At 37.4% G+C, this 130,027-nt stretch overlaps 5 protein-coding genes across 9 annotated transcripts in view; 1 reads left to right on the top strand and 4 right to left on the bottom strand.

Annotated features, from left to right (window-relative positions):
• The window catches only part of LOC121295883 (T-box transcription factor TBX22-like), a 5,944-nt gene extending 3,317 nt beyond the window's left edge, over positions 1-2,627 (bottom strand). The window contains exons 1-4 of the mRNA XM_041221004.1: positions 2,346-2,627; positions 1,742-1,895; positions 1,226-1,327; positions 332-506 (exon numbers count right to left, since the gene is read on the bottom strand). Of these exons, the coding sequence (XP_041076938.1) occupies positions 332-506; positions 1,226-1,327; positions 1,742-1,895; positions 2,346-2,508 (594 nt within the window). The 5' untranslated portion in view covers positions 2,509-2,627. The remainder of the gene's footprint in view (positions 1-331; positions 507-1,225; positions 1,328-1,741; positions 1,896-2,345) is intronic.
• A 34,625-nt stretch (positions 2,628-37,252) lies between these two features.
• On the top strand, positions 37,253-43,271 carry LOC121295620 (integral membrane protein 2A-like). Its single transcript, XM_041220501.1, has 6 exons — positions 37,253-37,432; positions 39,629-39,763; positions 40,188-40,388; positions 40,474-40,584; positions 40,876-41,020; positions 41,277-43,271. The coding sequence occupies exons 1-6, from the start codon at positions 37,355-37,357 to the stop codon at positions 41,363-41,365; spliced, it is 759 nt and encodes a 252-aa protein (XP_041076435.1). The 5' UTR covers positions 37,253-37,354; the 3' UTR covers positions 41,366-43,271.
• A 5,092-nt stretch (positions 43,272-48,363) lies between these two features.
• Positions 48,364-76,848, bottom strand: LOC121295767 (probable G-protein coupled receptor 174). 2 transcript variants are annotated; one of them, XM_041220789.1, is made up of 3 exons: positions 76,780-76,834; positions 58,917-59,026; positions 48,364-51,618 (listed from the first exon to the last, which is right to left on the bottom strand). In XM_041220789.1, the coding sequence occupies exon 3, from the start codon at positions 51,166-51,168 to the stop codon at positions 50,158-50,160; it is 1,011 nt and encodes a 336-aa protein (XP_041076723.1). In that variant the 5' UTR covers positions 51,169-51,618; positions 58,917-59,026; positions 76,780-76,834; the 3' UTR covers positions 48,364-50,157. The 2 variants fall into 2 exon arrangements, with proteins under 2 accessions (XP_041076723.1, XP_041076724.1); XM_041220790.1 differs by lacking the exon at positions 58,917-59,026 and having other exon boundaries at positions 76,780-76,848.
• Positions 67,470-76,875, bottom strand: LOC121295768 (putative P2Y purinoceptor 10). 2 transcript variants are annotated; one of them, XM_041220792.1, is made up of 2 exons: positions 76,780-76,875; positions 67,470-69,877 (listed from the first exon to the last, which is right to left on the bottom strand). In XM_041220792.1, the coding sequence occupies exon 2, from the start codon at positions 69,808-69,810 to the stop codon at positions 68,833-68,835; it is 978 nt and encodes a 325-aa protein (XP_041076726.1). In that variant the 5' UTR covers positions 69,811-69,877; positions 76,780-76,875; the 3' UTR covers positions 67,470-68,832. The 2 variants fall into 2 exon arrangements, with proteins under 2 accessions (XP_041076726.1, XP_041076725.1); XM_041220791.1 differs by lacking the exon at positions 76,780-76,875 and adding an exon at positions 76,625-76,771.
• A 5,649-nt stretch (positions 76,876-82,524) lies between these two features.
• LOC121295817 (lysophosphatidic acid receptor 4-like) lies at positions 82,525-102,295 on the bottom strand. 3 transcript variants are annotated; one of them, XM_041220895.1, is made up of 2 exons: positions 102,028-102,295; positions 82,525-88,989 (listed from the first exon to the last, which is right to left on the bottom strand). In XM_041220895.1, exon 2 carries the CDS (start codon positions 88,772-88,774, stop codon positions 87,710-87,712), a length of 1,065 nt encoding a protein of 354 aa, XP_041076829.1. In that variant the 5' UTR covers positions 88,775-88,989; positions 102,028-102,295; the 3' UTR covers positions 82,525-87,709. The 3 variants fall into 3 exon arrangements, with proteins under 3 accessions (XP_041076829.1, XP_041076828.1, XP_041076830.1); XM_041220894.1 differs by having other exon boundaries at positions 102,024-102,295; XM_041220896.1 differs by lacking the exon at positions 102,028-102,295 and adding an exon at positions 92,995-93,261.
• Between the last annotated feature and the right edge of the window lie 27,732 nt (positions 102,296-130,027).

The raw sequence follows: 130,027 nt of genomic DNA on the forward strand, positions 1-130,027 counted from the left end.
ACCCCACCTTATATGTAAAGTTCTGCATATGCAGGCTTCAGTGCACAACACATTTAGCATCCATATTGCTGACAGATCAAAATTTAAGACCAAAATTTAAACTATAAATCGCTTAAATGCCAATTGACTTAATTGTAAGAACTAGATAGCCTAAAACGTTTAAACTGCACATGTAACGTAAATTAAATCCACTTTGAATATTACACTTAGCGAGTCGCCAAAGAAATATAGGTTACTAGGAGTTGTCATTCAAAGGTCACTGGCGATAGAAACAGGTGGACCGTGAGCAGGAGTCCGCAGAGAGTAGAAAGAGCACAGCGTGCACACCTACATGGCCCTTGTCGTCCATCTCGTTGTTGGTGAGTTTAACCCGGTCGAAACTAATGACCTGCCTCATCCAAGTCTCCCCAGAGCACGGTGAGTCTGGGTGGATATACAGCCTGGGCGTTACACAGGAGTGGTCGGTGTTTCCCGCTACCATCCACTGCGAACTATGGTACACATACCTTGTTTAAAAGAGACAACAGTTAGGAACTAGCATGAGAGGGGAATAATCGCTATTATATTTCATCTAACAAAAATACTCTCTTTACAGTACAGGTTTATTTTGTTTAAATGCATTTGCTTTCAAAAAAAGGTGCAGTTTTTCAATGTGTTTCGTAACTGTTTTACAAGAACTGTACTTAAGATTTCATGTTTATATTACCAACGCGTAATATTTTGAAAGGTTTTAAAGTATCAGGCTATGTGAGATTATTTTGCCACATGCTCAATGTGCTTCTGTGCCATTTTATTGAGTTTTACCCATAAAAAAAGTACAATGTAACATTTTGTTTTAAGTCTGTCCAACATTTAACGGCATAAAAAGTTTCCATATTTGTTTTTTGTGTTTCTGCCAGACAATATTTTTTTCTTTTTACAATGATTTGTGTCAAAATCCCAGCACTTCGCGGCACCCAAAAATCAACCATAACAATATCATACACATAAAATGTCCTTATCCAAAAGGGATACTTTTTTGAAAAAAAATAAAATACAATAAAAACACAGCTATGTCTCCACATTTGTTTTCCATGCAATATATATATATAATTTTCATTTAATGTGTATTTTGTATGCATTACATGGTGCTCCACACGTGCGAAAGTATTTGTGGTTATGCGCTACTCGTATTCAACATCATACACGTTTAGTGAGTTTGACATTGTTATGTGAGCGTTCTTACCTGTATCTTTTGGAATCCACAGGGACAATGTCCATTGCTATATAGTACTGTTTAAAGGGATCCAGTTCCTTCGCCTTCACTCGCACAGAAGGGAACATCCTCCTACGGCAAATTGACAAGTCAGTGCACTTAAATAACATTTAAAAACAGTATCGTTTCATGTGTGTTTTTATAGGTATTTAAAAATAGCACCGTAGTCTACTTATATATATATTAAAGTGATAGTGTCTAAAATTATTATTTTACGGAGGAAACAAGAGGGTAGATTAATCAAATCTTCCCAACTACAGGCAAGATTACTTTTGAAATTACCCATTACAAGCTATTTATACTGAATTATTTTATACAAAAAATGAAAACGTAAAATTTATATATATAATTTTATGGAATATATACTGTATTTATGTTCAAGTTTAGCAAAAAAAAAAAAACAAAACAACAAAAAAAAAAAAAAAAAAACAGAAGCATTTACACAAGTCGCTCTATTGTTAATAAAACCTCTTTAATGGTCCTGACCTCCCGGCTTTCGTAATGATCATCTCTGTTCCAATCTCGTGAAATCTCTTCCACAGGTCCGAGCCCTGTAATCCCATTTGAATATCGTTCTCAGAACCAGACTTTTCAACCCCAGAGGATTTCCGAATGAAAGAGTCCAGTTTACTTCGTTTTCCTGTTCAATTTAATAAAAAGGGGATACAATCTATTACTGCGATGTTACATCTGTAGCTGCTAATATACATATAGCCGCAATCTTTAAAACTTGGCATGTTTAAGATTGTACATCTATATTATGTACCAATATTTTTTCCAAACTTTGTTACGGTGTTACATTTTGTTTCTTAAACCTAATGCATACCTGACAGGCTACAGTATATTATAATGTAACAAAGGTTATAATACATCTGTAATGTCAAAGTTTAAAACTGTGTGTGTGTGTGTATTATAATGTTGTATGCAACCTGGACTAATCTTTACAAGACAAAGCGTTTACCGAAAGTGGCAGGTGCCGCAAGCTAGTTTAAAATGTAAGTATATTGCCTTTTTATTTTATTTGTATCTAGGCTTCGCTTTTCTCTGAATTTTTTAAATGCTGTTTCGTGCACAATCCCAAATTACTAACCAAGTTCATCTGCTTCAATCTTTGCGCATGGAACATTTTCTTCTTCCTGCTCCAAAGTATCGTTAGTACTTTTTTCCTCTCTACAATCCTCAATTTTCCTCTTCGTTGGTTTCCCGACCAAAGCTTCCACTGAGAAAGCGTGAGCCCGGGAGCTCAAAGCCATCCTCGGGTCCAGGGTCCTTATACTAGAGCACGAGAAACCAGCCCGATCCTGAAACTCATGCACGAAATCTCCGTGCGCACAGCCCCTGCTTCCCCGCTTCACTGCCTTCCCAAGGAAAGACTTGCAGGTCCTTTACAATGTACAAGGCATCCCTCCGCAGGAAGCAGTTTTAAATCCCTGATCCATTTTCCTAATGTCTCTTAAAGACTGGGTAGTGGAAGTTTTTTTTTTTTTTTTTTGAGACCTGCCCTCCCTGTCAAACGGGAGATCTCTAATTTGGAGTGCGAGGGGTTGTGAGAGATACTGTTGCAGTGATGGACTCCCCCCACAAAGACCAGGCAGCCTCCCATGTTTATTTTGGAAAGAAGAGACTTTACTGACACTTGACAAGGCTCGAGAAACAAAAGCAACGAAGAAAAAAAAAAGAAAGAAAATATATCGCAACGAATCACGCAACAGAATTTTAACAGGGGGCGAAATTCCATTACTTCCCCGATGACGTGATGCATGAAATGTATAGATTCTAAATTGTTTTATTTTATATGCAGTAGGCGTCACCAGAATGAAATAAAACGAAGTATTTGTGTTTACAAAATTGCAGTTACATTATATATGAGTTTTTGTATTCTGTAACACATGTTAAACTATCTTCATCTTTTAAAGCAAATTGCGTTATCTTATATAAAATTCATCCCCCCCCCCATTGTATTAATATAGTTAATGAATATTACTCCTTCTTTAAGAACATCATTTATATGGCAGGAATATTAAACATAAACTGCGAATATAAACCAATGCGTTTATAATGTGTGTGTGTGTGTGTATATATATATATATATATATATATATATATATATATATATATATATATATATATATATATATATATATATATATATATATATATATATATGCAATTTTCTCTATACAACAATACCCCTCATTACTGTTTACAAATCACTGATAACACACGATAGAGTCCGTACATCCACAGATATATAATTTTTGGCATCTTCCAAAATATAGAAAACAATACATTTTATTAGAAACGCATGGGGTACAGTATGATCATAGATCATTTGGGAGTAACTTTGCTGAAAAGGGGATTTAAGCACAGGATTTCGTAGTTGGAATAAGCCATTGTTTTAATTTTATGTTTTTTGTCTTGTCCATCTAAAAGCAATAATGTATTCTCGTCACTTGGCCCACAGTCGCTTAGATGTGGGGTTTTGTGTACACAGCTCTTAAATTACGATCCATTTGCAACAAAAGAGAAATTATTTTGTGCATACTAATAGTGCATTACTGTAATTAACTTTCATTGGATCCAGATGTGAATGGCCTAATCTCGATATTATCCAAAAGCATAGAGTTTTAATAGCCTCTTGGTAGCTATATGCTTAAACAAACAAAACATACAAACAAATAACAGGCTTAAAATAACTAACTCAAAGAACGTGCATTCATAAGCATGAATCATTTTCTGTAATTATTTTTAAAAACTATTACTGCTTGGGAACCTCGCTTTCTATCGATCTTTTGAATGGTTGTTTTTTGGTGTTATTGTGTGAATCTATTCCCGATAGGAATCTATTTGTCTGCCACGGCTTTTATGAAAATGAGATACAGGATCTGAAGGAGATTTTTCTCCTGATAAAATATGTTTTAAATAAACAATTTCTACATTTATAAACGAGGGGCATCACCGATTCCAGATGTTTATAGTAATACAAGCCCAGCTATTTGTTCAGCACTTTTTTTCAAATTCATTGTGCAATTTATAAAGTAAATTCACTCGAAACATAATACATTTAAAATTTGAGTCAATTGATCAAACACGGTTAACCATCTCTCTCTCTCTCTCTGTGCAAATATAGTACTCTGTATTCACAAATACAGCAGTATCGTAATAATTTAGTGCCTTCAGGTGTGAGTAAGTCCTTCTTCCAGCGCGTAAATCGCGCCTAAACTACGAGAATGGAGTCCTTACTGAACATAGGGTACATTTCTATACGGTCTTTTAATACATTGCAATAGTCCGATATAATACTGTATGGCTCAACGAAAGGGACTGTTACAACATAGTAACAATAGGCCTACAACATTTTCTACATTAACCCAAACACTGTGTAGCGGCACCACTGCAGATTGAGAGGAACTGGCCGTGCCCCGCTCAGAGGCAGGTACACGGGCTGATGTTCCTCATACCTGTCACAAACACGGATGCGAACGCACATGCTGCGGCCCCTTAGTTCCTGCGCAGGCGGTTTTATTCTTATCAAGACAGCATTGCGTTTCTTCCTTGGCGATTTCGATGAGGACATGAAAAAGACACTCCATTCTATCCGTTTCATTACGTGTTGGTTTAATGACTCATGGAATTGCAGGAGACTAAAGACCTAAACGTTGTTGTTGTTGTTGTTATTATTATTATTATTATTATTATGTATCAATTATTGGATTACGTTTATTGGTAAATCTCACTATGGAATATTTAGACTAAAAGGCTTTACCATTAAACGATGTTTTTGTGGAACGGTCATTGATAAGATGGACCTTGCTGTGCTTAGGCATTTCATGAATCTAGATTTACTATAACGAAACGAATGGATTTAAGAACTTTAATGCTTGATGATTTTTCAGGTAATTTGCTATAACACTCGAGTGCGATGTACTTAGAGCACATTTGGGAATTGGGATTGTAAACGAGCCTATAGTTATGAATTTGATTTAATACATTATTTATATTCCCAGCCTGTGACTGGCATACATTTCTGAGAATGATTGCTTCTAAAAGAAAAAAAAAAACGTATATATTTAGCTGCATCTTCCCGCTAACTAGAGCTATCTGGAAAAATATTTTCTTTTTGTAAAAACTTAATCCACCTCGCTTGAAGCTAACATTTCCCGAATAAATGCAAGTTTTATTTGACAGTAAAAGAATGCAGGTAACTTTTTTTCCTTCAGAAAACTAAAGCAAAAAAGGTAGGTTGTTGCTTGCCCTTTCATTTTTAAATAATAGCAAGCGAAGCTTGGGCCAGTATGTACCATGGTTTTATTGACAGGTCTGGTTTATTAAATTACTGTCTAACCTGAAATAGACCCGTTTACACACATACATTTTTAAAAAGCCTTATTAAAATTGTTTTTAAAAATCGCAAATCAGAATGATGTAACAAACAGCAGCTGTGTTTACTTGAAGAAGTTGGTTTCATATGTGGTATTTTGACAGTATACTGATACAATCTTGACTTCAGTTATTTATTGCATGCGTATTCTCCCGTTTATTATGGTTTCTGCTGTTCCTAAGACACCAGTGTCTTTTTACATTTATTTTAAAATAAATAAATAATAATAATAAAAAAACAAAACTCAGAAACTAACACACATACCGATTTATATAAAATTCACAACTTTTACGCCTACAGTTTTGTTTTCTTTTTCCTTTAGTCCTATTAAATTTAGATTTGCTTGAAAGAAAACACATTGTTATTTATATGTTCACCTAATTATTCTTCTCTATTGTACACCAAACCATAAAACGGGAGCACTATGAAATACGTTTTAAACGGGTTACTCATAAAACGCAGGGAAAACAACTAGAATCTTTTCAATTGTGATAATAATGAATTGTTAAAAATAATTGTTCTTTTTTTTATTAGTAGTAGTCGTATTGTTTATATTAAAAGCACTTGCATTTTAATTATTTAGATTTTGTTTCTGGTCTTGTCAGTTTAACATTGTTTATCTGGCTTTAATTATATATTTTAAAGACAGGAAATGTCTCTATCTCGTTTTATTCTGCAAAATAAAACACAAAACTGGGATTGTTTCATCCCAGTGTGTATAGAAAATGTGTTTCTTGTTACAGCCCAGGTCGAGCTCCGCTTTTCCTTATTAAAACCTGCCCTAACAGACTGGATGTTTTGGTTACCATTAAGAAAATATTCCTTGAATCAGTCTTAATTACTAACGACTACTTCTGAAATGAGGCCAAATGCTTCAAAAACAATGTCCTTTAACTATCTTAGCACACAACACCGGCGTTTAGATTTATGGTTGAAAATTTAATTAGCGAATTCAGTTTTCTCTAATTGTCGGGCAGTTTTGTACCAAAAAACGTCTGAATGTTATCCATCTGAGTGTTTGCAGATGTTAAGATGTGCCCGCCTATCTGTTCCATAAACCGCCCTAGTTTAATGTAAAAGTCTGATTTCTGGTCAAATAAATCATTGGTGTTCATAAACAAAACTATCCAGATTTATTTCACATTTGTAATAGTTTTCTTTTAAACAACAATATAGACACCTGTTGAGACTTGGACAAACATATTGTTTTTCTGACAGCCTGTGAACAACAGTACGGATAATATAATATACATGTTATAATATAGGTATTAATACCCAGAAAAGTCACAATCAACCATTTCTATAAAATATAAAGAAACAACTTATATAAACACTGTATATTTGTACAACAATTAACTGATGTTGCTTTTCAAAACATGTAATCAGTCAGCATTTGTTGCAGGCTGTTGTCATGGTAATATTTATTGTATAGACTTAGAGATATAACATTTATTGTCTTGAACCTACATAGAATAATTAATTATTGCAGTTGGTATACCTTTTTTTAAACACACACACACACACACACACACACACAAACAGCAAGCTGGTGAGCAGATACAATGTATCTAAATGTATTTAAACTATTATACATTTCATTTTGGATAGCCTAAACAATTTTCTAGCAAATTTGATGGAAAAAACATTCAAATTAATAAACATTAATAAAAAACATTAATAAAACACAATGTGATATGTATTACACAAAATGCAACAACTCACCTATTTGTTTTGAATGGAGAAAGCATGTGTCTGTGTAGTCTGTATCATTTAAAAAATATTACTTGTGTAACTTTGTGTATTGCAAATAGGTTAAATTCACTTCTGGCTTGCAAACATTATACTTATAACTGGTGCTCCTTTGTAAATCTATCTATCTTTTATGTTAGATTTTGAAATGTCACGTTTGTCAGTTTTTCGTTAAGTATATGGAAAACTACAAAGAGGTATGAATTTCAATACCTCGAGTAACATTATTCAGCTAATATTTAATTCTATTGGGTGATGCAAAACTTTTGGCCATAGCTGTATTAAATTCAACATGTGGGCTGCAATTTCTTAAACCTCTGATTTAAGTGTTTTAAAAAAAAAAAAAAAAAAAAAAAAAAAAAAAAAAGTTGCTTGGAACATGTATCAACTATGAATATCAATAAAAGAATTTCAAACCTCTAATGTAGTGGGACCACCCAGCTCTGTATTGCTTTGTATACCTACGTTTCAGTCTTCAAGAAGCCTCCTGGGAATACTAGTTTATGATATGGTGAAGGTTGAAGTAGTAATTTAATAATGAAGCCCCAAAACTCTGTCCTTCCCACAGACCAAGAAAAACGGTCAGGCTGCTGCTATCAATTTCATCATTTTTTGTTCAGTACAGCTGTGTACTAAACCAATATTATTTATATCAAAACATGTATTACATATGTATAATGACACCTGACAAGTACTCTAGGCAGAGCCCTTCGTATTACAAACTAAACATCTTGTGCATGGCAGCAGGATTATAGAAGTAAAGCAAGCCTCATGTAGGGTTTGACAGTCGTACTGTATATATTGATCATCTAGGATATGGCCATGAAAGTACAACTTGTGAGCAAAGTTCTGTCTGCTGCAGCACACTTGATTCAGAAATCTGCCTGAAAGGTAACATTAGGTTGGCTTAACCTGAAGTAACACAGCAGAGTTAACAGTGTGCACTGGGTAACTAATACACTACAACCATTCTGGATGTACTGTTTCTATAATCAACAGCATCAAGAAGCATACAATGTGTAGCATGTTATATTACACTAGACTCTGGGAGTTGTAGACAGCGAACACCATACTCATGTAAATCCAAAGTTTGAAACAAATTTTTTTTTTTTTTTTTTTTTTTTTTTTTTTTAGAAATACATTATACGACTAAAGTTTTGATTTTCCTGGAGACCACTACATTTTAATCATTATGGCTTTCTTTATGGGAGCTAACAAAAACTATAATAGCTGTGTACAATTGTTTTATGATGATGCTGCATAAGAAAATAAAACGAGATATCTTTATCACGGTTGTTTTAAGTGCTTTTCAAAAGCTCCTGTAAGGATATAAGTCTCAATTAAAATGTAATCATAGAACTGATATGATTTTATTAAATAGATTTTGGGAGCTAGTTTGGTTTATATAACAAAGAAAAGATAACAACCAGAATACCTTAACCATGTTTTTGACACCATTTTCTTACCTTAACAACATACAACACATTTTCCAGCTTTTATCTTCACTGTGACTTGGGGAAGCCAATTTAGTCTGGAATTTTATCTTTCACGTGATGTAAAGTTAGGAGAGCCACAATGGCTGTTCCTCAAAGAGATTGTTTCCAGCAGTGTCCAAAATCATACTGCACAGTACCATCTAGTGCTGAAGCCTGGTATCACACAAACCAGAGGCTACTTGAGGATTGTGATTTTCTTTTTTGCGTCTGCCACACTTTTTGCTCAGGACTTACCTAACGCCTAAAGTCTGGAGATTATTGACACCACAAAATATTTTATTGAAATGTCATTTACCACTGAGCGTTTGAGGATGGCAGGATTACATCGGACTCCTCGACTGCCTTGATGAGGTTATTATGTAAACACGTCCTTGTTCATTGGGGATTACATCTGATATTGAAATTTCTTACTTATGTGCTTATTCCCTTTCATCCCTTTACACTGGAATGGGATCAACCATTTTAATGTGATATTAAAGAAACTATGCAGATGTAAACAACGCTCCCCCACCCCCCTCTCCCTGTACAGCTGTACCATTCAGCAGCTTGGATCAGGCTGGTCTCAGTGGGGTAGCTGAGTGCTTTTGATTTAGCAGATCATACAGAAATCTTGTCTTGAGCATTTCTGCATCAAACCCTTGGCATTGGATGCATACAAATGATATAAGTTAATAACTGATATGGTCGAGCCTACAGGGGCTGAACCAAATAAGAAGCTAATATGCACAGTAAGACACACTGGGGACTTAAGCAGTTGATTTAAGCAGTGGCTGATCTAAATACCACCATTTTTTAAATTATAAAAAGATAGAGACTACCATGTCTTTAATATCATATGATAAAGAAGAGACATCATAGATGGACAAGGAAGTTGCCCCATGCTGATGGTCTATTATGCATGTGCTCTGGTATTAAGCTGTGTTCTGCATTTTTTGTCAGACTTCTTATAAGCAAGAGATGCTGCCAGCCGGGTTTGGCACATGACGTCTTGAATTTATGGAAGAGCCTCCTTTACAATCTGGTTTGAAATCGGAGCTCCTTGGAGTAAACTGACTTGCCTTTGATTTTGTAAACACAGGATCACTGGTCAGCATACAAAAAGGGAATCCAAATAACAAAGCTACAGTAATTACCTGCAAAAAAAGAGTTCTCTGGGTAAAGCCTGCCACCGCACTAGCACTGGAAAGGGCATAGTTTGTGGTTTATTTTAACACTTCATCAACCTGACATTCCCAGGTATCTTGTTACTGTACTCAACACCATGTGCGGCAATATCTCTTCATTTGCTTAACATCTGCAACATGCAGAGTTTCCGTGCTGGGGGTTCAGATCTGCGTTTGCAAGTGCTACAAAAGCACCAGGTTTAGTTCAATATCGGCTTTCCTTTTTAGAAAAACACCGACATTTGTTTTTAAAAGGATAGTGCAATTATGATAATTGCCCACCTGCTGTCGCTAGGTGCAAATTAAAAAAAAAAACTTTATTAGGCCAGTCGTCAAGGGCCACAGCAGATCTAATAGGTGTAATTAAATAATTAACTACTTTAAAGTCTGGGTGGAGATTTGACATGTTTTAATTGTAGCCACAATAAAGACGTTGTGTTATTCTTGAAAGCATTTTATTCCATTGTGGAATAATAAAAATAAAAGAAGAAAGAAAAGAAAACTTGCAACGAGAAGTTATTTCTACCCCGAGGGAAGAAAGCCCACATTTGAAACCACATTTTACAAATAGTTGTGTTTTTTTTTTATGTAAACAATGGTACAGAAATAATACCCAAGCCTTTGTTTAACCTCTCATTAATAACATTCGGACAAGTCCCTGATTGTTGTGCCATTTTTTCTCCTTGACGTGAACAAAGCCTGTTTTTCTGCTACGTGCTACAAATTCATGTCGCATATTATAAATAACACCAATCTGCACCAATCTGGCCACACTGTTTCCAATGTGCAGCATAGAATGCAAGTGCAAGACTGAGATGGGACCCAATTACCTGCAACAGAGGAAGGGCACCAGTAGCATTCTAGCAAGAAAATATATCAATTAGTTGGTTTTAATGTCTTGACTAGAACAAACCAGTAAATAAAATACCTTTTGTCGTAATGTTTGTCTTATACAATAGTTTTCATTTATCTGTCAAATGTTCTTTTCTCACTGAAGCTTGGAAATTACAGCCATGCATTACATACTGCATTTTTGTAATACTTTTATTAAACAGCATACAAAAATCCTGTAACAGTACATATTGCTGAATGAAGAATAATATCTCTAAATATTTGTTACTTAGTACTGGTAAGTACATTGGTTCCCTGCTGAAAACTGGTCTGAAACTGACATTTCATTTGGCACTAGCTGTCTACCCCACATCTGATTCTAATAATACAGACGCTATAGACGACCATATTTACTGAATACCGCACTTATATATGCATTCTGTTTCACTGAGCTGAGCTCTCTGGGTTATGGTCCTGAGAGGATGCAGCGTAGGAATGCTGTGCTCAGCTCCCTGAGTGTTTCATACATGGGAATCTTAGAAGAGCAGGTCAAACTAGCTGACCATCGATTCAAGGAAATTGAAGATTTGAAGAATTGAGTTTCCATTGTGAAGTGGATCATGCTGCTCATCATGCTTCCTGATGTCTGACCCCCCCCCCTTTCCTTCTGTTGAAGATCCTTTTTTTGCTTTGCATTTTATACTTCGGTCTGCACTGTGCAGTTTTTTCAAAGACAATACTATATATATATATATATGGTCTTCTTCCTGGTGCCAAATCATTTCATGTGTTTTAAGTTCATACTCACTCTACAGTCAGACTATGTGACCTTCAGCACAAATACCAGGATTTGCATATTTTAAATACAACACAGTAATAAAATAGAAGCTCAATATGGCCATTCAACTCTGCTACCTCCACCCACTCTACATTCAGACAGAGAGCAGGTTTGGTTGAATAATACTTCTGGACGAAGTCTAGTTATTCCAACAAGTGGGAAGCCCTCTCCCACACGTTAGTCTTCACCTGTTATTGTCCCACATGATTCCTTTGCTGTTCAGAGTTAATTTAAACCTGAGAGGTGCCTGAAAAATAACCTGCACAGTTATCCATGACCAAGGGATCCTGGAGATTTTACAATAAAGTGGAAACATACTGCAACATCTGAGTGTCTGTTTGATTCTTGTGGGCCTCTATGCTCCTTCATCTATAAGCACAACCTTTACATACATTTTACATGGTCAGAATGGAAGACTCCACTTTTCCCTGCTGACGGTATGTTCCCTAAGCAGTTTGGGTGTCTTTTGTAGCGATATTGCGCCTTTTACTTTCAAATATTTTTTATAATCTATATAATTCCCTGTGGTGGTATTTTAAATTAAGAGGTTAAACAGGGTTCTGTTGGAAGTGCCAAGCTTCTCCTATTAAAGACGTTATGTGAGTGGCAATCATTGACAACCCTGTCTTGGGGTACTGTCAGCAGAGTCTTGAAAGACAATCACAATGCTCAAAGCACAGGAGTTAATCGCCCGTAATATCCAACTGGAATTTATGGGTAATTAAATGCTCGGCCATAAACATTCTGATTGGCTGCTGAGCAGTTTCCAAAACTAAATCTGATGCCAGAATTTTTCTTAAATTCCTAAAAAAAAAAAAAAAAAAAAAAAAAAAAACATTGGATTATAGCATGCAGTAAATGGTGGAATTCCAGAGTGGACTGAGCAGCAAATTCCAGTTTCTAAGTGCTTATAAACTCTTTTGATTGGGAATTGTAAAAAAAAATAAAAAAATAATAATTTAAAAGAAAATTTAGAACAAAAAAAAAAAAAAACATGTTCTAATTTACATTTTTTTTACGTTAATTTATGTTCTAAATTCTAATGGCATTTGTGCACAGTGCCAACAGTGGCCAGTTGTTGACATTGCACAATCTTTGTTGCAAATCTAACACCCAGTGCCACCAGGTGGCAAAACTTTGTAAAACACTGTTAAAAGCAATGTTAAATATGAATTTCCACACTTTAGACACATTGTTGCTGGGATTGAATGCCTCATATGGTTGGGCAACCAGCATTTATTGCTTAATTCAGGCAAACGTACATTTGTCACAATAGGAGGGTCGGAACATCCACAATGATTTATATCTCGGATCAAGCCTGTCATTGCCAGGATAGTGACTGTGCCACAAGTGTGTTCCAAGTTAGCTCTGGGCGACTCTCTACAGGGGGTTCCAGGAATTCTATTCTCCTAGTAAAGAATATGTTTCTGTTCCAAAAAATAGATTCTTAGATTTTCTTTTTTTTTTCTTTCTATAATGAAAATGCTAGCCTCCCAGCAATATCTGATTTCCTCAGCTGGCACTCAATTCGTGGCTCATGACTGCGGTTTGAGAAACAAAAACGAGTTCAAATTGATAACGAATGTCATACTCTCACTGCAAGCCATCAAATACCACAAAGAGAAGAAAAAGCACTGCTGGTTTGTTTGGCTCTGAGATTTTTCTCACGTGGTGCTGAGGTTTAGAAGTCATTAATATTTAGGATGACAGCTCCTGGGAACATTGAATAGCATTCCAGTGTTCGTTAAGGTGCAGGCTGAGAGTACTATATCTATGGTGACAAGTTTTGCATTTTTTAGCAATTTTAGGATCGAGACATAATTAAAATAAAAAACTACGTTCACATAGTTTAGATCTTATTTAACACACGTGTGATAAAAAAAATTAAAAAAAAGGCTACTGGAAGCCAAAGTAGTGGTACAGTATTATGTTAGATTTAGTAATTTTGACAGTTTGTTTTGTTAAGTATATGGAAAATTACAAAGCGGTATGTAATTCAAAATGTTAACGTACCGTTATTCAGCAGGTTTCATTCGACTTTATAAAACCAAATGAGTTCATTCTATAGGGTGAGGCAAAACCTTTGGCCAGAGCTGTAGGTATCTGAAAATGAACAGTTTTCGTGCCAATGCTGGAGAATTGAGATTTAAATATATTCGAGCTCATCTGAAAGTTGCAGGTAGACAGTGTTTAAGTGGTGATGTGGTGGAAATACCTGAATTTACTTATTGTGCTTTCTGGTCTTCTGAAGTCATTGTCTTCCCCTCTGAGTCACCAATTGCTTCTGGTTGATTGCAGTGATGACGGTTTCTAGAGAGGTGTAAATGTGCATACTTTCTGCACAGACCAGTGAGGTTACAAAGCCATTTTAGCATGAGGCTGTCCTGTTGTGGCAGAAGCACAATTAAACTATAAAATGGAGTAGCATTATACTGAAGTTTGCATAGTTGTATAATGCTATTGTGCTTCACATAATTTCTCTGTCTAATGCCCCTTTAAATCAAGATCTGTGTTTGTGGAACATCATTTCCATCCAATTGGTCCATGTTGTGAAATTGATCAGGAAAATATGAGATAACACTCATCAAAGACATGTTACCAAATACGTCTCTCTTTTTTTCTCCCCTTTTTTTTTTTTTAAAGCCTTAGAAAAATTGGCAACCGAGCAAAAGCTTTTAAACAACATGTGAAATATCAGCAGTTCCTCAACAGTTTGCTTGTCATAGGTCATGTGCCTCTTCAAATAACTTCAGTGTATGGCTTTTAAATGCTTGCCAGACCTGAAGTGGTGATGGTTGAAAAACTTAAAATCTGGCCTGGATTTGCACACTTATCATTACCACAGAGTGTAATTCAAGTGTCAGTCACAGGAATTTAACTGGAAAGGCTGTTTTGGCATCAGTCTACTAAAGAATGTTTTTTAAGAGTCCATAAAGTTGTATATGGCTCTGAAACCTGGAGTGTGGTCGTCAAAATGAATCTGATGCCTTAGCATTTAGGGCTTCTCTCTATTTAGGCTGAAGGGAGCCATGGGTCTGGGGGGATGAGGGGTTGTTTAATAAACTCTATTTCTCTATTAAAGCGCCATTAGGGAAAGCCAGACCAGGGTTAAAACAGCAATAGATGTTGCCCCAACAAATGTTTTGTTCACTGGCACAGATCCCTACTTTTAAAGCTCTGTCATTCATTTTCCTAGGTGGAATTTCAAGTTTCACAAGCATCGTCTTGAACTTCTGCTACGTCTGCACCTGAGCCCTAGTAAAAAATTAAATAAAAATAAAAAAATGAAATAAAGAATACCTGGGAGACCTCTGCTTAAGCAATTTCATTTTGCTTCTTTTTAAAAATTCAATCTGTTCTGTAATAAACAAAGATAATCAACACTACCCACGCCAAGATATAGTTCATTTCTATCAACAGTTTATAAGTTGGAATTTGAGCCACTCTTGGGGTTAGAGCTGGGAGGTGTAGAATCTGGAAAGTCTGGTTTAAAACCAGTAACCTAATGAGCTTGAATCACACTATTTTTTTGTCCACTCCTTGGGGGCTGGCTGCATTCAATTATGGGTCATTCCCTTTCTATATGTTGCCCATTGTAACATACACACCTAGTTTAAGAATATATGCTAACACTTGGATTTGTCTGTTAATCAAATAAATTAAAACAAACAGACAAACAGAGACAGTTTGTGTGAACTGGAATCTATAAAATTATGAAAAAAAAATAAAACAGATCAGCAATTGGTTTTAAAGACCCTAGTCTAGGACTACCTTACCTTAACATTAGACAGTAAAAAGGTAAATGCTAGTCTTTTGAGTGTCAAACAAAATTGTGTGTGTGTGTCAGCATAAAAACCAACAGACTTCTTCAGCATTTAAACTATATCAAGAATACCCTCAAAAGCAGTTTGAAGCAGAGAAGCAATAAGATGTTGCTTACAGGATCAAGGATCAATCAGAACATTGGCTGTTGTTAATTGCCGGTGGTGGCAGTACTTTATGATTAAGGATTACAATGTTATGTTCTTCATTCTAAACAGAAGCCTTTCATTACAAGATGACACTGCAATTTAACCTCAAATTCTGAATTGAAAGACAGCATGCTCTTTCAGAGAGATATACCAGTTGCCTCACAGCATTGCCAGACAGTGGTCTTGGTCTATGATACTTTAATGTCTGGTGATTATTGCTTTATTAATGCCATGCAAAATTATTTATTAAAAGGGTATAAACTGTATTTCTGTCACTGTGGATAAAACCATCTGCTTTCAAAACACCAGAAAAACAGATTGGATAATCTTGCCCGGATCTCATTATAGGATTCATCTCTAAACAACACAATGAGAAGAATTTCAGGATGCAGCTCAAACTAAAGATAGCTTCCAGCTGAATTAAACGCCCTCAAGCCCCAGTTTGCTATGGAAACAATAACATTAGTAGCTGAATGTTTGCATCAGCCAAACCTCAAAATTTGTGTTTATAACAGCCCCAATGAAAGCATCCACAAAGGTAGCAGAGTCCCTGTAATCTTATTAGGATATTTACGAGTTACTGAAGAGGAGCAGATTGTCTTGTTTAAGTTGCAGTATTAAACTGCACTGGTTTTCCGTCCTTATATAAATAAACATTTTAGAGAGAACCAGAGCAAAGGTAATAAAACCAGACTCTGGAAAGGAAAAGTATAAATTTGGGTTGATTCGGTCTTTCCTCTGGAAATATCAGTTACCTCTTTTCCACACTGCTTACCCAAGATTTAAACCAGTTCCTGCCACATTGATATCTTTAGCACTGCTGTGCGAGTGCTGGCTCTAACTTATGGCAGGATCATCGCAGGCTGGAGCATGAACCCTGCTGTAAGATCTTAATGTATGCTGGGGAATGTTTTACTGACCTGAATACGTGAGACTGGAAATTAGCACTTCTTAAAAAAAGACATGTTTTTCCTTACAGTAAAATCCAAGAAACTAACTAGATCAGACACGCAAATCCCACCAAGAATAGCCACAGCTGGATTTATTTTTTTTTTTTTTAGAACATTCTTATTTTTTATTTAAATTCATTCAGTACTGTAACCATCCGTTTGTGACTTATACCGGCAAATCAAACCCTCAAAGTCAGAAATGCTTGAATTTGCTTTAAAAGTTATGAATGTTTGAAGTTATAGATGAGTCACCTTTGTTTACCAACTAGTCATCAGGAACTAACCTTTTGAAAGCCGTATTCGCCATTGCTAAGCGGCCTTCTAGTTTAGGAAACCATAAGTTTAAACGGTTTGGTGCATGGTTAAATCAGGTTTTACTTTATTGAAGTAAGAGTAAAACATACTGTAAAACCAAACTTACACAACAATTACATGTTACTGTTTCGTTTTATGTTAAATAACCCCACTGCCAAAACCTAATCTTATTAAGCAATTGACAAGCGGCACTAAACAAACAAAAAAAAAGCCTGATTTGATAGCATACTGTGTGGATAAAAGAAGGCTACATGATATGAGCTGGCGGGAGGACTGTTTGGATAACATCATTGTGGTTTGTATTCGGCTTTTAACTATTCGGCATCTTTTCTGAGTTAGTGCCCACTAATAGATTAATTATGTGATAAAACGCGGGCCAGTTAAGAGCTAATTTCAAAAAGCCATCATCAAATATCACTCAAATTAACTCTCAATAACACCACCCTGAGTTTGATGAATCAGACATGACTTAAAGACTTTAAGTACAGGAGAATATACCAGATTGAGGCTGGTTTGTTTTCCTGTGCCTGCACACTTTTAAGTTTTTTGTGAACTTTGGCATGTAAACTAGAAAAGAGGATTCAATCAATTTAAACAGTTTGTACCTATTCTAATTCTCATGTCATCAGGTTCTGCTTAGTGCTCTATGCTAGTCTCCTTAGTCTGTTTGTTTTTTTTTTTTTTTCATAGTCTGAAGTTTTGAAAGGCACAAAAGGTGACTTAGATTTAATGGTAGAGTTAAAAAAAAGAAATGTAATATGATATTGTTTGCATTTTTAACTTCATTATAAAGGGCTCCATAAAATAGTTTATGACAATTAAATTATTCAGAACATGTATACATATGTACATATATTATAAATATTATAATATGTTCCCACATTAGTGACATAAATAAATTAAAATTATCTGTTAAAAAACAAAAGTTAACTGTAGGAAGAATATTAATAAACATTTCAATAAATTGAAATCAGCTGCACCAAAAGAGCAGGAACACTATACCATGTTGTGTTCAGCTATTTGGCAATATCGTTCAATATGGTGCTGCTTTTGCTGTGAATCCATGAGTTATATCTATACATTTCTCAGTGGTGTTTTTGTGCACTCCGTTACACACTCCAGAAACAGCGCTTCACTATCGCTGGTGCGTGCCAGTGTCCAGGTTTCCATGGTTACTAGTATGAAATACCTATAATACAAACATAATATAAACAACATTTGATATACGATTATTATCAAATACACAATTTGTAAAAGCTATCGCTACTATTAAAAAAAAAAAAAAAAAAAAAAAACACTTTTTAATTTAGATACTTTAAAAAAGACCTGCAAGAGTGGGATTTGATTGTACTATCTCATATATCTGCAACAAGACTCCCTGTCAACTGGGCTATAACAAACACCTCAGTAGGTTTTTCATTGTCGTCAGTGGTCCAAAAAAAAAAAATTGTTATGGTATGCCCGTCAGGGTGATCACTTTGAATAAAACAAAATCAAATCATTGTCAATGATTTTACCATTGTCTGTCATTAAAACACAACTATCAATCACACACACATTATAATATATATATATATATATATATATAGATATATATATATATATAATATATATATTATATAAATATAGATATAAGCATATATATTTATATATGTGTTTACTATTGTTTTATTTTGTTAATGGAGAGTAAACGAATTACCATTTCAGAATGTACTAGTAGGATTTCATCCTAAAGTAAAAGACTTGTCAAAATCGACTAGAATAAATAACAATAATTACGTGTGACACAACTGCATAACTAACGTATTGAGTAACAATTGTCTATTAGTTGATTTTTGTTTTTACGGAGAAAAATTTATTTGACACTGGTTTTTGTCAAGACAGGCCTGCTGAAATTCTTTCTCTCAGCCCTGCAAAGTGGACCCTAAGCATGCTGAAAGTGGTTTGACAGCCGTCCCTGCAGTGGATATGCAGAGCGCTGTGTGGTACACCACGTGTGGCAAGCAGTTTGTAGCCTCATGTATCAAGAGGCTCAGAAACACAGTCAATTATAACAGGCTGCCGCTCTCATCAGGCTGCTTCTTTAAAATGTCATTAGAAACATTCAGAAATAGCTAGCCTCTTGACTTTTTTGTATGTGTGTGTAAGTATATAATACTTCTGAGAGAGAATTAAGCCCTGGAAATTGCTTTTTCTGGGGTCCCAGTTATACAATTGTTTGTATTGCATGACCTTATAATTACAGAATAATTACCGTTCAGTTCTGGTAGGATTTTGCATGTTGATAATAAAAAGTGGAACATTAGTTCCAGCTACCATTGAGAATATAAACTGTAGGTTGCTTTGTTCGATTGTTGCATGTATTAGAATTGTTTTGGAGCATTTTAATAAATCTATATTGGTTTTGCGATACAAGGCTTGTCACAACACTTCAAACCAGACACATATTAAAAGCAATACAAATAATGTTTGACAAAAGCTGTGTAAGCAAATAAAATAAAAAAAAAGGCTGAACGGAAATGGAATTTAATAACAACCAAAATCTGTTTGTTTTGCATTTGATGTTGTCACTCAGGCAGTAAGAAAAGATGATGCGCTCTGTTATTAACATGCTATAAAGTGTCAATGAAATGGAGGTTGTTTGTCTATTTTGTCTGTCTGCCTGCAAATTCTGAAAGAGTTATTTTGTTACCATTTTCCCAAATTCTTTTATAACTGAGCAATACATTGGTGGGGGTTTGGATCTTTTTGCAATTGAATTTTGCTCTGTAGTTCGCCAATAGAAATAGCCCTTCTCAAATTTGTAAAGTGAAACTCAGAACACCAGAATCATCTCACTTATTTGCAGGTCAAGCATGCGCAAGCCTTCAACAGGTTCAGAATTAGGAATTCATGGAAGGTTTTTCCCTAGCCTAGGCGATGCGGTAAACTCGTAACACCTTAACCTATGAAAACAGAATGTGAGGAATTATTACTGCAGGCGCAGGTTCAGTATTGTAGTGGCCTGGCTGCTTGGATCCCTGGAAGCTTTTAGGTGTTTTTTTTATTTTATTTTATCAACTTTTCCATTCAAATGTTGCAAGCCCATCCACTCAGGAGGAATGGAGATTAATATGTTGTCAAGCCAAAGGACACTTTTCACTCGCCGAACCCAAACTATTGAACCCTGGAAGCAATCAAATGGCCTGGAAAGTTTTCATTTGGGATTCATCAGTGCTTAACCAGCAGTGGCTGCTGATGTGAGATGAGGTGAACTAGCCCTAATGAAATCTTCTCCCTTACATCGCAAAAAGTAATGACCAAAGAAGCATTCCCTGCAGGTCCCCGGCCAAGATCGGCAACTTTCCCCAAGTGGGCTTCAAACTAATTACTGGTGCTCTGCTGCTGGTGCAATAAACAAAATGCACCACTGAAAAATTATATATAGACCTCATGATATCACAGTAAAAGTAGCTTATTATATTATCCCTGATCTTCTTTTATAACTGGACATTGGGCAGTTTGGGGAAATTAATATTTGACTGCTCACCTTCATCAGTATATTAGAATGTCAATAAAGTTGCCTAATGTAGGATATAGGTAACAACCAGGGGATGTGTGATAAGCCCCTTGAATGTTTGTGGTTTGTGTGCTTATTCACACTCAGTTAGCTGGCAGTCAGACTGCATGCGGTGTTTTAGTGGTGGTTTAAAGAGAAAGAGCACAGATCAAACTCCACTGCTGAAAGAACCCAGTGGCTCTCAGCACAGCTTTTTTTTTGTCCCAGTGTGCAGACAGACAACAAGCTGCCCCAGTTTATTTGCTGTAAACATCTAGGCAGGCCACACACAGACTTCTCACCCAAAGACATCTATACTGATAGCAAGGTCATTTTTGTATATTTTATTATAAGTACATAAATAAATATGGCATTATAATTTAAATTGTTTAGGAACATTCCTCATCAGTATACTTAGAATGGACTTTAATATAGAGTCCTGGCACAATAGGGTTACTCTCAACATTGCACCATTACTGTGACAGAAATACAATGAACCTTGGTTGTAAATCTCCCTCCCGACCTGTGATGGTACTAAGCGATTGCAGAGTTTTTTGGACGGGCTGGCTTGACAGTTCTTTCTCAGGGTCAGGAAGTTGGTCAGTCTGGAGAAAGGCTCGACTCCGTTGCAAGAATGTATTGACCTGGAAGGGAAACAATGTAGCAGCCGCAGATTGTATAGGCAGCTGCATTCGTTTACCAAGGGGTCATGTGTGACAGCATATAAGGGGGACGGAGAATCGGAATCTGTTCCGTCGCATTTGGTTTGTAGTGATTAAAAGCCAGAAGGACAGTTAAAGTGTGTTGTTGTCAGAAATCGTGAGTGTTGTGTTTTTGTTTGTTTCTAATTGTCTCTTCTTGTCTTGTGCGTTACCAGAGAGTTAACACAGTTCCGGAGCTGTCTCCAGGGGCCAGCACTAAACCGGACAACAGCACTAAACTAGCCAACACTGCACCTTTGTCACAAATAGAACTGAATTTGCACCACTAACACTAATTCACGCACTAATGGACTTGTGTATGTGTTTTGTGTGGGTGTATAATAATAACAAGATTATTATTTACGAGGCAACACAGGGATTATACATTAAGTAATACATACCGCTGTATTACTTACCTCCACATTTATTTACTGTTTAAGCACTGGACTAAAAATAAATAAAACAAACCTTTTCACCTGGATTACAATTGTCTGTCTGTTCTTTAATCACCTGCACCTGCACACTATCAACCACTTTGCCACACAACTGCATATGAATCGGAGCTTTTTGATACAATGGGCTATACCCATATTAATAACGCATTATTATATTGATCATAGTGTTTTTAAGTTGTATATGTTTTTTGTAGTTCTATGCATAAAGGGCTAGGGTGATGGTTAGGGGTTATTGTTAAAGTATCCTTTCAAAGTATTGTTAGAACAATTTAGCATTTTATAACCAGGTTTTTATAACAAAAAGCAAACAGACATGTTTAATTTTATTTTGGGTGCATTTATTTGGGGCTCCATTCAACTCAAACTGGATCAGCTCCTGACTGTTAGACAGTATAGGTTCCATTACTCGAAGCAGGGTATATTGTAACTGCATCTCTGTGTCTAGCTAGCAGTTTTCACCACCAAGTCATAACTGTTTCCTGTGGGGATTGTTTGATAAATCCATAAGGTTAATTTCGTCACAATATCTTGGTTGAGCACAATAGAAAAGAATGGGTGCCAGATCATACGATATAGTTTCCACAGAATACCCCCAGTGCTTATTATAAACCAGATTTTATAATGCATACCATGCTGGTGTCATTATCTTTAATAGCCGGTGGAAATACAAATATAGCTGGAGTTCATATTATTTCAACATTAATATGTTTTTATGCTCTGTAACTTTTGATTCTTTTTTCGGTGGGCTTGTGATCTGTCTCCGTGATGACATTTTCATGCCTGGCTCCAGAAGAGACCTGCTCCAGCTACTTTAATATCCCCAGTCTCCACAGCTCTTTAAATGTCAGTTTCAGAACTTTATAGTTCACCAGAAGTGACATGTATGGATGACTGCGGAAAACATTCTCTCCTCATGCAGTGGGTATTTCCTCTGGTGCTACCACACTGTTATAATGGTCAGTGTGTTCTGAGGAGCAGTACAGTACTTGTATGTGTTCCCCTCAGCTGTACTCAGTCCAGTGAGAGAATGTAAAACTACATCAACATAAAATATTGTATTCCTTTTTTCCTTTCTTTTATATATAACAAATGATATCACTTTTTTGCTTCAGTTACCAGCAAACCTGTTCCTTCTTCGTAAATCAAAATGTTTGGCTCATTTCTGAACTAATATTTCTTTAGAAGGAGAGTCTTCTGAATAGATAAAATCACAAACCAAGTACAGCTTATTCATCCCCTGGATGTAGCTGTTATATTACAAAAGACAAGGATTTAACTTAATTGACTGGTCTATGATTTTAATACAAACAAAATGATGGGCGGATTCTGTTATTCTACATTAACAGGGCATGTTATTGTAGGATAACAGTATTGTAATCCCAATGTAAGTGAAATACAAAGAATATATGCCTTTGTCACACCAACCTCCACATTTCTTGTTTACATAAGGATCTTCACATTTGTGTCTGTTATACTCTGTCCTTCAATGTTATCCTCAAAGATAATTCATATACAGTGGCTAGTATTTTTCTGGACTTAAAAAATGAAAAACACTGCTTCCCAACATTACTTCTTAGAGCTGCATTGCTTTGGCAGTGGGGGTTATTATAACTGGTCAGCCCTGGCCAATAAAGTTGCTGCAAAATACATTAAGATTTATTAGCTCTCGGGTAACTTTAAAGGCAAAAAATACATCATACTATAAAAATGAAAGTTTCTGTGTGAAAGGGCAGGGTTGCTGTTGAAAAAATATATTTTTTTTTTCGGTCAAAGGCCCTGTCTGAACTTGTCTATTTTTTAGATTTGATATCCCCTGTAATTACTTTCTAAAAAGATCAAGCTGGCGTGGGTATGAAGGAATATCAGAGTTATCTTAACGAATGTGTTCTTGTTGTTGCTTGAATTTACTTTGCATCATGCTTGAAAATTTAAAGCCCTACTGTGGCTTCAATAGAGCTATCAATACAGCTTATTTTTTTCATATGAAGAGAGAACCCATGAGTGAAAACCTTGGACAACATCACCACATGGCCCTATGGACTGAAGGAGATATAACCTATGGATCAAGTTTATGTACACACAAGCTGTTCACTATAGACTTGCATGCATGATCGGTCCAGAGCAAATACTAACTATCAAAAAAAAGTGAAAGATGCTGTATTATATTATGTTACTTGAGAGGGATTTCTAGTCATATTAAACACTGAAGACTGATGTTAAACAATTTACTGGGAAAACGATTAATCTTTGCATCGTTTTAGAGAATAGATATTGCTGTAGATCTTAATCCCCAACTTTTCTAATGAAGTGCTACATCCATTGAAGTGCTACATTCTTTTCTTAGAATCAGTGCAGCTGTGACTCCCCAGTGTCCTGCACCCTATTAACAGTGTAGCAGGTGTTTACAGCTGTTTGCCCCAGTCTATAAGTATATAATTGCTGTGAACCCCTCAGCTCGTGCTGAGTAACCCCCAGGTTAGACAGACAGCTGCCAGTGCTGGGGCGCTAAGAGCACTCCTGTAATAACCTGCTAACTCCCCCCATGCTGTGGGTTCAGCACACGGATCGAAAGGATGTAGTCAGCCTCAGAGACACTTGGGTCTGGAAGTGATTTCACTGAAATGCAATGTAGATGGATTCATTCCAGTACTGTAAAGTCAACATAGTTGTACATTGGCTACACCGCAGTCTTCATTACAGTGGTCTGGATCAGCTTTTGATGAAGTAATTTCCCAAGAGTTTAGCACTTAGAAAACATATAGAGCGTCCTTTTTGGACTCTGTGTGAATTCGGTCTCCCCCCCCCCCCCCCCCCCCCCCCCCCAGCTAAATTGGCCTTTATCAAATGCACATGGATCACTCCACCAGCTTGAAAGACTTTCAAACGAGACGATATGTTTTTATGGCACAGTGTGCACAAACGATCGGATGCATGAAATGAGATTCTTTTTTTTTTTTTTTTTTTTTGGCGTATCCCATGGAATTAACAACAAATGATATAGCACTCAGCGCAAGCATCTCCAAATGAGATCGGACATCAGATGAGCCAGAGACCCTTAGGATTGTGGGCTCTCTCTGTGGAATTCTGCCACCAGGATAACTCACAGCACATCGCCATGCCCTGGGGCTAGTCTAAACATTCCTGCCCCTACCAGCCTTGCCAATCTGTTTTCACTTGCTGAGGACATGGGACACCGCACTCTGTTTGAAAATGGGCCCAGTGACTCTGGTTTTCACTTTGAAAGATTGCTATTCCACCCAAGGGCTTCACCTGTCTCTTGCTAGATTGGGGAAATACAAGTCAATATCAAAGTGGTGTGTGCATAAATGTATATATACAGGTAGTCTTATGTTTGAGAACTTCATATAGACCATAAAGGCAACCATAATTCATGTTACCCCAGGCTATATACAATAGTGCTGGTTTAACCTCAAGTCAAATAAGAGCTGACAGCTTATTGACAATATATTATAGCTTTTCTTTTTGGTGCTCTCTGTGTTGCTTATCATTAAAAAAATAAATGTATGCTTATTTTTTTTTTCTCCCAGAAAACTGAAAGATAATGAATGAGTAATCAAGTTTAATAAAAACACTTTCCATTTATGTTTTATTTTTTTTTTCTCTTATCTTAATTAGATTTGCGTGCTCCTGGTAGCCAGACAATTTAATGAGACTATTACTTTTTAAAAATAATTCTGGGTGGTAAAATATGACATGCCACGCTTTATGAATATGAAATAAGCTTAGAGAAGAAATCTCTACTTCTCTCTACTTCTGACATCAGTACCTGATGGGAAAGGGAGAGCGCATTTAGGATTCAGTATAGTGTGTTTATCCAATAATAAATGTGTTCATCTAATTTGTCCAGAGACGTCTGTATAGTCCCACTGTATATGTACTGTATGCAAGAGTGCTGGAACTATGGGTGCTGGGGGTGTGGCAGCACCCCTTTGCTTTGCATGGCTTCCATCATACACAGTTTTGTTCAATGTCTTTCAGCACCCCCACTTTAAAAATTGTTCCAGTGCCACTGACTGTATGTATCACTTTCACTTATCATACTTCCATTTGTTTTACTAAGAATATAGGAGGGGAAATCCTGAATCGAGTCATCAGATGGAAATCCCAGCTCTGTTTGCAGCGAAACAGTCGAGGTAATCCCCAGTCCCCCAAGTACAAGAATATGGTAATGACTAGTCCTATTTAAAGGTATAGAGTCCTGTACAGGTTTAAGAATGGTTTTGTTAATTTATGCCCACACTGGTCATTTCAAATGTATAACTGTTTCATATCAAATGTAAAAAAAAAAAAAAACCCTGTTGTGAAGACAGTTAGATATCTTGTATAATTTGTTGTTTGGAGCTACCTTGGAGCTTGCTAGGTAATTTTGCTGCTGCATTTTCATTGTCTATGATATAGTGAAACCAGAATTGACTGGTCACAAAAAGGACTGAACATATGTGGGTGCTTAAAACAAGTGCCTCAGTCATTCACGTGAGTTAATGAAACACTTTACAGGGTTTACTGGCTGGTAATAGCGAGTCACCACTTAAAGACAGGTTGTGCCATGAAGACTTGTCATCTGTTAAAGAAATTAAAAAAATTCCTTGCCTGCCGTTTTGCGTTGTCTCTGGTTCCTGAAGCCACACAGCTGGACTTCGTTGTCCATTTCCTCAGCCATGACAAGACACACTAATATGTTTATCCAGGGCCATAGAACAGGGGCATAATGGGGATGGTAAAACCGTGCTGAATGTTGTGATTGAATCCACCCCTTCGTTTTCAGAGACACATGTTTTGTGGGTACAAATATAAAGGAAGGCATTTTTAAACTGGGATGGGAAGAGTTTAACCCCACTTCAGATAGACTTGAGTCACAGTGAGGTTTAAGCTTGCTGAACTGGAGAGGAGATCATTGAGAATCCCAGTAAGTCTTCAACACAGCTAGGTCAATGGCTTTGGCAAACAGCAGTGATGAGGAAAGCAGGTAGGGGGATATTAAACATAGTGTGATCTTAAAGCAAAAGACTAAGCCAGGATGGGAAGTAGTCCCTAGTCTGACTCCAGTGTTACTGAATAAGATAGCTGTTGCAGCATCTTGGGGAGGTCATGACTGTGAGAGGCACCATGGAAGTGTAATGTTGTTTTTTCCAGTAGTTTTAGTTGTACACAAATCAAAGATGCAGGACCTTACAGCCCGAAGGCGTTCAGGGCATGAATTTGTTTTAAGATGTTATTTCTGTCGACAATTGCACTGAGACGCAAGCATCTTACCTACAGGAGACATGTCATAAAGGGCAACAGTAAACCAGCATTCAAAACAATTACACAATTGTTTTTGAAAACAACTTCAGATAATAGTTTTGTATGGTTTGCTCTCTACATGGAAACTACAACCTCTTAAGATCTACAGGAGTAGGTTTTCTAAGAAGTTCCTTCAAAAGATCGCAGTGATGATTAAAATCATCTTAGTTCTAGAGGCACATCAGAAAAAGACCCCTAACAAGTTTTCAGCTCAGTTTAGCAAATACATGTACCATGAAGATGAACCAAAAGAGTTCTTTATTTTCCTGGCACAATTTTTTGTGGTTTTTTTTTTTTTTTCAGATTTTATTTTTTTGAATATCCAAGATCTTAGACTGTTAGTAGAGTTAATTTTCAGCGTGCTGCACAAGGATGACAGCTTTTTGAAAGCATGATGGATTGTTAAAGGGGTGTAAAACTACTGGCAAAGCTACTGGCTCTGATTACTGTTAAAATTGCACTAAATTGCACTAAATCTTTCTGTATTGTTTGATATCAGTAACTTTCTCTTCTTTTTTAAGATTTACTTATAAGCGGGGGCTATAATTCCCTGATCGACAGCAGTCTGTGAAACCTATAACCATTTTTCATGTTGGACGGTTGGAGGGGATGGGAGTGCTTTAATCAAGATTAATTTTTTCCAGTTTTCCGAAACCTGAGCTTTTCCTGACTTTTCCTTGGTTCTCCTTAAGGATGAAATTATCAAATTTCTAAGGCAATTACAGACACTCACACACGTACACTCACTCCCTCACTTCCAGAAAACGGGACTAAAGGCTTATGAATCATCTCATTCCTTGTCATTACAAGGAGGAGAAAAGTGAAATGTAATTATGGCTTGAAAGAAAGGAACAAACAGAATCAGGATAAAATAATCTACCTCTTGAAATGTATAACCGCAGTTTGTCAACTATTTATAGTGATTGATTTTCTTTCTTGTTGCTTTCAAACGTTTGGAATTCGGATGCTCTGCTACTGATACAAAAGTATTTACAGTAAGCCCACAAATAGCTATGAAATACCAAACTGATTAGCACCAGCAACATTATCACTGGACGTTGTACTGGAGATGTCTTTGTTCTTTGCCTCTTTGTTTGCATTCTCTGTGCTTTACCATACATACCACTTGTACATAATTTACGATAGTTGCCAGTGTTTTACCACTATGCTTTTACAATAATAAATTAAAGTATAAGCCAAGGTTTGTACCAGGAATTGTATGAGTTGCCTTTTTGTAGTTTTGCACTGTTTGAACAGAAGGGATGATTTAGAGCTGTTGTCAAAAAGTGGCCGGTTTCATGTCTGATTATAAGCTGTTTCTCCTTTTGTCCAATGTTACCGTACACAGATGCACAGTCAAAACAGTCCTTGTTGAGGGCCATTCTAATTGAGCCCACAATTAAAAATAATTGCTACCATCTCTTGGATAGTGTGTGCATTCTCACTTTGAAGTAGAAACCCTTGCTCAGCAATGGAAACTACATTAGGTGTGTATGAGACTGTAGGTAGAGAATAGATACTGACGACCCTGCTGATATTGTTTCACCTTCGCAAACCTATGTATTGGTTTGGTCTACATTTAGAACACTGAAACAAATCAGCTTGGAGAAGGAAGGGAAGACAGTCGGCAGGATGCCATCGTTCATCAAGGGAGATTTCCAGAACATGATTGACAGTGGATGCACAGCAGTTTCTACAGGCACCTGCTGATCCCGGCTGAATAGCCTTGGGGAGTTCGAGCAGGAACACATGACCATATGCGCTTTGACCTCTGAGATACTTCCCTTTCCAGAAATAGCATTAGCTATTTTATGTTTTACATGATGGTGTTTTAACCATGAAAAGCAAAACAACTTAACATATCAAGCCTGGAATTTTGGAAATCTCATGCCATTTGCCATTTTGATTTTATAATCTACTACATGTTTTCATTTTAAAACGGGAAATGGTTGTCACACTTTAGTATTTACCAAGGAAACTTGAACCACATATGGCATGCTGCAGAAATGGTTTGTTGTTTTTTTTTGTTTTTTTTTTATAATGTTGTGCTTTACCTTCTGTATACAAGCCCTTATTTAAAAAAAAAAACATATTCATACATAGTAATAGTGATCATAGTAGAATAAGTAGGTCTGAGTTTGAGAAAGGGTTTAATGGTTGATTCCAGACAGACAGAACATTTATATGACAATACTACTATGATCAAGGAAACATGACTATTGCGTCAGGCATCTAAAGGAATGGCAATTCTGACTGGTGACTGATAGGGGAACACAGGGGTTCTGGAAGATTGTAACATCTGAAAGGTGTCAATCACTAATATTAACCAAATATTGAAGCAGTCCATGCTCAAGAAACATCCCAGCTTCCGGGAGTATCTATGCATACACCTAATCCTAACCCTGAATCATCCCCCGAACCATTTTACTAATCCTAACCTTAAACTCATTCAGATTGCAACATTGCGATTCAGTCTCCCTGTGGTACAATTGAAATATTCTTTATACAACAATCTGACAAACAATGTTTGCTATTTCTAACGTGTTGTAGTGGGACCGTTAATGGTTACGCTGTGGTGTACCAGCTGTGCTCGGAGAGAAGACATGTTTCAAGTCCACAGGAGTACAGCCGAATGTGATGACTGAAAAATCATACAAAATGGATCTAAACAAGATGATGAATACATGAGTTAAGATATCTCCGATTGCTTATATCCTTACCAGATTTATATTTAATTACCTATTTGAATTGTTAGCCTGTTTTAGGAAATACATGTGTTTCTGTGGCTGGCAGCCAACTTGGCTCAAGAGTAGAGGGGCAGCCTGGAGCCACCCTTTGCACAACCACTTGGTTTTAAATAAGATAACTGGTTTGGTGTGGTGTCTTTCCTGTGAGGTTGATTGTCTGATTGAGCCTGAGAATGCTAGGCATGCAGCTCCTGGTTGGCTGATCAATCAGTTAATTAGCCACCTGGAGAAGACACCACACTGTTTAAAAAGAACAAAAAATTGTTTGTTGGGAGTGAAGAGGTTAGTTTAGAGACAAAACTGGGAGCAGTAGCAGGTTGTGCTCCCTCTCATGTGCCGCGTTAGCAGTGCTTGGGTGCTGTTTTGATTTGTTTGTTTGATTGTTTAAACTTTTCGTTTGTATATAATAAAGGTGTGCAAAAGCTCTGAATTGCAGTCTTCTGCTATTCCTGCCACTAGTCAGCCTTGACCACGAGGCCGATACACCACACAACTCACTATCCCCTCTGCTGCATCAAAAAGACTGTGGTGCAGCAGGTCACGTTTCAGCATTATTGCATGTAGTCATTCCCACAGTGCATTTGTCAGTTTCAGCAATAAATGGTTGTGACAGACGGTTTAATCTGGTGTTAATTAGCCCCATGGAAAACTAAATCAAGCATCAAAAACCACAGATTATTGTAGACTTCCTTGAGCATGAACAGAAAGACCCCAACATCCACCACTCATTATTTCTGTTGACAGTTAGAGATTCTTTTCTTCTTGTCTGTTGAGCAGCTCTGGTAGTGTCCCTTCATTAAATTTAGCTCAGATTGTTCTTGGATTAACAATAACGGCCTGTTAATTCTTCCTCTTTATGTATGTAACCAGGATTAAAGAGTTCAAACAAATGGTAAAACGAACCTATATACAACCTTTCAAGACCACTTAACCAGCTTTGTAAGTGAGGTGGAGGCCTGGTAAGCAAAGCCGTAGGTTTTTCAATAATCATCTGCACTGTTTATTTGCAAGTCATTTCTGATTACCGGTAACATTCAGCCTGTAAAACATGGGAAATGTCAAAGTCAGGAAAAGTGTATGTGAAAAGATGGGACCAATAATTTACAGTACAGAGCAGTGAAGTGCAGGTTGCAGGGAGCAGGTCTGGGTGTGTTTTTATGCACATTCTTGAATAAAGCCCCCAGGCTAAGCAGCTATGTGCTATGAGTTTTGATCAGCATTTGTGGTCTTGAGAAGAACTTTACAGTTCTATAAACAAGTAAAGGTAAAAACACATGCAACTGTTTCTGCACTAGCCTTTCTTGGTGAAAGAAAGGTAAACAGCTCATCATTCTTTTGCGAAGAAGGCTTGATAGCCACATTTTTCTTGTTTCCAGTGAACTGTGATGTCACTCTGTTGAGAAAATGTATAAATCACAAATAAGAAATCAACCAATCACATACAGATCTGTGAAAATTCTATTACATAATATTCTGTTTACAGAGATCAACCTGTGCATAGAACAGAATTTCAAAGTTAGCACTATGCTTACTAGCAGTTCTTTAGTACAATGTTTGTTTTTAATTATTTATAATAATATGTCTGGTGCCTCTTATTTTAAGATATGTAATTTCACACAGTCTGAGCAGCCAGAACTAGCAACTTCATTTCTCTGGCCTGATTTGCACAAAATGACATTTCTCACACGGTAAGAGACACCATAAACACAACATATTAACTGTGGAGCAGAATCAGCAGATGCCTCAAAACAGTACAAAGCTCACTCCTGTATAAATTACAATGAATGTGCTAATGAATGCTGCAAATGCATCCTTGTCAGCACTTAAAAGATTTAACCTTGCCCCCAAGACTTTTGTTACTCAAACTGCTTCTCTAACATGCTAATCAAATAAAGTAGGAAAGGTTTGTATATCAAGGAGAGGCAGTTCAGTTATTTGCAAGAACACCTTTGCATGGAGTTCCTGTGTGTTTTATTCAACAGCATCCTACTTTAAAACTGATGTTATCATGTAACCCTTCTAAAAGTTAAGTGTGGGATGCCATAGGAAAGCAAGTAATGTGAAGAAAGGTACAAGTTTGTAGTGTTAGCTTTAAAATGCAGCGTTCTGTGTGTTGTGCAAAATCACAGTACATATGTATCATGGTAAAGTTTTATAAGGGAAATACCTCTGTATCAGCACCAGTTGGGAAACACTTAAATTATTTCGTCATTTTCATTTTCATGGTTCGTTAACCTTTCAGCTATTGCCTCAATCAGTGTAATGATTGAGATGCAGATTATATCAATTATATCAATTGGTTTCCTCTAAATGTTAGTAGTTTGCAGATCAGCATTTAGGATTCACCCTGAAAGGAAGGAAACCTTGCGATGCAGACAGTGCAGAAGGCGTAATCTGAAACTAGCATCTTGAGTCTGTTTATGGCATGATCAAACCATGTGCTTCCTGTCTGGTGTGATTTAATATAAACATAATTTATCCAGCACAGGAAATCACAGAGATGGCTTCAGTCTATCGTGAAACCAGTTTGTTTGTTTTTTTTTGTCATCCAAAGTACATTAAGAAACATGCCAGAGAAATGAAAACACTCACAATGAAAATGAAATGTATTTATACGATTAGAGGTTCATGTTATATATGTGCTGAGGTTCATTCCCTTCTTCATTGAAAGGTTGATTTTGAGGTTAATATCACGCCTCAATCATATTTCTTTTTTGATTATTTAAAACTGCAGTGTCCCACAATCACGTCCAGCTAAATTATAGTTCCTGGAAACAATTTAAATAGTATGGGGCATTACATTTTATATCAGAATCCTATCCATACCATAACTTTTAGAACATGATTGGCTCCTGTTAGAAGCATTGTAAAAGGCAAATATTCTGATGAAGTAAAGCAATTGTAACATTTATTTCATTATTTTTAGTTGTGATGCTGCTATACTTGCAATAACGAATAATACAGATCTTTGAAATGTGCTAAACCTCCAATATCATTTTTTTAATCAATATTTTTAAGGCTGCTATAAAGATAGAACAGCCATAATCAAAACTGTAATCCAACCCAAGCCAAGGATTACATTTTGTTATGGCACTGTTATCCTTACGACAGCTTTTAAAAATTACCAAATAACAAAACAAACACACGTTGTGATAAAGGTAAGCAATGGTGCATGACAACAAAACTCATTAAACTTTTATTAGCACCACAAACAAAACTTCTAATATTTTAAACTGGTCTGAATTGTGACATATAGTTTTGTTTATTAAAAAATAAATAAAAATAAAGATTTTTGCTAGAAATTAACAACTTACAGAACAATTTTACTAAACTTTACTAGCGATGAGCTAATAACTGCTTACCTGCTTTTCTAGTCACTTCAGTGTCCTGTTATACATTAAGATTCCAGCGGGTGGTGCTGGTGTATATACTCCTGGTTAATTCTGAGTGTCATCAAGTGAGGAGGTGCTTTGGTGATAAAGGACTATAATGAGCCAGGGGATCCTGGAATAAACCCCAAGCTGAATCACAGAGAGGGGAGTTGTGGGGAGCCACCTGCAGGTAATTAAATAAATTACAGCTCAGTCTGAAAAGTGAATTCAAGTGATACCTGATTCAAAGTTATAAAAGAGGACTGCACTAGCCATGAAATTCAAAGTATGTGTTGTTCAATACGTTTTCAATCAGTTAACTTATGTCTTCCGAACCCAACATTATGCCTGGAAGAGACTTCCAGTGTGGCAGCGCTGCAGCCTCTCCAGCTATTTAATTAAAATTTGTGGACTAACAAAAGATTAGTGTTTTCTGCTCAAAGATTGTAGCCAGAAACAGATTTCTTAAATTGCACTGTGCAGAGTGCACACACTTACTCATATGCTCCATTACAAATGTCTTTATTATCCCAATGAGAATACTGAAAGGGTCAATATTTCAATCTGAAATGTATCTTCATCAGGTTCACCTTGATCAGAATCAGTGTTTCTGATGAAAAGATCTACAGCTAAAGGAAGCACATTTTTTATAGTCCTTTCACAGAGCTACAAGCTGGTGGTCTTCCATGAGTCAGTGCACACAGCAAGCTCCAAAAGTGACATCATCAAGAAGACAGCCAAAGAACAACATATGCCTCTGTTGGCATCAAGATGCTGTTTAAATTCAGAGGCAGACAAACCTTCTAAATAGAACCCCCCCCACCCCCACCCACACACACACACACACACAGACACCCCACAAGCCCCTGTATATAGTGTGAATGGGAGGGGTTGTTGCAAAGGAACCCTTCTTAATTAAGTATATTTGACCAGGTATATACACACATTCATTGTGCAGTTTATTATCAATTTGACAAGTTTATGCTTTGAATTTACTGCATTTTAACACCACATCATGCTTTTGTAGTTCCCCCGTCACTTCTACCTTTTCTTTACCATCTTTCCACTATCTTTTCACTATTCACTATTACACTTTACTATGCTTTTACCACAGTAGACTCATATATGGGTAATGGAATGTGATTTCTGAATACCAGGTCTATAGGGACAGCCATCACTGCTCCCTATGCTGCTCAGTGGGGTTGCTGAAGTCGCTCACATTCTCACACAGACGGTGCGAACTGCTTAGGCTGGTAAATGAATACAGGAATAAACACATTTCCTTGTATATTTGTGTCTGTTTACAGAAGCCACAGAAGGTGTTTTGCATTAACACGTTATGTAGCCACTGAAGTTTGGTGCTTATGGCGTTAATTCTTTAGAACAATTCTTGTTGACTCTTTATTGAAGATCCCATTTCTGTTTCAGAAACACACTTCATTATATTTCAGATCTACATTCTGAGTAGTTCTTATTGTACTTTTAATTATTCAAATACTTTTTTTTCTGTGTTAGGGTGCTTTGACTATGAGTTCTGTGTGTTAATAATTGTAAGCACCAGCACAGTAGTGTATTGCCAGCAATTCAAAATGAAACTACAACCAAAGTGTCTGATCACTAAGGTGCTGGCTTTTAGTGCTATATCACACTTTGGTTGATCTTGCTAATGTTCCTTACATCTATGCCTGCGAACTATAACTCAAGAGCAGCTCCCGAACTGCCTTGAAAGCATCTTAACATAGACTTATTCAAAATTAGCAAACTTCTTTTTTTCATAAACAAAAAGGCAATGTCTTCTTTGAATAGATTGATGAATAGATAAGAGCCCACAGCTCCTTTGACACCGAGTTGCCCACTGTTTTAATTATCCGTATATAAATATGTTTAATGACAATTGCATCTGCAAAATATATCTAGAATATTTTTTAAACATTCTATATTTTAAACTCAAATTAAGTCCTAAAACAATTATTGAATAGGAACATTTTCTCAATATACTCTATCCCTCAAAATCTTTGAAAGTAGAATGGCATATAAATTGCATATTACTGTGCTGAAATGAAATTAAATACATTTCAGATATATCAGATATAAATGGGTATTGCCATATGTGGCACTATTTGACCAGACCTATAACCCTGCTTAGATTCTCAAATTGACACAGCACAGTCTTGTGTTGGATAACATTGAAACTGAGCCCTTTGTCTTTTATGAAAGGAATAATAAAAACAACCATTTCTCTAAGAGCATCTGTTGTTTTTACTATCGAAGGCAGCAAGGTGAAGCAGGCAGACAGCTCATGCCATTATCACATGACCTTTCGTATGTGGTTTCACTGTACTCTTCCTCCTAATACTTTACATCCCATCAGCAAAGACTTTTCACTTATAATGCAGAAAACAGATGAAAATACAAGTTTGTATACATTTATGTTCAGTGTAGTAGTAGGAAACATAAATTGTAGGATCGAATGTTTCAGAATATCATGATGTATTGCAATTTGATCTACATTATGGATTACAACACAAATCTTTTAAGGCACACACACATATACATACATACATACAATACACAGAAATATGAAACACTAGAACTGTCTTCAAATACAATGTAAATGAGGAACAGCCACTGTCTGGAGCCCTATGGTAGAGAGATCAAAGATGAGCAGGCTTGGCATTAATCCCATCATGTGAGTTTCTAACCTTTTCCCCTGATAATCACATCCAACTGGTTTAAGGCTTTGTAAAATAATCTTGCAGAACACTGCAAGATTATTTTACCATGTCCGTATTATTAGTTCACTTGTTGTGCCCCCCCACACACCCCACCCCCACATCCCACCCCACAAGACAATGTGAAGATGACTGTTGGCCAGGACTGACCTCTCAGTTGGTGAAATGTAATGAACAGGCTGCAGCCAGATTTATTCAAAAGCTGCCCTTGCAAATCTTCTACATTTCGTTGTGGTTATCAGCAGACTAGGCAAAATACTCAGCCACTTTTGTAACCAGAGAAGACAGATTTCTGCAAAGAACTGCTGATTGATAGACAAAAACATCTCTGCTGTTTAAAAGGTGTTGACTGGGTCAGGCAAATAAATGATGATGTTAAATTGTGTTGCTGTTGCTACTTTTAAATTATATCGTATTATTATTATTATTATTATTATTATTATTATTATTATTATTATTATTATTATTATTATTACTGTGCTATAGTGTGTTGGTCACTGGCACATTTGCACTAATGGGATTGGGCTAATAAGCGTATTTTCTATTTTCATTCTTCAAAATAATTCCAATTAAATGGAAAAAAAAAAAAAAAAAAAAAAAAAAAAAAACAGTAAAAATTACTTTTCTTATGATATTTGAAGAAAACACATTCAGTTTCGATTCTTCGTTGCTGTATCCGTTGGTAATATCCACTTGTTGTATTGTCCCTAGTAACCTCTTGGGCATAACAACATTCTCACAATTGTTACACTTATAGTTTTGTTGCAATGTTTTAAAAGCCATAATTTATTTAACCAACAAACTAAAATAACATTTATAATGTAAAAATAGGCTGGAATGGAATAAGTTACGAAAGTTGCGCTACTGTACATGTATCATTTTATCTGTTGTATTGTCCAATTATTAACAATAGAAATTAATAAATAATAAAGATTGGGGTATATATATATATATATATATATATATATATATATATATATATATATATATATATATATATATATATAAAGATGAAGGCTATATTTGCATCCTGAACCATTCGAAAAAAATACCAATACCACAGTAGTGACGTCAAAAAGTGATAATTCCTCAAGGAAAATATCCTTAAACTTTGACCCATTTTTTTGTTTTAAATACTATGTCGGAAACAATATATATTTAAAATCTATTTAATAATGCCGCATCTTTGTTTTCTTTTTTTTTTTTTAATACAAATTTTACATAAACACCTAGCGGTCACAGAGATTGTTCTGCGCAGATTCTACGCAGAATCTGACAAATTTAGCAAATCATTTAAGAGATGGTCAGATTATGCACAGAATCTGCGCAGAATGATCTCCGTGACCGCACCCCCTAGATCTGCAAACGCAGCTATTACGATACAAGAACAGCGACATCACGTGATTCGATGAAGCCGGGGATTGGGGGGGGGGGGGGGGCTTCCGCTTTAAAGAAGAAGGGGAATTGCAAACAAAAATTGCGTCACAGGAGAACTGCGCAAGCTATTGAAAGAAACGACATTCTTCGAGCAATTTGTGAAAAACAAACTCTGTAAAGATGGTGAAAATCGCCTTCAACTCTCTGCTGGCACACAAAGGCATTGTAAAAGATGGCGAGGCGCAGGTTGCTGAAAAGGTATGGACGTGTTCATGTTTTTCTATTTCATTTTTTTTTTTTTTTTTTTGGTGGACAGAGACAAACGCCGGGCCTTGTAGCTGTTGCTGACATGCATACATAAATAAATAAATAAATACTGTAAATGCAACGCAAACACGTTTTCCGACTATGGTTTAGTATCGACTTCCCCTGTTAAAAGCGTGTTACAATACATCATGTATGTCATAATGTCGTCGTGGTGACTGGAGTGATCAGAAGCATTGCAAGTAATATGTACAGGTACAGTGATTCATTGTAATTGTATCGTGGATGTGTTCTCAGGTGATTTTGCGTATATTATAGTGCATGGACTGTTCAGTTATATAAGAGGAGTCGTGCAATGAATGCACCCTGTGTATCCCGGAAGATAAATGTTCTCTTTTTCCACGTATGTATTTGACTTTAATATTGTTTGAACAGTCGCACTAATATAAGGGAACACAGTCAATGCCATTACTTACAATAAGTATGTGATTTATAGCCTTTTGAGTACTGACCCACTTAGCAGTAATATAATTACCTCTAATCCTAATTTAGATTTATTACAATGCCGTAAATTTGGCATAATCCCTAGAAATTGGTTTCGTTTTCAAGTTTGGAATTTTTTTTTTTTTGGATCGCCCTACTTTACTGCAAACGAAATCTCTCTATGCATAACTTTTTGTAACAAACAAAAAAAGCCGGGTGAATATGTGGAATTAACTTTTGGGGTGTTTGTTTATTTTTTTATTTTATTTCACAAATGTATACAAAACAAAAATTAAAAATAGGCTACATTTGTCACGATTTATATTCATAGCACTTCCAAAGCTTTTTTTGGGCTGATGGACAGAAGTATTATGTCAAAACTGGCTGGTGGGAAAAGACACGTGACATGCTTCCATCTGCTATTGGTGTCAAGTGTAATACCTTTTGAAATCGTTCCAGATTGGTATAGTTAGTTTGGGAGTTTAGTCTCGTCACGAAGTAATGCGGGTTAGCAGCAATCGATCTCTCAAAGTTGCACTGATACTGAGTTGTTGCCTCTTTACTAAAAAAAAAAAAAAAAAAAAAAAAAAAAAAACGCTTGCAGAACAGGGGAACTATGAATTGATTGATAAGGAGAATATTAGGGTTGGGCGAGTTTTACAAAAACCGTGATACATGTAGGCGATCTTTTACTATTTGTATTGTAATGCATTTATTGTAATAGATTTGCAGCATTTCCTTTGATCCTGAATCATTAGTATAGTAAAGATTAATTGAGAAGCATATGAGAATGATGCCATGCAAAATTATTCTTTAAACAGTTCAGCTCTTATGGACAAGATGGCTTGATCACTGAACTTGCTACTCTAAATTATTTCCTGTGGAAGATCTAGTAAATCACTGTGGGATCCCCAAATATCATCTGTGTACTTCCTTAAAAAAACAGAAACAAAAGGACTTTAATCAGAAAAACCTCCTGATTTTCATCAGAAGCTGAAGAAAGAGCTTAATCATGACAAACATCTAGTTCTGCTACCAATTAAACAGTTCTGCATTAACTGTTGTACAGGAGAATGGATTTTATTTATTTATTTTTTTGGATCAGTGCTATGCTTTTAATATTTAAGTACATTTTTCGGTTTATTTATTTGCCAGGACTGCGTAAATATGTTCTGTCACATTCATTCAAATGGATTTTATTCATATACTGCCACAAACTCTTGCTGATATAATGTGTGTGTGTGTGTGTGTGTACACACACACTATGTATAGTGCTGTCTTAGGAATGGTGGTTACAGTAAACAATATTTTTGGTGAGTGTGTCACCTGCAGCACATGCAACAGCAGTAGCAAGCCTGCTTTAGTAATTGTGGTATATTTTGGAACATCAAAGTAACCACATTAAAAAATGTATAGGAAATGAGCAAGATAAATATAGAAGGCATTGTCTACCATTTTTATATATAATATATATATATATAATATGAGAGAGTGTGCCAAAAATGTCACTGTTTTTGTGCCAGATTAATTTGAAAACAGTTGCTACGTGTACCTCGTCCGTGTTTTGAGATAAAAGAAGCAGGTGCTATCAAGAAGAAAGCTGGGAGTGGAGTCCTTTTTTGATTTTGCCATTGTGTATTTCTTAAATTTGATTTGCCATTACATTTTTTACATATAATTCAGAGTGTTTAAATGTCCTTGTTGCAGGATCCAGAAATTGCATCTGTGTACACCAATGAGCACTCCACTGGGAGATGCTTGTTGACCCTGCTTGGGCTTGCATTTATCTTAACTGGACTTATTGTTGGTGGTGCCTGCATCTACAGGTACTTCATTCCCAAGGTAAGGTGGTCCCTATTTAAAACATGCATTTAATAATACTTTTTACAAATCCAAATATAAATACAAGGAACTTTTAAGTGCAGATTTTTAAAAGTATTGCCTGGAATTGTGGAAATTGCCCTGATTATATTGCCCACGTTTTTGCAAACATTCACACCTAATTGTAGACAAATGTAGATTAAAATGACATACATGTATATCAAATTGAAATGCAAACCATCAAAAAATACAGCACACACCTTAGAATATCACCCATGCCTGAGCTTATGTATAGAGGATGACCAACATGATGAGCTGGTCAAAAACGCATCCTATTTTTCAAAAAGCTTGTAAGGTTTTACAAAAGGGTGCTTCTTTGCATGGTTGATTGATATTCAGCTTGTATATCTCAATTTATAGATCACAATTGTGTATTTTCTTCTAGCATAAGTTGTACCATGGAGGAATGCACTTCACTGAAATGGACAGCAATATTTTGCCAGAACCTATGGAAACCAGGGAGCCCTATTACCTGCCCAGGATTGATGAGAATATTGAGATCAGGGACAACGTGGCCATTATCAACGTTCCTGTTCCAGAGTTTGCTGAAACAGACCCAGCAGCCATTCTCCACGATTTTGATCGGGTAAATAATCTAACCGTAACATGCTAAATGTCTCTGACACATTTCAGTCAATTAAATATTGCAAAATTATTGCTTTGTGTTCCAGAAACTGACTGCCTATCTGGATCTGCAGCTAGACACTTGCTATGTGATTCCATTGAACACCTCTGTCGTTATGCCTCCTCGGGATTTGTTGGACCTCTTTCTACAATTAATGGTTTGTAAATGTATTTGTGTATATTTAATGAGTTTATGCATTTTGTGAGTACTGGATTTCAGTACATTTTGTGACCCTGACAAACAGAGCAAAGTTTTATCTGCTTTCTCCATGTGCTTGAAGTCTTCATTTATAAAACTATAGAAATTAGACTGATTTATAGGTAACTTGAGTGGCTTTCTCTTGATATTGAATTATAAGGCAGGATTCTTGATTGCACCTTTATGTAGGGGAAGATGCAAACATTCTAAAATGCAGCTGAGAAACTTTTTTTTTTTTTTTTGTGTATAGACTGCTTCGTACAACACGTACTTGATTCACGAGGACCTGGTAGTGACCGAACGAATTGATGACGTTTCAGAACTGGGTTCCTATATCTATGAGCTCTGTGAGGGCAAGGACACTTACAGAATGCAGCGCAGGAGTGACATCATAGGTAAAGTTGGCTTAGGACAAACATCATGTTGATATCCCTGAAGGGTTCTACTGAGTGATTTCTGAAGTCCCTGGGCAAAAGGAATGTGAACTTCTATTAATGGATAAACCATTTGTAACGGTGACCCTTTTATCTTCTTTAAAAAGATAAAAAAATCTTCCCTTTTTTGTGTAGTCAATACAAATAGATTACTAGTCCTGATGTTCATTGGAAAATAAAATGAGTAAATCTACAGCTTGACTTCATTGTTCCACAGGTATCCAGAAGCGCTCACTCGGAAATTGTTTCAAGATCAGGCATTTCGAGAACAAGTTTGTTACTGAAACCAGAATCTGCAGAGCCTGAGTGAAGCAGACCGGAGGAAAGAAGGTTCCGTCTGCTTAGCTGGAGGGGGAAGGGAGTGGAATGAAGACGGGGAGGGTGGGTCTGGGCATAGTGTCAAAATCTGCTTTAAGCTGAAAAGCAGTGTCATTTTTGTGCATATAGTTAACCTAAGTTCTTCAACCCTGCTACTTGTTTACTGAAATTCAGTGGATAAACAGGAGATTTTTTTCCAGTTTGTATTTACTCTCAGTTCGGGCTTGTTTAATTTTATAGTGGTGAGAGGGGTCAACCTTTTTTGTTTCTGTTAAGTGTTTTTGTAGCAGTGAATAAGATTTTTGTTGTGTTCATTTTCTCACATTTTCATAGCATTTCAAAATTATTAGCGCTGTCTTCATTTTATATAGTAACTTTCAAGTTTATAAAAACAAATTGCTTGGCTTTTACGGTTCAGAAAATGACCTGATATTTAAATGTTGGTAATAGAGAAGTTAGGGAGATTGTGTTTGCTTCCCCAACAGGTTCAGTTATATATAACTTTTTTTTTTTTTTTTTTTTTTTTTTAGGAGTGGAGCAGTGTAAAAGGTTACTGTAGATAATACTATCTTGGAGTATATTAGAGTGAAAATATTTAGCTTGAGTCCCAAAAATGTCCTAAGCATGTTGTATATCACATGTGCCTTCTGTAGCAGGATTTAGATTTTTCTCTCTTATAACTTTGAAAAGAACTGCTATACTTGTATTAACATTATTTTGTTAAAATAAACAATCAGATGAAATAGAATTGTAAGACAATAAAATGCTGTGTACTTTCAGTTCAGTCTTATGAAATTTAAATTCAGCAGACATGGTTGTGTGGCTTCTGGTTGAAGGTGTATATATGTGTAATTGAAAGGGGCCGTAGCAAACTAGTGTCTTTGTAGTTGTTCAAATTCATTGGCATGTATGTTAATGAGAAAATACTAGCTTTAGCAGTGAAAATAGTCTTAACTGTTTTACTAGATCTACTAATTACAAGACTATATGTACAACTCCATTTTTTGATTATCGATTTCTGTTCCACTCTGTAAACTGTAATGTAAATGTTCACTGCTTCTGCAGTTAAACAAATAGGCAAATGCCAGGGGTAACAGTACACATCCTGCTATGAAAGCCTGTCATTTTAAAGACCAGTTGACTACATTGCTACCTTTTATTAGTTGGGAGACTTGTTGCTTAAGTCTTACAGGTCTTGCACACAAACTATTTAGAAACATGGGGCTATGTTTATTATCTGTACCACTTTAGTGTTTCTGAGTGCTGTTATGTTTAAAGTATGATATGGCCCTATTTTGAAACATTTTACCACCCTTTGGATAGGGAACAGGAACTCTAAGCAATGTGAGAAGTGCATCTTCAGTGGAAGCTCACCTTTTATAAAGAAATAGTCCATATGTCCATCTGGACCACTTCATTTTTGTCTGGAAAAGGGTCTTTGTAGGCCGTGCCCATTGTGATATGTAAGGCTTGAATGCAAAATGCCAGTGCAATTGAAGCAATTGCCTGTTGTGCATTAAGAGGATTGGTAAATGTCGATTTGATATAAAGCAGTGGTACTGTCTGTAGCACTAAGCTACTAAGATGGCATTTTCCTTTTCCTGTCTGTTCTGGTTAATCACTAAAACTGGCATCTGCACAGCATGAGTTGGTATGTGTTTTATTGCTACTGCTAAGAGCCTTTTTAAATGGCGTTTAATTTAACATTCAGAAATCAAAGTAGTCTGTTGTGCAAGGATGAACAATCAGTAAAGAGGGTTTAAACTGAATGTCTTGCCTGTGTTTGAAGAAATAAAGGAAAAGTACACAAGGATACGGCTGTGTAAGACATCACTTTGTAATTGTACATTTACAAATAAAAAATAAATAAATAAAAAAAAAAACTTCTAAAACCCTCCGAGCCTTCTAAAGGTGTTTTTCTTCTTAATACAAATTACTGTTGTGTTTCTTAGACGATCAACACACTGCTGTACCCACCATGCACTTCCTTGTTTTGTGATTACTGAGATCTGTTCCCTGCCTTTGAAGCCCAATATTACATGTGCTTTTGTAACATGTAGCTTCATAATGTATTATGTATGTTGAGATAGTGCCCTCTTGTGAATAGAAATGAACTATTCTGCTCCTTGATTGCAGTATCTTTCGGTGTCACTAGAGGGTGCTGATAACTCAGTTATGCAGTATAAGCGGCATGAACTGATCAAAGTAATTTACAAAGTATATCAAAAAGTATATAAATATACTCTTGTTGCATTCTCAAAGATCAGAAGTCCTACAACATCAAGCTAGAATAGGTTCTGCACCTATTTTTGTCCCCAGCCCAGTTTATGCTGTTAAATTCCAATTAACACTTTGCCATTACAGGTCAAGTTCTGTAAATTTCTGCTGTTGGTAAAGAGTATTTGATCCTAAGCACGCTAATTTCAATTGACACATTTATTTAAAAAGCTGTTGACTCAGAAATGTGTTCGTCTAGACAATGTGGGGAAGCTATTAAAAAAAAAAAAGGCCGACAAGATGCTTGGATATATTGTGAAAAGTGGTGAATTTAAATCAAGGGAAGTAATGTTAAAACTGTACAATGCATTAGTAAGACCTCATCTAGAATGTTGTGTTCAGTTCTGGTCACCTCACTGGCAAAGACATTGCTGCTCTAGAAAGAGTGCAAAGAAAAGCAAAAAGAATTGTTCCAGGTTTAAAAGACATGTCATGGAGACAGGCTGAAAGAACTGAATCTATTCAGTTTTGAACAGAGAAGACTACGCGGTGACCTTATTCAAAATTCTAAAAGGTATTGACAATGTCGATCCAAGGGACTTTTTCTACCTGAAAAAAGAAACCAGGACCAAGGGTTACAAGTGGAGATTAGACAAAGGGGCATTCAGAACAGAAAATAGGAGGCACTTTTTTTGCACAGAATTGTGCAAAAAACATCAATGCATCTTTAACAGCTTGTATCTCATAATCCAATGTGGATGTCAGTTTGTATTTTCATCAAGGAAAGTGAAAAGACCAAACCCCATCATCCATTGTGGGTATTTTTAACCCTGTCAGTGGACGTTGACTTCCATATTGAGGTCATGTAACTTCTTAGGTTTTTGCCTGATGGCACCCTTGTCAATGTTTACATACCATATTGCCACTGATGTAATTTCCCCTTACATTATGCACCCAGGAATGCTTTGTTTTTGTTCTCAATCACACTATTGTAGTCTGAACTTGCTTTGGTTCAGGGCATTCATATTTTATTAATAACCCTAGTCTTTGAACTATCTCAGAATAGGGTTGAATGATTCATTACACTACATTTGGGTGTTTTTATATATATATATATATATATATATATATATATATTCATTATGTTAAAGCAGGCATTTGACCACATGTTGGCAGAATTATAATACTCAAAATTGATTTAAAAAAATAAAAACATAAAAAAATATCTGCCTTAACAATGATTAAAAAAAATGTTATACCTAAACTGCTCAAATCTTTTTTGTTCGGTCTAGACTGTATTCTAAATGTGACACTTTGGTTAGTATCTCCATAGACTAGACAGACAGTGAAACAATTCTGCAGCTCTGCCACTGCGGTTCTGCCTTTGACAAGATCACACTGCATACATACCCTCATCCTGAGCTGCTGACACAAGTGAGAACTTGCGCAACGGTATCACTGTAGCTGCATCTGTTTGCCTTCATCTATCTTTCTTTGCATTGTTTGTAGTAGTACAAAAAAAACTTGTTTCCTGTGCAGCTGCACCTCTCAACACTTTTTCCAGTAAGCCCACAGCTCACCTGCACCAACGTACAGCATGTGGTGTAGAGTTTTATTTTATTTTTTTCAATGCACCACTTTTGCAGTCGTCTGCTGTTTCAGAAAGAAAAGTACATTGTGCTCAGTGTGTTGTGCGGCCCTTTGGTGGATAAAAGCTTTGAAATGCAATGCAATGTCCTGTACACGATTTCCAAAGTTAGATTGCAACATGGCAACTGGCAAAGCTAAATAAAGGAAGTGATTTTTCTGCATATCCTGACCCCTGGTGGCTATGTAATGTATTTGATATACCGGTATGTTGCGACTGTTCTTATTTTATTATTATTGGAACATATTTTTGTAGTATCATAATTCCAGTGGTGTTGTTACCATTGACCTTGAAAGGCAGTTGAGGTTTGAGCTGACTCAGTTCTTCATTTAAACATCATGAACCGTGTTGACTGTTTCAGAGGTTTCCTCATTTCATTTTTGATCTTCATTTCTGATCAGCTGGATTAAACTGCTGCTGACTGACTGGGTAGATGCTGAGTGCACACAAGTTAGATGTCATTCATTTTACAGCCTGCTAATTTTCCAATGAGGACCCAGGTGGCTCATATAGAATAATTAAAAGTACAAGATGACTTCAGGTCTTTCTGATTTGCTAGAACCAATTCAGATGGGAACCTGCAACTTTCGGGGGAACTGTGCTGATAAAACGGGTTGTAATATACTCTTGATATCCAGCTTGCATGTGTTCTGTACCTCTGACCACATAGGTCATGCTGGAAGTAGCTGATTTAGTACAAAGTTATCACAATAATACCCTACATAAACAACTTGTATAATGTGCAAAAATCCCATGGTTTCAACATTTGTTGATCAGCTATTATTTTGGTAGTGTGTGTAAAAGCTAGCAAAGCCTGAAAATATTTTCATGACGTTTCAACAAAGAGCCCACAGAAGCTAAAAACAAATTCCTCTAAAAGGTGAGTGACTGATTACAGTACTCGGGCACTCGTTAAACATAAACAGTGAAAAGTTCAAGCCCGAAGCATATTGTTTTGGAGGGACACAAGATAGATAACGCCTTCGGTCTGTCCGTGGCATTCTTTGTGCAAAGGTTCTGTGAACTAAACTAAGATGTGACCTTTCACATTCTTCAGTAACATATAAAGTTGCTTCTATGTAATGAGCTATTCTGGTTTGTGGGCCGGAGCAGGAAAGAACAGCTCGAAAAGTATCAAATAAAATAAGAAAATGACAGTTGGTGATTTCACGCATATTGTTTAAAATCTTATCTCCCACATACACTGCTAGAAAGTAATGTTTGTACAAAAAAAAAAAAAAAAACTTGCTGTCCGGACCATATACCACCAAGATATGTATTGTGGCACTGTAAAATTAGCCTGTAAGAAAAATAAAGTATCATTCTTTGGTAGTCCAACATTAATAATTACAGTATCTGTGAAACTAGCAGACAAGTGCTTTAATCTTTAGCAATGAACCAAACTGGGCAGAACCATATGTATATACATTCTATGAAACCCACAGCTCTGTGAAACAAATTAAAAAATATTGATTAGCTGGTGGGTCCAAATGAAATGTTTAAATATTTGAATGAAGAAGTAACATTTTAAAGATCAACTGTATTAGTATTGCTGTCACTTGAGCCTTTACATACTAACACGTTGCAGTTTCAGTGACTCATTTGCAGAAAGTTACAGAACAATACTTTCTAAATTCTTTCTTCTAGATACAAAACAGGACACTGTTGCAACATTCTGATTATACACATACCCAGTCAAGACCTTCTATCAGGTGCTTGCTCTGGGCAAGAGGTGTTAAATCCTATGGAGATTTAAGCTCTCCCTACGAGTTGCAGCCGTACAATTCAACATCTTTAGTAACTAAAACCAGATTCAAAGCAGAGTGTTCTCTACTTAAAGATGTGCTTTTGTATATTTTGAAATGTTTTATCTTGATTGTTAATGTAGTGTTTAATGGTGGGAAGCTTGATGAAGCAACACTTCTTGCTGTAGTTCAGTTTAAACTGTATGTAGTCGCAGTGAAACTGAAACAGATGATAAAGGGCTATCTGAGTTTCAATCAACAAAGGAGGAAGTTTTAACTGGTGTGCTTGTAAAATGAAACAAAGAAGAGTAGAAAAATATTGAAAATGTTGGCTTCACTGGTTAGCTCATGTTAGTCAACTTTTTTTGGACTGCTTTTAATTATTTTAAACTTAACAATTGAGTGTTTCAGACATAAATGATGTCACTTAATTCTGAGATAATGCAGATTACTAGATCTTTCCCCAAACTCAAGACACAGAGTAAGTTGTTTGATGTCTTCTTGGGTTTAACAATTGTAAGTGGCGAGGGAATATATATATATATAAGGGAATCCCTTAGGGATATATATATTATGTAAAAACGAAATAATGTAATTATATTACTGTGTTATCCATGTAAATCAGAGTATGTTTATGTGAAAAGTTTAGTTTCTGGCCTTTTTTGCTACACCTAGTGCATTCTGTATATCTGTCTATATATTTAATTGTCCTTTTCTCATTGAAAGTGCTAGCAGGCTCAGCTGCAAGGCATACATGTAGGAATTTAGCCTAGGCTCTTTTTACAATCAGTTAGGATCAGAAAATGAATTACACAAGTTGCAAATTTCTAATCTCCCTATTGAAATATCTAGCATGCATTTTTCGATAAAGTTTTACCTTACAATATTGGGTCATAAAAATAGATCAGAAGCAGGTCATGTAACACATTTCTGGCACGAAAGAACTATTGTACTTTGTGGTCCTGCAATTGCTTAATGAATAACAGGATGTTTAACAGAATACAATCCAGCCTTTACTTTGTTTTAAAAAAAACATCTTCATTGGTTTCAGATGAAATCTGTTTTCGTTGCAGTTATATCAGATCGTCTCATTTGATACCAAATGTGAGAAACACCCCCGTTGAGTCTACTGGGATATGTACAGCGAAATAACTGCACCACAGAGCACTAATGTCTACCAAAATCTAACCATAATTGGACAATGGAATTTTTTTTTTTTAATCTAATCATTAAAAAAAATGCCAGACAACATTTACAAAATATGAAATATTAACAGAAAGAAAAAAATAATATAACCACACCCAATTAAGCTTTTTATTATTATTATTATTATTATTATTATTATTATTATTATTATTATTATTTAAATATTTATAGGAAACATAAACCTTAACATCACAGACAGACATATATTTACAGTGTTTAAATAGAAATGAAATACCTATTAAATAACCCTTGTCGGGTGCTCCTGTTGTTGGCTGCTATGTCTGATACAAAATATTACATGCTATATATCACAAAGAAAAACCACTTCACAGATGCAGCTCACTAAGGGCAGTGCACAGCTCTCTGGATCAATACTGTGTTGGATTTAAATCATATAGACTTACAAGACTTACAAAAGATGTATTTTATAGTTAAAGTTATGGTAAATGTGTAATTGATTATTTGAAAGGTATTAATGAACATCATTTTCTGCTAATCACAGAAAATGCAACAATTCATTATAGTATTTAATTTCTGGGGCTTCAGTTTTTATTTAAGACTGATATCTTTTATGGATATATATGTTGCAGTGCTTCCCTAACAAAGACAAAACAACACAAAAAAATAAAAATAAAAATAAAATAAACAGTGTGGTATTTTTGTTGACACAATTGCTAAGATTAGTTAAAATAATGCACCTTTTGTGCAAGTTTTGTAGATGTCTAGTTCTACTCTGCTACTTGTGTGTCTTCTTCCTGCTGAACGACACTTGTGTTATTTTCTTCAGGGGCTATGTGGGAGACTACCAGGAAGCACATACTATTCAAATAGGCATGTTTTAATTAAACACATGTGTAAGATCTAAGATTTGCCACAGCTGGTAACAGTGTATTAAAGTCTTATAAAATCCTTTTTTTTTTTCTTTTTTTTTTTAAGTAATTAATGTTGAGCAACTCTAATGCACGTCTGTTAAACCTTTCTAAAAAGTGCATTCCAGCGACTGCTGTATCGTTGTCTGTGTAAACATCAAGGTTGCTGTCTGTGCTGGCCTGGTGCACTTTCTCAAAGCTTCGTGTTTATGTATACAACAGGGATATTGCTTTATGTGACAGTGATCTACCTACAATACTGTTGAATGATGGTTTGAGCCACTCCAGGATTTACTGTGAGCTTAATTGGTAATATCTGATCTCAGTGGTTTGCCTACTTTAACTAATGTGATACTGTAAGGAAATCTTGAGTAGACCAAACTGCAATGCAATGGGACTCTTACTTCCACATCGTTATGCTGAGATAATACAGAGTTGTTTAAATCTCAAATGATTCATGCCATCCACAAAAAATAAGTACTTTAGTTCTAGACAGTTAACATGTAACACAAATCATTTCTCGAAAATTCACAGACAAATGTTCCTTCATTTAAATAATTCATGAATCAGTATAAAATAAAATGTTAGCTGCCTGCAGTTTTAATCCTATTAAATTTTTTCCTCCCAGCTAATACACTTGCATAAAAAATATATGTATCTGAAAAAAAAACACAACAGATTAAAATAACAGATTTATAAGGGTAGACTTAGCAGCCCTATGTATTGAACTGAACTGGAATAGAGAAATAAACTAATTTTCATTGGCAGTTTCATTGGCTGTTGAAAAAAAAATGTCAACAAAAGGAAGCATAGATGCAAAGCCATAGAAAAAGCAATGTGTGTTTATGCATGTGTTTTGACAGAGCAATAGATAGTGAACCTTAAGTTGACTGAGTCTAAAATATGCTATACTTCATTGTGATTGCCCCAATGTGGACCATCTAATTAAATGCCCACTGTGCTAGACAAAATGTAGTATAAGGTTAAAAACAACTTGAGCCCTGGGGGAAGCGAGTCTCAGACTTGGTTTTTTTAATTGGGTTGAATATTTAATCTCAGTATACTGAATTGCTTTACAGACTGTCATTAGTTACTTCATCCTGGGGCATCTCTCCAATAGCCAACTTCAGAGGGGTTTGTCTTCTTCGATGAACAAGAGGACTTTCTATGAAGGTGAAAAGTCTCTGGCAGCTCCTGCCAAGATAGCCTCCTCTTGAACTCGTCTGTGGTAAAGTAGTACATAACAGGATCCAGGCAACAGTTCAGACTGGCCAGGCACAGGGTGACAGGGTGCAGCTTGAGGATGGCCTTCTTCACGCTGCAGGTGGACACTGCGTCCGACACCGCCAGGAAGTGGAAAGGGAAGCTGATGTGGTACGGGGCAAAGCACACCAGGAAAACGATGGCACACGTGAGCACCATCTTGAAGGCTTTGCGCTTCTCGCCGCTGTCCTGCAGCACATATTTCTTCTCGCGCAGGCACATGGCTGTCTTCCAGGAGCAGGTGAGGACCACCACGAGTGGGAGCACAAAGCCCATCAGTTCAGCCAGGGTCATCATGGTCACTCCCGTCGCCATACTGACCCTCATCATTGGGAGCTCTGCGAAGCACTCGTTGAAGGAAGTCGAGTTGTTTGAGCTTTGCCTCAGCAGAGGAAAAGGCAGGCAGGACAAGAAGACAAAAACCCAGCCCCCGATGCAGAGGTAAACGTCAAACCTGCCCTTGGTGTCACTGTACCTCAGCGGGTAGATGATAAACATACATCGCCGCATGCTGATGCAGGCAAGGAAGAAGATGCTGGCATACATGTTGACATACTTTAGGTAGAAGCAAAACATGCAGAGGAACTCTCCAAAAGGCCAGTAGTGGCTCAGGTAGTAGTATATTCGAAGGGGCAGGGTAAGCACGTGGGTCAGGTCCGCAATGGCCAGGTTCATCATGAAGAGGACAGCTTTCTTGGTCTCCTTAACATATGCATAGAACACCCAAAGTGCCAGCACGTTACCAATCAGCCCGGGCACCAGGATCACAGTGTAGGTGACCGCGTAAATGAAATGGATGTAGTCCTTGAGCAAATTCGATTCGCAAGTTTCGTTGTAGTTCATTTTCTGCTAACAAAATCCCAGCGATCTATTCACAAGTTTGTCCAGAGCAATCCGTATTCACACTCGTTTCCAATATACTCCACAATCAAATATTCCTAAAGCGTTAATAAAGTCCCCTTTTTGAACATGTCTTCCCCCATCAGGGGAGATTGTGAAAAGCTAATAAGCAATCCAGTAAGGGAAGCTTCCCTGTCCTGTTCTGTGATCTGTAATTCAAAACCGAGAATGAATCAGTTTGTTGGAAAAAGGTTATTAAAGGCTGTTCTGCTGCTCCTTCCATTCTCTGGGGCCTGTCGTGTTTCTCTGTACATGCATAGTGAGAATGTTCTGCTTTGTCCTCTGCACTCACAGTGCTAATGCTGTCAGTTAGAACTAGCAAACTCCCTTTGCAAAGCCAAACATGTGTGGGAGGAGGGGGTTGTTTTTACTGTCTTCTCCAAGCGCTGATTCCTGGAAAATACCAAGCAGAGAGACCATAAGAATCACAAGGATTAAGCAAGGCACAGCAGCACTGGACTGGAGCTATAACACAGCTAATGACATTTTACACTAACCTCTGAACTAACTGCTTCACTAAAATGAATGAACAATAAATGGCTAACTGCAGAGTGAAGTTTAACTGCAAGCAGTGCATTTCTACAATCAATGCATTGTAGTAACAACGTAAAAATGAAAATATTAAGACGCTTATCCTGTAGCTGCAACTGCATTAAAAATGCTTTCAGTAGTAACTCTAACTGTAACTGCAGTATTTAGTATAACTATAAATGCAAAGCAATGCTAGTCACATGGAACTGGAACAACTCAAGTTAACATGTTTTAATTATTAACACTGCTGTACAGTCTGCCTACACTATGCAGTTATTTGCAGAGAGTGAACTCCTCCTTAATCAGTTAAGCTTGCTCATGCTGCAGCACTAGAAGAGCTGGCAGAAGCTGTAGGTTATCTTACCACCAGTCTTACACACACTCCCACATATCAGAGAGGTGATTGATATAGTTTAATTGAGGAAGCTCGGCCTGCCTTGGTGGAACCACAGCTAATACTGAAACCTGTGGATCAAAGGAGTGCAGATCTTTAATAATAGTTTCCTATTCCCCAGAACTTTGTGTGGATTTGTTTTAAATAAACTAGACAGCTGACAGATAAACTACATTTTCGCCCTTCAACAGACTCTGGCAAGCAATTCTTCAGCGTGTCTGTTTTCATTCTTGTGTAAGACACTAATAAAGACTTCTAATCTAAATGTTTGTCAAATAATTTTACTTTAAGTATTTCCGCTTGTCAAAAGGTGGCAATAAATGAAATGTAGCTAATATGACTTATCTATACTAGCTTGTAATTGTACTGTTTCTTCACCGGACAGCCCAGTAATTTCATCAGATATTTAAACCCACGTTAACCCCTATAACTCTGAGTGCGAGATTTGAAAGATACTTTAATATCTGAATTCCAAGTGGGTCAGAAGATATATTTTTCCCAGCCAGAGCCCTCAGCTCAGCTAAAGGAGGGTATTCTGTTTCACCAAAAAAGATAATCTGTTCAAATGTGCATCTCATTTCCTTATGGTGATTTTAAATTGCAGACAGAGTTAATAAGACTGATGCAAGCATTCACCAATATTTTTTTTTCACTTTCCTTTTGAAATGCTGTATAGATCATTGAAAACCACTCAAGAAAACACGATAATACTGAGACACAGTTTTGTCTTATCATAAAGGGTAACTCCCAGGAGGCACAATGGGTGGATGTACAAGCATTCATCACTGGCGTTTCAACCCAGCAAAATAAGTGGCAACTTTATCAGCTATGAAATAAGCAACATTGTTCAATTCTACCCAATTGGAAATAATTGGCATCGTTTTGAAAAAAAGTATATAGAGATACTTATATTTCCATATTAAGCACTATTGAGTGTCCATGAGATCCAGAGAGCTTGTGATCTCGACATAACAAATAATTTAATTTTTTTTAAATGGCCTCAACGGATAAAACACAAGTATGCATTGTATAGACTGTGGATCCAGACAGTTTTACATTTCCTGTAAGAATTCTTTCCATTATCTGCTTAATACATTTCTGGACAATTGTCTCCATTAACCGAATAAGTTCTTGTAACCTGGTAAATATGCTTTTACACATTTTATTACCTCTCCGAAAGTAGATTGTTTTGCTGACTTTTTTCTGCTACCATGTTATAGATTCGTAGATATTTGTAGTTGAACAACATACTCGGGAGCTGTTATGCTAATAATAATAATCTCTATTTTTATTTCTGCAGCCTTTGTTCTTATATAACAGTGTTGGACTTTTCACAGACGTGCAGTGTATTATAATTTCCTTTCTGCATGTCAGTTTTGTTTTTCGTCCTCTTGCATCTCCCCTCCCCACAACATATCTTCCTCTTTTCTAAATTTACAATACAGTGCACATGCATGCACATTTACAGTGCAGTCTGCTCAACAGAGAAGCCTATTTCTAGTTTTGCAATTTGATGGTATCCCCTCCTCTACCCAGAGTAACATTTTCACGCACACGGTTAGATTAGCAACAGTTCCCTAATGGAAGACTTGCTGGGCCCATTTTACTAAACTTTACTGACAGTGTGAAATTGAAATGCGCTCTTCATTTTCAATAATCCACCTTGGAATGTTTAACCCCCGAGTGTTAAACTTTTCTAACTGATAGCAGCTGATTTATTGATTCTGTCGCAACATTCACTGATAATTCCGACAGCGGTTTGTAAATGCTAGGATCCCAAGTAGAAATGTGACCCCACTGGATTAAGGTTCATGATGGATATTTAAAATGGCCCAACCCTATCCCTGACCCTCATCCTTATTTTAATTAATGAGGTCATTCCACAATGAACCCAACCCAATGGTCCTGTACCCTTGCTATGTTCAAGAGTGAAGCTTCCCTTGCTTTGCAGTAGTTTCTTTCAAATGAGTGTCATTCATTTTTGTGTAAGTGCTGGTACAAATTTACATGGGACAGACCACAAAGTAACCAGTTTCATTAAACTTTTGGTTTTATTTCAGCAACATCCTGATATATCAGTTTAGCAGCACAGTAGCACTTCAGATGTATTGTGGCTAAACTGCTAACTTCTTATAACTTATAACTTGAGAAACAACTAAAGCTGTAGCAAGCCTTAACTTCAGCATACAGTTTGAAAGCGAGAAACATCCTGTCAGGAGAGTGGTGTTTTTTGTTTTTTTTAATGACTGCTTAAGTGCTGGCAAACAAAATGCAGTTTGACTTTTCGTGAAATTTCACAAGCACTTTCATTTTTTTGTGCTCCAAAGTATGTTGAGTTGGCGCCATGCTCTCTCTCCATAGACAGACAACATGCTGGTTGTCAGACGCTAAACAAGACTCTCCATGTTCTGGCTCACCTCCACCCAGAGCACATGTTGCAATCACAAAAGTTTCAGTAATTTTTCATATCATTTGCATGATGTCACTTTCTTCAGAAATGCACATTGTTTACAAGCCTCCTAATAGACATCATATCATTTATAAACTAATACTGTACACATCAAACATAAGGACAGCTGAACTAAACAAGGGAACAGCTAGAGGAACACTTCCCAAGAATAGCTGGTATGTTCTCATACAGTGAATTTTCCCCTGTATTAAAATTGACTAAACGTAGAAGCATACTGGATAAAAAAAGAGGTAATTGGGCCATTCTGCTAAGAGATTCAATTAATGATTAATGCATTTTCACTTAGATTATGTCTGTTTTTTAATTATTGGGTTAAACTTTATAGATACCGTTGGTGTTATTTAACCATGTGTTTGTGCTTCCTGATCCTAAATAATGTGAGACTGTGACCTTGTTTAACTCTATTGGCCCAGGGTTTAGGATAGAAGCGGATGAGTTGAAAGGTCAAAGTGTCACATGATTGCGCAGAATTAAGTTGTCAACAGTCCGCACAGCCCAGCAGTGAAATGACAACACATGCTTCCAGACTTACCAAATGTCCTAGTTTGAATTCTTTCACCACTTTTTCACATATCTCAGAAGAAGAACTACTGATACTATTATTGACGTGCAAAAACGTGCAAAAACAGTGGTTATTAAACCGTCACAGGCTGTTTCTGGGATTGGTCAGGCAGCTGTGGCTTTTACACTGAAATTCAACTTCATTTTGTTCATTAGGGTATAATAAAACAGATGTAGGCTGTAGTTCTGTGGGTTACAGAGTTAGGACAATAGTGCACTTAGATTTTGGCATCAGTCATTATTATAAACAACTGCGAATGACTTCTATTCTTAGCTTTTATTTGTAACTCTCAATAACTGCTGTATATTATATTGTGCCAAAACTCTTTGATCTGCTTCAATACTTCAATACAAATTTGGAAAATGTGTGCGGTCTGCCGTCCAACAGTGCTATAACTGTAATTTAACATACAAATAAGCATTAATGAAAAGCTAGTGACGCACTGAAACGCATCAACGTTCTATTGCTAAGAATATTGTGCATCATTTAAGACAATATTCACAAAATAATGGAAGTAAACATCTAAATGTTGACTTAGATAAGGAGATTTTAATAGAGGGATTTCAAAACTTCTGAAGTACCGTACTGTACTGCCTACTTTGTGCGGTACCTTTGAAAGAGTTGGGGTAGTTACAGTTTGTTCGCATTGGTATCTTAATTATAGCAACTTGAAACTTGTTGTTGTCTTTTTATTATTCTGAATGGGTTTTTCTTGTCTTCATTTTTTCTGCTTCTTCTGCATCTCTCTGCCTAACCAACATTAGGAGAGGTCTCTTTTGTTGGCCACTGACAGTTATTTACAGTGGACAATGTAAACATTATTCCAAGATATAGCAGCCTGCTCTTTGCAAACTAGTTATCTCCTCCAATATCATGCTTTACTTTGGACTGTTTTCCAATGGCTGTATTAACAATCCCAGTTTTCACGCAATGCTATAATATAAATGGCCTATTTTGCATGTACTCTGCTCAGATATCATGACTGGCAAGTGCCATCCAAAGAAATAGAAAAGTGAAAACGGATGAAATGAGCCAGAAGTTCTTGTATTTGTAATGAGTTTGCACTGTAGATTTTAGTTTAGGTTTGTATGGTAAAGGTGTTGGTACTGGGAGTAAGATTTGCCAGTTCATTCTTTCTGTGTAGCATTTCTTTCTCACTGTCAGATGGCTATGCAAAGGGGATTAGGACAGTGATGTCATTCAAGTGCCATTATTGCTTGGTAACAGTACGTTTTGGGGTATTGCTCCGGTAAACCACATATATTCTACTATATGATTAGTCGAAAAGCATAATATAATGCTTGGTATACTACAGTAAAGTGTGATGAGATGTGAAATAAATGTGGCACAGAAACATGTACTCGAATCAGATCTGTGCCTCCCACTCCACAGAAATGTTTGTTCTGGCTCTTGTTTGTTATGTATGACTCTCTGGAGATCAGTGAAACCCTTTCCCCTACAGTCCAAAGCATTCTTACTTCCAAACAAGGGAACATGGCCCACACTGATATATTTGACTGATATGTCTATATACTTAAAAAGAAGTGAATCAGATTTACCAAGCTTTTCCTTGAGTCAAAACGACACAAACTGTAAACTGTACTGTAAGAAACATCAACAAAGGGGCTCCAGAGTGGCGCGTCCGGTAAAGGTAACTCCACGCGAAACTGCAGGATGCGCCCTGTAGCCTGAAGGTCGCTGGTTCAGGTCCAGGCTATTCCACTGCCAACCGTGGACAGGAGTTCCCAGGGGACGGCGCTCTATTGGATGAGCACCGCCCAGGTGGGGAGGGTCTAGGTCAGCCAGGCTGTCCTTGGCTCACTGCGCACTAGCAACCCCTGTAGCGGGACTACCTGTAAGCTGCCCAGAGCTGCATGGTCCTCTGATGCTCTAGCTACGAGGTGGTTGCATGGCAGGCCAGCACAAAAGAAGTGGGTGGCTGACGGCACACGTGTCCGTCTTCGTCTCTCCTGAGTCAGCGCGGGGGTAGCAGCAGTGAGCCGGGTTGAAATAAAAAATAATTGGACAGTGCAAATTGGGGAGAAAATAAGAAAAATAACTGGCAAGTCTACATTTATAAAAAAAAATTAAAAATTTAAAATTTAAAAAAAAAGAAGCATCAACGACACAGCCCTACTTCTGTATTCCAAACAGGCTATTATGATGCATGCTAATAAACCTTAGGGGTTTAAGCTGTTGTTAAGATATTGATATTCTCATAACATGGTTTATTTATTTATTTTAATTTGTATATATTTCTTTAATTTAATAACACAGTACCAGAAAAAAATTTAGCCACAAAAAAAAAAACACAGCGTACATTTTTTACATTACAAATGGATATAGGTTTATAGAAGTTACAGTTTTTAATATACATAGATTCTATGTGTTAATGAGCCAGGCTTGCCATAAATATTTATTTCAATTATTTACCCCCAATTTCCTCTCCAATTTGGACTGTCCAATTATTTTTTCCCCTTCACTGCAGCAATTCCCCACACAGCTCAGGAGAACTGAAGGTTTAGTGGGCATCCTCTGATCCCACGACCGAGCCAGCTTTCTCTTTTACACCCATGGAACTGTCAGTGATGTCAGCGAGCTACCGACCTCTGACGGACAAAGGCCAGCCCTGCAGGTGTCCGTTCTAAGCTCACTGGGTGCCTAGCCAGCAGGGTTTCCTGTATCATGATGAGAAACAGTCCCTGCCAGTTTTGCCTCCCTAACCCATGGAAGCACCAGAGCCAATGCAACACTCCCTTCAGATTCCCCAGGGAAGACATGTGGCTGTGCTTTTACCAGGTGAGCCACTCGGGGACCCCTATAACATGGTTTATTCATTTTTTTAAAAATAGTTTTAGTCCTAATATCAACTGGATATTCTCTAAAATTCTAACATCCTCTAAAATACAAAAAGTATAAATATTAAAAAGAAACATTAGCATACAAAATACAATAAATGTTGCTTTTAGGTCTAATTTTCAAATATCATTACCTAAGTCTGTTATATATTTAAATGTCTACTGTATTGATGGTTTTTTTTTTGTTTAATTTATATTTGTTGCCATTTATTACCTTTTTACTATACTAGCATTGTGTTTCTGAACAGAAAAGCAAATTGTAGATAATACTAACCAAACATCAAAATTCAGAATATCTCCTCAAATACGTTGATGCTCTGTTGTAATTCTAGCTTGTTTTTCACACTTATTTTAACAAATGAAAACACAAGCGGAGTAAATCTGACTCAACGATATTATTATGTGCAAACATTTACTGCCAGTATCTCATATTTACAAATGCTTCTTCATATTGTTGAGATAAGCACTACAAGCTTCAAACTCAAACAAATGCGCTTTGATGTAACAGTGGAAAACTACACACTAAAGATGAAGACGCATTGAAGTATGAAATGTGACCTACTGATTCATCGTTATTGTTTCAGTTCCAGGAACTATCCTAAGCCGCATCGCCTACAACATCAAGACTATCGATAACTGTTAAACTAGAGACTTTCAAACCTGAATGGAGTACCCCTTATGTTTTATCCAGAGATATTTTTTCTAACACAGAGTTTATACAGTATTCTTTCTGTGGTGCTGTGGGAAATGAAACACACATATGTCTTCACAAGAGAAATGACTCTATAGATAAGTATCTGAGCCCTCCCATATGAAAGTCAGGATTGTCAACACTTCATAAGACAGTCACCTTCTCAAGGTTAAAGAAACCCTTACCTTTTCTCAGCTGGTACCACCTCAGAAGTCAAGCAAGCCAAAGCCAAATTGCAACTCCAAAGTTCTGTCCTCCCTTCTAGATTGCGTGTTCGCTTTCTTCTCTAAAGAAACTGAGAGTAACGTGACATCAGCCTGTGCACATGCTTTAGTGAACCAATACTGTTTGAACTGTGGGTTGAAGAGATAGAGACCAAATCATCTTTGTGCACTTCCTTTCTCTGGCATGAGGGGGGGGGGGGGGGGGGAGCTGGGCTATGCAAAGGAGAACAAATGTCTTTATAGATGCTTGTCAGAGTTTTTATTTCATTTTGTGTTTCTGGTCAAGGGGATCTTTTCAATGACGATTTGTTTATATGACAGACTTGTCAAGTCAAGTATAATGACAAACCTGCCATACAATTGTCAATCAGGGGCAGGGTCACCATGGGCAGCTAGGGTTTGTTTAAGGGGTTGAGGTAATGTTTAAATTTTACTGGTAGTGTTTACTTTTTGTCATGAAACATGACTAATTTAATCTGTTGTCAATATAGATCCAAAGGCCTTCTGAGCACCTTGTGACAGCCCTGTATGAAATATCTGCTGTTCTGTGAGTAGAACTGGAATCAGAGGCAATAATCATTGAAGGTTTATTTATCCCATCATGGCTGTCAATGGTTGCACCACACCCTAGTGATAATATATTTGTATATATAGAGGATAAACCATGAGCTTCCATGGAACACTGTAATTATTCCATGAATGAGGATGGCCCAATAAAACATCAAGCCCCTGGAGTCAGCCAGCGGTTTAATGGCCATTCTCAACAGTGAAATGACCACAGAACTCCATGAACATTCGTTTAGTATTGTATTTATATAGCAAGCACAATGAATGGACAAGAAAGTCTGCTTAAATCTAAATTGAAATGTTATAGCTCACATGTATGTCCATGATTTCTGGTACTACTTTAGTTTAAGGGAGCTGTCTGTTTGCATTTGCACTTCCTGGGTAATTCCACTTCAACGAGGTCTCCTGGGTCATAACATGTTACTGGCTGAAAGCATGTCAGTCAATAGGGGAGGCAGCTGATTGGCTATTGACATGAAAGAAGTCAGTGAAGGGTTGAAGGCAATTTCACTCTCCAGGTAAAATGACCCAGTACAAGACAGTCTAAAAGCATAGTGTGTGAACAGAGTTTTCTTTAACATAATATAGAGGAATTTAATGAAACTGTTTTATTACCTACAATTACTTTAAACAAATGCTATCCTCAATGGTGATGCAATATCATATACGTTAATTAATCTTGCTGGCACATCTTAGGTGGGAAAGTGAGATAAAGAGATAAACTTTTTGGTTATTTTATTTTCCTTGCTCACTGCCACACAACCTCAAAACCATTGTACTGATAACATATAAGGAGCACACCAATAACAAAATACAGTTTGCATTGATTACTGCTATATACTGCAAACATGGTAAAGCATAGACAGGAAAGCTGCAGCTGAAAATGGCTCCGATTTTGATCACCATTTTTTAGCTCAACAAGACAGCTAAGCAGGTATTCACAGGGTCTCAATTCGAACCACCCAAACTAATGTGGGAACATTACTTTATATCCTAAATCTGGAATTGGTTAATCTGGCATCCCTGTGTAAAGGTTATTTTAGTGAGTGAAGGGTTATTCTAAAACCTCTGCGATCTATCTACTCAGCACTCTTCTGACACAAACGATTTACACTTGTCCTTTAATGGACAGTAAATCCTAAATCCGGGTTACAACCCATACAAGCACTTACTACATGCACGTTTAGCCTCTCGCTAAATGTTTAAATATATCTGAGTCTGAATAAACAAAGAATAGGATGGTGTGTCCTGGACCCAAAACTGCTTTACTACTGCATTTCTGCCAAGTAAGAGGATATGCAGTTCCTGTAACGCCAATAAGGGTCCTGGTAGCCAAACAAAAACTAAATAAATGGTAATCAATAAGTTTCATAGTCTTTACCTACTGATATGCAGGCGTATATATTTTTTGCTTTTCTGGAGTGTACCAAGAGACCATTGCCTCTCAAACTTTCTATCATGTTTCATACTGTTTTCTTCACTTCACTGTTTTCAACGCTCAGTCTACCCTCAGCTAATTTACCTGTCGTTTAGTTTTAATAAAACTATGAGTCTTCATATTTGGTCCTGTGTCTTTTAGATTTACAATAAATGACGTAGGAGTACTCAAGCACTCACTGTTAAGGATTTCTGAAAATTCCAGTACATGTCATCCTGTGCAGGGAACATATGTCAGGGTGCACTGATCCAGACCTCCAGGATATAAAATCATTAAATAAGAACAGGAAAAAATCTTTGTTTTTGTCATCTCAACCAAACCAAATTAACTAGTAATATTTTCTTACCAAAATGTGCTAAAATTACATTTTGTAGACATGTACTACTAATTATATAACAAATAAAGAACATCCAAATTATTATTATTATTATTATTATTATTATTATTATTATTATTACTAAAATTCAAACATGTACGCGTTTCTGTATATATATATATTATATATATATATATATATATATATATATATGTATACGCACACACACACACACACACACACACACACACACACACACACACACACACACATACATCCTCATGTTTGATTTATATATAGGACAGAGATAGATAAAGAAAAACAACACTATAGATCATTAGAGTGTGGGCAGGGGCTATGTAAACCTTGGTGGGAGTGTTTTTGATTCACTATGGGAAACTTCAGGGGCTTTTTCTAATTTCCTTCCTTAAAACAGAAGAACTTGAAAACCACATTCTGTGCCTGACTTGCAGTGTAGCTGTCTGTTGATCATTCTGCCTGCCTGTCTGTCTGTCTGCCTGTCAGTGTGCCGGCCTTGTCCTTTCTACTGTACTTGACTATCTCTCTGTCAGCCCTACCCCATGCCTGCATAACTGTCCTGCTTATCAATCTTTCTGTAGATCTGTGTGTTTACATGTCTATGAACTTGTCACACAGGATTACGATTGTTAAAAACTAAAATACACAAAATATTTGTTTATTCAATATTAACTATTGTTTAAAATTTAGCCTTTGGGACAAGAGTGTCCTCAACATTTGTAATATAGTTTGGTAGCTTGTGCATTTATTTATTTAACTGGGGGAGTCCCTGTTGAGACTTGTATGGCAAGACAACACAAACAGACAGCAATATTTGGCTTCAATACCAGTGTATCAAGGAAGAAAATGGCCCTGCCTGTGAACTCACTTCAACAATAAAGTCCAAACCGCACCATTCCCTTGGTATCCAGCATTGCCTTTCCTGTGAATTTTTAAACAAGTTTAAAGAACTTGGATAGAAACCGGGTTCAATGAACTGTGACTAGTCTCTAGTCTCAACCTAGTTTCTAATGTATCTTATTAACTCTCAATTATCTATATTCATTTTATTAGGATCAGGACCAAATATGCCTGAAGTCTTTTCCATGATCCTCAAACCTATATGTGCACAATTCGGGCATGGTTGATTGGTGCATTATTGCCTTTAGAGTTGCCACTGTCATTAGGGTACCAGAGCAGCCATGACTAAGTGAACTATGACAGCTTTATCTCTCTGCAGGAATCACATGTCACACCACATGATCAATTTGTTTTGCATCTCAAATATAGGGTGATAATCAATCCAATCAAGTGGCCAGAAGTGACCAGACTGTGTACAGTACTGCAGTATAGATTGAATTGCAAAGAATAGCATATTGAAAGCATGGTAAAGCCCAATCAGGCACGGTAACATATCTGAAAGGTTGTCCCTCAGACCTGGGAACGGTTTGAAACTGAGTTCATTGAAGGAAATGAAATCCCACTTTACCCACACCTAGTCTGGAAATGTGTCACAACCATCGATCACATGTCTTCTAATTGTAGTCTGTTTTTGCTACACGGTTGTCTGGATTGCTTCAACAGCAATTTAAGGCTTGAGACTCATCAGTGGTGGGATAAGTCCTGTGATTACTTCAGAGCAGGTCTGTAATAAAACGCTTGATTACTAAAGCAAAACTGTAACATTTTCCTCTGCAGATATATCTGCATATCACACCCATTTGTATCATATTGTACAGATCTTTAAAACAGGTGGAACCTTTCTTTAATTTTCTGTAGATTTCTATAAATACCTATAGATTTGTATAGCATTTTTTAGAGGGCTGTTTTTTTCTGCATATTGTAATGATGACGCGTTAATAACACACTGACATCAGCCTGTGCTTACCTCTCAACTGCAAAGATTGCTCTTTAATTGAATGGTAAGACTATCGTCTTTGAAGCATATTGTTTGTGGTTTAGACTGGGATGCCAATTCATTACAACATCCCCAAAAAGTAGTTTAAAAAAAACAGGACCAGGTGCAGAATTTGCAGAATCCAAACAGGCTATGAATGTGTATACAGAATACATGCTAATGTACAATTAGTACATGAGCACCCTAATGAGCTTAATTGAGCAGCAACCTCCACTAGAGGGCAATAGCTGCCACTTGTATTAATTAGAAGAGATACAGTATTAATCATAACCTGCATTCAACACATCAGAGATACAAGGTGTGAACTATAACACAGTGAGCTAAACTGATACAGGCACGTTCTTCAAAATCCTTTCAGAAGCAAAACAAGAAACGTTTCAACCTACCTTCTTATTAAAGGGCTCCTGTCTACATGTCTTCATCAGAAAACCCTTGTTAAATTCTTGATATTTCTAATAGAACAGCGGTTCAAACAGTGTTACACAACATTAAAACACAGCTAAAGCAGGTTCACGTGACTCGAACGGAATTCCCCACGAAATAGTAAAGGGATTCCCTCAATTACAAATATGGGCATTGACAATAGTTCTGTAGCAGTACAATCTGACGCTCAGTCTCATGAGGAATATGAGGGTAGATGGAAAGTAAGCAGTGATTTAGACCACGGTTTACACATTTTTACTGTAAATATAAGAATCCTAAAATTACAATTAAAGTGCTGAACAGGATTTTCAAAAGGCCACACTGAGTCTCATTTTAAAACACTGTTTTGATTGTTTAGATAATAACTGTCCGGTAAAATTAAATTTTAAAATTTAGAAACATACAGATCACTGCATTTGTATTTGGTTTTGCAAGGCTTGCTGCTGTGGCATTTAGAATTGCACTGAATGTCCTTGCGCACAGAGAAGCGTTTCTTTGTTTGACAAAACGTGTGTTGCACTTGCAAGAAATGAAGCCGCGCATCTTCCAAATGTGTTCCCGAACTGCATTTGCTCAAAGCGCATTTCGCAATTTGATTATACCGCTTTACTCAAACACCGGAGAAAGCTGTCTATTCGTTTCTTGTTTGGCATTTTCCACTTGGCAATTTGACCAATATAATTTGCTCGAAGACCGAAATAACCTTTAACTTCGATCGTTAATAATGTGCGCTCAAATCGCGAAATGGTTATTTTTGTCGGTGATTGGCCGAATCCTGACTGAGTGTAACCGATCCCAGGAATGTAATTTGCATGATAAATTAATCAGGAGTTTTAGGGATATTGGTAGCTGGCTTCACAGGTGTCGTTTCCCTTCTATCCCTGTGTACTGTAACAGCCCTTGTGCATGTATGAAAATTGGCGGTTCATTATGAGATAATTTACCGAAAAAAAACAGGCATGTGTATTTTACTTAAATGCAACAGTATGGTTAGTGTTGTGTAGCGGAGTTAAGAAAAGTGGATGTAAGTTGTAAAGCAGTTTGTTGAAAGGCAGGAACACGAACATTGTAAACGCCATGGAAACAAACACGCAAACTCGGACTACTTGGTCCCCTTTGCGCTTCAGTATAAGCAGTACGCCAGGATCATCACTTATTAACAGTGCTATCTACTGTCTATAGCACTAGTGTTACGAGACCACATATAGCCACATGAAAAGTATGAACATGTATCACACGTCATATCTATTAAAACTCTATGAAATGTAATTTTGCTACTACCGCACAATGCTGTGTTTCTCTAATACACGCAGTAAATTACAGGACTGGCCGCTTCTTTTAAAATCCAGCACCAAAGTTATGACCTAAAGAAAACTGATACGTACAATGTCATTAAAATGATTCGCAAAGAAAGCAACTGAGAGAACAAGAGGACATGATGACAAATGAAGAAAGCAAGATATTAGTAACACGTTGATAACTGTATATGCAGTAACTATTCAGGTTAATACGCGCTCTACATTTGGAGAAAAATTGCATTAAAGAGCATGTGTTCTACCAAAATCGTTTTATTTACCCTCTCAGCTTTCCAGGAGGATGTGTCATCCCAGAGCCCTCACATTAACAGCACCCCAACTCCAAAATAGGACCGAGAAACTCATGCAGTGACCTAACAGCTCCACCAGATGGAGGTGTTGAGTATCAACATTCAAGTGTCGGGCCATTCTGAAGACTAGATTTCCCTAGAATTTGAGATGACAGTTATTGAGGAATGGGCACCTCATAAACACCTTGTAGTCAGATTGAATCTGTCTTCCAATCTGTCCATAGTTATTGATTTTCTCCCCTAGTAAATCTGCAGCCCATTTATTCATATGTTTATCACACATAGATGTTGCCCTATATAAAGATGGTTCTGAAACCAGGGTTCCAAATGACATGGGCAGCTGTGAGTCAAGAAAGCTTGTTTTTAGAACATTTCATCAGTGTGATTAAAGTCACTAAGTTGTAGAATCAACAGGAATTTAAGGATATATTTTAGGTACTTCCCCTTTTTAGCTTTTTTTTTCTTCGTTAATTACATTTCCTGTTGTTTGTTGTTACTTGTTTATTGTTTAAAATGAATACAAAAATTCATCAAAAAGAAAAACAAAGGGAATCATGACTTTGAATTGTAACTTCCTTATGATACAATTACTGTATGTATTATCCATGTTTAGCCCTTTAACAGCAGCCTGGCTGTTGTTAGCAGTTTTTTTGTTTGCTTTTTTTTTTTTAAACCTAGAAACCCCTCTTAAATTTCTCAGGTCACTGAGTTGCTTCTGTTTCAGCTGTTTCTGTCAGCTGCATTTGCATTGTAACAGCTCACAGAAGCAAAGTGAATAACCAGGCAGTACTGAAACATGAGCCTCTGGAGTTTCAGTTTCAATTTTAAGGTGTGGTTTGGCTACTTTAATTAACACATGATATAACGTCTTCTTCATATTAAACTGAAAATTGAAGTTGCATTTCACATAATAGATATGTACAGCTGGAGCTTATGGTATAACAAGAGATCTCAAAGTAAATGAGGATTTTTTTTTGCGGTCAATGATAAGACTCGATTCCTTCTTTGTTGAAAGACTTCAGGTTAGGAAACATAAATTGGTGGTACTCTCAGTCAGACTGTATCTTGCAAACAAAGAACTCACTAAAGTGCCGTGCATTTTGTGATAATGTGCTAAGACACGTTTGAGCGCAGAAGATGCTAAGGGTATGTTTGGGTATAGATTTTGGACTGAGGAAAATTAGCCTTTACTTGCTAGGTCACGGGTAGGATGAACAATGTGCTCCTGCAGGCCTAAAAAACACAGATTCAAGTATTGCTAGAAATAGCCTTTGGGTGTGTTTTGTAGTCGATTGTCCTAGAAAAAAAAAGAGGTTGTCCAAAATAACAAGTTAGAGATAGAATTAATACTGTGCCTTTAAGAAAATTTAACATCATTTTACCACATGCAAGAAGACTGCAGAGATGCCACAATGTGATACGACATGAACTAATTTCTCTGTGAACAAAGTGCAGACTGGTATAATCTGATTTTACTGAAGAAGATGTATTGTGTAATCCGCTGAATCTAATCAACTCTTATTTGATAAATATCTCTGTTTTGTGTGGGACTGGCTCAATGTTATGCTTGTGCACTGTGCATTCTAATTTAAGGCCAAAGAGAGGTACAACTATATAAAACTAGTAAGAAACTTTTAAAGGCAATTGATTTCCCGAATGCATTCCCATTGTGTTTCCAGCGATGGTAAAACTATTTCTTAGCATGTTTTTATGAAATCTAAATCAATCAGCAATTAAAATTCCTGACAGTCAATTTTGTAAAAAGGAGCGTAAAATATTGAGAAACCAGTAAGGTGCTTGCAGACCATTTTTAATAAACATAAAGATACCAACAGAGGGGAGCACATGCATTCAGATATCTGTTAATCCCATATATTCATCTAAACTTTCAACATGTATAGGCATGTATAGCTGTCTATAGACTGCATTAGCGAATGAACAGCCTGGCTGGATTAATGTCCCCTTGCACACCAGGGGTTAAAGTTCTTGTTAATTCTTCTCTGGTACTGTAACTCTTTCTGTAGACCCCTGTCATGTAATTCTGTGGTGAGTACTGGTAAGAAGTTTTACTGTATTGGAAAATATAAGTAATTAAGGGGACTATTTTTATTTTTTAAAGACTGGTTTATTCTATAACCAATTCTGTTTCACCAAGAGCGGCCAGTGAATACATGTATCATTTGTTTTATTTAACTGCTCTTTTAAAGAAAGAAAATAAAACAAAAGTATTCAAGAGTTGTTGTTTTTTTATTGCATACACTTCAGTGTGTCAAGTAGCTTACACCAGGCTCTGCTGTGTCTATTTACATAGCTCACTGTCGACTTTGAAATATATACAACAATAGACATCCTGTGAAATGGAGAAAAACTACATACAAGCAGTACAATGTTCACTGAAATCTAGACTGCTATTTACTCAGTAAACCCACGGCCTTGTATTCCAAAGGCATCTAATAATGTGTGTGGTCTGAAATTGGGGAAATGGGTCAGCATTTGATACACAATACAGTACCTTCAAGACTTCAATCTGCCTATAACTCCTCCAGTCACTGCTTGGATAATTGTCCTGTGTTAAGTTTCCTATCTATGCTATATTTAACAATGCATATATGCGTTTTCAAAGTCTTGGCAAGGCAACTTCTCTCATACACGGCACATAAAAGCGAATACAAACATATTTAATACAAAATGGTGAAAAAGATAATAATACCTGTAGAAACTTCATTTGCAGGCTATGCAAACTCCTGTTAATTTAAAAAAAAAAAAAAAAAGTTTGTATGCATCAAACTGCCAACAACTACTGCCAATCAAATATGATTGAATTATTTGTAATCTTTTATTATTTATTTATTTCTCCTACTTTATTATGGTGTTTGCAATCATTTGAAGTGCTTTTGGGTTTTGTTGGTTCAATACTGAGTTCTTATTGTTTCTCTCAATCTGCCTTTCAACTCTGCCAGCCCCACCTACTGTTTATTCCTTTTATAAATCATCAATGCAATTTCTAGGTAGAACAGTCAAGCTATGTCTCGGGTTTTAGGTTAGACCTAAATTAAGACACATTGAGTTAGATTTATCAACTATATACCAGCTTATAAGATTAATTTTATGACTCAAAAGTCTGTCTACATATGTAACATGAGCATATATATTTCTCTATAATAATGGTGCATTGCATTATTTCACAGTATGGTACTGCTGGGGTTGACCTTTTTAAAATAAAAATACATATAAAAAAAAAACCTGCCATAACAGTATCACTTAGGTGTTGTACCACCATGGTCAGCAAGATTGGTGTTGATTCAATTGCTGTGGAGGAATGTGTAGCCGTTCCTGAATTAACACTAATATCTTTCAGGAAGTGTGTCACAAAGTGTGTTGTTCAAAATGGACCCCCAGAGTCATCTCTTTTGAGTGCTTACTATCAAAGTATGTGCTACATAGCATACTGTAGGTGTTTCTGTTGTTTGTTCAACACTTGTCCAACATCAAACAAGGAAACTGGTTTACATTTCTAATAGAAATGAGTCTTGTTGTTCAAGTCGCTATTCATTCTAGTCTTTTTTTACTGTGTGGTCCTGCACAGTGTTCCTATTCCTTAATGGAGGATGCGCTCTCCCGGCTCATCAGACGTTTACGGATCATGATGCTGCCTCGATGGGAGAGCTGGGAGAACTCGGTCGTCAGGAAATAGTACATTATAGGGTTGAGGCAGCAGCTGAGGCTGGCGAGGCACAGAGAGATGGGATGGAACTGTCGGATGGCTTTCCGCAGGGGGCAGTTTGTGATGATGTCCTGGCCAGTCATAAGGTAGAAGAGGAAATTGATGTGGTAAGGGGCGAAGCACAACAGGAAGACGAGCATGCACATGAGCACCATGCGGAGAGCCTTCCTCTTGTCGCTGTCCTTCTTGAACACCGAGCTGTCCTTCAGGGACTGCATGATCAAGCAGGAGCAGGTGACGATGATCACCAAGGGGATGACGAAGCCCGTCAACTCTGCAAAGGTCATCATGGCCACCGAGAGCTTCAGATTGATTTTGCGCGTGGGGAGGTCTTTGAAGCAGCCACTGCTCGCCATAGAGTTTTTCCTCATTAGGATGAAAGGGGAGCACCCAGCCCCAACCAAAAGCCACAGCACCACACTGATCCCCATGTCATAGCGTCGTTTCCAGTTCTTGACTCGGAAGGGATTGATGAGGAAGACACAGCGCTGGATGCTGATGCAAACCAGGAAGGCGATACTGGCATACATGTTGAGATATTTCAGATAGAAGCACAACAAACACAAAGTATTGCCGAAGGGCCAGTCGTGGTTGATATAATAGTAGATTCGTAAGGGCAAGGAGAAGACGTGCACCAGGTCAGCAAGGGCCAGATTTATCATGAAGATGACCGCTTTGCTCTTTTTGTTGAGGAACATGCACAGGTTCCAGAGGGCCACACTGTTTCCCAGCAAGCCAGGGATGAAGATGATCAGGTAGAAGGTGGAGTACAGCGTGTAGGTGTATTCCACTGTGGTGTTCTCTCTAGGGCATGACAGGTTCATTGATGATGTATTGTTGTGCATCTTGATACCGTTGAGTCATCTATTTAAGAATCTTTGGCCGGAAAAGAGAAAGGATGTATATCTGAAACTAAGAGAACACCAAAAGAAGGACATTAAATTGATATTCCAAAACCATGCTCAGCTATGTAGATTGTTTTTTGTCATCCTGCTCTTAATAAACCATAATGTCATGCGCATTGATTTATCTTGGAGGCTTGCTACACTTATCCTGTTGACTAACCAATACTATAATACATATAATATACATGTATCTTTCACAAAATGTTCTGAAAGTAACAAAGGTATTTCATGATTCTCTTTGTAAAAATAATGCATGCTTTGTATGAGTGTATAAACATCTCTCTGATAATAAAACGTTCAATTTATAGGAAAATCTTTCAGATTAATAGAGATTTTTCATCTCTGTGACAATGCCTCCTGACTATCATTGAAAATCCAAGCAATTTGCCCAGACACAAAATAACTCAAGGCTGGCTGGTATTTACATTATACATCTAGGCATTATCATTATACATAAAAACTTCAAAGACATTTTCAGCAGGAATAAAATGGAAATATATACATCAGTATAACTTTATCTGCTAACAGAAATATTAATGTATTCAAACTCGCTCAGTGATTAAACCAATAAGGTCACTGGTGTGAGCACTGATGCATTTCTGTAATTTATAATAAATACTTAACATACAAAAATAGTAAGAAGAGTGATATAGAGGTTGACAATTTCTTCCACATGTTTTACAAGTTGTTTTAATAGTTGTTAAACACAGACTTATAAACTAGTTCCCGGTGAAGCACTGGCCTAATTAGAGCAAGGAGGTAAGTGCCACTAAAAGGAGTGATGCATCCACTTATTTACAGATCTTCATTAGCTTTACAGGCAGGTTATGCACATTTTGACATTTGTATGGCAGATGGTCACTGTTTGCTGATGTCAATGTTGTGAACAGAGTGCCCCATGGTGGCGGTGGAGTTATGGTATGGGCAGGCATAAGCTACGGACAATGAACACAATTGCATTTTATCGATGGCAATTTGAATGCACAGAGATACCGTGATGAGATCCTGAGGCCCACTGTCGTGCCATTCATCCACCGCCATCACCTCATGTTTCAACATGATGATGCCCAGCCCCATGTCGCAAGGATCTGTACACAATTCCCGGAAGCTGAAAATGTCCCAGTTCTTCCATGGCCTGCATACCCATCAGACATGTTACCCATTGAGTATGTTTGGGATGCTCTGGATCGACGTGTACGACAGCTTCTTCCAGTTCTCGCCAATATCCAACAACTTCGCACAGCCATTGAAGAGGAGTGGAACAGCATTCCACAGGCCACAAACAACAGCCTGATCAACTCTATGCGAAGGAGATGTGTCGCGCTGCATGAGGCAAATGGTGGTCACACCAGATACTGACTGGTTTTCTGATCCATGCCCCTACCTTTTTTTTAAGGTATCTCTGACCAACAGATGCATATCTGTATTCCCAGTCATGTGAAATCCATAGATTAGAGCCTAATGAATTTATTTCGATTGACTGATTTCCTTATATGAACTGTAACAGTAAAATCTTTGAAATTGTTGCATGCTGCAGTGTCACTTACAACAACGCCTCACCCGAAAGACGGCGCTCAATGAGATTAAGTGTTAAATGCGCTGATAACAAACATGCAATACTCAATGATTAACATTGCTCGATTCATGCAAGGTGATGACTGCAAAGTGCAAAGAGTTAAAATACTGTACTGTAAACAAATGGTTGTCATTGACTACAGCCTGCCAGTTAAGTGTAAAACTGTACTTCCTGTTTGTAGCCCATTGCATTTATACCAATTCAATAGAAATGGTTCTACTCCCTTCCTGTGTGACAAAAAAAAAAAAAAAAAACTGTAACTTGACAAAGTTTGTACAGAGATACATGACACCATTCAACCCCTTCCTCAACTGTGCTCTAACTCAAACCAAGAAATGACAGGAAGTTCATATTAGAGCTCACACCACAGGCCAGGCTTCAAACACTGAAGCTTTTTAAAAACTATCTCAGCAGGGTATTTTAGTATATGTGAGTGGGTGTAAGTGTGTAGTGGTACAGTTGGGGTGGAACAGATAAAATGAACATTAGGTTTCATTCTATGAATGGGATGTGATGTGACAAAGAATAACGGACACAATTAGGAATCCTTTGGTCCACTTCATTTCAATGAGCACATTTAATCATTACTCTCTGCTGATTCATTAGCAATTGCGATATTTGAAACCAAGAAATCCTAGCTCAGTTTCTTTTCAAGACCATCAAACTGTACACCACCTCCTCTACTGCATTGCTAAGTGTGTTTGGACTGTATTTACCACTTTTTAATACAGATGAACATTATTTCTTGAAAACATAACCACACCCAGTCAGCCAGTGCAGCCATGCCCATATTCTGGTATAACATTTCTAAACTGTTTTCTGTGAAAATATGCATGTGTTATCTTGCTATATTAAAAAAAAAAGTATGTTTCTACTAAATCCAGCGCTTAGTGTTGAAAAGGGTAATATTTTTGTTCAGACGATTCAAAAGGAGTTACTTTCTATCCTCTTCCTGCAATCAAACTTTGGTCTTATCAATAACAACAAGTTGGTTTACTAATTAGTAAGGTTGCACTGTAACTAAATGAACCATCTTTAAAGAAATATGACTATGCCGAAAGTACCCTTCGTGTCCAGACCTGTTCTATATCATCTGCATGTAAAGAGATGACTGGTCATAAACCAATCTACTGTTAAAAGATTGAATAATTAATCTACTTTCTATTGTTCCCATTCTCTGCCTCTGACTCTCACCCATTAATTTCCCATTTATATCATTTTGACAAAAGTTGCCAAGACAGAATGCATACAGCATAACCCTTTCCAGTATCATAGTGAGGCCTCTGCTGACAGCATCTACAAGTTTGTTGTGCAATGAAGAATATTAGCCCATTCTTTGCAATTGAGCAGTGGTTCTGGTTTAGCTGGGCTAATGGTGGCTTACACAACCTTGATGAAACTTTGCAATGGTGTTTGTTTCGAGATGCTATTCAACATGCTGCTGAATGTAGATCAAGATGACATTTTGTTTCATTACTTGAGTTATTGTAAACCACTTGTGCAATTTTCATTAAACTATGCATTGCCATTTCTTATGATATAATATTCTATACTGTGTTTTCCATGCATGCATGCTTCTTATTATAAGAGGGGGTAGGTGGCACCCTGGGGCGCATTGCTTTGAAGTACACAGGGGCTCTGCACAATGGAAGTGAAGTGACTGGAAATTGTTAGAAATTATGATGGCTTGACACATGTTAATGAGCTTGTCATATCTCATATCCTTTCTGAAAGTGCAAAAACAGATTTGAATTGATTGAGATCTGGAGCAGACTCACTGGCACATTTTTCAAGTATTCATCAAGCAATCTATAAATACATCGAATTTATATGATGAATGAACACATCTTGTGACGTTTATTTTGCACTATTAAGCATTGTAATTGAATTATATTAGATTTTAATGGGATTACTATTGTGTAAGCATTACTCTAATACTGTAAGGATGGATTTTTGCTGGTGTTCTTTGTCTGCTTTTCCATTTGATTGACTTCTTTTTTTCAGATCATGTTACCTGAAACCTCTATGAAAATGTGCCTTATTTTGTTGACGAGTAACATCCCAATACTGTTTGCATTGCATTTTCAGTAAAACTTGTTTTTGTAATAACTGCTCACCATGTGTAAGTAGTCTTTATAAAGAGGATTTATATTGATCAGACTGGGCACAGATGCAGTCTGTTAATTCAGGTTAGACAGCAAACAAATTGAGTCTGGCTGGAAAGAGAAGACAGCTACCCTCCAGTTCTAGTCATCCTTGGAACCTCAGACTGCAGCTCACCACTTAGAACCTCAAACAACCACCACTCAAAAAAGCCCCCCGTAAGCCCCCCCCCCCATACCATCTACATTTTAATATCATTTTAATCATTATATATGTATCTGTGTAATATCCTTTTATGTGTATTTTGTATAGATCTTTATTGCTGTTTCTGCTTGTACCTGTATTCCGAACTAGCTGCTACCCATATATTTTCAGCTTGGGGTGCGACGGGCAGGGCACCCCAAGCAGAACAAAAGCAGTTCAGACTTGAATAGTATTCGTAATGTTTTTATGATATTTATCATATCATAAAAACACAGTTGACTAAAGTTTTAGTCATTAAAAGACACTAGCACAGCGTTACTGAATCCTACCATTTAATAATAATCTTCATTTTTATATAGTGCCTTTCATAGTGGACCACCATCACAAAGCACTTTACAAGACACAAGACTTGGGCGTGTGAACTATACATCAGCTGCAGAGTCACTTACAACAACGTCTCACCTGAAAGACGGCGCACAAGGAGGTTAAGTGACTTGCTCAGGGTCACACAATGAATCAACGGCTGAGCTGGGGTTTGAACCAGGGACCTCTTGGTTATAAGTGTGTTTTTTTAACCACTGGACCACACAGCCACCTACTGCCAATGTGTGTTTTGCCATGCAGACGGACAGACGTACACACCGACAACAACAACATCAGATAAAAGGCTGTGCTTTGAACAGAGGAAAGGAGATCTTTTGGGGGCTCCTATGTTGATTGTGCTGGCATCCTTTCAAAAGGAAATTAAAAGCTTTCTTTGGCGTTATTGGAATAAAGACAGTGTTCTCGCCAAAAGTCCCTGCAAGAACTTGTATGCTCTGATCTGCTGTAGAAGATTGCGCTCACAGCCATCCCTGCCGATTGCAGAATCTAACAGAGCTTGCTGCTTTAGCAGAGTGCTTTTACATGCTCTACTGATATAGTACAAACCAGCCCTTGAATTTGCATTTGTGACTCACAGGACTGGTTTAACAGCTCCCACGACCTGCAGAGTCGAACACTGATCTCTGTTTAAGATACTTCATTTGAAGAATTTTTAAAAGCCTGTTAATGTTACAAAATGAAAAACAAAACAGTGCTTAAGAGAACTCAAAATATGTTACTTAGTTGTTTGGTTTTAGTTTTGTAAAATGAACAGGTGTTTTACTTCTTTCAAAAAATAGGAGCTCATTAGGGACTGGAGTACATGCTTTGAAAATACTGCCCAGTGTATCATAATAAAGGCGATGATAATGATACATGACCAAAAGAACTGCAGAGCTGTTTGTAGTCCATTATTATCCGATCTTATTACACAATAAGCTTAAAAGTAACCCACTGGGACCGTGCCATTAAGCAGATCCTGACCTGCATATGTGATGTCCTTCATATATCTCTAAACTATTAAAAACATATTTAAATGAAGATAAGTTGTCATGAATACTTTAGTCCTTATTTCTAAACTGTAGTAAATCAAATGTAGAATAATGAAAGCATGGTAAAGCACAGGTTAGTAGAGTAAAAAAAACAGAATTAATTAATGGTATGGCATGGTAAACAAACGGTATCCATGGAAACAGCATAGTAAGGTGCAGAATTCACTGCGGTAAACATTTAGAAGGTGTCTGCTACCCACCCAACCTATATTTAAATGGTAGCAAACATAAGCCCAAACACTTGTCTACTTGTTATAAGATTATTGTGGTTGATGCTTTATTTGAATGCCAAGTCCATTTAATAGAAGTTCACACATCTGCTTCAGGTTCCTGGCTAGGTTCACAGGTTTGTTTCTGCTGCATGCTTGTTTTTATGTGGTTTTATTGCTCCTCACACATTATTCTGTGTTTTTCTTTGTGTTCTTTTAAAACCTGCCATTTTTCCACAGTGAGGACTGTGGAAAGCCCCATTCTTTGTGCAGACCACCTGCAGTAAGATTTCAGTTTCATCTCACACGATGATGCAGGTGGAGCCTAGTAAACATTAACACTAGTCTATCACAGTACAAGCACAGCACAGTGCAATGCAAAATGCAGGCATAAGTGTGGAAAAGCTTAAAGGTGTTAAAAAATAAAAAAAAAGAATCCAAGCAGGCACATACAGAGGGGCCTTCAAAACAGATAGATACATAGATTCAGCTAGGGCAAAAAGTTTTGCCTCATCTAGAATTTTAGGAGTTGAGATTTTTTTTTTTTAAACTATATAAACATAATTTTTATATTTTATTTAACATACCATCAAAGAAACAACACTATTACAAAAGCCATAATAGTAGTACTGTATTTCATGTTAGATTTCGAAATGTCACATTTCGAAATCTAACAGTATATGGAAAACTGCAAAGTGGCATGCAATTCAATATGTTAACATAACATTATTCAGCAGGTTTAATTTGACTTTATGAAGCAAAATGAGTTAATTCTATAGGGGGGGATGTAAAACGTTTGGCCATAGCTGTAGTTAAATAGATAGATAGATAGATAGATAGATAGATAGATAGATAGATAGATAGATAGAACAAAGTACAGTTAGGGCTCTTTTCCATTATGGAAAGAGCCCTAACAACATGGTAAAGAATGGCAAATGCATAGCACAAAAAAACCTGCAAATAATGTATTTTTTAAATTGTTTTATTTATAATTCTATATATTTGCATATACATAATATAGCACTATACCCCTGATTTGCTAATCATGTAGTAGATCTTGAAATGGCTTTGAAATGACATCAAATCCCTAAATTTGAAACTCCCAACAGAAGTACAGTGAAAGAGATTACCCACTTCTGACTGCAGTGCACACTTAAAGAATATCCCTGTCAAGCCTTATGAGCACAACGATGAAAAGAACCATGCAATCAAAACCATGTAAGTCTGCGCAACAACCAAACACTTACCTAAGCCTTGCAATGAAATCTCTTACTGTGCATTTGATACAGTCCAGCGCCCTCCATTCATTCGTCATCATGCAACAACAGGTGTCCGAAGTGTCAGAACTAATACATCATCTATACTGCATACAAGAATTAAAAAGTAATCGGCACGCCCTTACCTCGATAAAGGCTCTATCGCACGTCAGGAGGCTGTTTCTGCGTCTCAGAAGATTGCAACACACTGTGAGTGCAACTTGGGGAAGCAACTTGATATGTATCTTAAACCACAAGCAAACTAACTGCCACCCTCTGCAGAAGCAAGTTTAATTGAAATTGACGTCACATTACCACCACCCCCCCTCCGGAGCATGATAAACAAGCCTAAACAGAAACACAAAAGTGAGGGAACTGAGAACATAAAAAAAATTTGCATATAGTCAAAACTTCCTGTTTCTCTTCATACATATGTTGATTTTTCAAATGAATTTGTGTTATAATTTAGTTCAGGTTTACAGTTGTATAGGATAATGTCTGATGGCAGTTCCCTCAACAGTAGTTTTAGCTCTTGGAAAGCTAGTTTAAACTGTACACCTATAAATAAGGGGTATGGCTAGTCTCCTGGTCAGCTGATCCTGGGACCTCAAGAAGAGCAGACTATACACTGTTAAGCTACCACATACTGTCAAAAACCTGTGGCAAGAGTATCACTTTCCCATGTCTCTGTCACTCAGGCAACAGTAACAGGAAAGCAAACAAACAATCTTTCAGCTGTGAAATAAATATCAGTTCTGATAAATGTCTCAAGATATAAACTCTGTCACTTTTTTCAAGTTTTTTCACATCATGGATGATAACATTATAAAATACATTTCAATACAAATGCTATTGTTATGTGACTTCATAGCACCTCTCATCTTGCAAAGTGATGCATTTTAAAGCGCTACATACCCTACTGTGATAATCCCATGTATTGGGGAGAAAGACTGAAATTAGTAGGTTTTGATTAAGCAATACTGTATAAGAAAAGTGTGCTATGCATAGGCTGACAACAAGAAAAGCAGAGTGTTATTGTAGCAATATGAGATAGACAGGTCTTCAAGTGTAAAGCATACTACCTCCTCTTCCCCTGTAGCTGACTGAGCAGTTAGCATTATTACCTTGGAGTGATATTATTAGTTTTGATCCACAGTCAAGATTGATTGAGGGATAGTTATTAGCATGTCCTATACACTTCATTATTTACTTGTTTATGTATTGCACACATTTTAATTGCAATTATCATTCAATTCAACTGCAATCAAATCATCCAAACTAGCTATTTTTATAAACACACTTCAATCTTTTACTGTTGAAAAGTACTGTAAAAAACACAAGTATACCATTTTAATACAAGTATACCACCACTAAGAACCCATAATACCATGTAACAAAGGGAACATGTATTTACAGTGGTCCTCGTACTGTAGCAAACTGGCACAGCTGTGGTCCTGCAACAGATTACCAGTGTCTATTGTTTAGTGATGTAATTGTATGTGAAAATATAAGACTGTAACTAATGTATAACTACCACTGTTCTACCACTTCATTAATTAACAAGGGAGACCCAGTCATGGCATTCCACACATTCTTACTGGGGATCTGACAGACACAGGTTATGAATTAATTAACCCTGTATTGGCCAAATCCTGTGCAGTCTTTTCACGCTATGACACTCACATTGTAATGCATCTTACCATTGCTACACACCTGCTTGGCAATGATGTACAGCCAATGGCAGCCTTGCTCTGCAGCTAAACAGTACAGTCATTTAAATAAAGCAAGACGGTAATGTTACATAAACAAGAAATACCAAAGCTGTGCCCTTGAATATACTGAATTGTTTATCGCAACAGTTTGCTTTTCCATTTAGCAAACACTGTGTGAATTTGCAGTAAATGTGTAGTGCCTCATGATTTAAAAAAGGTGATTCCTGTTTTATTTTCTGTTATGCTATCATGATAACACGGCACTGCAGCTTTAAGTCTTTAGGAAAGTCCCCAAAAACGGTTACTGTGGGTTAGTCTAAGGCTTCCTGCCTTCAGTGCAATGTCATCTCAATGTAACGCCTGTGGTGCCCTCAGCAGGCAGCTGCATGTGGTTGAGCCAGCTACCATGGCATGTGAGGGCTCAGAGGCGCTCTTATCAAAGCCTTTTCCTGTCACTGGGTGTTAACCTTACTGTAATTAAACACATAAGGAGGGAAATAGATAAATAGTTTATTTGTTTGTTTCACAGGTTAAACATGAGAGATGTATAGAAATGTATGAGAGAGACAAGTTTATCACAAAAGACAAGAATTTCGAGGTAGACAGTAGAGACAGCTTGGCTGTGCAAGAATGTTAACTGCTGTCTGTTTTCAACCTTGCTGGCTCCACCTATACTGTAAAATGCAAGGCCAATCAAGTTGAAAGGTGCAGTGTTTCATATTTTTTCTGCTAAATAACTTATCCAAACATCAATTAACAAGGATTTTTCAGTGAAGCTCAAAGAGACTTTTAAAGATTAGGAGTCAGGAGTCGCTGCGAATATATATATATATATATATATATATATATATATATATATATATATATATATATATATACCTTCCTTGATTGTTCAATATGCTATTATTTATTCTGGCTTTGTGGTTGTGTAGCTTGCTTTCTTTAAAAAAAACTAAACTGTATTGAGCATGTCTGTGTTTGTGTGTGCGCTTGGCTGCATGATATTTGTACTCATGTGGTTTGCATGTGTATTTATATGCATGCCCATGGTAAGCCTAGATTTAGGTCAACAGTAAGGATTGAGAAATGAATGCCTGCACACATCAAACTGTCCAGATCCCATTTTATAAGGAATCACAGCCATTCGGTTGCAAGGAAAACTGTTTGTACAGAGACTGGACTAGCTTGCCTGTTACTCCAGCTAAATGATACTTGGGGGGGGAAAGGTATCATTTGAAGTTGTGGTGGTCACTGACCCAAATCAGATGACTTGAAGTAATCGTAAGTAATTATATAATATATATATATATATATATATATATAGTATATAGTATTCTATATATATATAGGGTATATATATATATATAGGGTGGCTGATACTATGCATTGCAAGATTTACTGTGTTGTTTTAATTATTATTTATTCATTTATTTTTCTTTATTGGTCACTATGCTTTTACGCTGTTTGCTACATGCACATGCTTTACCATAGTTTACACTGGAGACATTTATTCTGCCCCTCGTCCAACACATCGACAGTATCTTCTGTTTTCTTCCAATTACTATTTTCACTATTTGTATATGAATGCATCACAGTAGAGAGGTACAATATGTATGTATTTATGTAGGCCAATTAAGTAAATTGTTTTTTTTTAGAGTGTGTCTATTTAAATTTCCTTTTTGCAGGGCAATAACTTTACAGCTGTATTTCTATTTATGACCACTAGTGGGCACTTGAGTCCTATCCAGTACTGTTCAGGACCAGCTCTGACTGCTGTACTTGGTTTGTTTAAATGATCAGCCTGTTGGTGGCTACATGTGCCTAATTTTCATTGCTGACTTCCAGCAAATTCTAAAAACACCTTTATTAAAAAGGAAACATTTACTCTGTGGCTTGTTTTGATTTTGAAACAATAGCTGTTGACTTGACAGGGAATAACAGGGAACAAAGGATAGAAACTTCTGCCCTCCTTGGCAGAGTTAACATTTTGCTGAATCCACGGGTCTAACCTGTCAAAGTGAATGAATGTGATGCTATGACACAAAACGTTAGTGGTAACCAAGATCAGGAATATGAAACACAAGATAAGGTATAACAAATGCATTTGAGAGTGCAGTGTTAATCGTTCTGGCAGTATCCCATTGGACCTCTTTCAAAGAAATCCGATCCAGGAGGGGGATCAGCAGGACGTTCTCCAGCTGTTGTCTGAGTACCAGTTGCGGCAGCTTTTCTAATTGAACTATAATACTGTATTAAATAACCAAGTTGGAATGTAATTAGTCTAGATGAGGATTATTAGAATCTCGGCTGGTGTGTTCTGGCAGAGTCCCAGGTTTGAGTGAAGTAAAGAAAGACTCAACATTTTGAATCTTTGAAGAACATACCGCTGGAATCTTTGATGTTTATTTAAGTAACTGTAGCAAGCAAACTTATTTTCCATTACCTATTACTGTCAAATGTGCATTCTGAAATCATTAAATAACAAACATTACATGTTCATTTCAAAACATGACATCTGATCTTGGATTGAAGAAAGTTCTCAGCTCCCACGCCCTAGTCTCAGGAAATCTATTAAACTTGCACTTCATCGTCACTGTCCTTCCATTCAATGCATGTTACTGGCTGACAGCATGTCATCAGCTGGCTGGTTAAAGACAGGAAGGGGTGAAATGACAAAGGAAGTGGAACACTATATGAAAGCAAGGCTTGCAAACAGAGATAGCTTTAAACTGGTACAGTACCAAAAATACATATTCATTCATATTAATTTTGTTCTTATAACATCTCACCTGAAAGTGCACAACAGGTAAGATTTATGGAAATGTTCTGTAAGCTACAATCACTTCTATTCAGATTGTATACTGGTAAATATTTACTGTCTTGCTAAGCCATTGTCACAGCTTTTCCATTGTTTTTTTGTTTTTTTTTTTCCATTTATTTTTGCACAGCAGCATGTGTTACTGCAAACTACATGTCTCCTATTGCATTGCACTGGTCCTGCACTAAGACTGTAGAGGCAGTGTAGACCATAATACTAGACTGAGGGGTGGGAATAAGTACATAAACTAAAAAGATACAAACTCTTTGAAAACAGGCCTAATGAATCGCAGTGGGAGTTCCATAGCTTCCATGTCATCATTGCACCCTGTCTATCTATACAGTTCATGCTGTTTACAAGTCACATCTATAAAACTGCCTGTAGGTGGATGCATGTGTCAATGGCTTAGGCATGTGAAGTCAGCTGTTTGGCCACAAAGATCTTGCTCATTTAACCCCACAACTTTATCACACAGTTGGCACTATGATGCTTATGTAGGAAAAAGATAAAAGCAAAGCTGGATATTTTATGACCTCCCCAACCAGAGTTTCCAGCCACATTCCCTAAAGGAATATTAAGACATGCAAACTAGAACAATAGAACTTTTCAATTCAATCAGTCAGTGTGAGGGAAGTCTGTTTGGTACAGCATTGGTTTTCTGGAAGATAATGTTTATCCCATAAACAGGCTTTCCCAAGGTTCGCTAACATAGTGTATATTGTGAAGGAACTTTGTAAAAAGAAAGGTTGATGAGGTAAACTTCCTGTTTATAATAACTAAGGGAAGTTTTAAAGCCTTCCGTTTTACTCATTTGAAGAGAAGAAACAGATCAACTGTAGATTCTTTTCATATAGCAGATTGTATCTGTACATTAAAAGAGAAATAAAAATGAATTATTTACATCTGAATCTCTTTTATGCATTTCCTTCCCAATGCTCTTCCATGACTGTGCAGTTCTGGCCCACCAGTGGCAGTGCAATATTTTTGCATTGAGGGACATTGCAGTACAAAGGCAGCAACAATGGAATAAGCCATTGGTAGAACAGATCTAGAGTTGTAACAGTTCCATATTGCATCACAATGGAACCAATACACACTGAGGATCCAATGCAGCTCCATGGTTTTTGATAAGTCCGTGGGAAGGTGCTTTTCTAAGGAGTTCCAGGGGGCGTCTCTTCAGTTCTAGTCACCTGTTATATGTGTAAAGTATGCTAGGATAGTTGTCTTTTAATAGTGGGTCCAGCACCATCTAGCACACACCAGTGTATTGCCAGGAAACCTGCAAAATGACAGACCACTAGATGGTGCTGGGATTAACTTCTATAAAGACACTTTGGCTGATCTAGCCTAGGTTTCATATATCTATGGCAGGAAATTAGAACTGACCAGCAGCTCCTGAACTCTGGGCAAACTTCTCAACACAGACGTATACATGAACAATGGAAAAGATTAGGTTACATAAATATTAAAGCAGAAGATAATCCAGGAGAATGAGGCAAGAGTGATCATTTTATGCAAAGAAGTGCTGTAGGCGTGTTCAGCTTGTCTGTAGATACTCCAGGAGCCATCATTGATCCCACAGCCTTTTTCAGGGGAGGAATCAATCATTTCTATTATACAAATCGATGTTGGGGTTAATTGACAGAAAGAAAATGTGTACAACAGGCACTTAAATCAAATTTTAAAAAAAAGAAAAAAACACGGACATCCTGTAGAATGCAAATGGCAAAATATACATCCTGACTTTACAGTCTTCAGCAGGTCAGTAACAACTACCTACTGTCTAACTGGAACAGCTGTGAAGATTACCCTGGCTTTTCCTGCAATTCTTTCTAATACATCCCCCTCCCCTACACTTGCATGGTGCCACGCTGTATTAGAGATATTCCAAGTCTCTCCGGTCTTTGTCAGCTGTGTATTTATTTCACTTCCACAGAGCCCCTCAACTATATCAGCCTGACCCAGAAACGCAAGTGCCAGATGTGTCTATCAGTCACCATCTGATCTCTATAAAAAAAATGGCTATTGAATTACAGAATAAATGGAACCCATTCACTGGGGTTCAGGGGGGTAGGAGAGGACTGCAGCTGAGAGCACTGTTATCTGCTGTCACATCGAACTGGCAGTGCTGTGTTTCTGAGCTTCGTTACTCAGTTTCAGTTGCCTCTGTGATTGATTTGAGATAATTGAGGCTGTTCGGAGGCACACTTCAGTGCAGGGAAGGTGGAACCTTATCAGTTAAAAGGCCCTATAATGCCATTCCACTAGCACTTTCATATAAAAGGGGAACGCAAATCAAACTATAATTTAAAGGTTTCTACTAATGCCATAGTGTTTAGATTTTTTTCCCCCCAATTTTGTTTAAAAACTATTCTATTTGTACTGTATGCCCATTCAGAAAGCTGTCATACGGTAGCAAGGGGCTTTGAGTGAATCTGAATCTCCTTTTAATTAATTAAAAAAAAAGACTCATGTGCTGCTTTAATTCTTTTCTTTAATATATATTTTTTTACATTGTAGCCAGAACAACAACTTAATTACAGACTATATCAGAAGCTTTGGCTTCAATTTCATTTTATTCATGACTTCTACATAACTAAAGAAAACATTTGTTTATTTTCAAACTGTGCTATTTTATAGGATCAGTATCTATCACCAAAACGTGTTGTAATAATATTTGAAAAGATACTGATATGTAAACAAAAGGCTTTCCCTTCCCATCTGGCCAGTAGGTCCGTAGGCACAGACACAGAGAGTGCTGAGAACATGCCCTTTCTGCACTAACAGACTGAAGCTGTCATTATACCCACAGTACAGTTGGGCTGTGTGTCTGCACCCTGGACACTATCCAGTCACACACAGGAGTGTTTGTAGAGGTTTGCTGTAGTTGGCAGGAGCCAGAGGTCTGGACACCGAGACAGAGCCAGCAACTCAGCCAGGCTGCAGCTCCACAATTTGAAAAATAAACAAACAAATCAATAAGCCAATGAAAATCCCACACAACATGCCAGTCTCACCAACTTCAGTCTGAGCCACACAAAGATCAAGCAGAAAAGGGCAACAGGCTTACTTTCGAAGGTTTTCTTTCCAGTTTGTACATTTTTGACTTAAGACTCCAAATTAAACTTGTGAATTGTAAAATAAATACATACTACAATTATCTGATATTCACGCATAACTTGAGTTAGTTAGGAATGTTTTGATGGAACAGTTTGACTTCTATTTTTATGGAAAGGTTCTTATGAACCTCCTAAATCCCAAACTGTGCTGCTAAATGAACAGACCAGAGTTATTGCTGCTCTATGCAATGCTAGTAGTGTGGTGGCCAACAAGCTTACATCTTCCAGCAATATCAGTAAAGAAGGATGGCACAGCATGTGTTAAGTACAGTTGTAACTGGAAATCATGGAGGGGTTCAAATATTTCAGGTGCAGAACAACATAGTGCTGTAGTAAAAATGAAAACTAAAGTGGTCAGAAATGGGCAGTGAACGTGTCTTTTTAAAAATACAGGGAATAAGCCTTAAAGAAAATTGAAGAGGATCCCAGTGAAGTTGAAACTTGGCCTCTCAGGATTTTTTTACACAGAAGCTAGGAGGTGCTTAACTCCAGCAGAACCTTCATAGTCCTTCTGGCAGCTTGGCAGAGGAACTTGGTAATTAAAATCCACTGCCCAATGAATAATGCTTGCCAAATCCCTCATACCAACTTATCTTTAAGAATTAAACCAGTGCCACCAGCATGACCCAATTAGCAAGATAAAACTCTTCTTTCAGTGCAAGACAATGGCTGATTCACCTACTTGAAAACATTAAGAGTTCTTGGCTGCAGTGGGGTCTGCAAACAATCTAAAGCACTGAAGCATGCTTCCAGCCGTGAAAGTAAACACACGTTAATTAGTTGCACGATTAAAATGAACTAACATCGATTATCAAGTTTATCACCCATAACTCGTTAATGCAATAAATAATATTCTATAAAGCAAGTGGACAATTACTCAGCAGGTAGAGATAGGGAAGATTGGTTTGGAATAACTGGAATAAACATTCTTCTGAGCACATTTCTCAGCACCTCTCCATTAAAGTCCACTTTACTTCCACCTTAATCCGTAGCTTTCATGCAGGGAAAGATTTTCACAAACCGACAACCCGAGTTTGGGAAAAGGCTTTTTCCGTATAACGATAAAGCACAAATGATTTGAGCATATGCTAGGATAGCTCAACTGAGATACAGAGTCTAATTGTTAGGGATTTCCTGTTCCCAGTTTGCATGGATTGGAAATTTAGCTCTGGCGTTCTTAAGCCTGATGCATATCAGGAGTATTTAATGTCAAAACAAAATAGACAGATCATCGGTGGGACATCTGATCCAAGGGACAAGCGTTTCTTATAAAACCTCCCAGGAAGTTCACTAGCATTTTTCCCTGAATCGAAACCACTTGATAGAAGCTTCTAGGATGAGTTTTGTTTGGACAGACTTGCTTGAAAATCAAGGCTAAAGTATATGGCAAATTGCAGCAATATGTATAGCGTAGCAAGATAATGAGTTGTAAAAACTACACTGGATGCGTTAAGTAAGTGAGCTGCTCAGAGCACCTCAGTGAGAGAATGCACTGAAAGGCATGCTCAGTTCTGCTTCCCCTGAGCAGCTCAGAGTGCATCAGTGATCCGAGTGAGCGTAAACATTCTCTCTCCGAGCCGCTCATTTACTTAACACACTCACAGTGTTATCTACTGCTGTATAGGGCTAACGAGCAGCGTCTGTCCTTTATAACTTCTTTATCACAGAAATATGACATTCAGAAAGCTGCAGTTTTATAATATGAATAAAATTGCAACTGTTTAATAAAAAGAAACCAGCGTTGTTAAGGAAACCGAGGAGTTATTGGGCATGACAAGACACAGCTAGGTTTCCAAATAGTGCTTGTTATGAATGTACTGTTTGTTGATAGTCAGAAACACAGATCTTTACTGTCACAAAGAATGACAGAAAAGTGCTCTTTTATTCTGGGCATATGGATATCCACAATGGGAAAACACTCATCTTTTAATATTTAATCTTCTGCACGTTTATGAATTCCATTCACAAAATTTAGAGCTCTACAGTATATGCAGCCTTAATGTCTTCAATACATCCTGAATCTTAAGTGATTGTTTAGAGAAAGGTTTGTCTAAAACTTTGGCCATGAGATACAAAAGCAGTTTATATACTTTTCTGTTTTAACTTGGGGACACATCATCAACATATATACTTTGTTGCACTTTACACATGCAGATACATAGACTGTATATAACCCACATTTGCTGTTAGGTCTGTTGCTTGTGCAAATAGTTTCTTTCAGTGGTAAGCAAGTGAGAAACTAGATTCTATGCAAGACACTGATCTTGGTGTGGAGGGGGGGTTGTCCCCAATCAACTTTCACTGCTTTTGTTTGTGTGTTCCCTCCCTCCATAGCAGTTGCCATGGAAACAGCCTTAGTCACATATTAAGCCACAGAGAACAATAACGTCATGCTTGTCTGTATTTCCCAGGGTGTTAAAAAAAGTACTTGCATTTTAAATATTTCTTATTACTGTATGGTATGCCATGTTAAAAGCATAGTGCTGTTATACTGTACACACAGGGAAAGCACTCACACTGTTAATTGACCATATTAAACTTCTATATGCAATTAGATATTTAATTGTTGAGTAAGACACCTTAAGTGTATTTCTTGTGTAATAATCACCTGTACAAATATATAAGAATCACATGCTAGTTCCAGTGAAGTTAAAATTTTACTAAAGCATTAAACATTAGTCAAATCCCCCAATCTTTGCACAGAGATATAGAAACAAAAGGTCTTTCTAAACCACCTCTAATAGTAACACACATGTGCTCAGACACTAGCAGGATAACATCTGCTGCATGAGTGGGATTACCTTAGTACCCTGCTGGTAGCCATCAAACACAGCTCTAAGCTGGAAGGCAGGAGACCTTTGAAGACTTATAAAGCTATTTAGGAAAAAGATTGTCAAGGATTACATTTTAATAATGGCAATACCATCATCAGAACAGCTTAAAATGAACCAAATAGCAAAACAAATAACAGCAGCGATGAAAAATAATTTGTTTATGTCATTGTATGCAGTTAACACATGCACACAGTAATTTATAAAAAGACGCTATATGTATAGCAGTGCCATAATCAAAATGTAATCCTAGGGTTAGGTTATTTCAGCATTGCTGTTGCTTTCTGTTGAACACACAATTCTTCAACACATACACATTACTTGGCAGTTTCCACTCTGCTGTGGTCTTCAATACAACTGAAACTGCATTTGTGATTCAACACTTGCACATGTCACACATGGATCTGTACAAAAAAAGTCAGTTAAAGGGCTTTGCTCATCCCCTTCTCCCTTCCCCAAAGAAAGTTCCTTTTAATGCACTCATTGTTTTGGCCAGGCCTATTTGCTTCTCAAAAAGTCCATCCTGCCTTGTTTTTAATAAATCTTTCCTGTGGACTGGGTCCCCTGCTCTAACCACCCCTCCTTAACAATTGGGATCAGAAATGTGACTCTAATATTAGTTTTCTGCCATTGACGGCTGTCCTGTCAACTACCACCCCTTCCTCCTGAATAGACGGCAGACTGTCCTTGCTGGAGAGGGGAACCTCGCTCCTGAACGTGTTGTCCATCTTGATCTGTACCATCCCGTGGCTGAAGGACTTCTGGAAGGACTCAGAGGTGAAGTAATAGACAAAAGGGTCGAAGCAGCAGTTGAGGGTGGCGATGCAGAGTGTGATGGGGTAAAAGGTCCGGACGAACCTCTCCAGTCTACAGCTGGCCACTGCCTGGGAGCGCACCATGGCGTAAAGGAAGAGGATTGAGTTGTAGGGAACGAAGCAGACCACGAAGATAGCCACGTGCACCACAATCATCCGGAGTACACGCTCCTTGTTGGTTCCAATCTGGCAGAGGGTGGCAGGTTTGCGTAGCGTCCGGAGTACCATTGAAGAACAAGCCAGGTTGAGGAGCAGAGGGATGAGAAAGCCAACCAGCTCAATGAAGATGGTGATCTTGGACAGGTATGTCCGCCAGGTTGACTTGGAGAAGCCCTCAAAGCAGGTGGTGCTAGTGTTGGACACATTGGTGGTGGAGAAGAAAGAAACAGAGATCCCACCTCCCAGGACAAGCAACCAGACCCCAGCACACACAATCCCGGCATTGCGTCTGGTTCTTATGGAACGAGAACGGAAAGGGTAGACAATGGCCAGGAAGCGGTCCACACTGATGCAGGTAAGGAAGAGCATGCTGCCATAGATATTGGTGAGAAAGGCTGTTCCTGACACCTTGCAAAGCTCATCTCCAAAGGGCCAGTGGCGGTTCAGGTTGTAGAAGATCTTGAAAGGCAGGGTGAAGACGAAAAGCAAGTCTGAGACAGCCAGGTTGGTCATAAAAACGGTGGTCTCATTGCGGAGCTTCATGCGGAAGCAGAAGACAAAAAGGGAGGCACAGTTGGTGATCAGCCCGAGAGCAAAGACCACGCTGTAGACAGCCGCGTACAGGTTGTACTTAAAGGAGTCATCAATCAAGCAACTGCCACTGCTGCTGTTGTCTGCGATTGCCATCCCTGGTCTCTCGTTAGAGTCTGACTCCTTGAAACCAACCTTCAGTAGCTGTATCCAAAAAGGCGCTTCAAGAATCGGCGCATGATGACCATCATCTTATAAAAGTGAGAATATACAAGGACTACTGGTAAACAGACATTCCTACTCTTAGATATCTTTGAAGAACAACTTTCATCTGCCTCTCCCGCTGCTGTGGTCTGCCGGTTGTCTCTATCCTGCAAGAAAAAAAACAAAACACAAAGCATGTTATTAGAGGTGCATCAACCCCAGCCACATTCACATGTCATTGCCTCTGTGAGATCAAAGGATGCCGGAGCCGCCTACATTTCTTATTATCTAGAAATGTCTGACACTGTGGTGCTGGATGCAGCACGGAAACCATTTATCATATCCACCAGAGCTAGACCATTTCCTGATGCAAGTTTTAAGGGTTTCAAAGCTGTTTCAATTGTCTTGTTGCCTCATGCTTCTTTAAAAAGTTCATATGAATCTTTAAATTTGTATTAATTCTTTTGTAGCTTTATGTTACACACTCCATTATTTAGACTTCATACACCATTAAATTCAATGGATAAGTTAACCCAATTGATCCAATAGCAACCCAAAAAATATTCACCAATGACAAAACTTTAAAAATGGTAAAACAAAAATATAAATATGTTCATTAATTTACTAAAACTGACAAGCTGTCAAAACAGAAAAAGATAATTTACAAGTTTAACACAAAATCTATTTTGTTTTATCTTAACTGTACCTTCTGCTATAGACCTCCAGTTATTGCCCGTGGAGTCTTTTCAACCTCATTAACAACTTTAAATGGGGCACTTATGCAATATGCTGCTTTTTACTGTAGTTTAATATCAAGTACATCATCCACTTAAGTTAGATTGGTGTGAACTCCAATTTAAATGCAAAGCTATACCATAGCAGGGTTAGCAACTTGCAAAATTGTAGTACTAGTCCTAAGGACTAGTACCCTTTGAAACGTACTACTCCGTATGTGACGTTCCTGGAAATCCACAGCAGCTGTTGGGGTCCCAAAAATATTAGGCTTACATTTTATTTTCCTAAAAAATGAACACTTAGAAATTTAGATTTTTTTTATTGTATAAAAAAAACCCCCCCCCCAAAAAAAACCAGATACATTAAAGTTGAATGGGTTTCTGCATCTGCCTTCCCCACATTCCGAACCCGAATAAAGTCTGTGTGGACAACACTGTTGACAAATTACTTACATGCAACCTCAGTAACGGAACTATCTGTAGAACTGTCCGAGATAACTGACAGATATTTAGCAGCTGCCATTCTGGTTAATTGGGCTGGATGCTGGGTCCTTGCAATAGTGTGTATACACTCCTGTCCCCGTTTAGAATTTCTATAGGTTTTCCCCACATTTTAATTTTTTTGTCTCATCCAGGTCGCACCTCCATTCGAAACCAGAATACGGTTGTGCTGCTTTGCAAGGGCGTGAGCTGTTCTAAAGCACAGGGGGGTTTACAGTGTGTAGTAACCGTTACTGTTGTTCTAATATTATACTAAATCTTGTAATACAGATGTGTTAGTAATAAGACAAAGTTAAGCAGTCATCCCTTTATATAATATATACCTTCCTTGATTGTTCAATATGCTATTATTTATTCTGGCTTTGTGGTTGTGTAGCTTGCTTGCTTTAAAAAAAAACTAAACTATTGAGCATGTCTGTGTTTGTGTGTGGGCGTTTGGCTGCATGATGTTTGTACTCACATGGTTTGCATGTGTATTTACATGCATGCCCATGGTCAGCCTAGATTTAGGTCAACAGTAAGGATTGCACACATCAAACGTTTAATGAACTGTTCAGATCCCATTTTCTAAGGAATCACAGCCATTCGGTTACAAGGAGAACTGTTTGTACAGAGACTGGACTAGCTTGCCTGGAACTCCAGATAAATGATGTTTGGAAAAAGTATCATTTTAAGTTGTGGTGGTCACTGACCCAAATCAGATAACTTGAAGTAATGCATTCATTACTCCCACTAAAAACAAACAAAAAAAAAAAAAAAGTGTCCTTCTCATGATGCTTGCTTCTAACCAAAACAGCTGTACCACAAAAACATTGTTAGTTTGAGGTATGTAAAAAATGTGCTATTGTGTATCTGTGATTGGGGGAAGGAAAGAAAGGAATGTTGTTATAATACTGACACAAACGTCCCCATTTAAAAAAAAGAAATTCAAGCATATTGATATGAGCAAATCAAAGGGAACTAGTGTTGATACTACAGTAGCTATCCCCTAGGCCAGGGTTGTCCAATTACGATCCTGGAAGGCAATTCCACTCCAGTTTTATCAAATAAAATTACATATTGAATGACTCCAGGATCTGGGTGGAAGTTTAATTGGTTCAATGAAACAATTTAGAACAGGGCTGGCACTAATACGAAAGACGACTCATTTTTTTCTATTGTAACTCCTGCTGGAGAGAACACAGTTACATCCACCTGTCTATATACTATTAGAATCTGGTTTAGCTAGGAAAGCTGGAGGTGTCTCAGGCAATATAAGCATATGGAATTGAGTTAGTTTGTCAGTCCTACAGCTGTTAGGGGTGTTGATGGACACCCTCACTGGTTAATCCCATTGAGACTCTGCCGCTAGGCACCTACACTGTGAAGCACAGCAAGAGAGCGACAGAAACATTGATTATCCCTGAGATCCTAGAAATGTCATTCCCCTGCTCCGCTCTTCTACAAGACCCCCCCCCCCATCCCTTCCTCTCCCTCCCTCTGGGTCAGGATTGCTCCTGTGCAGCTCTTCCTATTTCATACACAGGAAGAGCCACCACATCCCATTTATCAGGACAATACATACTTATTTTTAAAACAAACATGAGCCATATTTAATTACAGCAAGCCTTAGGCTTCCATTTTCAGAATGTCATATTCTAAACATGTGCTGCAACACCTCACTGTCTACTTTTAATGCGAGGCATAGGGCATTGATTAACATGCAAATCGAATTGTGTGACTGTTTTCAGTCTTATTGTAAATGTATTATAAAATATCTAAATCACATGATAAACGCCTTTGCATTCTGTTGGATATTTTTTTTCTATGACTGGATATTTTCTCTTTAGAATGCAACATCTTAAAAACCATGTAAAAAAAAAACGTTTATATAAATATGCATAATGGCAGTAATTTTTTATTTTTTTTTATTAATATCATTACAGTATTTCTAATTGGTCAAAAATATATATTTTCAAAATGAACGACAGATAATTCAGAAACAATAAGACCATAGACACTAAAAATTGACAATAACATGAGAACATGTGGCTGATACCTTGACAGTTCCTTGAGGTGTCTAGTTTTTTTCAGGTATGGGGATGTACACCTAAACAACTTGTAAACAATTTCTGCTTAGAAAGCGCCCATCAAATCTGGTGTTTTCGGTCTTATCTTTTTTTTTTTTTTTTTACTGAATTTATTATATTTTTCCACCATTATGAAAATAGTATGTGAATATTTATCATATGCAATACACTGGGTCTTGTACATTGTTTTACTTCTGCAACTTTGCGGTGGCCTTCTCATTTTGTCTTGTTCGTCCTGAATTTTTTGTTTTTGTTTTTTGTCTGTTTTGTTTTTTGTTTGTAAGAGAAATTGATTGCCTGTTTCCTGTTTAAGTTTGCAAAAACATTGTGGGTAATTAATGATTTGCAAAAATTTGGTACAGAAATTGATTGCATCTGTACCAAAATCTCACAGCGTACCACTTTCTAACGTTACACGGGCCAAGCGTACGACATCGTGACGATGTACCAACTTCTAACACTACACCGGTACTATTACTGTTGTCAATGCTGGTAATTCCCACAATATCACCAAACAGTGAATTCACTTCTGTAGCTTTAATGTCAGTATTAATGTAAAATAGTGGAAAATGTGCATATTTAACACATCACTAAACTATTAACAAAGCTATTAGCTATTAACTTCAACCAAAATACTGAGAAATTCAAATATAATAAAACAAATAATATGTTCGAACAAAAATATAATAATAATAATAATAATAATAATAATAATAATAATAATAATAATAATAATAATTTTAAGACTTTACAAAAAGTGGTACTGAATCTCCCACCTCAGAGAAAAGCGTCACAAAAAATAAAACAGCAGATTATAAATTTTTCTCCAGTCTCATGGTTTGGAACAGCGAAACGATTATTAACTTACCCCGTCTATAGTATTGTTTTAACGGGTTATGGGTTCGGAGGCACCGTTAGCTGTCTGCAGATGCTGTCATACTCTCATACAAGTGGTAGTTTTCCATCTCTTTCTTCAGTTAAACTTCACATAAACCTTTCTTACTTTTGAGGCAGGACTGTGCACAATTTAGGCAAATCCATACGTTACAGTAAATCCAAACGGTGCGAAATGTAAATCTATAAATTACATTCCTAATGTTCTCAACTGTTGCGCTTTGTAACGAGTGTGCTCAACATTTAGGAGCTATGTGTGTGTGTGTGTGTCAAAGTAGCCAGGGCAGGAAATGAGACTAGAATAGGTCTAGCATTCCTTTCACATGCAAAGATGATCCCGTAAGTAGCTGGGCTGGCGAGGGAGGGGGATTTTAGCTGGAGCGATTACTAGGTAGATAGACAAACCAATAAATAAACAAGATTCACTGAACCGCACCTGGGTCGTTATGTGCTTAGAGTTTACACACAATGCTGTGTAGGACTGTTTCTTTGGCGTACAGTTCTCTCATTGTTTTTAAATGAAGTGTGATCCAGACTTCATTGTAGTTTGTTTGCTCGTATTTCAATCTAACCCAATTTAGTCTCAAACTCTTTGTTACCTGTTCTTGGCATCATGATCACACACTATTTAATGAAGTGAGGCCTTTCCTGTCGATGTCACTACAAGTATTTTTCATTCTTTTCCCTTTGTTCATCTTAGCAGAATCGTACAGAATACAGTTTTGTGTGATGGTGGTTGTATTTATGTAACCTCGGCTGGTCTGCCACTTTGAAAACAAGTTTCCTTTACTTTGTCCTGGCCCTTACTAATAGAAGTTTGTTTGATCTGGCAACTAAAACTGAAAAGCAGCTCTGTGATTTATCAGTCATATCGCTTCATGTCACTTGCTTTATCTTTTGTTTTGGAAACAATTAGTGGTTGGTTTTTTTCAATTTATATGTGCATTATTACAGGTTGGAAAAACACAAAAAAAAAACAAAAAAAAAAACAAACAATCTGTCATCAGTAATCGTTTCTAAAGTCAGAAAAAAAAGGATAATTCAAACCAATGGTGCAAAACTCCTTCCTCTAACTGGACCATCCACTCTTTCATTCAAGGCTCTGACATAAGCATACTATCCACACTAATTCTAAAACGTTCTCCTCGAAAGTTGTCTTAGAGGTCAACTCCTCCCTTTAACTCTAAAGCTGTCTGTCCCAAAACGTTCTATTCAATACAAGGCTGCTTTCCACTATAGTGCAATTCAGAAGCTTCCTGCTGTGTAATACAAAGCTTTAATAATGGATAGAGTTAAATTCTGGTCTGCTGTTCTTGCTGCTAGTAACATTGTGCAATTAGCTGTACATCAAAAAGGTCAATAATAAACTATGTCTCTCAGAGTCATCGAAAAAGACAGTAATCCCGGTGTGACTTGTGATGAACTTCATTTCGAAAACCTGTTGGCTTTCCTCATGAAAAGGAAGTTATCCGTGGACTGCAGGCACACTGCTGCTGAATGTACTGTAGCATTATAATAGTGCTAGCCCACAGGATGTCCTGGTTTCTGAACACCTTGAATGCACTGAAAATAAACTGTTCCACAGCTAATGTGTTATTGAAAAAGATCACTTCACTTGACCCTTTCTCAAATTGGAAAGCACCTCACCGGCGCACACTTTTTCTATTACTCAGTCTTTTAAATCCGCCACTTTGCCTTAAACAACTATATTAAAAAACAACTGCTTCTGCAGGTGGATTTGCAGAACTCAAAAATCTTATTTTGTAAGACATAATAACCTTAATCTATCCCAGTGCTGAGTAGTGAGCTCAGGCCTGGAGTCTAGACAGCAGAACAAGGTGGCAAGATAAGATGGTAATCCAATTTCCTTTTGTCCAATCCTTTTAATTCCTTGAAACTTAATTCAGTTTTAGTTAAATGCTTGAGCACATTTCACATCTTCCACTCTACCCATCTACTCTTCTGTTAAGGCAGATCAGTGGACTGTGCTTGGCCAATTCAGACCCTTTATCTAAACGTATCTATGCAGTTGGGCTTTGGGATTATTAGGGAATCTTTGGTGGAGTGAAATCCTGTACCAACATTCACCAATTACTGTTCCAGTAGTTTTCTATTAGTACAGCTATGCAGGGAAGCATTATGAATTGAGTGTTACTGCTAAAATCAAGTCATTTTATTGATTGCAGGAGTAAGTTTAGAACTTAGGGTAAACAATGCTGTATCTAGGTACCCATCCTGTTAAACAGCTTTAAATGATTTGCATTAAAAAGACATGTCATTTCACGTAATACTGCAGGATATTCTGCTAAATATTCTGCTAAACAGAGGCTTTGTGTTCTTTAGCAAGTTCTGAGGGGTCAAACGCAGCAGCACAGCACCACTTTGCTTTATTTTAGTTAGGACGATTCACCCTTGATAAAAATAACTTAAAAAAAAAAATCTTGTCACGGTCTTCCAGAGCTCAGAATTTTTTCCTGGTCGACCACAAAAACTCCTCTTAGACATCATAAATTATAATGTAGTGCTTAATTGAATTCAGCTAGAAATTCCCATAACTGGAGTTTCTCCCTTCGGCTCAGGCTGTGAATTCCTTCAGCTCAGTAACTATATGGTGAGTGAGAGCATCACTGAGGGTAAAGGACAAAGAGCGCAGAACAGACAGGAACACCAGTGGGTGTCAGAAACATTAGGGGCCTTGTATCTTTATAAAAACAACCAGAGAAATGTGGGTTTTAGTCATTTCCTGGCATTCTATGCCTCAGAATTTCAGCCAGCCTATTTTTGCTATAAAATAAATCTGCAGTTCTAAAAGTAGAGGTCAGGACTCTCGCGGAGAAAATGTTTCAGGGGGGGGGGGGGGGGGGGGGGGGGGGGGGGGGGGGGGGGGGGGGGGTGGGGGGGGGGGGGGGGGGGGGGGTCGCAAAACAACCACATCACAGGAATATCACGAGCACGATTCATAATGGCAGCGGTGCTTTACACTAGGTCTTTATAGACAATATCTATATAATACTGTAATATTTTTGCTTTATTTTTACTATATTTCCTGGTTATACAATCTAGATATTCAATCTTTTTTTTATTTTATTTTTTTTATTAGTAATAGCTTTTGTGGATGTTCTGCCAGACCAAAGTCAGTTTCAAGGAAAAATTAAAACAAACACTTCTAAATGTCGAGTCAAAACGTTGGGCATTGAATTTCCAAGGTTCTAAACTGTTATTTTCTTTGTAAATGTATTAAAAACGTCCTGAGTAGTTTCATAGTAAAGTGGGTTAAATCAGTATTAGAAGTTCTTATCCATTTTATCTATTTATCCAATAACTATGTACCTGAGGTGCCAGTTCAGTGTCTTAAGGGACAACTAAAAAGTGTTTTATTGTGTGCATTTCTCTGCCAATATTGGTGCCGATTAACTTCTGGCATAAACCAGTAAAAAGTATGATGCAGCTTTCCTGAGTTCTCAGTTGAATTAGAGAATTGTACTTTGAAAAAAACAAACTTTGAGCTGTTATGTTGCGAAACTTGGTACAAGTTAAACAACTTTGCTTGTATTTATAGCAACTAAAACTTCATTCACTGTATAACAAATGTGTCATATCTAACTTTTTAGTGGGTTAGATCAAAAATAAAAATAGTATACCCATTTTACTTTGATGATCCAAATATTCTAAATTGCTAAACACCTTAATAATCACCCAGTCTGTCAAATACATGCCTAAATAAGGACAAGACAGTTTGTTCAATACAAAAGGAGATGAAAGGAAGTATTACAAAACTAAACCACACCAAATAGAGAACCCAATACTAACCACAGTACTCGCCTAGCATGCAGTCGGGTCTCTATCTACAATACAGCTATATGCATGTAAACAAGGACGTTGTGCTGTAATGCATTTGCTATCCATTTGTTATTTGAACTATTAAATCCATTCGGAAGCTATTTGAAGTCAATTATTGTGGAGGCGCCCCCCACCCACACCACTGCCCCCTGAGCACGCCAGGATGGAGCTAGTGAGTGTCGGAGTCAGAAAGGTTACGATTTCCAGTTCTCAGGACATGGAGAAAGAATTGCATGGTCTCAGCTCTTATTGACAAGAGCAGTCCAGTCTCTTAGTCATATTGTCGTAAAAAAAAAAAAAAATAAATAAAAAAAACTACTTCAAAAGCTTTTTAATCGCCTTGTAGTTCTTGTTTTACTTTAGTATGCTATGTAGTTCCTCTCAATTGTCCTTGCTAAGCACTTTGAATATTACCACCGTGATTGTGGCAGGGAGACATCTGCTGACAGTAAACACACAAGTAGTACAAAAATAAGCTTTATAAGTTCAATGACAAATGTTTTGACTAAAAGTCTCTCAGTGGAGTAAAAGAGTAGCAGTATTTAGACATGCCATTGTTTAAGATATACCCCAGTCAGTATTGAAAAAAATAATTCTATTAACCTGTACACCCCAGTGTTCCAGTAATTATTTGGACTCTGGGTCTCTGTGAATATAGCAAGCTGTATGGTTCCAGCACTTGGTTTCTGTCAACTTTAGAGATTGAGATCTGGTGTCCTGATTGAAACCATGGAGATATCCAATCAATTATCTAAATCAATTATTTAGTGCTATAGCTATGTGAACAATGTCCACCAGTGGTGTCCCGCTTTGTTTGAACCCTGGTTTGGATAGAGAGATTGACCATGTCGACCCTGGTCTGTATGCATTAACCACAGGAGTTTAATACTGTATTATATTTACAACAGGATTTGAATGTGCTTTTGCTAATTATTTGGCACCTCAATAACCACAAGCAGCAAGTAGAGTCCTACACATCAAAATACGCGCAAAATACACCAGTGCCAGCACAGACAGAGGGTCTTTAGAATTAGTACACATAATAAGGTCTACAATCCAGAACATTTATAGGAGGCATGAAGGTATGTTGCTGCATATGCCACCACTGAATATTTTGTACTTATGAATGGAAGAATAAATGAATAATAAAATATTTATAAAATAATATAAGCCAAAACTGATACAAATCGATTTGGTGTACAGTGTAACACTGTAGCACAGCTTGATTGTTTATGAACATGGTGTAGCAGAGCTGTTCTGCACTGGCTCTATCAATATAGTACTGCTGATCGCCAAGGCCTGTGCTGACAACCAGAAGGATAAGAATGAGGAGCTACTGGAAAGACAGCTTCGGAGACTTCCTGTCACTGATATGTTTCACTCAACATTTTTGGGCGAAGGATTTATTGGTGCGGTCTGACACGTACTGTAAACAGAGCAGACATCTCCCAGCTGCAGCCTGCCTCCCCATCTCATTATACATTGATTGGAGGAGGGAGTTGCCTGGCTGATACCCCTGGGTTCAAATTTGGGGAATGCTTCAGAACAAAGGTATTGCCTTCTAAAAAACAGAAACCTTAAGATTTCCCCATATGCACAATTCCCCCTTTTTTTTTTTTGCTTGACTTTCTTAATCTAACACTTTGTAATCTCAAAAACAAGGTACTTTTTGTGACACACTGGGAGGTGTCAGCTCTGGTTAGTTCAGTCGAGTAGGAATGTGCATATTTTGGTTCATTTCAAAGGAATTGTGCTGCGATGCCTCTCTTGAAAAATTGATCTGTGTGTGCACCAGGCTATTATTATTATTATTATTATTATTATTATTATTATTATTATTATTATTATTATTAATAAACCAGTATTTAAATATTTCTGGGTTGAATACTCCACATTTATTACATGTATTTGAGAATACGTCTCATGTTTTTAGTCATCCTTGCTGGAATTTGTACCTCAAATGTGTTCTTTCTGATTTCAGATTGAACTACACACTTCATTTACGCTTGTAAATATAGCAGATCAAGACAGTTGGTATACAATGCTGTTGTATGGGATATTCCCTCTTTTGCTGTGTGGTATGGCATTATTTAAGTGTGAAGCTGGACCCTTGAGGGACAACTGTAACTTGACACTGAACAATGTGTCTCCAAAGTCCTGCAAATCTTTCTCAGAGCATCCATTTAGGGAAATATATCAAACTGATCACCCTGTCTAATGTCAAACCTTGAATCATGGTCAAAGGCCAACTGCCATGTTGTGAGGACGACCTGGTACTGCATTGACCAGCAACCATGGGAATGAGAGAGGTGGGGGCAGTGAGCAGTAAACAAGTTCCAGATTACAATCTGGGTCCCCCTCCCCCCACAGCATGGGAATAAACATACAGAACTGCACGCTCGCGTGACTATTCTCACAGCATCGGCAGCCTTTGAGACTGTAGCCCTTCCTGCATTTACAGACCATAGGCCATGTTTCATTTAGGTCTGGTCATGCTCCTTTTCCAAAATCCGACTACACTGTACTTTCAAGTTAATCTTTCCAGGTGTAATACTAATCTGAACATGTGCATGGTGTTTCAGTTGGTGTCTTGTGGGATCACTCAACTTTTACAAGGTGACTTTTTAGGGTAATTTTTTCCCCTTATTTTCTCTGCTGGTTAAAAGCATGCTGTGCTAATGTTAGCACTCTGTAGCTTCACACCAAAGACAACCATAAAATCTCCACAGACATCCCATGACTAACACAGACCACACCTGAACTGAATTATAAGTTCAAAAATGTCTTGGGACAGAAGGCATTTTGTATAATTGTAAAAAGTTTTTATTTTTTTTTAATATTTCAGTTAATTTTACCAAATATGATTAGGCCTCACATTTTTGTGTAAGATTCTGACTTGTATGTGATGGCATTTTTTATTGCAAAAAGTTATTGGAAATAGTTCCGTCTTGCATGTCCGATAAAAGTCATAGGAAAGCAGCGATTGGTTACTGAGGAGAGCCAATGAGTGAGGACTCCCAGACAATTCCTACACACTGGTTCTCCTTCCCTGTAACCCTATAAGATTTCCTATAGCACTGACCAACTTTAATAACTGCTATAAATTGAAATAGATGTTTATTATGCACTGCCATTACAGGGTCTGACCCCTGTTGGTGAGATGAGGTTAAAAGCTTTATAAACACAGATGCAGATGTGCTCAATCCAACAATTAGCAATAGTTCATATTAGGTAGGATTTACTGAAATGTATTTGTTAGATCTATGTCCTTTAAAGTCAAAGGAAACCACAGAAGGACCTCATTGACCTGACCCCATGCTCCCTCAAAAAAGTCAGTTCCTTGAAAAGGCACACAACCTACAAAGACTATCTGTGACCAATGCTTGAGTACATTTATTGCACAATACTTGTATGTACACTAATCTAATGTATCTGATTGTGTTTAAGGAAAATGTGACTAGGGACTGTTAAGGTTTTGCACAGTAAGTTTTCAAAAGGAAAGTGCTCTAAGATGGGACAAACACAGCAGTGAGCAGAGGATCACTGTACAATTTGATCATGCATTCAAATTCTCAAAGGGGCTTGAGTTTTGGAAAGCAATGTATTGTTCTTGTAGAAATTCCACTGCACTGTTGATGGCGCTGTATATCCAGATATCTGTTTAGTTTAACAATGTATGTTTTTCTTGGCTTTAGGGTATAGTACAGTACTGGGTGGGTATAGTACTACTTTCCACAAGTCTCAGGAGCCATGCACACTTTAGTTTAGGGATCTGTTATAAGTGGTTACAACAATAGCAATAACTACTGCAAAAGCCCCATCCAATTTGTGAAACAGACATGAAGACAAAAAGACAAACCTGCAAAGACAGGCAGACAGACTGGATCCGTTATAAGTGATTATAAACAGTAGCAAAAAAATCAATACAATAATAATAATAATAGTTGTATTATTTCTAATCATTCTACAATTGTTAATAGCATACCTAATATGTTTAGAGTGTTTATAATCACTTGTAACAGATCCCTAAACTAAAGTGTTACCGAAAACCTTTCTCATTGGTTCACACTTTTTCCAAGGAAGCCGCCACATGTTAGCAATCTACAGCTGTCCGGAATATAACTCTGGCAGCAGAAACTGTTTAGTTTGTTACACTTGTCATTTGTTTTCTGTCAGCCAGTGAGGATATGTAAAAGAAAGACATGAGGCATAACAATACAAATTCTTGTAGAATAAGTTTAAATTGTTTACAAATAATATATTTTAAACAGTTCATAAGTACAACATAAGCTTGTCTTCATTATGCGCATTCTGTGCTATGAAGAGAAGTGCAAGGCCTATGTTTATCTGCACATACCAGATGGAGACTGGGTCCAAATTGATTTCCTTGTGTTTCCCCTGGTCCCTCTAGACCAGTATTTGTTTAACACATCATGCTCTGGGTTGAGCAGTATCAGTATCCACTAGCGCATCATAGAACACTACCTGTCACACGTATTCATTTATAATAGGAGCCCACTGACCCTGCCTGTTCACCCTCCCTGCAGCTGGCACTGGTGGGCACTGCCAGCGGAGAACCTGGGCTCAATCCCAATGTCTCTGTATGGGCGATCAAGCAGAGGTGTGCCAGAAATGCTCCGGAGAACTTTTTAAAAAGGACTGTGGTTTAATGAGAATCTAGTACTTAGAAAACTACAAATAAATTGCACTGGCAAATGGAAATACACAGTGTGTGGATGTCATTGGAAACAAGAGGTCTCATTTGTGCACATGCAGAAAAATCCCCCAAATAGCAATAAAAAGTTCAGTAAACTTGTAATGCTTATTACAGTTGAAGATTCACGGAGTCTCCTGGGGATATAATTGGACTGAACTATATGTTTTAAAATTGCAGCTGTTCAAAGAGTTATTTTAAGAAAGGACAAAATGGTATTGCCACAGGAGACCTAATCTAACTGTTTTCCTATAGGACTGCCTCTAACCCTGGTCTCCAGGGTAAAATAGTCTTCCAGAGCTGTCTTTCTGTTCCTGCATCATCTTGGCAGTTAGGCAAGTCCACAGTTGTGCTTGCCGGCTGTCTTTCCAGAAAACAGTAAAGCAACAGCTAAAACATTACCAACTGTGTTTAAAGCTCAGGCAAAGAAAACTAAACACAAAACTTACCTACCTGGGATGAATCTCCTGCCTTGCTCCATGTGCCTCAACAGCTGAGTAGATCCAAAATTGTGCTTCCCAGCCCTTTCTAATTCACTCCCAGTTTTCAATTAATGCCGGCTTTGTGGATCCCGTAGTTTCAAAGGAGCTGGGGGAACGATCTAGGAGTGAGGGAAGAGAACTGGCTGTCTTCATGAACAGACGCTGTGCAGGGATCCTGTGGCAGGACAGTCAGGTCATCATCCCTCTGTAACTCAACCCTTGGCCAATCTGCCAGCAGGACTGGCTGCGGAACTGAACTGGGATTGGATGCTTCAAATTCCCCTCACCACCCCACTGCTCCGACCTCCAAAGTATCCCATCTATGTACGCTTTCATGCAGTCTTTTATCCTGTGTTTAAAGATGTCTTTAATTATTAACTTTCCCTGTTCTCAGTAGTTCACTTTTTTCCAAGGAAACCTCAATATGTTAGCACTGCACAGCTGTCCAGACAATATAATGATGGTAGCATATCATGAGTAGGTGTATTTAATGTATCAGTAATACAGATAATATTCCCAAAACTGTATTGATGAATTAAGTAAAGGTTTGTCAGCGTTAAACCTTTCTATCTAGACTGTTGGTAAAGAAGCCAGCTTCAGTCTGGAACAGTTTAATAAATATCAAGCTCAATTTATTGAGTTAAATTGTTGTGTATGCTATTTCTAATGTTTACTTTTAAAAAGTCGCTATACGACAGAAAGCTAATGGAAACCGTTTCATGAAACTATCATTGGGACTCAACAAGTCCTTAGGATTGGCTTTATTCGTAATTGACATCAAAGTTTACTTGCATCGCCTCCAAACAGACTTTGGGTGAACAAAAAGGAATGGAACAAGAATCTCAAGGTAAGGAATCAGCATAGAAACACAGTCATTGTTACAACATCCTTGACTTCTGTTTCAGCCAATTAAAAAAGGGCTGAATGAAAGGGTGAGAATACTGCACATAGTCTACTGAAGAGCTCCCCACTCCAGGCAGCATGGAGACAAAGCTACTCAAAAGGTTTTCCTTCTTTATACCTCTCTGTAAACAAACAAGTAAATGAATGAAGATGAGAGTCCAGGTATTAGGGTGGTGTCTGTCACAGAAAGCTCAAGGTCAGACACCACATATCTAGATTCACGCAATGGGTAGAAATGCTATAATGCAATGGTGAACACTGCCAGTTGTTTGTATTTAGCATCTGCAAAATGCATTCCATATTTTCTTCATTGCCTCATGAAGTTTAATGTGTATATTTCTTTTAAATACAGTTTTTCAAAAATCCACGCTGAATACAACACACATGCATTACGCATTATTATAGATCTGACAAACATGGGCCCACCTAAATGGGAACTCTGCTTAAATACAGCACCTGTAATTGCAACTGGCATTGTGGGATGTAAAATTAATTTCACAGCAGAAAAGTGTGTGTTTCAATTTTTAGAAATGTACATATTTTTGTAACTTTACTCAGGCATGATGAGGTAGGAGCAGAGGTCTTAAACTGTTGCTGATGTCAAAATAGGTTTTCATTCAAATCCATTATTGAGGAAGTTGGGGATATAGAGTTGTCTGTGCTGGTCTTTGTTTGGCACACCCCACTGTGTAGGTATGAAATGTTTCAAGTCCAGCATACTTCTGTATGTGCTGACATAACTCTTTACCAGCAGGGACTGGTAAGTCAACCCTGCAATGACCTAATTCCTGAGCCAAAGGGTTATGAGTTAACAGCCTGCTTTAAGTGCCCCAGATATTTAATCTCGGTTCCTGATGTGGTCTGATCTCTGAAGCTAAGCTGTGTTGGGCTTGGTCATTACTTGAATATGGAGAGAAGTATCACATGAGTGGTGGTTGTGGCTTTGTAGAAATAACTATAGAAGTCAACCAGACTGCCAAATTTATATATTTGGTATATATGTGGAGTAGAAATTTGGCTCTAGGAGTAAATATGATTGTGTGCATGGGGAGAGTCATTCTTTCAGATGAAATGTCAACCTATCGTTCTCTCAGTCTGATCTTTTTTCTGCTTATTGAAGGTTGTTGTTGAAACATTTGTCTAAATAATCAAATTTCTTACTTCCGATGCGGTCATGATTTATAAATCAGGGATTGTATTCAGATCAAGGGAAAAACATGACTTCTTTCTCTCTCATTTATAATAATTCTCAGAACCCCTTCACAGTATCCCTACTTCAGCAACTAACACTGATTGGCTTTGTATCTTAGCAACAGATTCTGGAAGGCCTAATTAACACCACCAACAGTGAATGAACTCCCCAGGCCCAGTCGTTGAACAGATGTTGCCGACCCTTGCACAATTAAGATCAGCCTCCAATACAAATTAAGCATTGTTTGTAATGCAATGAACAATATATGTATATATATAATGTGTGTGTGTTATTACATGTGTACTGTAGTGGAAGTTGGAATTCACTTAACAGAACATGTAAGGCTAAATTAACAATACATATTTGTAAAATTGGGTTCACCTGTGACCCCATGTCTACTAGAATGGACATTTATCTAAATTACTTGTAATTAATATTTAATCTAGTTAAAGTGCACTAAAAACTATATATAATGTGCATACTATAGTGCATTAATGTAGTTATAATAAATAAGTGTATTAGTTTTAATTCATCATTTCCTCTGCACTCACATATTCAAGATTTATCACCTAAATGGATTCATTGAGCCCGTGTTGTAAATAACTTTATATGAGCACTTGAACATGTTTTATGCAGACGTTCAAATATCCGACACAATGGCCTTCTATTTGTACAGCGTCCGATTTTCACAAAGCGAGAACGCAATTTGGAGTTTCATTTTGAGAATGCACTGACAGTTTAAACAAGTGTCAATGACAACTAATACAGAACACGAACTATCAATAGAAAGCCAATAATCACATTTAAAAAGTAAAAGAAAAAATAAAAAGATTAATTAGACCAGCACTCCATTAATAATGTGTATATGGAGATCTCCATTATGGCCAGTACTAAGAATATTTTTCTCAACACAAGTCGTACCCTTCAAAAGCAGTGTTTGTTGTAAATGAATATACCCATTCATTTGGTTCAGTGCTCTATCTTTGTTACTTGTGATGGATTGGATTAATTTGCTCTAGTACCACGTTTGTGTTTAAAACTTGAGCAAACCCTGTCCTGGAGTAAATGATCGGCGATTATAAAAATGAAAGAAGTATTTTTAGAGCTGGTCTAGGGGTTAATAGGTCTTGGGTTCAAAATTGAGGCCAGTCCATGAATTAAGGTTGATCCAGGGTGGGGGAGAAGCATGTCTCTTGATCTTTCAGTGCTTCAGTGCTAACCCACCTAAAGAAATGTAAGCTCTTTTTAAATTATGTTCAATAGCAATGCAGCAATTCCACTCCAATAGCTAAGCATACTATAATGTGCAACTACAATTGTACGGGCAATTGGTAATTCATCCATACAATAGCTTCAAACACATCAAAACTATAAGAAATGAAGTGTTTGTCTACTTGATTTTTCCTAGTGGATCTTGGTACTGTAACATGGTCTTGGTTGGTCTAGGTAACGCACTGGACTCCCATTAGGCTGTTCTGGATAAATACATGCATAAATAAATAAATAAATAAATAAAGTGTCTCAACCCCCACCACCCCAGCTCTCTGTGTAAGAATTTGCTCGCTCGCTCACTCTCTCTCTCAGATGTGTGATACGATCATTAGCGTAAGGCAGCCAGGGCAGGCCTGCTCCAGAGCTTCAGAATCTGCTGCACTGTAAAGAGAAGCAGATGTGCGGGAGAAGCTTCAGCAAGGGCTGGCTGTCCTCGCCATGGCTAATCACTTCCATCTTGTTCCCTCACACACCAGAGGAAGGATGTGGTCAAAAAAACAAGATTGTTGCACGCTGTATACACAAAGTGATCATGTTTTCTCTCCCATTAGCACTAAACCTTTACTTGGTTTACATTACTTTATTACCCTTAGTCACGTAATTACTTTTATACAATACATTACCTATTTTGCTATATAGGCAAATACTAAACTGAAAGACTGTTAGTTACACGCATGCCAAACAAGAGTGATCAGTGTCACCCCCTTTACCTGCATTGACAGCATATATAGACTTGCTCAGATGTCGATGTTGTTTAGAAGCAGATTTGAAATCCATATTTGAGGGCATTTAGAAGCCCAAGAGCTCCTTCCTCCATACTAATATTTTTGCATCAAAAAATTTAATTAATACATAACTACTACATAATATATAGTGGTAGCCATATTTCCCAAACACAAATATATAATAGATACCAGAACTGCTATGCCCTAAGTGCCTGTGGCTCCAAGACTAATTGGATTTTGTTACTCCATTTATTCCACACACGTGTGGTGCACCATGTGTTTAAGTTGCATGTGACCTCGACCACAGCTCCCTGTGCAGGAAGCCCATTCTACCTGACAATAGTCTCCTACAACAGGAGACCCTGGGTGTCTCGGATAGCTGGTTCCAGACCAGGCCAGGCCCTGGTGTGTGTGTCCGTCTCCCTTTAGAGCATCTGGAAACTCTTGAACTCGTGTGAAACGTTTTCAGGATGCTTATGACGAAACTCAAGATGTGCCACAGAAAGAGGTGCAGAGCTCTGAAACCACAGAGGTACTGTAAAACAACCTGAATGTTTGTATTGTTCTACAAGCAGAACTAATCCAGCAACAGGCTGGTGATAGTAGAACAGGCGAGAGAGAGAGAACTGTAAATTGACATTTAAAAAGTTTAATGTTCATGAAATATGACTCATGATACAGATGTCATAAACAGACAACCAAATGATTGCCTTCATGGTTGACTTTTGACACGAAGCTGCTTGTTACAGCAAGTCCCATCCTCCCCCTGTCTTCTCAGAAAAACCTATTTAGTTTAATTACATACAGGTTGACAGCTAGTGCTTATCGTCCCACTCAATGCCTTGCAACACGCTGGAGTTCACCATTCTTGAGAAGGGCTGAGTTCTCTCTGACATTACCAGCTCTGTTTAAACTCATCCCAGTCTCTTCTGCACACACTGACTCTTGGCAGATGAGCCAGTCCAGCATTAGGCAATCGTGATCTTCAGCAGCAATGCAGGGGCATTCCCATGGTATAAATGCAGTATTCAAAATGAAAAACTTACACCACTCTGTTTCTGAACCACTTGCAAATTGTATATCAAACCTCTGACTGTAACTCTATGAAATATGTTAAACAGATGAGGCTGCCTGGCTTGGGGCAAGATATAGATTATATATATATACACACTATGGTATTATGAGACTTTTGAAAACCTGCCTTATAAACTTGCAGTGATATCTTATATAAAATTTTAAAAATAAGCTTGGCAATAGGCCAGCGTTAATGTTGTAAAACTTAACAATGAACAACATTTGTTGATATGTCAGGAAACTAGTTGCAAACAGCAATACATCAAATAAAGCATGACCAAATAAATTAGAAAAGATATACTGTGGATAAAATGGTTTGCAGGTGGCTTGGCTCATGTAAAGCACCCCATAAGATGCAGAGTGCAGAGGCTTCTAGCATTGTGAAAGGTTTGTCTCAACTCGTGTTACTGACAGGAGCCAAAGGATTGACCGATACATATCCCCTGAGCACAGAGAGAGAGTCAGTCAGTCTCAGTGAGAGTGGTGTGTGCGACGAGAATAAGAGCATTTTACTTGCTGGTGTCTCAGTTCCCTTGACACGTAGGTTAGTAGTCTCCTTACTTCTCGACAAGTACCTGAGACAAATGTTTGTCTATGACTCCGTCCTCCGGTTCGAGACAAGGATTTTCCCTTTACCTCAAAAAAAAAAAAAAACAACGACAACAATAGGAGACTCAAGTGTCAAATTTTTTTTTTTTTTTTTTTTTTTTTTTTAAAATAACACATTTTTGTTTACACCCTGTCATTATTTATAGTTGTAACCATGTGTTCAATGTAAATGTTTTGATGGATTGAGTAGTTTGGTATTCAAGAAACTGTTGATGTTTTCTTCAGCAGGCTTGAACATTTTCATGCATTTAAAGCATTTTATACAGATTAGGAATGGAACACATTATCTCTTGAAAAATATCTGCAACACACCAGTTTGCACTTATTTCAAATGCTCTTAAGTGAAAATAAGAAATACATTACAACAGTCACAAGTGCCTTAAAAAAAAAAAACAAACATGTAGCAGGCAAAAACACTGTAGTCAAATTGAGAATCACTTAAATATTGGACTGAATATTTTATTTATTATAATTCACCTATCAACCAAATACTGTTAGATTTAGCAAAATGTTATCCAGTCTACAGTCATCCTGTGCACAGAACATACTGTATGGCGCAATTTTAAAGTAAAACATAAAAAAAAGTTTAAATATCCTGAGTTTTCATGCTTTATAATAAGTTAATGTAGGGTGTAATCAAATACTTTTGCAAAGACGACACGATGAGATATGTTATGCATAACATATTAAATATATACAAGTATACATATAGTATTACATGTCATCCTAAATGACATTTCATCCTGCAATAAGTGGAAGTTTGATTTTCTATAGTATTCAGTAACTATACATACATAAATATTTAACAGTCACTAGTGCTGCATTTAGTAATACTAAAAGAAACTTCATTCAATGGCAAAAGTTTAGCTATACAACATTCAATTAAACCAATGTGATGTTTTTATTTGTAACTTCTCCACTACAGATACCCTCAAAGAGACCATACAGTTAGTTGTTTTGGAATAACCCTCTCCAGTTACAGTACAAGTTTTAAAGAAAACAATCTTCACCATCTGTTCCTGATGAAATACTGTATCACAGTCAATCATGAGGGAGGAGAGCAGGATATCAGATATGAAGGGATCTGAACCAGTTAACCTTGCTACAACATCCTGCGGCTTAAAAAAACAACTGGAGCCCTGAAACTCCAGCTCAGGGTTCTTCAGAGAAAGACTGGTATTTTAGAGTCAAGCTCTATGATCTTCAGGCCACCCAGGCTAGTTCAGCACTCGCATGCAACAGATTCTAAAGAAATAAAATGTTATTCAGATTATAAATCAAGTTTTAGAGATCGATAATAAAATGCTTTCCTTGCTTTTTACTGTTACTTGATTAGTAATAGGAGAAAATTAGGACTATAAAAAAGTAGGCTTAATTGTGAGTTGGGGTTTATAATGTGGTGCCTTAAAGTGACATTTTACTGTATTCCAATTCCATACTCCTAGTATCGCTGTCCTTTCTTATGTATTTAGTTAGTCTAGCTTATCAGCTTCAGTTTTAAACTTGTAGCCTGCCTACCCCCACGATACATCATAGTAAATGCATAGCTCGTGTTTCAGTGGGCTTTGCAGGATAAATATTTTAATAAGCAAAACTGAATTAAAGCTACAAGATGCTACTGGAGCAACAGGCATTACACATTAGACAAACATTGTGACCTCTCTCACCCATTCACTGAGTTGATATGAAGCCAGGCTGTTCCTTCTCATCACTCCACTTCCACAGCTTTTTACTGGATCCAATTTAACGCACCCCCCTTTATCACCTCCCACTAACATTCCCACTCCCCACTGTAATACTGATGTGCGTTTGATGACAGAGAAACACTGCCTCCTAGTGTCAGAGCAGCAGTCCTAAAGGGCCATGTGTTAACACTGGGAGTGTAGTGGTGTTTAGAAACACTGCCCCCTAGTGCAATACAAATTAGAATACAGGGGGCTCAGCTTTTTTTGCATAGCCTGCCTTATTATCCTGACACCATCTAGTGTGTTTTAGTGTTACTGCAGGCTACTGCACAGCACATGCATAGCTTTCCCATACTAAAATAAACTGTAGTGTAATTTTACTTTCCCAGAGCAGGCATCGTTACTGATGCCATTGTCTCATTCCCAGATGTATCAGACCTCAGTGTCAGAAACAGAGCTTCTTGTTTGGTCATCGGATAAGCGTAATGTATCAGAGATGTGTAGTGCAGTGTATAGTGCACTGATTATGTACTAAGAGGCAATGGTAGCACAAGGGCTGCTAGTGTACAATGGTAGAGAAGAGCCATTGCTAGAACGGTATTGTTCTGTAGTGGTAATATTTGTGTATATTGATGCATCACAATGGTATGAACTAATACGCACACAGGTACAGTCAACCGTTTCACACACCAGTGTGGTAGCATATCTGGAGGACAGCTGTGCACTATGTGTTCCTAATTCATTGTGCTGCTATTGCAAGTTGTGTGGTCAAAACAATGTTTTGTCAAGTGTTTCATACATAAAGCAAGGATAGCACTTGGACAACAACTTCCTGAATATCTCCTATTTTAGTGTTTGAAATATGTATTACTCGTTTACTTATTTGTCTAAAATATATTGTTATTTAGGTTACAACTGGATTATATAAGCAAATAGACCAAGGAAAGATGAAACAGCATATCTTTGCTTCAGCTGAGCACTAGAGGGCCCTCAAAGACAGAAAATGTTACTGTTCCCTCTGCTTGTCAAGTTTAGAGAAATGACCGGACCTGCTTTCAAGACAGCAGTTTTTCCTGGTCGTGTGCCAGTTTTATGGGTTTCTAACTGTAGCACGACTACCTCCAATTAAGGTGAAGAGCCCAGCTGATATCGCAATACCAGTCCAATTAATATTTGGAGTATATAACACTGGTGCAGCATTTCTAACACAGCCTTTGAAACTTGTCAAAATGCATGTAAGTACAATATACAAATTAGCTTGAAAAACTGTAAACAGATGTACTTAGAATGTAAAAGGATTCATCAACATTAAACATAATAAATAAATAAATAAAAAACATTTGGGGGCTGAAACTTATTGTGCTAACTGATTTTGTTAAATCCAAAAAAAAAAAAAAAAAAAAAAAAAAAAAATAAACCTCTTAAGGAATACTGAACACTAGAGTGAAATTCAAATACAAAGTGTGCAGGACCTTTAACTTGGAAGATGTTCAAAGAGCTCTGAAGCACAACGTTGAATTACCCAGCCCCCCCCAAACCTCCTACCACCACACACACCAACTTTCAAAGTTGTTATTTCCTACAGCAGACCTTATTTAATAATTTGATCTCAGATTAAGTATCATTTCCTGTAAAATAATTTTGACTGCTGGCCCCACATGAAAGTTAACTTGCTTTGAACATTACCTGAAATGATTAGCACACTTGTACTCTTCTCTTGTAAACACAGCCTGAATCTGCAGCGAACAAAAACACACGATTAGATTGCTTAAGTTATTACTTTACAAATAAATTAAATGATTTCTAAGAGCATACACACTGGGTTTCATAGAAAAATACTGGCATAGCTGTCTGATATGCTACAACAGTTTGTTTGTCAAAAGGACCATGAAACTCCATTTAAGGGGTTCTGTCACAAAAATGTATGAGCAATACATGAAGTGAAGCCAACTTTACTGGGGAGGAGGATTGTGGAATGCCAGAGTTATTAATTAATGCTGTCTTTTGTTGTTTATTTACACTTTGTATAATATTCTTTTTGCAGTCAGGGATGTTTTTGAAGTTTAAAACGCTGGTTTCTTAATTGATCCATTTCTGTATTGTACAGACATCCCTTTTTCTTTATGAAGAACTTTTTTCAAAAAGTTTGTGAAATGTATGTCATTTCTCCAATGAGGCCACACTCCAGTAAGTAACCAGCCAAATAGTGCCGCTTTATTGCTAGATTAGATATGTCTTACAATGAATTATTTATTTCTTAACTTTTCTTTGCATCACATTTGTAATAATGTGCAAATTCATTTCTCCCATCTAACTGGTAATTCATTTTCTTAATGTATCTATTAAATCAATGTATTAGGAGTTATAAAATGCCTACAAAAAAAATAGACCATATAGAAAGGTTAAAAGTTTTAATAAGTGTGAAAACAAAATACAAATGAATAAAAAAAAAAGTCTAAAACATTGGCTTATGCTCAATCTAGCATAAGTGGTATTTAGCATATCTGTCCTTGTATTTGCCAGTGCAAAGGCAAGAACTAATATTTTTATCTATGATAGTGCACACTGGAGAAAAAGCAATTGCTCCCGATACCTGGGACACGATTGTTTTACACTGAACAAAAATATAAATGCAACATGTATAGTGTTGGGCCCATGTTTCATGAGCTGAAATCAAAGATCCCAGACATTTTCCACACACACAAAAAGCTTATTTCTCTCAAATTTTGTGCACAAATTTATTTACATCCCTGTTAGTGAGCATTTCTCCTTTGTCAAGATAATCCATCCACCTGACAGGTGTGGCATATCAAGAAGCTGATTAAACAGCATTATCATTACACAGGTGCACTTTGTGCTGGGGACAATAAAAAGCCACTCTAAAATGTGCAGTTTTGTCACACAACACAATGCAACAGGTGTGTCAAGTTTTGATGGAGCGTGCAATTGGCATGCTGACTGCAGGAACGTCCACCAGAGCTGTTGCCAGAGAATTGAATGTTCCTTTCTCTACCATAAGCCGCCTCCATCGTAGTTTTAGAGAATTCGTCAGTACGTCCAACCGGCCTCGCAACCGCAGACCACGCCACTCGGACATATATTGAAACTGTGGGTTTGCACAACCGAAGAATTTCTGCACAAACTGTCAAACTGTCTCAGGGAAGCTCATCTGCATGCTTGTCGTCCTCACCAGGGTCTTGACCTGACACCAATTCGGCGTTGTAACAGACTTCAGTGGGCAAATGCTCACCTTCGATGGCCGCTGGCATGCTGGAGAAGTGTGCTCTTCAAAGCTGAATCCTGGTTTCAACTGTACCAGGCAGATGGCAGACAACGTGTATGGTGTCGTGTGGGCAAGCGGTTTGCTGATGACAACGTTGTGAACAGAGCACCCCATGGTAGCGGTGGGGTTATGGTATGGGCAAGCATAAGTTACGGACAACGAACACAATTGCATTTTAGCGATGCCAATTTGAATGCACAGAGATACCGTGATGAGATCCTGAGGTCCATTGTGGTGCCATTCATCCGCCACCATCACCTCATGTTTCAGCATGATAATGCACGGCCCCATGTCGCAATGATCTGTACACAATACCAAAGCTGAAAATGTCCCAGTTCTTCTATGGCCTGCATACTCACCAGACATGTCACCCATTGAGCATGTTTGGGATGCTCTGGATCGACGTGTACGACAGCGTGTTCCAGTTCCCGCCAATATCCAGCAACTTTGCACAGCCATTGAAGAGGAGTAGGACAACATTCCAAAGGCCACAAGCAACAGCCTGATCAACTCTATGCGAAGGAGATGCGTCGCACTAACTGGTTTTCTGATCCACGCCCCTTTTTTTTTTTTTTTTTTTTTTTTTTTTTTTTTTTTTTAAGGTATGTGACCAGATGCATATCTGTATTCCCAGTCATGTGAAGCCATAGATTAGGTCCCAATGAATTTATTTCAATTGACTGATTTCCTTATATGAACTAACTCAGTAAAATCTTTGAAATTGTTGCATGCTGCGTTTATTTTTGTTCAGTGTATATGGCCAAGCTTTGACAGAGATCAGAGTAACCCAAAGGTTTCAAAACAGTACTGAAATGTCTAATCAAACTGGGTCAACTTGAAACTGTACCCCTTCTCATGAGCTATATCGTACCTGCAAATGACATAACATATTACAGAGCTTAGAACAACAAATACCACATATACTGTAGTTACTGATATCACAGAGACATGTGACATTAAGATCTTAATCAGAGCAACATATTTGAACAGTTTCATTACTGGAAACTCCTACATGAAGCTGCTGTTCTCTCTCTTGCTACAGACAGTTAAAACGGCTACATGCTTTGATAATTTGTTCATTTTGTTGTATACTGAATCAGCCCTAAAGTAAATGCTTGCATATGACTGCATTGCAGCTATAGGTCAAGTTTGTTATACTGAGCAGTACATACATGAAAAGCATGCTTGGATGCGTTTTGTTGTTCTTTGTGGAAATCTTGGAAAACAGGATGTATCTGGATCTTGGTTGAGGGAATTATTTTAAAATGTGCAAATAAAAATAAATCAATCTTAACCAGACATTAAAACATTGAAATTATGCTCTCCTACTGACTTAGCTGCTGTTTACCTCACTGCTCATCACTGAAGCAGATTACAGAAAACTTTGCCATCCAAGACAAAGAAATTCCCTTTAAATCACTTTGTCTGGTGTGTTTTCTGTTTGACTAAAACAAAGAGGGACTTTTCTAGCCTCCCAGGTTATACCACAGAAAAGAACGTGCCAGAAAATTTGAAAACATGTTTAAGCAGTGAGACTGTGAAAACCAAGTACTAAAAAAGGTAGGGGGGTCTCCAACGCAGAGCCCTGAGTAAGGGGTGTTGGAGAAGAATGAGTTGGGGTAGGTGTTGGTAGTGCAGTCATGGCTCCATTGGGCCACAGCTGGGTCTTCAATTAGCTTGATCATTCAGCAGCTTGGTACTGCCTTTCAAAACTGATCTCACTCCTCTGCTTTCCTTGTGGCCAGTTCAAGGGGAAACTATTGATACCCATCCCATAGACCGTGTCTGGGGGCTTTGGTCTTGTATTTTGTCTTAAAGAATGCCAGGGATCAGAAGGAGGAGCTGACTGATAAAGGCAAACATGACTTCATTCCAGTAGCCATTGCCATTCAAATGTATTCATTTTTGAGCTATGATGAGTGAAACTAAACAGGAAATCAACCTTTCCACTTGAGGTTTTGCTGAAGGCGTCCAGCATTCAGAGCCATCCTTTGATCTGAATGTGACTCCCCTTGAATCACGGCAGAGCAGACAGGAGGGGCATGTTCTGACATAGAACAGAAGAGCTAGGTGTCAGCTGTGGAACACCCTCATGGTTTCTATAAATACAGGAGTAAAGGATAGAAGCTGTGAACTTCAAAAAATAGTTAATCAAGGCAGTACTCTTTAAAGAAAATTACACACTGGGGTTTAACAGAGAGTACACGTTCTTCTTGAATAACCCAGCTCCTGTATTGTATAGAACATCATTACATGAGAATACAAACAAACCCTGCAAAAATTGCTGTATGACTAAATTTAAATGTATTAACAATAAGTAGTCGTTACAGCGAGAGCTTCAAAACTCTTGCTGCAAGATGCTTTCAGTTAACAAAAATGACAATTGGTGGAGAGCAATGACTACAGGAAATATTAAAGTTGCATCAGGTTAATTCTTATTAGTCTGTTATTTCCCTAATGCTTTGGAACTAATAGATCTTTGATATGGCTTCAAATGCAATCTAATGCACTTATTTCAATTTGCCACAATTCTGGTTTTTTTCTGCTCCTAAATTAAGCATTTTTCCCCACAATCCTGGGGGCCTAGATGGTACATCCGTCAATGTATTGTCTGCCTGGGCTACAGCAATTAAGAAGCATGCTGTGAGTTTATCTAGCCTCCCTCTGTAACCTCTATCAGATTTCATGCAAGTCTCACAGACTTTGTTTAGAAAGTCATTTAAACAATTGAAATGGAAACTCTACATTAAGATTAAGCAATCCTGGTTTTTAAACACTGCATTTATATGAATGTAAATTTATTGCCACATCTATTAGTGTGAGGGACATAGTGTACATCCAACTGGACCATCGAGCATGTTTTCTGATTGGTTGATAACACCAACTTTTTTTTTTTTTTTTTTTTTTTTTGTTCCTGGGTAGTAAGTGTGATTTCCTAATTGCTTATGCCTCAAAAGTATAGAAAATGGTTATTCCCCACAAACTTTGCTTTTGTGACCAGGACAGTGATATTTCAAAATGCCAGTTTTCCCATTGGAAATAGTGACACATGTGTGTCTCTTCATTCAAAGTCAGAAAACATATGAATCCAAATTAACATGTATTTATACTAAAGTAATACAAAGATGACTACAAAAGATTTAGAAGTGAGTAATTGAGATTTACAATTACTGTAAATGTAAATCTCAAAAAACTACTCACTTCTAGATCTTTTGTAGTCATCTTTGTATTACTTTAGTATAAATACATGTTAATTTGGATTCATATGTTTTTCTGACTGTGAACAAAAAGACACACACATTTGCCCATTTTCCCCATTGGAAATAGTGATATTTTGAAATATCACTGTCCTGGTCACAAAAGCAAAGTTTGTAGGATAATAACCATTTTCTATACTTGAGGCATAAGCAATTAGGAAATAACACTTACTACCCAGGAACAAAAATTGTGTTATAGTGTAACCTATATTCAGAACCGCTTGCCAAAGCAATTCTGTATAGTAAATGATGACAATGGCTTTCACAAGTTACCCTGACAACCTGCACTCTTAAAGACAATTTATTGGAAACCTGTTGTCTGATATCATTAACCCAAGTACTGTAACTGATTATGTTAGGCGATACTATTCTACATCCTGTGGATGAAGATCCCTGTGAGCTTTTATGGTACTCTTTTGTAATTCACATGGTTTATAGATGTAGGTGGTGTTCCTTTTCAAAGAGGCCATCATCCCTGGATTCATGTTGACCGGCTATCTGCCCAATACTCCACATTGCAAAGACTGAATGGCCAGCAGGGAGCTGTGCTGCAAAAACAAAAAAAAGCCCCCAAAAAACACAATTGTTTCTAAAAAAAATTATGGATTATGTTATTTACTCTTATTAAAATTCTACTATATAAAAAATAACTGCTACTACAATATACAATGACTGGCCAAAAGCATTGAGAATGGCTTCAGCAGTGGTCAGAACCACTGAGCTCCCCTTCAGACATGTCTTGTCACGTGCTGAAGGTTTCTCCGATTTGGGGCTGGTTGGTGAATGCAGCCGCTGCATTAGGGGACAAGTCAGTTGGACCTACCCCCACCGTCATTCCCTTTGGAGTCACAGAGATCCTTTTGCTTTCACACATGGCTTCTTGGTCATATCATGTGACAACATACATTGTATAATAGGAGATTTTCTATTGCAGCCTTACATATGCTCCCATTTTAAGGTCAATCTGCATATTATAGCCTATTTTTTTTTTCCGTATTCCAAATCATTAAAACTCCTGTAGAAAAACTCTTGTCATTTCGTCTTATTTTTATTCAATGAACTCCAGCTGAACCATTGACTCATGGAGCTCAAGTAAATCAGAATAAAATAGTTACAAAATAAAATTAACAAATAATTCAATTACTTTCAAAATGCTTTAGTGTAGTCTTCATTCAACAGCTTTCCCCCTAAGAGGTGCTCTGTAGAAAACTCTGTAGTAAACATAGGCATTGCCAAGCCACAGCAGAACCCCTAGGACTCGGGAGACCATCCAGAGGAGAGGGGCTGCCGATACACAACCCTGGAGCAACAAGAAGCCCAGGCTGTGGTCTCCATGGAAACTGAGGCCTGCTCGCAGGAGGATCTCTGCAGCCTGCAGAACGGCCAACTTTCCCAGCATGGCTACCCAGATCAGGGTGCAGGCCAGCCAGGCCCAACAAGCTGTCCCGAGGCCCTGTGACTCAGCTAGCAAGAGAATGATGAGCAGGACCTCCAGACTGAGGCAGCAGAGTAACAGCAAGCTTGCATGCTTACTGGCATTCAGGAGGTTGTGACAGAGGCCCTCCAGAAAGCATTTTGAGCTGTGTAGCCCTGGAGGAGCTCTGCGATTCTGAGGACGACCAGCACATCTGCTTAAACCAGGTGGGGGAGGAATACCGAGGTGGACTAACGAGAGATAGAAGGGGACTGGAGGACCACTGCTGTGTAAACGCTTCCCAGCATTCCAAACACAGAAGTTTGAAGGAGGCAGGATCAGGTACTGGATGTATTTCAGCAGCAGGTACCTTCGTAAAACGTTTCTGGGCGACTTACTGAATCGCCATGGTTTCTGCGAGAAAATTTATAAAGGGAAGAAAGTAAATACTCTTACTCCATGTCCCAGGCAGCTGTATTTCCTCCATGCAGTCAACACTTCACTGTAAATCTGCACATATTCACTGTGGTCTGTCTGAAGTTTAGTCATAGTATTTGGTTTATACAACAGAAGTTGCTTAAAAAAATAGCCAGCATTTTCTGTTTAATGGACTTCATAATACAGTAAATTTTAACTGACATTTATGGTATTTGCTGTTTGCCATGTAAACACATTCTGTAGCTGCACCCACTTCCAGTAGCATATACAGCACATGAAATCGAAGGCCATTTCACAGATCCTGTACTACAGATGGAAAAACTTAAAGGGGTTTAAATACAGCACCATTTGAACATTTTTACAAAATATTACATTTTATATCGCTTAATTCTCAGATTTTTTTGGAGAATAGAGAAATACATTGCCACATTTTATTCTTAGACTTGCGAATGTGTATGTTCCCACAGAAAATGCAGGTTCAGTGCCTGCATTTCTTCTAAATGCACCTTTCACACACAACAATATTGTCAGTTAAGTGTCGGCAATTTGGCGGCTTAACCGCTAACAAAAACAGCGGATATTTTCGCGTTACCATAATTTGCTAGTGTTCAGTACCGTGATAAAACAATGATGCCTTTGGTACCTATCGTGGTATGCGTGATATTTTACCACTTTCTGAATGTCACAATAGACTAATGAAACGACTGGAAGACAGAGAATTGACATCGCTTGCTTTTTATTACGCACAACACCGAGTGTCATTTACTTTTCTATTATTGTGGATACACATTCGCATGTCGCACAGTTCCATCAGGTTCTTTTCTTTTGGTCCGATGGTCAAAAACTCACTTTTTCAGACCAATTACTACGACGACTACCTACGTCACTTGCCATTTTGTTGGATTTACTTCAATCAACACGTGGCGGAACAGGAAATTACCTTTTGCTTGGAGGGACGGGGGGAGGATCTACCTTGAACGCAAGATGCGGTGCCTGTGACGGTACTGTAGTTTACAGTGAAAATAATACGCTTCAGAACCTTAACTGTAGAGATGGTTCAGTGGCGGAATATAGAGTGTGGCTGCATTTTTATCGACATTTCCCATTTACACTAAGTGATATCACATCAGTGCCGCCAGACACGGCAATATTGCTTCAGTGTAAACATTGGACAGAGATGCTCCTATCTGACAAAGCCCATATATGCATTATATAACCTTTAGTTGTCCGATTCACGCATATGGTTCCAGTTTAAGCTGTAATGCACTCTCTCAGGAATATAAAATGTTCTCTTTAGCTTTGCACTGTGAACCCGAAATTAGATTCCTAAAAATCAATACCACTTCTATTTTATTGAGAATGCTGATGTATTTCCCGAGCGGTGCCTTAACTGCAGTTACCACTAAAAATTGAAAAAAAAAAAAAAAAAAAAAAAAAAAAAAAAAAAAAAAAAGTAAAAATCCCCAGTCTCAACCTGTACTGTACTTACATTTGGTGATAATATTTTGTAGAGAGACTCCTCTTTGCATCCCTCCTAGGCAGTCGGAATTGAAACAATCTCTTCTGACTTTGCGATTCTTTCAGGCTTCAGCGCGTAACAACTTGCAGTGCCCACTGCCGCCTTCTTGCGATGATTACGTCTCATTCTGGGAACAGCTCAGGCCTCTAACCTCCGTGTGAGGACAGATGCATAGAATGAGATGACGTTTTGACCAATTTTTTTTTTTTTTTTTTTTTTTTTAATGGTAATTCTAATACAAGGATTGAGAAATTTTGGCTTTTTCCATTCATTATGCAATGTTCCCCAAAACAGACTCGGAACTAGTATATGGTCTGTCCTAATATACCTATCCATACACCTTTTCATCCAGCTGTCTGTGTCCGTGGGTCTTCTTTGCATGTGCATGTTTTGCTATTTTAATAAATCTAAATATCACCACCCTTAAACACCTTCTATCTCAAACTGCTATCTTTAACTGGTTTGTTCTAACTAATGGTGCTCAATTAAACCGCTTTAAACATCAGCATCATTCATAGACAATAACAGTGATGAGATTCAGCTCCCGTCAGTGTAGATCCTTAAAATAGAACCACATCTATCAACCTGCTAGAATAGTAAACCCTTTGGAACACATCCAGCACAATGCAACAGAAACTGAGAAATGCTCACTTTTGAACAGATGAAATTCAGCATGGTTTACAGTTATTAAATTTACCACTATCTTATTCTCCGATTAGTAGCAGGGGTATGTGTGCGTGTGATTGAGATGGTTAGCAACAATAAGAGCAACAACTGACAATCCCAAATCTTCTGCATCTGGTGCAGGCAGTTAAATACAAGGAAAAGCTTGTGGTTTGTCACTTGAGCCACAAGTCCCTTGGACTACACAGTATGGTCGAGTTCAGTAAAGCAGGGCCTGTCTGAATGAATAAAAAGCAGCTTCTGTTCAAGCAGCTGGAAACGGAGTATAATCCAGTCTTATTTTATGAGTTAACACATTGTCAAGGGGAAGAGTTATACCTTTCTCATGAGACCATGTTTTAACACACTGCCAGTGTTTTTAATGGCAACCACCAACATGTTTTGATACAATGAGGTCTGTTTTAATGATCTAACAGTAGCAGGTCTGCACACCCCAGACCAAATTTCAGTTTAATAATTTTATGTAGTAATGTGAATAAATCAACTCTGGGAAAACACCAGCAGGATTAAGATACAGTAAAAAGGTCAGAAATGTTGGCTCCAAAAAAAAAAAAAAAAAAACAGAGAAAAGCTGTGGCCAAAAGTTTTGCATCACCCCATATAACACAAGGTATAAAGTCGAACTTTGAAACTTATTACACTGAAATTGTGTGACTATTAACATACGAGATCTTTCTACCGTTCTCGAAAAAAAGAGTGCTTAATAAGACAAGAATTATTCTGGGCTTAAGACATGTTATATGCAGACAGGCTAAAAGAATTGAATCTGTTCAGTCTTGAACAAAGACGACTACGCGGCGACCTAATTCAAGCATTCAGAATTCTAAAAGGTATTGACAGTGTCGACCCAAGGGACTTTTTCAGCCTGAAAAAAAAAAAAAAAAAAAACAAGGACCAGGGGTCACAAATGGAGATTAGACAAAGGGCCATTCAGAACAGAAAATAAGAGGCACTTTACACAGAGAATTGTAAGGGTCTAGAATCAACTCCCCAGTAAATGTTGTTGAAGCCGACACCCTTTGATCCTTCAAGAAAGTTGCTTGAGATTCTGGGATTAATAAGCTACCAACAACCTAATGAGCAAGATGGGCCGAATGGCCTCCTCTCGTTTGTAAGCTTTATGTTCTTAACGTACCGCTTTGTAGTTTTCTAAACTAGTTAAACTGCCAAAAATGGACAAATGACATTTTGGAATCCAGCATAAGCTGTAATAGTATTTTGGCTTCCGGTAGATTTTTGCATATCATTTTGTAGTTTGATTACATGATAAAATACCTAAATTAGGCTTTTTTTTTTTTAATAACGTCTCAATTTAAAATTCTAATTATGCTAAACTTTTGGCTATAGCTGTGCATGGTCGCTCATGGTATACCCTCTACCTATACCCAGAATTACTAGCAGCAGAGAATTATACACAGCAGTTCCGATACAAAAAGCATGCCAGAGGATCTTTCTTGGGTCAAGGTCCCTCGTCACATTAGGCATCCTGATTGAAAACATCCACCCAAAAAATCCCAAGAGAAATTATGTTTACAAATCACTACGAGTTGAAGTATAAAAGGCACACACTGCTGGCACAAACTGTGGAACTGTTAGATTGTACATTTTACAATCTTCTGATAAAGACAGTAAGGTACGAGGGTCGCTCTGGAGAGAATAGTTCTGTGTGAGCTGCTGTCCCCCCCCCCCCCCCAATCTTGAGTATTGCCCCTGATGGATGAGTGGTTTAAAAGGTTTTATTTTCATGCTCAGAGGGGTCACTACCTCAAAGATGCAATGTGTTGGCTGACATGCGCTTTGGCTGAAGCTATTGAAGCTTCCAATGTAAATAGCTGATAAGTGCTGGGGGTCAGCTTATACTTGAAAGCTGTGGGAAACCAGAAATAAAGTATCCTGTGCTGTTTTAGAGTTTCTCTCAAAGAGGCATCTAGGCTGTGTAAACAAGCAGAAAACTTGCCTTTAACATATCTCTGGCCAGCATGTTATACATCTCTCCTACTGTGATAATGTCTTTGATGGTCCTGTATCGTCTTAATTAGAATAAAACAAATGCTCATTGAAAGCAGAAGCAGCTCTTTAAAATAACGAGTCTTTATGGGCTTTTGAAAAGAATGTTTCTGCTGATTTCCTGGAATTACATGATAGTTTTACTATTTGTCATCCATCCCACATTAAAACAAACATGACACATTGTATTCAACAAATGTGTTTTTTAAATAGTTGTCCTGACTGAATACAATCTGGGAAGTAACAAGGAAGCACTTATTAGCTCTAATGATTATTACAAATATTACTGTTGTACATAGGAAATATGCAATAACCAGAATATTTGGCCCTTCCTCTATTATGCAGCCCTGAACATTACTACCTGTACAGTGCCATTTTCCTTATATAATTGAGATGCTAGTCTTAGAATATTCACCCTAGAATACTTAAGTTTAAAACAAGAACAACTTCTCTATTTTTAAAGCCCTGAAGAAGCCACCAGCTGAACCAATTGTCTACATACTTGACTTATCGTCTTGAAAGTTTTACCTTAGCAATTCTATTGAGTGTTTGGAAGTTATGGATGATGTCTATTTTTATGACGGTGCTACTGTGAAAGTGCTTGCATGCCCAAAGGGAGTATTTTCAATGAACAATTCAAAAACCGACACATGAAATTCCTGTAAAGCAACGCTGCCTTTGTTCTACATGGTTTTCAACTTCTGCCCGACAGCCTTTAAGTTTCCTTTTCAGAACATTACTGACAGCCTCAATCTACCACCTCTATGCAAACATGCTCTACTTAGATTAGGTAATGCAAAATCAATTTTGGCTTTTGTTTATAGAAATAGTAGACAAATCAGGTGAGAACAGCATTGAGAGGATAAAAGAATTACTTTTTATAACATTTCCTTACTATTTCCTATCTCATATAGTTAATTTAGCATTCTAATGGTGTAGACTGTAGAAGATGTAATTAAAACGCACTGCTGCTAAACAATGTGGTACAGGAAATTGGCAATTACAAGAAATGTTTAATGGGATTCCACTCTAAGTCAAATGTTTTCCAGAGAACATGGACCACTACCAAAGTGGAAAGAGTCCTCTACTGACTGCAACATAACCCCAGAATCCTCCATTCAGATCCCAAATGAGCTCTTCCAGCTGGGACCCTTTACACAAGTCATTTTGTCATGTCTTTAGGAACAAAACAGTTTGCTTACTAAATGAAATCTAAAAATAAAATAATCACTGTAAACAGTCACAGGAGAACAGTAAATATCGATTCACCAACAATTGTTGGAAACTATTAGAAATATCAGGGCAAACAGTGGCCCAACCTGGTATTAGATACAGCAGATCGTTCATATAGACATCGGTGACTTTGTCGAAACATTTGCAGAAATCTCAGAGTTTCCTACTGTCTCATTACACACATTTCTCATGCTACACGAAATGCACACACTGAAAAGCTGGACACAAGTTTCCATGCAGGTTTTTTTTTGCATGGAAACATGTCCAAAATCCATCTTATGTTTGCGAGACTTTAGCAGTGAAATACCAGATTGTGATGTAAACCTCACACAACGTTCTACTATAGACCATAAAATGCATATTGAAGCTAGAACCTTGCAAGGATGATGTATCACTTTCATCATCCAAACACTTTGTGCAAGAAATGCATGAAATACTTCACTATTCTATGTGATCTATGCAAAGTTCTTTCTTTAAACTTTATGGTCTTGCATGTTTTATTTGGTATGGAGAGTGAAATAATGTTATCACATCACTTCCAATAACCAGGCAATATTGTATTAAACAGGGTTTAAGCATCCCTCCATGCTATGCAATCTCACCATGCACATGCAACAGGTGTGCATCTCAGTGTTTCAACTCTGTATAAATAATAAAGTCTTGTCTGCACCCATGGTGAAGAGAAAGAATCATCACATACTGTAGAATGTGTGTTTGGGTGGAGTTCAATACAAGTTTAAAGGAACTATCAACCACGAACTAAAACTGTGGGTGTTACAAGATCTGTCTAATATAACATTTATTTTTTTCAAGGTGGAAATACTCAAATTGTATTTTGTTTAAAATGGCAGAAATTGCTTTATACACTCTTAAACAGTACCAGTTAGCCGCTCATCAACACGCCTACATTTACTGCTAAACATAATATTTTTAGATTGCACTCTAGAAAGCTACTTTAAAAACCTCTTGCTTATCGAGTTCTCATTGGCTCAGGTTGATGTTAAGTAAAAAGGTCAGTCAAACAGAATACTTTGTCTTCAACTCCAGTATAGAATTGCAAACATTGAAAAAGTTCAACATAAAGTATTCATTTTTTTGAAAAAAAGTTTATAAAAGTAGTTCACAATAACAGTTAATGTGATTTGTTTATTAATGTAATAGAAAAGTAGTCAGTCATTTATTTACCTGTGCTTTCCTTCTCCAGCCCTTTAAATCTCTGCAAGAGCAAATGATATGTATTAGTGTTTCTTGTGCATGTTCGTCAACTGAAACACTTGGCCTGCAGGCATTTAGACCAAAGTCCTGAAATATTACCGTTCCTCCTCCTGTGGGAATAACATTGAAGAATCTGTGGTACACAGTGAATCATTAATTCAGTTTTTATAAAGAGGAGTATTTGCATATTATTGGTTCTGGGTTCCAAAAATGTTACTCTTTACAAGATATGTATCTACCCCCATTTTAAAGATTACTCGTGCCAGTAACTAGTGGGAGAAAAATCTCCCGCATACATATTCAGCACCCTAAACATAGGAGTCAAACATAACCATTTATGCTTCACTTACAAGCATCATTTTTTTAATGAAAATCAAAGCAGAAAAACAAAGAGTATATATATAGTACAGTTTAAGTCTTCACAATAACCCCAGACCCACAATGTATACATGTCATGTAATGTTCTATGCAAAGCTTAAGTTCTTCACATTGAGAACTAACTTTTGTAACTATAATAACCTTTATTTCAATGAGAGGTTTGTGGTTTACTGTACTTTGATCCTGGTTCCAGATAGTGACTTCAGAACAGCTTCCTTGTAAAGTAGCTAAAACTGTACTTGTTTACCCCCATTACAATGAGAAACCATGCCAAAATATTGCTTTTAAGTTGGATATAAATTAGTTTGAAATGTTGAGGCAAATTGACCACAGATCGCGTGAACTTTTAGACCTGACCCCTCTTGAATTGCTAAAGATAGTAGATTTCTGTCTGTTAACAATGTCCCTTTACATCTTAGACACGTTAATGTTAATAGGCTAGGTTATCAAATGCTATTTGCTTGCAAGCAATCTGGGCCATTAGTGTAATTATTTCAGAAAAGAAAAACCCACCAAATAGTCATACTAAACCACAATCCAGCCACTCTAATGGTCAAGGTTTTAACTTAGTTTTTATTTGTTTTAGATTAATAACCTACACTCTTGGTAATTTGACAATAGTGTTTCCACTCACCTGAAGTTGGCTATCAAATTGAACATTTCTGCAAAAACCCACAACTTTCTTCCAGTAAAATCTACATTTTTTTTAGCAATCTTGTTCCATTTTTTTTCTGCAGTGAAAAGCCTCTTAATATGGTCATGTTTGTATACATAGTTTGATCACATAAGGCGGTTTGTTCTGTAAATTCTCTTTACACAATTGCATGTTAATCAAAAACAGCAGTTCAAGTTTGTTATAAGTTAATAGCCAGCACTGGTTACCTTAAACAGGGTATTGATTAATCTTAATAATACTGTGACAGGATAGCAGCGAGACAGAGACTCAGAAGCCAGGAAACTGCAGTATAAGCACACTTAAACAAAAAATAACTCAAAATGTACAAACAAAAAGGCACAAAGGCAAAACTGTTTAAACAAATACAAAAACTGTTCAAGCCTTCACTGAACAGTTAAACGCAGGTTAACTCAAACTCCTCTCTTCAAATGGAGCCCTGGGCTCTCCTTTTATGGGATGTGGCTGGAGCCCAATTAATAATTAATGATCTAATTAAGGCTCCAGCTACACTTTTTTGGCAGGGAGGAATTAACCTCATCCCTGCCAACCACCAAACACCAATAAATATAAATGGACAGAGCTCCAGCTCTGCCACAAATACACATTTGTATGTAAAAAGTACAGGACGCATTGTAGTGACAATTTTCAACTACAGCAGATAAAGATTGCAAATTAAAATATTGCAAAGTAGATCAATAAACAAAAACATATCCTGTAACTAGCAACCTAATTCTCATAATCAACCTAAATCTGACAATTGAGGCAATTTTCACCTTTTTGACTTATGCTCAAGGTGCAGATTTGTGTTTCTTCAGTCTGATATCCAACAATTCTTCTTTTCCATTTCCCCCCGTTATCAGCAGAGAATGTCATGTTATTTTCAGGTTACAAATGCAGCCGTTTGTGGTCTTTTAGCACTATCACAGTTCACACTCTTGGTTGGCTTTCCTCAAACTAACTGGCAATTGCAAGTATGCGGCTTTACTAGACTTTTAAAGAAACAGTTGTTCCTTGTCGGTACTTCAACACATATTAAACTCATTCTTAAGAAAAATGATAGGGCAGAAACCAGCTAGTGACCAAATCCCCGTCGACAAGTAAACTGCAAAATAGTCAAATACTTGCAAAGTGTCTTCCTCTTGATAGCAATTTGATCTATTCTAGCCAACAGAACCTTTCCTCTATGTAACATTAAAGATCCCATCATGCTGTAGCATTGTTTCTAAAAAGAGCAGGTATGTTAACTCTGGTATAAATCACAGGTACATGTTCCATTTTGAAAAATCTGCATAGCAAATGACACCACAATATTTAGAGGAAAGTGGGGCATCTCCACACACATTGGGTTAAAGCTCTAGTGTTGCAACTTGCGTTCATTTGAGAAAAGGAAATGACAGATGTGCAACTCATTTTTATCTATTCCCAGAAGAACAGATGGCCAAAATATGACATCAGCGCAAGCGCCACCTTCTGAAAAACCAGTTATTTACTAATCCTAGAGACCAAAAATGTATTATAAAAAGCTTTTCCTGTGAGAAAATCTTATTTGGAAGACATCCCATTTTAAATAAGAAAATGCAGATTTCACGTACAGTAGCTCCTAGTTATATAAATTATACAAAGATGCCTTTATTTCAATCAATTAGTTTCTGTTTCAACTAATTTCCAATTTCATGGAAATAATCAGTCAAATATCCCCCAAAATATTTCACAAATTGATTTAGTTCAATTAGTTTCTGTTTCAACTCCTCAAATGAGCACAGTTTATTCCTTTAATCCTGCTTGCACATGTAATCAGCCACTTTAAGGAATGGATTGTTCTGAGATTGTTTTTTAATTCAAAACAACCAAAGTGTAGAGTTAACATGCCAAAGTCAATCGCTTCAGAGGAATGGATGCTTCCGAGCCCATGTCTCGGACTCAGATTAAAACCCCAACATTCCAGCTCAAAGCTGGTTTAACATACATAATACATAGATGATTTGGGAATCAGGTCCTCAGATAAACAGCTGGAATACTATTAGATTGTACATATAAACAATGTGATTCACATTTATTTAGCACCGATCAACATCACTCCATTAGGTCATAAAAGCTGCAGCCGACGGCTCTGTTACAGCATACTTCAATGATGTGCTTCGGCCTGTCGTTATACCCTTCCCCATGCAGCAGAATGTTTTTGTTCCAGTAGGACAATACACCTTGCAACAAACCCAGTCCTTAAGCAACATCCAATAACTAGTATTTGACAGAAATACAAATAAACTACCCCAAACAATATAAGCCTCCAAAGCAGTAGGATTGCACGACAGAACCAAAAAAAATTGCAGGGTAAGTCAGGATTGTTTACAACAAATAGAACATAGGAAGACAATTAAGCCAGAAGACAACAGAGTTCAAATAGTAGATGTTACTGGATATGCGTGGAATATTATATTTGAGACAGATGGATCAAACATTTGGAGTACATGAGTTTTAATTAGACAGCATTTGAACACTTCAGAATGTTTACCAGAGTCTATCAGGCAGTCCTCAAAAAGAAAATGTCCATGAAACAACCACCAATACTTTAAAAAGTCCCAAAATGTTATCCAATCCGTATTGCGAATATAGTTGAAACAGAAAAGTTTAAACACAAAACAAAAATGAAACTTCTGTGCTGGGTGCTTGTTAATCCCCAATAAATAAACAGAAAGGATAATACTCCCAAAACAGTTGGAACAGCCAAGATAATCCAGCAGAAAATAAAATAAGATTCCTCCCCATTATGGGATCTCACCCTGTTCTTGGTCCTGTAGAGCTTGGATTTTCCAACCAGGTAAGAAGACAAAACGTGATGATGATAACTGGATTAGTCACTGTTGTTGCTCTTAGGATCCATATAAACAATTTGAATGATGTGGATAGTTTCAGTTTGGCAGGAGATTAGATAACTGGTTAATCTAAACTGGAAAAATGGCAGATTAGAGAAAATACTGTTTCTAACAACCAAGAGATTATTGCTTCCCGATTTCTCCTTTACAGACCAGCAAACTCCCTCTTCAAACACTCTGCATCCGCAAAAAAACCATACCCAAAAAAGACTCACCCCAGCAAAAAAAAAAAAAAAAAAAAACCAACCTCCCCACCAGCCAGTAATAGTCCTATTTAAAGAGCCACCAATTAAGATACTTAGACTTAATGATACATCAAGCCCAATAAAACCTTTGCAATTAAGGAAAACACCTGAATCTAAATAGAATGTCCATGAGGCAATGAAAGAAAAGATCCTCAGTTAAAACAAAGTCCAGTGCAGAGATAAACCCCTACCAAAAGTTAACAGTAAATTGAAATAGCTTCACCTAATTTTACCTTATGGAATCTGAAAGGCCCACTTTAAAAATGAGAACAAAATTACTTATTTAGCAATTGAACAGAGAATTAAATTAACCTGGCCAGGTATTCTGATACTCAATTAAGAGCAGCAGGCAGCAAATTACTTACACTGCATCCATGTAGCTAGTGCTACAACCTGACGCAACACTCCCAACTTACTGGAAATGCCTATAAATCCTCCAACCTGTCTCTGATCAAAATCTTCTGTACAGGCTTGGTAAATGCATTTAGGATAGACATCTCCAGGTGTCGGTGAGCTGACACATGTACTGGAGGTGGAGATGAATTGAATTCCTCCCTGTCGGAGCCAAAATATCATTGTGCACTTGCAATGACAGTGCAATGTCTGCAGTAATGTCAACTGAGTAAAAACAAAACAAAAAAAACCCCATACATTTTAATCAGATGTTCAGTAAGTAAATAGAGCCAGAAGCTATTTTATTTATTTATTTATTAGATCAGTACAGTATATTTTATGTCAACCTTGAATTTGAATTATTATTTTTTAAAGCAAACTTTTTTTTTTGGTTCAGTATGTTAAGAGAGAGGTTATGGAACAGGTTCTGGGGCTAATCTGAGTGTCTGATCAAGCAGGGCGTCACAAGAGGAGTAATAGCAATCTAGTGTAATAACAGAAGACCTGGCGCCTATCTGAAATGCTAAATGACAAAGCTCTGTGGGTAAGAGTGGCTGCTTGGACTAATTCCATTAATATAAGGAGGGCTGGAAGATGAAACACACAAGATGTTACAGTCCATATGTTTTTCATGATTGTTTTGCTGTGTGTAAAAGAGGAGATGCATTCCTGTTTTTTTTTTTTCCGTACATTTATGCTGTTCCATTATATTGTACTTGGTTAGGGAAAATTTAATTTTGCAGAAGGAACATAAAAACAGTTTCAGTTAAATACCCCTCAAAGTATTTCACAAATTTTGATTTAATATTAAATGATGTTGCTTTCTCCATATCCTGCTTAAGATTTTGCTTCAGTTCTATGGTACACGCCTATGGCCTCCTTCATTTATTATCTAA

The sequence above is a fragment of the Polyodon spathula genome, chromosome 20 (genome assembly GCF_017654505.1).
Source record: "Polyodon spathula isolate WHYD16114869_AA chromosome 20, ASM1765450v1, whole genome shotgun sequence".
NCBI classification, from domain to species: domain Eukaryota; kingdom Metazoa; phylum Chordata; class Actinopteri; order Acipenseriformes; family Polyodontidae; genus Polyodon; species Polyodon spathula.

Excerpts from the sequence above, each read along its gene's own strand:
- LOC121295620 (XM_041220501.1), top strand. The coding sequence starts at position 37,355 with ATGGTGAAAATCGCCTTCAACTCTCTGCTGGCACACAAAGGCATTGTA. Across the intron at positions 39,764-40,187 it reads ACAGGTACTTCATTCCCAAG|CATAAGTTGTACCATGGAGG; the intron begins GTAAGGTGGTCC and ends ATTTTCTTCTAG. Across the intron at positions 41,021-41,276 it reads GCGCAGGAGTGACATCATAG|GTATCCAGAAGCGCTCACTC; the intron begins GTAAAGTTGGCT and ends ATTGTTCCACAG.
- LOC121295767 (XM_041220790.1), bottom strand. The coding sequence starts at position 51,168 with ATGAACTACAACGAAACTTGCGAATCGAATTTGCTCAAGGACTACATC.
- LOC121295768 (XM_041220792.1), bottom strand. The coding sequence starts at position 69,810 with ATGCACAACAATACATCATCAATGAACCTGTCATGCCCTAGAGAGAAC.
- LOC121295817 (XM_041220895.1), bottom strand. The coding sequence starts at position 88,774 with ATGGCAATCGCAGACAACAGCAGCAGTGGCAGTTGCTTGATTGATGAC.